The sequence below is a fragment of the Lissotriton vulgaris genome, chromosome 3_2 (assembly GCF_964263255.1).
Source record: "Lissotriton vulgaris chromosome 3_2, aLisVul1.2, whole genome shotgun sequence".
Taxonomy (NCBI): domain Eukaryota; kingdom Metazoa; phylum Chordata; class Amphibia; order Caudata; family Salamandridae; genus Lissotriton; species Lissotriton vulgaris.
In genome coordinates this window covers 288,190,493-288,334,671 of record NC_141690.1, presented here as the reverse complement: position 1 = coordinate 288,334,671, position 144,179 = coordinate 288,190,493, and the positions used below count along the sequence as shown (strand labels likewise).

At 46.7% G+C, this 144,179-nt stretch overlaps 1 protein-coding gene across 3 annotated transcripts; it reads left to right on the top strand.

Moving 5' to 3' along the window:
* Positions 1-57,670: 57,670 nt before the first annotated feature.
* On the top strand, positions 57,671-126,869 carry LOC147725711 (uncharacterized). Of its 3 annotated transcripts, XR_015309803.1 has the most exons (5): positions 57,671-58,000; positions 72,274-72,418; positions 77,613-77,693; positions 123,183-125,161; positions 125,289-126,869. XR_015309803.1 is itself a non-coding variant. In XM_086964398.1 (4 exons), the coding sequence occupies exons 2-4, from the start codon at positions 72,391-72,393 to the stop codon at positions 124,733-124,735; spliced, it is 1,662 nt and encodes a 553-aa protein (XP_086820524.1). In that variant the 5' UTR covers positions 57,857-58,000; positions 72,274-72,390; the 3' UTR covers positions 124,736-126,869. The 3 variants fall into 3 exon arrangements, 2 of the variants coding, with proteins under 2 accessions (XP_086820524.1, XP_086820525.1); XM_086964398.1 differs by having other exon boundaries at positions 57,857-58,000; positions 123,183-126,869; XM_086964399.1 differs by lacking the exons at positions 57,671-58,000; positions 72,274-72,418; positions 77,613-77,693 and adding an exon at positions 78,548-78,592 and having other exon boundaries at positions 123,183-126,869.
* Positions 126,870-144,179: the final 17,310 nt, after the last annotated feature.

Here is a 144,179-nt window from a genome sequence, read left to right as displayed (position 1 = left end):
ATAGATCAACTTGAGCCTATCCTGGACGCATGCCCACTGTTCGTATGTTTTGAGTTTGACATCTGGGCCGCTCGCGCATGCACAGGTGAGAGCTTTTATAGATTAGCTTGTCTCTGGTCCGCCATTAGCGCATGCGCGGTGGTTATAATCTGGTGCGAGCACAGGAGTCAGCCTTTGACGCATGCTCAATACGCGGATTTGGTTCCCTATCTGGTCCGCTACTATGCATACATCCGAGATTAAGAAAAGAAGGGTAGTGATTGGCCAACACCTAACATAAAAGCAGCCTTCCTGTTCCTGTCAGGTACCTCCCCCTCGGCTCAGGATCAGTCAGGGGTACCGACGGACAGGTAAGGCTGCCCATTAGGCTGGACCTTTCTGCTTTTTAGGCTGGACCTGTCAACTTTTAACTACAAGACAATGGCTGTTTCTGCTTGTAAAACTTTTGGATATTCAAGTGGCTTTTCTGAATAGTAAAGAATGTGTAGGAGGTCACCCGGCTACAAAACATCTTGAGTGAAGCCAAGAAAGAAAGAACTTGACACTAGCTGTATGCTTGGCCTCACTATAGCATTCTACCGAGACCTATGAGCTATGACAGTAGCGTTTATCCACACTTATTGAATGATGTACCTTGAATACATTATTATCACATTGATTGAACCAATATGGATGAGATATGGTGTCATGGTTGAATGATGAGACCTATGACGTACTGCCTTTTAATGTTCTATATTGGAGCCAAGGTTTTTAGCTGAAAAGCTGGTGGAACTAAGGTAGAGTGAGACTATACTAGCCCGCTACTATTTTTATCCACCTTTAGAGCGGGGCCTCCAACCCTGAGCAGTGGCCAGGAGAGGCGAGGCTTTCTCCTCTGAGACTTCGAGTGATTATGCATGCGGTAAAAATATAAATGTGAGCGTATCATTTACTGAATTTTTACTTGTGTATTCCTGTAGGAAAGAATCCCTTTGATTTTTGAACACACATCCGACATAGCGAAATTCTACGCATGGTAGGATGTATTGTATCTTTTTCTTTTTTCACATTTGATATCTTCTTTTGCAGTAGTGTAGTCCCAGTCCTGATGAATGCTAGGTAGGTCACCTTATCCTACGAAGGCAGAAACATGTAGACCTTTTACAATCATTTGACGACAGCTATTTTTTCGAGCTGTCCACACTCTTTTTTAAATCTTGACAACATAATATTTCTCGAATAAAATGTAGTCCTAGTGCAGCACACGATATAACCAGGTGTGTTGCCCTAACTTGGACCATCTTTGAACACCTCCCAGATGATGAAGCTCTGCCATTGGGTGGGCGGATGGGATTCATTTCTTCCTTTTTTTTAACACAAATTTTGGAGTTATCATTCAGGTCACTATTGCTTTGCCCATTGTGACTGCTAGACCAGTAACATTTGATTAGGTTTTGTTATAGCTATGGAGAGCAGCCTTCAGGCTAAGTCTTGAAGGAATGTAAAGCAGCTTGGTTTACCAGATTATAACCTCTTGAATGACCAAATGAAAGGAAAACCACACAAGATATATATAATATATATGTATTTATTACTAAACAAAGTCTCGTCAGACGCAGGCAGCGTCTCCAGCTCACATATCAACCGGATAAATGACGATGAGTCGAACCCAAAATCGGTGCCAAGACAAAAGGTGCTTTATTGGTGCATAATTCTGCTCAGCATGCCGCCATGACGCGTTTCGACTGTCTCCACAGTCTTGATCACATGATGTGATTGCTAAGTCACGAGTGCAGTATAAATAATAAACACTGAGGGTGGACTAATAGTTCACGCCCTCCACATGTAATGGGTTGTTTGTGTGGAAACAAAAGAAAGACTAGGGATAACATTATTACCCTTAATCTGAATCATGAAACTCGTAGTTAGTAACCACCATACATAGTTTACAATGTTGGTATAGAAAATATGTGCAATATATCGCAATGGTCATATATAAATACATACATATAAATATATAAAAATATCGCATTATAATACAATAATAAAACTCATAGTGAGTAATGACCATACATATTTCAAACAAAAAATTGATACAATAAATATGTGCAATATATCGCTTAGTACTATATATAAATAAAGTTATATAAAAAAGGATCTTATGTTTCCCGTTAAAAATAAACCCATATCATTCATTGATCCCAAGTGGGGATCTACATAAAGTGCTTATACAAAAAAGTTCATATTTACATGCAAACTAAATTCCTTTATACATCACTCGATTGACAAAGAGCAGTTGTTGCTATGTAGTGCAAAATATATAAAAAGTGCAAAGTGCTAAAATTAAACGAATTGATTTTCAAACATACATGGTAATACTTGAAGAGAGGAGCCCCTCCCTTATATGTGTTTGATTTCATAACAGCAGTATTTGATTAAACTAAAACCAAGATGGAAGTGTGCAATTACTAGTGTCCTACTGGGTCTCAGGTATCTACATTGCCACAGGAATGATGTTACAGTGTCCTATGGTGTTATAAGATATATATTACTGTAATAGATTTATAGGCAAGTATGAAGATCCTCGCTGGCATTGAGCCCCCCTGGGCTACGACTATCTAATTCTAAGATATTTCTAGTCTCCAAAACCCTTAAGAGAGCATCTCTGTTACCACCTCTTTTTAGGGGCATGACACAATCTATGACATAGTATGAAAGATGTTTCGGGTCACTGTCATGGATGCTCTCAAAATGGCGTGCCACAGGCTAAGATTGATCTTTCGTATTGATTGCCCTTGTGAGCTCCGGTATGTAGGGAGTACCCGGCTTCCGGCTCACAAGCGGATACTGCAGCACATAGACTGAAAATCAGTCTTACAGGTGAGCTGCTTTGTAATTTCGAGCTAGCTATCGAAATCAAGAAAGAAATTGAGGCATTAGAAACTAAACTCAAAACCTCTAGTAATATAGAAGAAGCTATGAAGAAAATAGAAGAGGCGAACAAAGAGCTGGAGTCATTCAGTACATACTTAAACAAACGTAAGAATGACAAACTAGCCAAAGACAAACGTTATTATACTCTGGAAGGGACCTACCCCTACTTGAGACTGGACTTTTACAAACAGAACCATTATGTTGACGATATCAGAACAACACCCCAAAGAGTAAATCATTTTACTGACTCTTCTGACTCAGAGAATGAAGGCCCCAGTAATTACTACGAGGCTGAAAGTAACCCTAATCAATATAATGGCCCTCGTCCCAAACAGCCTTTTTTGTCCAACAGGGGCCCAAGAAGAGGGAGACCCAGAGTCCACTTTCAAAACCAGACCAGAGGCATTTTCCAACAAGCTCACCACCAACAACAGCATCAACATCAATATCAACATCAGCACCAACAACATCAACCTCAACCTCAGGAACCCCAATTCATTCGCGAGACACGGAATCGTCAGTACTGGGGGCAAGGGATGTAATTCCGATTTTCAATCTATCTTCTAAAAATATTGATTTCCCAACTGAATCGTTACTATCCAAAGGCCTGTCCTATGTTCCCCATTCCCAACTGAATGTCTTTGAGCTTCAAAAAGACATTATCTCTTTCTTCCGCAAAATTAGGTTAAGAAAATTCTTCTCTACACATGAAGATAATAACGAAATAGGCCAAGAAACCAGTCAACTTTCCTTGCCATCTACGTTCAACCCTTCATTGGACCAGCTAGGCCCAGAAGTTGCCACTTTCGAATTAGTTGTTCTCCAACAACTTGAAAGGGCTCTCCGCTACATTCCCAAACCTATTTACAATCTCAGCAGGGAAGAATCAGATTCTCTTAAAAGCCTCAAACAAGATAGCACCTTAATTGTCAAGAGCTGTGATAAAGGGGGTGGCATTGTTTTGATAGATGCGGACAAGTATGAACAAAAGATGATGACCAAGCTCTCTGACACAGCCACATACTCCCCAGTAAGAACCAACCCGATAACTTCTATCTCTAATAAAATCCGTAATCTAACCACCACAGCCCTTACCAATGGTGACATTAGCCAAAAGCAATTTGATTTCTTGAATCACCATCAGTTCAAAACAGCATGCATTCACGGCATGCCTAAAATTCATAAGAGCATAATTGATCCACCTTACAGACCCATTGTATCCACGATAGGCACTAATACAGAACCTCTTTCCAAGTTCATTGACTCATTTTTGCGCCCTCATATACCAAAGATCACCTCATACATCAAAGATACAGGCTCCATGATGTCCAGAGTTGAAAATCTACCTTTTGATCCCAATAAGGACCTTTTAGTTACTATGGACATCGAAGCGCTATATAGCAACATCCCCCAAAAAGAAGCCATGCTTGCCACAAGTTGGTTCATTGATACTTTCGACATTAATTGTCCGAAAGAATTCATACTGGACCTCCTACATATTGTTCTCACTGAAAATATTGTAGAATTTGGCAACACCCTGTATCGCCAAACTAAAGGTGTTAGTATGGGGGCTTCGGTTGCCCCTTCTATTGCCAACATCTATATGGCAGCCTTCGAAACCAAAGCCATCTACAACGAAATAGCACCATTCTTTGAGTCCATTTCCCATTGGTCCAGATATATTGACGACATCTTCTTTATCTGGACCAATGGGGAGAATTCACTCTGTGAATTTTTAGAATGGATCAATTTAGTAGATGGGAATCTTAGATTTACGGCCCAATATAACAATAGTCATGTTGAATTCTTAGATATAGTCATAAAACATCTGAACAACAAATTAGTAGTTGACCTCTTTGTTAAATCTACTGCGAGGAACACCCTCCTTCACTTTAAAAGCTTTCACCCTCGGTGTCAAAGAGAAAGTATACCCTTCTCCCAGTTCCTTCGAGTCAGAAGGAACTGTTCCAGTCTAGCTGACTTTGACACACAAGCAAGTATTATGCGACAGAAATTCTTAAGCAGAGGCTACCCACATAGGTTAGTCAGGGATTCCTATAAGCGAGCAAGATTTTACGACAGAGACTCACTACTAAAATCCAAGCCACCGACGACAAACAAGCAATTAGTCTGCATCACGAAACACTCTACCCTTGACAACACGATTCGACAGATTATAAATTCAAATTGGCACATTTTGAACTCTAACCCAACCAACTGCAAACTAGAAAAACCCATGTTTGCGCATAGGAGAAACAAAAATCTTAAAGATCTGATTGTACATTCTCGTTTTTCTGCCAATAAAGTCTGTTTAGAATTTGTTCAGAGATCACTAACTGACAACTTCCCAGTCAGAGGCACTGTTAGATGCTCATCCTGTAAATCCTGCAATAACATCATTACAGGTGAGTCCTTTGAACACAATGGCTGCCATGTCAGCGCCAACGCCAATGATATGTGGAACTGCAAAACGGCTAATTGCATTTACTTCATCATGTGTCCATACCAGTTGGGCTATGTTGGGGAATCCTCCAGACCTATACAGACCAGACTTACAGAACATCGGTCAGCCATCCGTACGAACAAGACCCTGGCACCCCTGGTCAAACATTTCATAGAAAAACACCACGGACCAGATGATTTTAAGTGGCGCATTCTGGAAAAGATCAGACTCCCAGATAGCAAAGGTGGCGACAAAGTCAGAAGAAAAAGGGAAGTCTTCTGGATTTTTGCCCTGGGTACCTTTAAGAAAGGGCTCAATGCTGAAATCCCTTGGGAAAATGCCATAACTTAAATGTTCAAATCACCACTGTAATAGTTTTCTGTTCTTCTCCCAAGGGCCCTTAGCTGATATGATTTAATTAGGGTCGGATAACATCAACACTGTCCTCACGTTTTCTATCTAATATTATATATTGCCAACTTGAGTTATTTATAACCAGTAAGATCTATACTAACTCATCCATATATTGGCACCCCCTCTCCTCCCCCCCTTTTTTCCATGATCTGGTATATCTGACCTTGATGTTAGTTTTTACGACTAGGTCCTATTTGGGACATATATATCAATATACCATGCTTAGAACCGATACCACGTCCCATTACCCTAGGCATGTTCATTGGTTTATACACCCCACTGTGGACGTTTGAATAGATTTATCTCTAATTCATTATTGGCAGATTTTGTTTGTATATAGGCTGCCTTTCGCTACTCGGTAATTGTTGGTCCTTACACCATCCGGGCCACTAAAGTTTCATTATCTACCATTAAACATATCATGTTTGATCTGTTAGACGCAATATATCACCATCATATATTGCGCGTCGTTTTCATCTACAAACGCCATCTTAGAATGGGTTTTCTCTCATTATGTGGTGTAGTTTTCCATCATCAACCGAGACTGTAATTACACAGTAGATGTAAAAAGATTTCTGAGAGCTACTACTCTGTTTATGTTATCGTTTCTTAGTTTGCTTTATATAATAGCAAACTTTTTGAATATAATTCATCATTAATCAATCACCACGCGCCGTTTGTTAGAAATGAGCGCCATCTTGGATCAGGCGAGCGTTACTCCGTGGACAGGTATTAGTCCGGCAACACTTTCCACTACTGCTGCATCCAAGCCCAGATTTTTCGCGCCGTTAGCGGGGCTTTAAATATCAGCCCGTGTGCAGTACAGGTACTTTCCAGCCTGGCGGTTTCTACGTGACACGGCGTTTAGCCAATATTGGAGCAGCACCACCCTGCTGTCCTCAAGATTCTCTCATTTATAAGGCAAATCCAAGCGAAACGTTCTATTTCGTGTATGTCATTGGACATACAACGCACTAACTGGGTCTTTTCAACTTAGCCAAGATCACCTCCCTTATCATTTATTTAGAACACTTTTCTTTTTTCCTTTGTCTCCTTGTAATTTTGTAAAAGCAGACATCGGAAGACGTTGTTTTGATCCCTACCACTATTGATAGAATAAGAAATAAGAAATATACTCTATGTATTCTCTTGAATACACAAGGTATGTGTTTGTTATATAATATATGCTACGGTCTTTTACTGATACTATCCTCACTAACGTTTTCTTATTATACGTGCATACTCTAACCAGTTAAGATTCACTAGCAGTCTTCGCACTGATTGGAATCACTTTGATGTTTCTTCTTCCCTTAACTGCAGGCTCGATCCGTCTGGCCCTTTGCGGAGGTTGATATTCCCTGCATGAATATATATACCTGTTTAAGAAGTTTACAGGTATTCTTTGCCTTATTTTATTTTAAAGTGACTCGCTAACCATAGATGCCTTTAAGCAATCTTGTCCATTGAAACGAGTCTATACTAGCTTTCTAAACATCAAGCAATTTATGTAGCCATGTATTAACGGTCCTCTTATCTGTTCCGTTTCTTCATACAGTAGCTTTGTCTACGCTGATCCAAAAATAACTCTACATCCTCGGCCACCCCTGCCTTACGGTTGTTCAGGATCATCGTTTAAGAAATTAGAATTATGTCAGTATTAATCCAGGTATATATATTAATAATAAGCTGTTCTGATATTCATTGTGTAATCATTTAGGAGTTAGTTGTCTGTAACCATTAACATAGTCCAAACGTTAAACTAATGTTGGGGCCTCCTCTCGACTGTTTCGACTGCCAGTTACCAGTGGCCTCCTCTATACTGTTTTACTGCCAGGTGCCAAACCAAGTTTATTACCGGTCTAAAGCAGAAATCTATTGCTTTTATAAGGCTGACATTCTATACTAGATAGGTCGTTGCAACTATATACCACTATCACGTTCCCTATATTCTTTTATCCCCTAGTAGTCGATGATATCTACCTTAAAGAATATGATAAGAATACGCCAGACCCACCATCTATGTGGTGCCATGTGTTCAAAGTGACCCTGTAGTTTTGTTTACTTCTCTGTTCTCTTTATCACTTTAACTTCTGTATTTATTTCATCTTAAATGTATCTTTTTGATCAGGTATTAGCCTTTATCAAGTGGCTCTGACTATCCATATATATGAAGATATCACCAACCTCTATAAAGTAGATCAATGTAAGTGTGTTGTATATATCAATTGAAATTGTTGTGTAGATTAAGAGATATATATCGTTGCTTTGACCATCTTTATGCCATGAGAGTTTGTTTTGTATAGCTCATAATGAGAAAAAACATGGTGCAATATACGTCTGATAAGGAATTATGAAACTCTTTATAAGCTAAGTACTGTACAATATTGTTGAAAACATTTGTCTATCGTATGACTAGAAATGACCAAATTTAATGCTTTAACTTGGTAGGTGTTGAAGATTGACGCTTTTGATAGATATATTAAGTACCTGTTGTCTAAATGTTTTTTAACCTTTTCTTATAACACCAACTAAGAGTTATGAACTGATATATGTCCCTTGTTTTCTGTATATGTATTTCCTGAATATCAGCAGAGACTCCTGAAGAAGGCGGTTTTCTGCCGAAACGCGCGTCGAGTTTTTAATGATTAAAACTTTGAGTACTTTTTATACCACTGAATTATATGATTGTAATGTTCTTTGTAATGTATATGATTTATAAGACATGTATTGATTTGTAATATCTATGTTTACTTTTTTATGAATTGCACTTTTTATTCCATCATATAGTTGGGTTTCTATATGATTTTTATTCATACTTATTAAATATATGTTTACATACAGTTCATTTTTCGTTCCTTCTTCACACCACCGGTTATGTAAAAATTGGTCATTTTCTTTGCTGATGTCCTAGGATTTTTTATCCACATAGCTGCTTTGTAATTTGTACAGGCATTTCTCTGAATGGTGTCAGATATTGAGTCTTGCTGCAGCCATTCTTACATGCTTTGCAGCTTGAGCATTTCTTAAATCCTTTCCTCAGGGCCATAAAGGTCTCTGAGAGTGGCTGCTCCAAGTGATTTTTGACCAACCTATCTGACATAGAGGTAGATTTTCTAAAAGAGAATTCAGGTTTCCTACCCACCAGATCACCGATGACAGGGTCCCCTGTCACCAGGTTCCAGTTGCGGGAAAAGATTTTCCGAATTTCTTCTTCTCCACCAGAAAATCCGCTCACAGTCTAACTCTCTCCATCACACCATCCCAAGTCTTTCCAGGCAGAGCCACCATCACTATTTACAATAACGGGATTGTCCTATCACAATCGACAGACAGGAACCTGGAACTGCTAGACAACATGTTCCCCACTTTCAAAGAACACCTCTCCAATTCACGGACAAACACTCACATCTCCCCCAGTCCCACCAATCATGACCTCACAGCTACATACGCTTCAATCAGGGACACACCAACCACCCCTGACCTCCCATCCCCTACCCACAACCCCACTATCGCAATTCAGCACTCATTCACAGACACAGATCGCTCCCCCTCTTACACCGCTCTCTCCCCCGCCCCTTCTACCAACTCGCGGACCTCCACACATACCTTCAACACTCCTATCACACATACAGCGGGCATTAACACCCCGCTCGCCGCTGACAGCACAGCTCCCACCCATAACACACCTAACGTAGTCCAGCACCAGAATAACACGCACTCCGACAATTCCCCCCATTTATCCCCCCCCATTCTCAGTCCTCATTACCCTTCAACCAACTTCGCAGAACATACCCACTCTCTTAATTTAACTCCCCCCCCCCTCAACAGGACCATCTCCAATCCCACTTCCCCTCCTACTCTCAGCCCCCATTACCCTCCCTACACCCCCACCACGGCTATCAGTCTCCCAGCCTACACCTTGACCCCCCTGCCTACCACCAATGCCCTCACCCATAACACCAACCTCCTCCATACCTCATCCACACCCCTACCGCCCAAAACCTCTCGCCCCCCTAACTCCATCCCTCACACCAACACAACGCAGACCTGCTCAAACACCAGCCCTCTCTCCCTCATGCACAGGAATTCCCTGGTCAGCCATTCACCCTTGACTGTCACCCCCACCCCCACCACCTACCCTTCGATGGAATACATCACGGCCACCCTCACTCAGATCAAAGAAGAGATACACGCCATCAAAGAACTACTCTCCACACACCCCATACACCCCCCACCCACCTCCACCTCCCCTCCCAACTTGTCCCCTACTCCGCCGGCGGACTCCCACCCTAATCACGCCCCACACCAGGCGTCAATCCCTGCTCATAGGCACAGCAACTGCCCTCGTCCCCCGCATCGCCCCTGCAACCCCTCACACATCCACACCTCCCCGCCCAACTTGTCCCCCACCCCTCCGACTAACTCTCGCGCTCAGCTATCCCACCCCAATCCGACCTCAATCCCAGTTCTTAATCGCAACAACCGCCCTCGCCGCACCCACAATTCTTCTTCTGACCTCGACACACTCACCCTTCTTCGCTCCTATGACCCAGCCCCCGAAATTCACTCAACCACACCACACCGCAACATTCCCACGATACACCCAAATCCCCTTAGACCACCCACACTAAACAGCAGATTCTCTATCCCCAATAACCTTAGAAAAATCCCTCTCTCCCTAGAACCATCTAACACCCTCTACACACCCCGTCTCAAATGCACTCTTCTCAACTGCAGATCGGCCACGAAACATTCCGCCGCCATTGCTGAACTCCTCTTATCGCAGGACCTTGACCTAATCATCCTGACTGAAACGTGGCTAACTGAATCTTCGACACCCATAATGGACATTCTGGTTCCTCCCAACTATCACATTATCAGGCTCGACAGAACAGGCCAAATAGGTGGTGGAATCGCATGCATCTACAGGGACAACCTCTCTATTCAGAAAGTCAATTCCACATCCCTACCATCCTCAACATCCTGGGAATACATCTGCCTCTACATCATTAGTGAGGGCAAACCGATATGCTCTCTTCACAGCATTTACCACCCACCCAGGGACAATCTCACCTTTTCCCAACAAATCATGGATATGATCTCAACCAATTCCGGACGGCAGCTCACCCAAATATACCTTGGTGACTTCAACCTCCACTGGAATGACCGCAACGACGCGGTGGTAAATAGTCTTAAAAATTTCCTCGATGACCTTAACCTCACCCAAATATGCAACAGCCCAACCCACGAGAAAGGTTCTACCCTCGACCTGATCATCTCCAAAGAGGAATCTATCCAACTGGAATCCATCCAACCCTGTGACTGGTCAGATCATTATATTATCACATTCTTTATCAATGAAAAAGTCAAAGTCAACCCGGCTCAACTCTCCAAGCCCAAAGTCTGGAAAAGAGACTTGAAAAAACTCAAACCAGGCTCTTTGCCCCCTAACAGTTGCAATCTCCTACTCCCACCTACAGGCGCCACGGACGTCCAAACTCTGACTGACCACTATATCAACGCTATGACCTCTATAATTAATGAGGTCGCACCTATGCAGCTAAAAAGAGTCTCTACTAAAATCTCCAAACCATGGTACGACGGGAGTCTCAACGAGGATAGACGAGACATGCGAATGGCAGAACGGACCTGGAGATCAGCCCCCTCCGCAATGCACCTAAAAGATCTGAAGAAAAAGAGAAACGCCTACTTCAGGAAAATAAAACGCTCAAAATCGGACTTCTTCAGCCTCCAACTCGACCAAGCAAAAAACCGCCCGAGAAAACTGTTTGAGCTAATCAAGTCACAATCCAAGGAGCAACCACAACCACTCAACACTGGGCGTGAGGCACCCTCCTGTGAAGACTTCGCTGCTTTCTTTATCCAAAAAAACGACAAAATAAAAAGCGATCTCCTCATTGACGCAAGCCTCTACTCCAAACCCAAATGCCCAGCACCCACTGAACCAAAAAACAATGCTACATGGTCAACCTTCGGCACATACTCGGAAGAAGAAATTGGCAAACTGCTCAGCACCCTGAAACCATCCAATCACCTCACGGACCCCCTCCCTGCCTCCGCAGTAAAAGACTTTACCCCTTTTCTTCTACCTCTCTGGACTAAAATTATCAACAGCTCTCTCCAACAAGGCAGCATACCTGACTCCCTCAAAGTTGGCCAGGTCACACCTCTACTAAAGAAACCTACAGCCGACCCCTCTGATCTCAACAATTACCGTCCCATCACCAATATCCCCACTCTCACCAAACTGCTGGAAAAATGCGCACAACTACAATTGTCTAAACACATTGAGCAATTCGATCTCCTCAACCCTCACCAGTCAGGCTTCCGAGCAGGACACAGCACAGAAACTGCTATGACTCACATAATTGACGACGCACTTCAAATGCTAGACCAAAACGACACCTGCCTCCTCATCCTTCTTGATCTCTCCTCAGCATTCGACACCGTTAAACATGAGAATCTACTAGAACTACTTAACACAAGAATGGGCTTATCTGGAACTGTCCTCAAGTGGTTCACTTCCTTTCTTCACAACAGGTCGCAAAAATTCAAGAGCAACAACCTGATGTCCTCGCCAATACCTGTAACGCTAGGCGTCCCCCAAGGATCCTCTCTATCCCCAACTTTGTTCAACCTAGTCATGGAACCTCTCACCACCTTGCTACAAGCATCCAATGTACACTTTCACATGTACGCTGATGACACCCAACTTTACCTCAAATTACAATCACCCAATGACATCCTGCTCCTGAACTCAACGATCAGTTGCACCCAATCCTGGCTTGCCGATAATCACCTCAAACTCAATGCCCTGAAAACAGAGTTCCTTCTGATCTCACCTCCAGCGAAGATATCCACCACTCAACATTGGCTTAAACTCCTAACCGCACTCAATGTCCAACCCACCATCGTGGACTCAGCAAAATCGTTAGGCATAACACTCGACACTAATCTCAACATGCAGCAACATATCAGCAAGGCAACAAAGGGAGCGAACTTCCAGATCAATACTCTGAGGAAACTTAAACCCTAGCTCCCAGCCAAAGACTTCCAAACTGCGGTACAAGCACTAGTCATCCCACGAATTGAATACAGCAGCACCGCCCTCTGCGGACTCCCCCTAACTACAACCGCACCACTAAAAGCTTCTCTAAATGCTGCAGCGAGACTCATCAATGGGTCAAAAAAGTACTCCCACATTACCCCTGACTTGAAATCCCTGAATTGGCTGCCTTTTGAAGCCAGAATACATCTGAAAATCGCCTGCATGACACACAAGGCGGTTCACCTAAACTCACCCGGCTACCTCGCTCAGAAGTTGACAATCTCTGGGGGAATTAGAAACACGAGAGGCGCAAACAATCTTCTGCTGAAACCTCGAAGATTCCGGAAGGAAAAAACATACAAGCGCTCCTTCTCAGGAATGGCGCCTAGGATCTGGAACTCACTCCCTCCCGAAACCAGGCTTATCTCCTCCACTACACTCTTTAAAAAAGAAGTAAAAGCTATCCTCATGGCTAAATACACTTGAACTACTATCTCGAACCCTATTAACACCCTGCACCGATCTGTATTACATGTTTGACCCCTTTACTTATTTGTATGAGTTGTTTTATCATTCACATGATTGGCTTTGTAGTCACTTAGTTGTACTATTTGTACTGTGATTTATTGATTTACTTGTTTGACTTTGTTCCCTCATGTACCCTTCTATGTAAAGCGCTCTGATATCTGCGAAGATCTTGTTTGCGCTATATAAAACTTTTTAAATAAAAAAAAATAAAAAAATTTATGTTGGCGGTTGTAAGTGACAATTATACGTGAACAGTCCACTGCAGGCATGTTGCTAATCTCGCTAAATGATGGTTTTGGTGTGAGAGACTGAGTTCTGGATATGATATTGGAGCGAATAATCGCTTTCTGTATAACTGCCTCTGAATAACCCCTAGCAAGAAAACGTATTTTGCTCTCTTCCTGTGCCTTAACACATTTGGTCTCTGTACTGCAAATTCTTTTAATGCGCAGCATCTCCCCGAAGGGGATACTGCGTATTAAATGATGGGGGTTTTGACTAGCCGCATGCAGGACTGTGTTGCCCGCAGTTTCCTTATGATGTAATCTTGTTGCTAGACCCCCTGATTCAACATATACTTCTATATCTAGAAAGCATATAGATGAAGTACTAATTGTAGATGTGAATTGAAGATTCAGATCATTGATGTTAAGTTGTTCCACAAAAGTACGTGCTTCCTGAAGAGTGCCCTGCCAAATCAAAAAGAGGTCATCAATGTACCTCAAATAGAGTGAGACATGATTTTGCATAGTGGCTAAATGGTGCCCCTTGAGGACCTGTTCCTCCCACCAGCCCATGTGCAAGCACGCTAGGCTGGGTGAAAAACAGGCCCCCATGGCTACCCATCTTATTTGTTGGTACACTTGATTATTGAACAGAAAATAATTCTGTTCCAGGCAGATCTTAATCATAAAAATTAGCATGATGTTATGGGCAGGAAAATTAATTGCACGTTGATTGAGATAGTGGCTTACAGCTCTAATACCATAATTGTGCCGTATCGACGTATACAATGAGGCCACATCTAAAGTAATCAGTATACAATTAGAATTCCATGATGTACTACTCAATTTGCGTACAAAGTCTGATGAGTCCTGTACATAGGACCTTAGGCCCTTAACATAGTCCTGCAAGAAAAAATCAATGTAGGTGGAAATGTTCTCTGTTGAATACTGTTATTACTAAACACTCTCTATTAATCTCTTTATGAAATTAGCGAACAAGGCACACAATTGTATAGTACTAGAAGGACAGTAAATAGCACAATACACAGCGGGCTCCAGGGGGAGACCGGACCATATACTAAGAAAGTGGTATAACAACCACGACTTGACTAGACACAGTGCCTAGAGCATGTAGACTTGCTGGAATCCCAAGGACCACCCAAGGTAGTGACACAGGGGACCCACGGGGGACGTGTGCAGTGTGAGAACACAGCTGCGAGCTCCGTACATTTCTATGGGAAAGTCGCAGTTGGAATTTTAAAGATTAAGAACACTTAGGAGAGGACTTTGAGCAAACCCTTCCTAACTTAGACGGTTCTAAGGCCAGCACCCATGTGAGCACCGGAGTACTCATGTTACCTAACCCAGGGAAGCCGGGTGCATAGGTATCTAATGGTGTCTGGAATCTTCATCATTTCCAATGGCGAGATGCTGCAAAGTGCTGCTGCCATGAAGAGGAAAAGTGTCCGGTGTGATCCAAGCCTGTGCACTGTATGCATACAGTTCAAAGTCCGGGGCCGCTAGCCCCCCTGACGGAATGGAAGTGTCAGTAGTTTCCAGGACACCCTGGGTTGTTTGTCCGGCCAAACCAGCTCTAGGATCGCAGACTTAAGTCGGCGGAAGAACGACACCGTGAGTGGCAAGGGAATATTCACGAAGAGGTACAGCAATTTTGGTAGGACTACCATTTTGATTATAGATATTCGGCCAGTTAATGACAGTGGCAAGTTTTTCCACTTTTTCACTGTGACCTCCAGCCACTCCATCGCCACTCCATAGTTGGATAGCCAGATATCTTGAATCGAGCGGCTAATTCTGATGCCCAAATACTTCACTTCATCTGTAACCCATTCCATGGGGAACTCAGTTTGGCACTTGCTCGTGCCATCGGTTAGGGGCAGCATCGTCGATTTAGACCAGTTTTTATTAATGCCAGTTAGGCCACTATACCTCACTATTTCCCTCATCAATGGGTCAAAGTTCTCCGCTGGGTTTTGCATGTATACCGTCATGTCATCTGCATACATGGATATAAGCAGCCCCCTTGATGTAAAGCCAATGCTACGGTGTGTGTGATGTTGCCGTAAACGCGCTGCCAGTGGTTCCGTGGCAATGGCAAATAGCAATGGCGACAAGGGGCAGCCCTGCCTAGTCCCCCTTGTGATGTTGAGAGGATCAGAGACTTGTCCGTTCACTCTTATTCGCGCCGTCGGACTATTATAAAGAATGCTAATTTGTTGGGTAAATAACCGACTAAAACCCATTCGGTGAATAAGGCAAGCAGGAACTTCCATTCAAGGGAGTCAAAAGCCTTAGTGGCGTCCAATAAGGCGGCAGTGGCTTGCACCGTGGGGGCTAGATAGGGCAGAAGCCCAAAGAGTACCCGTAAATTATGGGAGGTGGATCTGCCTATCACAAATCCTGACTGGTCCGACAGTGCAATATGAGGCATCATGTATTAGAGTCTTTCAGCCAGCAGTTTCGCGTAAATCTTTGCATCTAGGTTTATCAGGGAAAGTGGGCGATACGAGTCTGGATTTGTCAGGTCCTTATCAGGTTTAGGAAGTGTGATTATCATTGCTTCTCTCAACGACGGTGGCAACATTCCCGACTCAATCGCTTCCATATATACTTTGTGTAATCTGGGTGCTAGGATGTCTGCATATTCCTTATAAAATGCTGCAGTCAGGCCATCTGGGCCTGGTGCCTTGCCCGAAGGTAAACTTGCTATGACTTCCCTTACGTCCTCCACCGTAATCGGTAGGTCCATATATTGCCTTGCTCCATCATTGAACCAGGCAAGAGCTATTGTGTCTAGATTGTCTGTTAGTACCTGATCCTCCGGTGTCACCTTGGAGGTATATAGCGTTGTGTAATATTCAGTCATGGTGTGCAGTATGTCTGGTGGCGTTCTTACCAGTCGTCCATCTTCTGCCTGTAGTTCCATTATATAGTCTGTCCCCCTAGGTGCGCGCGGCATGTTAGCTAAAGTCCTCCCCCCACAGTCCCCTTCTCCGTATCGTTTGGCCTGAGTGTATTTATTAAGGAATGTTGCTTCTCTCTCCGCCTCCTCCTGAAACTTGGTAAGTTTCATTCTGAAGTCAGCTCGGGGGCTGTCAGAGGGAGCCGTTATTAAAGTAGCTTCCAGCGTAGTCAGTTCTTTTTCCAATCTATCTAGTGTGCCTCTTATAGAGCGTAAGACACCTGTTTTAATCGCCATACAGTTACCCCTTGTGACCACCTTACAGGCCTCCCAGAGGGTGCCCGGCGAATCCACCGTACCTTCGTTAATATCAAAGCACTCTGTCAATTTGTTCCTTATTTCTTCTTTAAATACCTGGTCAGGTAGCGCGTGTGATGGGAGCCGCCAACTAAACGGCTGCACATATTGTGACGGTGTGGCCAGTGTCACACACACCGGCGCATGGTCCGACAGGGATCTCGGCAAGTGCGTTGCCTCCAGTACTGATGCATGGAGGTCTCTGGACATTAACCAGTAGTCTAGGCGGGACCAGGCTGCGCTGTGATGCAAGTGCCAGCGCGTACCCCCGGGTGCAGTAGCCTCCAGGAGTCTACCAGGGCCGCGTCAGCAATTATGTCTCCGAGCATCGCAGCCGCCCTCGGGTGATGCTCTCGGGTGACCCCTTGTCTGTCCAGCGTATCTGAAAGTACGACATTGTAATCACTCATCCACCTGATCGCAGCTGAGCCGCAGGTCTGTATTCTGTGCCATAGGTTCTGAAAAAATTCAGGATTATCGTCATTTGGGCCATATACGTTCGCAATTAGAATCTGCATTCCACATAGTGTACCTAGAAACAGTATGTACCTGCCCTCGGGGTCTATGACTTCCTTGTGGGTTTTCCATTGTAGCCCTCTCCGAATCAACACTGCTACCCCTCTTGCATAGCTTGAATAAGGTGCGTGTACTATTTCCCACCATCTACTGGGTCAGTATCTGGGACATTTGATTTCCAAGGTCATTTTTTATACGGTTCCATACTTTAAGAATCTGACCTTTTCGTGCGTATAGATGGTTATTCATCCCAAATTCCAACCTCACCTGTGCTTGCGAGGCATTATACGGTAGATGAAATAAGATCTTGAGGATTTTAGCAACTGCATTATTAATTATCTCCGCATCTTTCCCGTTTAATACTTCAGAGCCATATGTCAAGGTGGGTAATAATTTTGCTGATATGATCTTTAATAAAGGGCCATAGGATAGTTCTTAGTTTTTTTGTATAATCCTAAATGCAGCAACCAAGCTATTAGCTTTCCTAGTAATATCCTTTTTCTGTGGGAGAAAGTTTCCGCTGTCATTAAATACAACACTGAGATACCGGTAATAATCAACCTGGTCTAGTTGGGTTTGTTCCAGCATCCAGTTGCATTTATTTTTTAGTCTTCTGTTTTTTGTAACTACCATTACTTTCGTCTTTGTTTCGTTTATTATCATTTCGTTCTCTTTTGCATACGTTGATATGCGATCAATTAATCTTTGCAGGCCCACTTTAGTTTGACTTAGAAGTACAACATCATCCGCGTACAACAGATTAGATATTTGTTTTCCAACTAGCTTCAGTGGGTGTGCATTGACTTCATTCAGTGCAATTGTGAGATCCGCTATAAATAGGTTAAAAAAGTAGTGGGGCAAGGACACAACCATGCTTTAATCCTCCCGTCGTGGGTATTTTATGGGATAGTGTTCAGCCATCACCAATTCTCACCCTGACCCAATTGTCAGAGTACAATAATTGTATAAATTTTAGTAGTGAGTTCAGAATTCCTTGGTCCTTAAGTTTTTTCCAGAGAAGGTACCTGTTCACACAGTCAAATGCCAATTTAAAATCGACAAAACAAAAGTAGAGGGGCTGCTTAGCTAAAAGCGCCTTATCCTTTAAAACTGATAATATTAATATATTTGTGGAGGTTCCTAGACCCTTAATAAACCCAGTTTGATTTGTGGGTAACACTCGCTTCTCCTTAACCCAATCTGTTAAACTTGATAGTAATAGGCTCACAAATAGTTTTGCGTCAGTATTTTGGAGGGTAATCAGGCGACAGTTCTCTGGTAGTTGCCAATTTCCTTTTTTATAGATAGGAGATATTAATGATCCTCTCCAAGATTTCGGTATTTGCCCAGTTTGCACAACTTCATTAAAAACCTTTGTCAAATATGTAGCCCATAAGTCTGGATCTTCTTTGTAGAGAGCAAATGGGATACCATTTGGTCCTGGTGCTCCATCTTTTTGTTTCTTTATTAAGTTTGTTACTTCACTATCTGTAATAACAATTTCCAGATCAGATTCTAAGTCTTTTTTAATCATCATTGTCTGCTTGTCCTTGCGAATATTTAGTTCCGATATAGGGTCTAGGGTCATTTCGAGGAATTCAAACCATTCATCTTCAGTTAAGGTGGATGCTACCACTGATTTGTTGGGTCTGCTAAGACCATTAATAATTTTCCAAAACTCCCTTGAGTTTGGTTGGTTACAAGCATGAAAAATGTTTGTCCATAATTCTTGCTGGGTATTATTTTTTTCGTTCCACAACAATTTCCTCAAATTACTATTGGTATTTTTGAGTCGCATTTGTATTTCGTCTTTATTGGGATGCCTGATTAGCTGCTTTCTCAGTCTATTACGGGTCTGTGACTTTTTTGATAGCGTGTGGGAGGTTAATGTTAGTATCACTCTTTTTCATTTTGGCCATTTGTTTTTTCTTCTCACAAGAAGTGAGATCAGATGGTTGAACTATTTTCTGTGTGAAATGTTCCCACTGCTTAATTGCAGACTGTGTAATATGTTCTTTAAAACATTCTTTAATTACTTCTTGTGCCTTTTTTTCATATCGTCCTTATTATCAGTCTTCCATATCAGCTTTCTATAGTTGGCGGTACAGGTCTGACCTTGTGTTGTGAAATAATTTTGATGTTTCGAACATTTCAGTTTTATTTCTATTATTTGTCGGCTATGATCGGTATCTGACACTTTTCTTAAGCGATAGGAGACAATTTTATCAAAAATGTTTATTGATATCATTGTGTATTCTATTCTTGATTCAGACTTTTGTGTGTGAAATGACCAACCTGCGGGTATATCAGTCGAAAACCTGCCATTTAATATTCTTAGTCCCAGTGCTTCCACATCCATCAGAGAGAGAGAAACTCTGTTTATTTAGACCGTAGTCTTTAAACAATGAGATCCAAAGTAGAGCTGCGTCACATCAATAAACAAACAAAACTGTACACAATTTTAAAAATTATAAAATCGTTAAAAAATTTAAAACACATGCTATACATAATAAAATTGGAGATTGTTACATTTAAAATAGACGATTTTGATATGTTGCTCATTACAGTACTATCTGATGTCTTATGGGCTTGCAATCCCTCATACTTTAGTTTTTAGCTTCCTGCGCTAAGCGATTTATCTCTTTCAGGTAGTTACCAAGAGCAATTGCTATTTCCAGATTTTCCATTCCTATCAACAAGTTTGTTGCTTGTACACGTTGTCTTATGCCATGTTTTATGAATAAAGGACGTAGGAACCGTTGTCTCACTTTTAGACATGTCAAGCAATCAAGAAGTATATGTAACATTTCACACTTGGCTCCCAAGCCACATTTACATATACCATCTGGGTATAACATTTCTGCCTTAACTCTCCCCTCCATTTGCCAAGGGATGATGCCAATTCGAATTTTTAGTATCTCCCACCTAAAAGCGTAATTTGGCAAGGTTTCTAGGTATGGATACCCCGTCTCGTATTCCCATGCTTCTATCATATTTACCACAGATTTTTTGTTTCTTAGATATCTTATATCCTGGCTTCTGGAGTACTCCCTTCCTTGTGCTCTAAGTGCACTCTTCGTGAACTCCACATCTAGGGAATTTTGGTTTACTCCCACTTTTAGGTTCCCAATTATTTCCTTTATTTTTCTTTTAGCATCTAATGCCCATCTTAGGTTACTGTGGCGGATTTCCTCACTACACCAAAGTGAGACCTTTTCCCCTAGCCCCTGTGATTGGCGTTTCCAGAATCTTATCATTGCCATTTTGGCCAAGGTATTCCATCCAATCATATCTGTTTCCAGTCTAACAGCCTGTATCATTGATGACTTTGGCAATGACAATAATGTTTTCAGGGCCCTACCTTCCTCCCGATCCCAGCCTCCCTTTCCGCTTAGAAGGAGCACTTCTGCACCATACAGTACTTGGGGTGGTATCATGGCCTCATATGCTTTTAATAGCGGTTTGTGTGACATGTCCCCATAGTTTTTATTGAATTTTTTCAGGCCACAGATAGAGGAAGATGCTTTTGCGTTTTGGTGTCCCAGATGTACGTCCCATTTTAAGGAGGATTCAAACCAAAGGCCTAGATATTTATATTCTTTTACTGTTTCTAGTTTTGTTCTATCTAGGTACCAACTAAAATTCTTGGTCCTTTTGCCGAAGCACATGATTTTTGTTTTTTCCATGTTCACTGTAAGCAATTTATCCTTACAGTAATCATGGAATGCGTTTAGTTTTCTTTGTAGCCCGAGTTCTGTCAAGTCAGTAATCACAAGGTCGTCTGCGTATAGCAAACATGAGACCTTTCTACTATTTATTCTCGGGCTCGCGCTTCTTTCCACCTCCAGCGCTGCTGGCAGATCCGCTAGAAATATTGAAAAAAGGAGCGGAGCTAGGACGCAGCCCTGTCTCAGCCCGTTCCCTATTCCAATTCTCTTTGTCAGCGCCCCTTGTGTGTCTTTAATGACTTGGGCCCAGTTCCCTTTATGTAATTCCTTCAAGATTTCTAGTAAGCACACCGGGATTTCATATTTGATCAGGCACTCCCATAGTTTTGCCCTGTCCACCAAATCAAAGGCTGCCCGGAAGTCGACGAAACAACAAAACAGGTTTCCCTTTTGTTCTATCGACTTCCGGGCAAGAGCCCACAAGGCATAGCAGTGATCCATGGTGGAGTGCCCTTCTTTAAAGCCCCCCTGTTCCACTGGGATAATTAATTTCTCTTCCACCCAGTCCTTTAGTTTGCCAAGCACTATCTTTGCAAATATTTTCTCCCCGATGTCCAATAGATTGATTAATCTATAGTTTTTTGGGTTGCTCATTTCCCCTTTCTTGTGAATTGGCCTAATTATAGCCCCATTCCAGTTATCAGGGAATTTCCCAGTATCTAAAATGACTTCAAACATATCTGCAAAGAATTCCGCCCACCAATCTACATGGGTTTTAATTATTTGAGCCGGGAGGTTATCTGGGCCTGCCGCTCGTGTGAGATTCAAACCCTTTATCGTTTTTTTAACCTCTTGAGCGGAAAAAGCGGGTTTTATATCTGCTACCAGACCGCTCCAGTCTGTGTACAGAATTTCTTCCCGGTCTTTCCGAGCACAATACAGGTCCTGTAAATACTCCTCCCATGCAGACTCTTCTACTATGCAGTTCATTTTCCCTGGCTGGTGGTCTGCTGCTGCGTGGACTAACTTCCAAAAATTTCGTATATTCTTAGTTTCGATTGCCTCGAGTAATTTTTGCCAGCATCCCTCTTTAAATTCCCTTTTTGCCCTTCTGATAAGCATGCTATATTCTCTTTTTATGCCCTCTAGAGTGTTTACACTATCTTGGTCTCTCTTTTTCTGAATGCGGCGGGTCATTCTCCTAACTTCCCTTTTTTTCTCCTGGCATTCCCTTGTGAACCAGCCGGTGGATTTCTCTATCTTCTGGTTTTTTACCTTATTTTTATATTTTCCTCTATTTATATTTTTTAGACCTATACTAAGGGTTAGGACCACCTCTTCTATTTTTTGTACATACCAATCGAGGTTTCGACCCCTTGCTGTCTTTAGGTCTAGGTTCTGCTGTAATTTTATTAATCTGGCAACATATTCTTCCGTAAGCCTAGTTGTCCGGCGTCTAGGGTAATCCACCTCTTGTTCCATAACCTTTTGGCTAGATTCAAAGTGCGTATCCGGGATCTCCATGGTTACCAGGTTATGGTCACTTCCCTCTCTATTCACAATTCTGAATTCTGAGATTAGTCTAAAGTTCCAAGGTGTGGTAAAGGCATAGTCTATGGGACAGAATTGGGAGCCTGGTTTAAATGTTTTTTTGGCGGGGCAGTCTAACTCGCATCTTCCATTCAAACAAAACAGGTTTTTAGTTCCCAAGAGATTTCCCAACTGTATATCTTTAGCACCAAATATACATTCGGGGAAGCTCGCTTGAGGTATTTCATAGGCCTCCAGTATATCTAGAAACCAATAATCGACCTTCTCAGGGTGAAGTTTGTGATTAAAGTCGCCCATGAGAATAAGCATATCCCCACCGTATTTTTCACCAAGGTAGTCTATGTCCTCCTTGAAGAGAGCCATTTCCTTTTCATATTGCTCTAAGGTATCCCATTGCATGTACACATTTATCATTAAAATTGTATCCGTTTTTATACATCCTGAAAGTATTATTCTACATGCCAACAACCATTTGCATTTCACATTTATTTCAGTTACTTTCTTCATGATCTTAGTTGATATCAGAGTCATGATTCCACCAGCAGCGTGCCCGAATCTACATTTCTTTGCAGGTCGGTTTAGCTGGTAGAAGCCATCAAATATCGGGGTCTTGCCACATAGCCAAGTCTCCTGGATACACATAATTTCTGTATTTTCCCCCAGTTCCCTTATATTATTTTGTTTCAGGTTATTTCCTAGGCCATTTATATTCCAGGAGATTATCCTTATGCTATGTGGCCTACCTTTTCCCTATTCGGTATCATCTAACCAGCCTTCCTCCCTGCAATCGTTAGTATGTTTCGATGAGGGTCCTGCATGGTCGGACACCTTACTCCAGTTTCCCCATTCATGTGCCATCTCCGAGTTGTTTACAACTATTTTTATGTTTCCTAGCGGCATTTCCTCTTCATCCTCCTGATCGCAAATCCTAACCTGTCTCTTTCCTAGCCCTGCATGGCATTTTAGAAAGTTGTTTCCCAGTCGTCCCTTTCCTTCTACCTCTGCTAAGACTTCATTCTCATTTAGTAGGCGGATTCCTTCTTTCTGTAGCTCGTTTACTGCCTTTTCAATCGTGTCTTTTACCAGGTTTGAGTATAGTGTGATTCTAGTGATCTCTTTTCCTTCTCTATTTTGTATAAAGCCCACTCCCCTAATGTCGCTCGTTCCTATCACTTTCAGCTTCTGGCATTTGGAGAAGCCTTGCAGGAGTTGAGACCTATTTAGGGGCCGCCTTTTTCCTACCTTTTTTCCCCCTAGCCTTAGCGGGATCTGTTCAAGGTAAAGATTCATATTTACTTTTTCAACTTTCCTTGCTCTGCTGGGAACAGGGGGTTCATTCGATTCTGCCTTTTCTGGGTGGATTTTGGGTCTGTTCACTCTCACCTCACGTGTTACCCAAGCTTCTAGATTTCCTCCCAGTTTCTTCTCCCCCCCCTTAGGCTGGCCTATGTGTTTGTTATCAACTGTGTTCTTCTGGGGTTTGGGAGTGTTGTGTGGCCCTACACTTTTCCCCTGGAACTTTGTTCTATTCCATTTTGGGATACTCATCTGCTGGTAGGGACCCTTTATTTCTTTTCCTGTAATCCTTTCTGCCTCTTCCGTCATCACTACTTCCTCCAAGGAAGGACACACCATCCTTGCTGGTTTTGTTCCTGCGCTTCTTACTTTATTTCTTGGCCCACGTCTTGTCTTCTGAGCCCTTCTTATTATCCTCATTGGCCACTTTGAGATATATATCTGGTGGCCCTCATTGGGTTGTATATCAGTTTGGGGTTCCATATCAGTTCGGGGCGGAACCTCATTCCTCGGTACAGGATCATGGTTAGAGATTTTACCTGCCATAGAAGATGTGTGCCCAATTCCCTTGGGATTTTTTATGGTTTCACCCTGTGCCTGTTCTAGGGGTTCCGGATCAGGGGTTTGTCTTATTATGTTTGGCATATGTGATTTAATCCCCCGCAGCTCCCCTTCTATACTAGCAAGATATGTTTTCTGAGTTTTTAGAATAGAGTTATTTGACAAAGTGACCTCTAAGAGGCCTTGCAAGGTTCTTTGTAGCATTAACATTAAGTCCAGCATTGAAGTAGCTGTCAAAGATGACAGATCACGGTTAGGTTCATGGTTTAGTTCAGATGTTTTATCCAATTCGGCACAGTGTCTTGGACTGATATTTTCAGTTTCCACTGGGCATTCATTTTGGCTCCTATTCTGACTTGACTTTTTACTCTGGGGTGTTTTTGTTCCTTTCTCCGTTCCAACCCCAGGGTTTGGACTCTTTGATGGGACCGGGCTGTCCAAAGATCCTCCCTCTACTTCATAGGAGAAGGATAGACGTGGTGATGATGACAGCCGAGGCGAGGTTAGGCCCCCCTGATCTAGTAGAAGCTGTAGCGATTGATTAGCCAAATTAAAAGAGTTGGACACATGTATCTCCAAGGGAAGGGAGGCACCTGCACTCTTCTTACCCTCTAGGCTTCCATTCAGGGAAGCCACTTTACTTGTTGTAGTGTCTTTGTCTTTTACCGGTGTAAACACCTTTTTAAAGTGCTTCCCCATAAACTCCTTTATTGAGTTTGACGCTGCACTGCCCGGGGTTTTGGCCGTCGCCTTTGGTTTTTTGGCTCCTTTCTTTTTAGCTTTCGGAGTTATTTCAACGCACTCACTGCTCTCTTCCAAATAGCCTGGACTAATTGCATTTGTGGTATTTGCAGCATTAAGTCTTGGTCTCAAATTGTGTTCCATCTGTTTTTTCATTTTTTTCGTAGCCATTTTTGTCTTTCTCCCAGCACTATTGTGGTTTGCCGAGGCTAGGTCTCTGATTGGGGTGAAGTCTGCAGGATATTTACAAGTGCCTGCTGGGCCAAAAGATCTGCCCTGTAGAATGTCTTTGCTTGAGGGTTTGCAGCAGTCCTATCACCCTATATTATTCATTTATTCAAACGGCTCACCAGGTCAGGGTAAGCCAAAGTCAGGGTAAACAGGGTACAATGCGGTGTTAAGTTCCACACTTTCACTGCCTCGCAGTTTCCACACTTACCTCTGTGTGCCTGTGGAATTTAAGCTTTAAGCCATGCCGTGCCCTGCGTCCAGTGATTATATTGGGACCCAGGAGGCCCCCTCCAGGCTGTCAGTAGGCTTCTTTCCTCCTTTCGGTGAGCACAGGGCGTGCTCCTGCTTCTCCTGCTTCCTTCCTGGTGTACTCAGGAGTCTGTTCGCGGCACTTCCCGGTAATTTCGGGTAATTCCCGGTATTTCGCTGCACTTACGGCGGCCACGGCACTCACGGCGGCCACGGCAGCCACGGCAGCCGCAGGGTTCGTTGTTCCCTCTCCCTCACCCTCCGCTCTGCTTCCTGCGTCTGACGTCAGGCGGGGGGAGGGCGGTACTACGGGACGATCGGCTCAACGCAGGCAGGGCAGGCAGGCAGCGTAATCCGTCACTGAGCAAAACAGAGCACACAGAGCACATCCATCAGTAATTTTCTTCCAATTGGATTATGTTTAGTATTTATTTGGGGATCCAATGCTTGTTCAGGAATTAACCATTGGTGATTTTGGGACTGTATAAAATCATCCCGTATTAAATGTAGTAACAGGTTTATATTGAAATCACCTGTAACGATGAAATTAAAAGTCGGGTCATCTATTATTTGTTCCAGTAAAAATCGTATTAGCGCTGCACTTATATCCTTCCTTGACGAGTGCTTACTGCTTGGATGTTCGAATTATTCGTGACCAACTGTTCATGTTCAATTCTCAAATCAATCAAAATGAATGTTGCCGAGCCTCTACATGGTCGGCCAAATTTGCAATTTGTAGTGGCAGGCACATAGTATCCCTTGTATCCTTGTATCAAAAAGGGGTCAATTTCCCATGTCTCCTTCAGAAGTATAATTTGATAGAGGTTTGACAAAGCATCTATTCGGGCATTTGTTATTTTATTGCACAATACATTTATGTTCCATGAGCATACTCCTATTGGTAGATGATCCGCATTCACTTCTTCTATTTTATATTGTGATCTATCCTGTCACTGTTCATGTAATGCTGTACTAATCCAATTTTCATTAATTTGTTTTATTTCTCCAAATTTTATTTCATCCATGGATTTTTCTTCATCCCGATGTGTGTTACCCAAGGGATTTTTTAGTATTGAATACACTAGGTTGTTCTTTCTACCTTTCTAGTTGTTTGTGGAGGATTCTTCTTTTATAAACGGAGTCGGATAAAGCTTTGGGGCAGGTTGAGTAATTTTTATCCCCCAGCTTCGAAAAACTTCCTGTTCCTGCTGGATTTGATCTACTACGGAATCTGTAATTACGGTAAGGAGTGTAAGTGGTTGGCTGCCTTCCGGGTTTTGTACAAACCCCACGGATTCAATATCTTTTGTTGTCACTTTTTCTAATGATGGTATTGATTTCAGCAGCTGAAGAATATTACCTCTATTCAAAATGTCGTTGTTGCCTCGTGAGTCGTATAAAGGTGTAAGAATTATTTATGCAGTCCATTTTAAAAGCAACGGTTCTTTCATTTTATCGTCGCAAGTTTGATAGTCTTTAATATATAATATGCTTATCTTGACCGATTCTTGTAATAATTAGGTCTTCCTTCCTAGATTTGTACCCGTTATCGATGATCTCTTTTTTTGGTGTTTCTGAGTTGATCACAGGTTCTTTTATCCGTTGTTCTGGCACATCTAGATGTTCTTTTTGTTGCTTCAGACTCCCGTTTAATCTTATTTATTTATTTATTTATTTATTTATTTATTTATGAGATTTTTATTGCGCAAACAAATACCCTAGGGTGTCTCGGCGCATGTGTGAGCTAGCAGGACCATAATAATAGAGTTCACTGGTTAAACAGCCATGTCTTTACGAGCCTCCGGAAGCTCATCAGGTTGGGGGCATTTTTGATATTTAATGGAAGAAGGTTCCAGAGTTTTGGTGTGGCCACTAAAAAGCGACGGTCTCCCCAAGTTGCCGTTCTAGTGCGAGGTACAGGAAGAAGGCAAGTGTTGGCAGATCTCAACAGTCTTTTGGGGGTGTACAGCTGGAGTGCCTCAGTCAGGAATTTGGGTCCTGTGCCATGCACTGCCTTGTAGGCAAAGCAGAGGGCCTTGAACTTAATACGGCTCTCTAATCTGAGCCAATGAAGCTGGCGGATGGCAAGGGAAGTAGGCTGGCGGCGAGGGATGTTTAAAAGAGTTCTGGCAGCCGCATTCTGTACCGACTGTAACTTTGACAGCACAGATTTCTGGGTGTTGAGGAAGAGGGCATTTCCATAATCCATTTTGGAGAATACCAGAGTGGTAACTAAAGTCTTCCCGGCAGAGGAGGGGAGATAAGGCAGCAATTTCTTTATTTTCTTTAGCGTGAAGAAGGCAGAGGAGACAACCTTGTTAACATGAAGGTTGAAAGTTAGTTTGCTATCGAAGATGACTCCCAAGTTCCTCGCTTTTACCACTGGGACAGGTGGGGAGCCCAGTTGTTTGGGCCACCAGATGGAAGACCATTCTGGGGCGAGGTTGCCAAAGGTCATAACCTCGGTTTTATCTTGGAGAATTATTTTGGTTTTGTTGAATTGTTCTCTGTACTCTTTGACCTGAATAATTTTGATCCCCATTTAATGAGATTTCGGACTCTACAAAAGTCAGAGATTTCTTTTTTTCAATCGGGTTACTTTGAATATCACTTATAAGGCTCTTAATCATACATCTGTTTCCTTTTTGGGCTTGTGTTACTTTTTGATCTTGGTCTTTCCTACCTTTGATTTGTTTTGGGTCAGCTTGTCGATCTATATTGTCCGTTAACTTAGTTGTGTTGGTTGTATGTAGTTTATAGTCTACCTGATTGTAGGAGAGTAGGGTCTGCTATCCTATGGTCACCCCAAATTTTTGCTTTTTGCTTCACTGGTTTCTGACTTAATGTGGCTGTGGGCCTGCTAATCAGACCCACAGCCTGCTGTTCTCTCTCTAAATTACTGCCAATGCACTCTAGGTGCATTACGAATTGGAACTGGTTCACCTTATGAGCCCCTGTATTAGTGCACCCTAGGTGCCCAGGGCATAGGTGTATCCAAGGCCTACCAGGGGCTGCAGCATGTATTATGCCACCCCTGGCCTGGCCTCCATATTTGACACAACTGGCTGATCACTCAGCTGGGGTAAGTCGATGTAACCACCTCTTACTTAGGTACAGTATGTCTGTGCCTAACCCTAAACTGGACACATATATTCCTATCAGCCACTCCTATGGAAGGCCTCATCAATCCTGGAGGCAGAGTGCTTGGAAATATGTGAGATGGTGCTCTAGCATGAGCTGAGCCTGTCTGCAGCTGTCGGGAACCACTCCCTAAGCTGTTCCGGGATATTGCCATACCATATACTCTTAAGTGCATTATAATCCTCGCGGTTATTTGCTATCTTTGGTTTGGCTTTATCAAAACATGTCGAGTAAGGTGTCATACGAATTGGAATACTATCCCCTCGCCAATTCTGGCGACGGGGATAGCATTCCACCCTTCTAGAGGGACACGACATGTGTGTAGCCTTAACCCCGGTTAAAGTTAAACAGAGCCTCAGCATCACAAAATGGATGCTGCCACCACAGACACGAGTCTGGCCTCCTGCTGCTGACCAAAACTCGGCAGATGGTGGCCTGGACAAAGGGTTTCCTGCCTTGGGAGGTGCGAGCACCACCCCAGACAGGGTTTTGTGTATTGGGTAGGACAGGGCTGAATAGAATCAGACATGCCCGGGGCACACAAGGTGTCCCCGTGCATAGGCCAGTCCAAACCGGTCCTGGGACTTTCCAGACCCAGGCTTGGCGCGGAACTGGACAAAGGAAAGGGGGTGTAACCGCACCCCTTCCTGGTTCCTCCCAGAGGAGGGACCTAGTAGGTGATCCTCCCCTCAGATTGGGAATAAGAGTGGGAGCAGTGCCATTGCACAGCAGATCATCCTGAATCAACTTTACACGAAGAAGAAGACTGGACTTCGACATTCTGCTGCACAGAAGACTGAAGAGAATCTCCCTTGTGGCCTAGGAGTGGCCACCCTGTGAACACAGGCACCAACCAGCAACTCGACGTCTGCTTTGCTGCCGCCTCCCGCCGGAGCCCGAGCCCAGAGCCCGACAAGAACCAGACTCCCAGACCTCTCAGAGCCCGATCCACAGTCCCTGCAAAGAAGGGACCCGTGGAGGCACCGAGTGACGTGGGACCGGACCTCTTGGAAGACACTCGAAAAGCTGACTGCGCAGCTTCTGAGGTATCCTCGACGTTGTGCTTTGGGGACTGAGAACCCCCACGACCGAGCAGCCCTTGCACCGAAGATCAGCCCTCCAGCATCTCCACGATCTGCGTGGGGCCCTTTTGCATTGTGCCACTCGACGCGCCATCCCGGCCACTAGCCACGTGGTCAGCGGCCATCTTGGCAACAAAACCGACGATTTACACAGCAGGTCTGGTTGCTCCAGACCTACCCAAGCTCCTGTAAAAAGGAGCACCCGCTCTGACCTTGCTGGTCCGAGTGTTAAGCATCTTTCAACTTCTGCCTGGCTTGCCTTTGCCAAGGCCTGTTTGCTCCGATCAAGTTGCCGACACCGCCAACAGCGAGAAGCCTGCGTGGGACAGCTCGTGACCGACTCCTGGACGTCCTCGACCCCGGGTATCCACGTGGCTGCAGAAAGAAGCTACCCGACAACGCCTGTTTGCACCCGACATCGCCTGGTTCCAATCTGGTTCCACGGTAGTCACTGGCTAGTGACTTTGAACACTGTCCCCTCTTCTTTCAGGTCTTCACCTCTTCAGATCCACCCTTGGATCCACCGGAACTCTTCACATCGAGCCGCCTGCAGCATCTTCAGCTCCAAGCACCATCGACCAGCGTGACGAAACCCGACACTACTTCGACCCTGTGCACCCGCTTCCTGTGGGTGAGGTAACTCAGCTCCGCCGGTGCTCCTGCACTGGTACACATCCCAAGGGCCTGTGTTTTAAGTTTCAGCTCCGTAGGTCACTCGGAAGGTTCCTAACTTTCTAACTTTGTACATTTTACGCACCATAGACTTTGCATTTGAAAGTGCGTGCACTTTGAACACTGCACCCGAGTCCCGTGGGCCTCTCCCGACTTAGTCACTGCTAGTCTCGAATAGCTCCAGCGATTCCCAAGGCCCTAGGCCTCTTCACTTTCCCACTGGTATCTCTTATACCACTTTCTTAGTATATGGTTTAGGTGGCCCCTAGGGCTCATCCATATTGTGCAACTTTTGTGTATTTTAAACTGTCTTGTGATTTAACGCTTGTGCTTCTGTGCTCATAAAGAGTCCAGGGGATTTTATAGTTAATAAATCAATATATATTTTCAATATATATCTGTGTGGTGTCCCTTTCATTTGGTATTCAAGGGGGTTGTGTATGGTATAACAGCTGGCTTCACATGCCTTTCAGAGTTTAGCCTAAGACTGCTTTGTCCACGTTACCACTAGGATAACTGGTCTACAAGGTTGAATTACAACCATCATCATAAGGGTTGCTTGGCATGGTACAAAGTGATCACTAAAAATTAGTGAGCATTATATACCAGGCCAACTTCTCACATTGGTGAGCAGCGGATTGGGATCTGAGCTTGCTGTTGTTTTACCATTACAATCTTTGAGATTATCATTTGAAAGATCATACAGGTACCTGCTAGGTACATATAAAACAAGACTAGTATACTTAAGTTCTACTGAACTTAGTTGTTGTAGAGCAAAGGGAGTAGCACACCCTAGCTACAACTACTAGATAGGTTTAGTAGGTAAACACCAGTGTAGGTAGATTGCAACACATCCACCCACACTAGAGCAATGTCTGGAGCAGAGGGGTCCAGTGGACTTACTCCTGTTGAGAGTGACCCTCCAAGGGCACCATCCAAATTTGCTATTTTTTCCTTTAAGGAATTAAGACAGCTTTGTGTCTTAAGGAGTCTGAAGACAGGGCCTTCCCCTACTACAGACCACCTAAGAGAGCTCTTAGACCAGTCTGAGACTCTAAAGCCCTCTAAGGCAAACCCCACAGGGAATGCTGAAGGAGGCCATCCTTCAGAGGATGACACTGTAGACACCCCTGCCCCTATCATCCTGGTAGATGAGGAAGCCTCCACCACTGGAGCTCCTCAGGTAGATGAGGAGGAAGAGGAAGAGGAAGAGGAGGAGGAGGTGGAAAGCAGTGAGTCAGATGATGACAGAGATAGTCAGGTGCTGGTCAGTAGACTGAACCAGGCTAACTTAAGCCAACTTGGGAATGAATCTGGTAACAACCCATTCAGACCCCCAGGTGGACTTAACCAGGGGCATGGGAGGAGGAGGAATCACTCAGGTGAATCCAATACCTCCCATGTCTCTAGAGGCTCTCATGGTCACTCCAGAAGGGAGTTGACTAGCCCTCAGAGAAGGGAACATGAGGCCAAAATGAGAGAGGCTGAGCTTAGGATCCAGAAGCGAGAACTAGAGGTTGCCCTGGTCCAAGAGAGACTTGCTAGAGCAAGACAGCCTAGAGAGAGTGGGGTAATAGAACCCACTGGTGGCAGCAATATCCACAAGGATAAAGACAGGTCTTTTGATAACAGAAACCTGAGTAAGATTGTGCCCCCCTACAAAGCTGGGGATGATATCCATAAATGGATTACTGCAATGGAGAGAGCCTGCAGAGTACAGCAGATCCCTCAGGAGCAGTGGGCAGCAATCTTGTGGCTCTCCTTTGAAGGTAGAGGCCGAGACAGACTCCTCACAGTTAGTGATGGGGATTCTAGAAACTACCTGGTCCTGAAGAGTGCTCTGATTGATGGGTTAGGCTTAACCACTGAACAGTACAGGTTAATGTTCAGAGATACCCAGAAGACACAGACTCAGGACTGGTCTGAATTTGTTGAGTGTGCCACTAAGGCTCTGGAGGGATGGTTGCTGGGAAGCAAGGTTACAGACTATGAAGGATTGTATAATTTGCTGAGAGAACAAATTTTAAACAATTGTTAGAACCAGCAGTTGCATCAACATTTGGTTGACTCAGATTTGACCTCTCCCCAAGAATTTGGAAAGAGGGCAGATAAATGGGTAAGAACCAGAGTTAAGCAAAAGAACCAGAACCAGAACCAGGGTGGTGACCAGAAGAAAACAGACCAGAAGGGTGGGGAGCAGAAAGCTAAAGACCAGAAATCTTCAACAGGGCCCCAAACTGAGACAGAGGGTGGGTCCCAAACTTCCAAGAAAAAGAAGAAAGAAGGTCAGAAGAAACCCTGGTGTAAAACTTGTAAGAACACCTCTCACTGGACAAGTGAGTGTAAAAAGGGTGGAGCCCCCAGCACTGCAGCCCCTAAGGCACCTGCACCCACTAGTACAGTTAGCAGTGCTGGTCCTCAAACCAAGGGATTAGTGGGTATCACTTTGGGAACTGAAGGAGATTCTGACCTAGTCAGAACCCTTACACAGGCTGTTCTGGTTTGTGAAGGGGACATAGATTTGACCCCTGACATAAGTCCCAGTAACCTGGGCAAATACAGACAGACACCTTTGATCAACAATAAAGTGGCTCAAGCTTACAGGGACACATGTGCCAGTGTCACTATGGTGACACCTAACTTTGTGGACCCTGGACAATACATGCCAGGCGATGATTACCTGGTGACCAATGCCAGCAATGTCACTACTACACATAGTGTGGCACTTGTTAACTTTTCCTGGGGAGGGGTAACTGGCCTAAAGAAAGTTGTGGTTAGTGCTGATCTCCCAGTAGAATGTTTGTTGGGCAATGACCTGGAGAACTCTCTATGGTCAGAAGTTGAGTACAGGACTCATGCAGAGATGTTAGGGATATCATCACATGTCCTTGCTGTGACCAGGTCACAGGCCAAAAAGTGCCTCTCTGAACCTCAGGTCTTGGATCCTGGAACAATGGACCAAGTACCTTCCAAGAAGAAGAACAGGAGGGTTAAGGCTGCGCCTTCCCAACTGCCTACAAGTGAGGATCAGGCTTCACAGGAAACTGATCCCGAGACCCCTGAAGGAACTGTCTCTGAAGAACTTGTACCGGATCAGGTTGAGTTTCTGGGGACAGACTTGGGGCAGGCTCAGTTAACCTGTCCTTCTCTTGAACCCCTCAGACAGCAGGCTGCTGCTGAGGCTGCTGGGAATGCTGAAGGTGCCCATAAAGTTTATTGGGATGAAGGACTCCTTTACACAGAGGGTAGAGACCCCAAGCCTGGTGCAACCAGGAGGTTGGTTATACCTCTGCAATTTAGGGGTTTCCTTCTCACCTTAGCCCATGATATTCCTCTAGCAGGACACTTAGGCCAGAACAAGACCTGGGACAGGCTTGTCCCTCACTTTCACTAGCCTCACATGTCTGAAGACACCAAGGAGTTTTGTCGCTCCTGTGAAACCTGCCAAGCCAGTGGTAAGGCAGGTGGAACAACAAAGGCCCCCCTGATACCACTACCTGTGGTGGGGGTTCCCTTTGAAAGAGTGGGGATTGATATTGTTGGTCCAATGGATCCCCCTACAGCATCTGGGCACAGATTCATACTGGTGGTAGTGGATCATGCCACCAGGTACCCAGAGGCAATTCCACTTAGGACCACAACAGCTCCTGTTGTGGCCAGGGCCTTACTTGGAGTTTTCTCCAGAGTGGGGTTTCCTAAGGAGGTAATATCTGATAGAGGTGCCAACTTCATGTCAGGATATTTGACAGCTATGTGGAAGGAATGTGGTGTCAACTACAAATTCACCACTCCTTATCATCCACAATGCAATGGGCTTGTTGAGAGATTTAACAAGACCCTAAAGGGCATGATTAAAGGATTACCTGAAAAGCTCAGGCGAAGATGGGACATCCTACTGCCCTGCATTTTGTTTGCTTACAGAGAGGTCCCTCAAAAGGGGGTTGGCTTCAGCCCCTTTGAATTGTTGTTTGGGCACCCTGTAAGAGGACCCCTGTGTCTAGTGAAGGAAGGATGGGAGTTACCTCTCAAAAAGCCTAAGCAAGACATAGTGGACTATGTACTTGGTCTCCGCTCCAGGATGGCAGAGTACATGGAAAAGGCATCCAAAAACCTTGAGGCTAGCCAAGAATTACAAAAAGCTTGGCATGACCAAAAGGCTGTCCTTGTTGAATTTCAGCCTGGACAGAAGGTATGGGTGTTGGAGCCAGTGGCCCCAGCAGCACTCCAAGACAAATGGTCTGGACCCCATACAATTCTGGAGAAGAAGGGAGAGGTTACCTACTTGGTGGACCTAGGAACTCCCAGGAGCCCCCACAGGGTGCTCCATGTGAACAGATTGAAGGCATATGTCAGCAGGGCAGACATGGGCTTGCTCATGGCTACAGATGAGGGACAGGAGGAAGAGAGTGACCCTCTCCCAGACCTGCTCACTCAGAACCCTGAGGATGGCTCAGTTGATGGTGTGGCCTTAGGTGGCAGCCTCACTGAACATCAGCAACATGACTGCAGACAAGTTCTACAGGCATACAGGCATATGTTCTCATTGACACCCAGTCAGACTAACTGGTGTACACATGTGGTGGACACTGGTGACAGTCTTCCTGTAAAGAGCAAGATTTACAGGCAACCTGACCACGTCAGGGACTGTATAAAGACTGAGGTGCAAAAGATGCTGGAATTAGGTGTCATTGAGCCTTCAGAGAGCCCCTGGGCTAGCCCAGTGGTTCTGGTCCCCAAACCTCACACCAAAGATGGCAAGAGAGAAATGAGGTTCTGTGTGGATTACAGAGGACTCAATGCTGTCACCAGGACAGATGCACACCCTATTCCAAGGGCAGATGAGCTCATTGACAAATTGGCTTCTGCCAAATATTTGAGCACATTTGACTTGACAGCTGGCTACTGGCAAATCAGGTTAGCTGAGGAGTCTAAAGCCAAGACAGCATTTTCTACCCCTAGTGGGCATTATCAGTTGTGTGATGCCCTTTGGTTTGAAAAATGCACCTGCCACCTTCCAAAGGTTGGTGAATCAAGTCCTCACTGGGTTGGATGACTTTTGTGCAGCTTATCTGGATGATATTGCTGTCTTTAGCTCCACCTGGGAGGATCACCTAGTCCACCTGAAGGAAGTGCTTGAGGCTCTGCAGAAGGCAGGCCTCACTATCAAGGCCACAAAGTGCCAGATAGGGCAGAGTAAGGTTGTATACCTGGGCCACCTTGTAGGTGGAGGCCAAGTTCAACCACTGGAGAGTAAGATCCAGACCATCAAGGACTGGTCCCCTCCAACCACCCAGACTCAGGTCAGAGCTTTCTTGGGCCTGACTGGGTACTACAGGAAGTTTGTTAAGAACTATGGGTCCATTGTGACCCCTCTTAATGATCTGACATCTAAGAAGATGCCCAAAAAGGTTCAGTGGACAGAAATCTGTCAAAAGGCATTTGATGACCTGAAGAAGGCCATGTGCTCTGCACCTATCCTGAAGAGTCCTGACTACTCAAAAGAGTTCATTGTCCAAACAGATGCTTCTGAGTTGGGAGTGGGAGCAGTGCTTTCACAGCTTAATGTAGATGGCCAGGACCAGCCCATTGCTTTCATTAGCAGAAGGCTGACCCCCAGAGAGAAACGTTGGTCAGCTATAGAGAGGGAGGCCTTTGCTGTGGTGTGGGCCCTGAAGAAGTTGAGGCCATACTTGTTTGTTACTCACTTCAAGATTCAGACCGACCATAAGCCCCTCTTATGGCTTAATCAGATGAAGGGTGAAAACCCCAAACTACTCAGGTGGTCCATTTCCCTACAGGGGATGGACTTTACAGTGGAGCACCGCCCAGGGACTGACCATGGCAACGCAGATGGTCTCTTCAGGTACTTCCACTTAGAACATGAAGACACAACTGGTCAAGGTTAGTCCAATGTCCCTGCGTTTGGGGGGGGGGGGGTTATGTAGGAGAGTAGGGTCTGCTATCCTATGGTCACCCCAAATTTTTGCTTTTTGCTTCACTGGTTTCTGACTTAATGTGGCTGTGGGCCTGCTAATCAGACCCACAGCCTGCTGTTCTCTCTCTAAATTACTGCCAATGCACTCTAGGTGCATTACGAATTGGAACTGGTTCACCTTATGAGCCCCTGTATTAGTGCACCCTAGGTGCCCAGGGCATAGGTGTATCCAAGGCCTACCAGGGGCTGCAGCATGTATTATGCCACCCCTGGCCTGGCCTCCATATTTGACACAACTGGCTGATCACTCAGCTGGGGTAAGTCGGTGTAACCACCTCTTACTTAGGTACAGTATGTCTGTGCCTAACCCTAAACTGGACACATATATTCCTATCAGCCACTCCTATGGAAGGCCTCATCAATCCTGGAGGCAGAGTGCTTGGAAATATGTGAGATGGTGCTCTAGCATGAGCTGAGCCTGTCTGCAGCTGTCGGGAACCACTCCCTAAGCTGTTCCGGGATATTGCCATACCATATACTCTTAAGTGCATTATAATCCTCGCGGTTATTTGCTATCTTTGGTTTGGCTTTATCAAAACATGTCGAGTAAGGTGTCATACGAATTGGAATACTATCCCCTCGCCAATTCTGGCGACGGGGATAGCATTCCACCCTTCTAGAGGGACACGACATGTGTGTAGCCTTAACCCTGGTTAAAGTTAAACAGATCCTCAGCATCACAAAATGGATGCTGCCACCACAGACACGAGTCTGGCCTCCTGCTGCTGACCGAAACTCGGCAGATGGTGGCCTGGACAAAGGGTTTCCTGCCTTGGGAGGTGCGAGCACCACCCCAGACAGGGTTTTGTGTATTGGGTAGGACAGGGCTGAATAGAATCAGACATGCCCGGGGCACACAAGGTGTCCCCGTGCATAGGCCAGTCCAAACCGGTCCTGGGACTTTCAAGACCCAGGCTTGGCGCGGAACTGGACAAAGGAAAGGGGGTGTAACCGCCCCCCTTCCTGGGTCCTCCCAGAGGAGGGACCTAGTAGGTGATCCTCCCCTCAGATTGGGAATAAGAGTGGGAGCAGTGCCATTGCACAGCAGATCATCCTGAATCAACTTTACACGAAGAAGAAGACTGGACTTCGACATTCTGCTGCACAGAAGACTGAAGAGAATCTCCCTTGTGGCCTAGGAGTGGCCACCCTGTGAACACAGGCACCAACCAGCAACTCGACGTCTGCTTTGCCGCCGCCTCCCGCCGGAGCCCGAGCCCAGAGCCCGACAAGAACCAGACTCCCAGACCTCTCAGAGCCCGATCCACAGTCCCTGCAAAGAAGGGACCCGTGGAGGCACCGAGTGACGTGGGACCGGACCTCTTGGAAGACACTCGAAAAGCTGACTGCGCAGCTTCTGAGGTATCCTCGACGTTGTGCTTTGGGGACTGAGAACCCCCACCACCGAGCAGCCCTTGCACCGAAGATCAGCCCTCCAGCATCTCCACGATCTGCGTGGGGCCCTTTTGCATTGTGCCACTCGACGCGCCATCCCGGCCACTAGCCACGTGGTCAGCGGCCATCTTGGCGACGAAACCGACGATTTACACAGCAGGTCTGGTTGCTCCAGACCTACCCAAGCTCCTGTAAAAAGGAGCACCCGCTCTGACCTTGCTGGTCCGAGTGTTAAGCATCTTTCAACTTCTGCCTGGCTTGCCTTTGCCAAGGCCTGTTTGCTCCGATCAAGTTGCCGACACCGCCAACAGCGAGAAGCCTGCGTGCGACAGCTCGTGACCGACTCCTGGACGTCCTCGACCCTGGGTATCCACGTGGCTGCAGAAAGAAGCTACCCGACAACGCCTGTTTGCACCCGACATCGCCTGGTTCCAATCTGGTTCCACGGTAGTCACTGGCTAGTGACTTTGAACACTGTCCCCTCTGCTTTCAGGTCTTCACCTCTTCAGATCCACCCTTGGATCCACCGGAACTCTTCACATCGAGCCGCCTGCAGCATCTTCAGCTCCAAGCACCATCGACCAGCGTGACGAAACCCGACACTACTTCGACCCTGTGCACCCGCTTCCTGTGGGTGAGGTAACTCAGATCCGCCGGTGCTCCTGCACTGGTACACATCCCAAGGGCCTGTGTTTTAAGTTTCAGCTCCGTAGGTCACTCGGAAGGTTCCTAACTTTCTAACTTTGTACTTTTTATGCACCATAGACTTTGCATTGGAAAGTGCGTGCACTTTGAACACTGCACCCGAGTCCCGTGGGCCTCTCCCGACTTAGTCACTGCTAGTCTCGAATAGCTCCAGCGATTCCCAAGGCCCTAGGCCTCTTCACTTTCCCACTGGTATCTCTTATACCACTTTCTTAGTATATGGTTTAGGTGGCCCCTAGGGCTCATCCATATTGGGCAACCTTTGTGTATTTTAAACTGTCTTGTGATTTAACGCTTGTGCTTCTGTGCTCATAAAGAGTCCAGGGGATTTTATAGTTAATAAATCAATATATATTTTCAATATATATCTGTGTGGTGTCCCTTTCATTTGGTATTCAAGGGGGTTGTGTATGGTATAACAGCTGGCTTCACACGCCTTTCAGAGTTTAGCCTAAGACTGCTTTGTCCACGTTACCACTAGGATAACTGGTCTACAAGGTTGAATTACAACCATCATCATAAGGGTTGCTTGGCATGGTACAAAGTGATCACTAAGAATTAGTGAGCATTATATACCAGGCCAACTTCTCACACTGATATTTTTCCGATTTTGTAAATATATCATAGTATTTTCCATTATTTTCCACTGCTTTTGTCGATTGAATTCCACGTACATCACTATTTTTTTTTCCAAGTCCCCCTTGACTTTGTTCTTCCTTTATCATTTCTGTAGATATTTCCAGTTTAGAATGAGCTTTTACTATATTTTCCTTCTTTGCCTTGCATTTTTTTTTCCTTTGTCTCTTTGTTATTTCATAGACTAAATGATCTTCCTTATTAGTTCCTTCTTTATTCGGCTGGTTTAAGGAATCCTTGCCAGTTCCTTCTTTATTCTGCTGGTTTAAGAAGTCAAGCGGTGTTTCTTTACTATATAGCATGTTTGTCTCTTCATATGTCTCTTGCGTAGTTTCTGTTATCAGTTCAATTACGGCATTCGGGTCTATTCTATCTTCCACTTGATTCAATTTTTTCCCTTCTACAAGGGCAGATGGATTTTTTTCCGAATATCCCATTTCGTTATTATGATCTTCAGGTTTATTACACAGAGAATAACACATCTCTTCTTTTTTGTTGTCATATTTCTTGTGTACTAAATCTTTAACATCTTCTAATAAGGTGTTTACTACATCCGGGATAGTTGAAAGTTTATACATTATAGGTCCACATGTACATTCAAAATAGTTGGAAGCTACTTCTTTTTGGGCTTTGTTTATTAGATTATTTAACTCTGCTAATTTTCGGTCTATTCCGGTGATTGCGTTGGCCATGACTCCAAGTATTTCAATTTGGGTATCCATTTTGTTTGACTGGTATGTCAGTGCTTCTAATGTTAATGTTGATGTTTGATAAAATATATCTCATGTAGATCCTAGATCTTGCTTATCTGTATTTTTTGGTTTTTGATCGGATTGTTTCTTACTATTGGTAGGATGGATTTTAATGTCAATTTCATTAATATGTTGGTCTCCATCTAGATTTTTAATTTTAGCCAAGTTATCATCTCTACCTGTACAATCTGCTTTGAGTTCACTTTGGTCTCTACTTTCCACCTTTATTTCGTTTGGGGTAGCACAATCCAAATTTACATAACTCACTTCCGGGTCTATTTCCCTGGTTATAAAATGTTTTGGAGTGACCCAATCCTGATTTTCACATATCAATTCAATGTCTTTTTCTCCACTTTTTTTTATTGTCACTAAGGCCGTATTCATTGTATCCCTATTAGTAGCATTTACTAGTTCGGGTTTTTTCTTTATTTCGACTTTAACTTCTATTGGTATTGGAACTTCTGCAGTTATTGAGGCCGTAATGTTTTTGACTTTGGTTGATTTTGTATTGATGTTTCCATGACATTCTTATCCATAACCATTCCTTCCATTTGAGTTGGCTGTACTGGGCTATTATCTTTTAGTTCCCCTCTTTGATCCGTTGTTTTGCACGTTAAGTCTTTATTTTGCGTATTACTATTGTAATGATATCCATGATCCAGTTCGAATATTTGGTTTTTTTTTCATCAAAAATGTTTGTTGGTTTGATTGGAATCTGTAGCCGCTTTGTGTTTATGTCTGATTCCATTGACATAAGTACTCCTGTTGGATCTACCAAAAAGTCGAATTTCTGTGGTATTTTTGTCGATCTTTCGAACATTCATGCTATTGGTGAGATTAAGGTTTGGTTTGATCCTTTTATATGTGCTTTTGCCTTTTTTTGCATTTTAGGTGGTTGGGTTTTACATACCCGTCTTGTCTGGGGGCCCACTGTTCTTTCTTTCCCTGAGCGCATTCCCAGTGTATTGCTTGTTTGTTTGTTTGTAATAAAATTTATTTTTGGTATTTTGTATCACTAATGTAGAAGTTAGTATCACAGTAGTAAATGTCAAATAAAATAACAACCGTACTTATAAAGGCAGGTGTCTGCTAACCTCCTGCGTACCTCTGTTTCCACTTATTGTGTCCTGTACGAAACTAGGAGGAAGACATCCAGGGGGAACAAATCGATTACTCGCTCTGATTGCCCCTAAACCCGCACACCCGTAGCACACCCCCAATCGGTTACCTCCACCGCCCCAGCCTGTGTGCTCGTTTTCACTGCAGACCCAGACCCGGTCACAAAGATATATTTTATCTTCAATGCCTACTCCAACACCAATGCCGCTATCACCGAGCCGCCCAACTCCAAACCCAAGGGCAGCACAGCACGGTGCGAGTGATAGCAATGTAGTATTCAGCTGGCAAATGACACTGCGCCAGGCCGCTGCAGGAATATAGAGCACCTGCTGTCGGGGTCTAACAGTGGAGGTCCTTAGAGGGCTTTAAGTGGCATGCAGTTGATTCGGCTAACACACTCCGAAAATGCAATTAGTCTCTGCTCCCACTCCTGCTCTCCATGCGCATTAACCTCCTAAAGTTCTTCCAATTCCAGTTCCAGTTCCAGTTCCAAACTACTCCAACCGTTTCCCTGTACCACAGCATTCATTCAATGGGTATGAGACTGACATTTGATCCCACTATGCAGGTATAAACCTTTTTTAACTGAGTGTCCCCCCCACAGCTCCAAAATCACTAGAGTAAGTTCTTTTATATAGGGCTTACGGGGGTATACTGGTCTTCTGTGCAACACTTCTCTTTGTCCCGTAAAGAACCTGTAAGAACACCCCCCCCCCCCCCACAGCACCAAAGACTGGGGTTGGTGGGTTTGCTGGGTGGTTAAAATTAAGTCTTTCCTGTATATTTCCTGTGCTGGGGGGGTTAAAATTTCTTTCCCATATATTTCCTATCCTGGGGGGCACTTTAGAGAAAATGCGAGCAATACGGGTCAAGGCGGGGTCTGACCAGAGCAAAGGGCCGGGAGCAGGTAGCGCTGGAAATTAATGCAAAAGTGCTGCAGTAATTAGAGGTGTTTTAGCCGTGTTTCAGCCGTGAATTTGCAAGGCTGATCAAGACCACGCGTCTCCCCTCAGCTCCAGCCTTTCCCGCGTCCTCTTCCCCAGCTCACCTCTTCTCAACTCCGCTCTGCTCGCAGCTCGCATGGCTTTTGCGGTTCTCAGGACTCGCTCAGCTGAATCGGGATCTCTGGGTCACTATGCTGTGTTTCGAGCCTGTTCCTGCCGCGCCGTTAATCTGCCAACAATCCGCCGAACTGACCTCCTCCTCCTGCCACAGCCACTGCCGAAAATTGCTATACTATGGCGTGGCCCCCCCTGCTTTTGGTTCTCTGATGGGGGCCTACAGTGGCTTTTTTTGGGGGGGGGGGCCTTTCTCGGAGCTCCGCTGCTTGCTGCTCTGCTCTGTTTGTGTCGTCTGCAGCCTCCGTCACCGCGAAAACCTGGACCGGATTCCCAAACTCCAAACCTTTGATTTCTATAACACTGTTGCCCATCTACAACTTCTTGATCCATTTGGATTTTTTTCTCATCCATTGCCAACCTTTGTTTTTCCATCTCCATTTGTCCATTTAATGTTGCCATCTCCACTTTGTGTGCCCTTATTGCTGCCCTATCTGCCAGCTCCTCTGTGGATAGGACTCTACCAAAATCAACAGGGCCTTCTGGTATCTGTATTTCTACCTCATTCTCTGGGGCCCTGGATTCCTTATAGGCCTCAGCGCCTTTAGGTAGTGGGGCTTCTTGTTACATCCTGATTTTGAAACTCTCAACTGATTACAGAAGCCTCTCAACTGCTCCACTGAGTAATTATCAAGTCCTTCCCAATCTATGTGATCGTCAGAAATTACACAGGCTGCCCTTCCACCCCGGCGTGAACCACGTGAACCAGGCATGATTTCAAGGAGTGGAGATCTCTCAGCAAAATTAAAAATAATAATTCTGTGGCGTTGTTATCTGTCTGCTCTCACTATGTGGTAATCAATACTTTACTGTGCATAAATCATAAATGCAAATTCGAAATCCCTTCCGCTGCATCCAATGTTAGAATTAGGGGTCTCTGGTTGGCACAGGTATTCACTTTTGACAAGCAGGGACCCTCTCCTCTAGTCAGGGCAAGGGAACTACCCTTCCAGGATAACCCCTGCTCACACTCTAGGTTGCGTGGCGCGAGCAGACAAGGCTAATCCCCAGGGCGCAAAGTCAGTTAAGCATTTATGATTGCACACAGGAAGAATACCGACCCCCCACAAAGGGACACCAGACTGTAAATTGTATCAAAAATACGGGTACTTTACATAAAAGATATAGAATATGCTGCAGTAATTATCACAAGACAGATAACGCTACTACAATACAGGGGTCGCAAAATGTACTCGCCCGCTCGCAAATGCGAGTGAATTTCCTGAAGGGCGAGTCAGTTTCAAGGTCTACTTGACCGGCCTGGCGAGTGCTATCTGGCACTGCAGTAGCAGGTGAAGGCTCTAGGGGGCAGCATTACAATGGCGGCAACGACGGACATCTGAGCTTTGTTGAAACCTTTGATAGGTAGACACTGTGATGCTTGTAAGGCTCTAGGGGGCAGCATGCACGCACTACCTAACTTAGTGGTGGTGGTGTGGTGCGCTGCCTATTGTTTCTGTGGGTCCCAGGGCCGTCAATCTTGTAGCGCGCAAAACCGCTACCAATGACGGCCCTGTACTGCCTAAAGTGCAGCAGTGACGCAGCATGACACCACGCGCTGTCTTTGGTGGCGTCAGGACGGAGTGCAGGGCTATTTTGAGGTGAGTAGGTTTAATTTTGCAGGCCTTCTTAAATCATGACTGTGACGCAGCATGACACCACGCGCTGTCTTTGGTGGCGTCAGGACGGAGTGCAGGGCTATTTGGAGGTGAGTAGGTTTAATTTTGCAGGCCTTCTTAAATCATGACTTATCAGTGTAGCTATAACTTTCTGTAGACATCTTATCAGGGCCCAGAAACTCCCATCTTGAAATCCATCTATTACGAAGCGGAGTAGTGTCGGATCAGTTGGGCATTATTACACCTTCTAAACTGGAGGCATGGCCCTGGGGTCCGCTGCAGTCCTCGCAGCCACCCTCTGCCGCCAGAAGCCCCGCGTCCCGGCCAGGCCACCGAGTACATGACAAGCAACCATGCCCCCACCAAGCGCCCACCCATCCCAGCGCCCTCGAAGGGGTTTCTCGGCCTTGAATAATGAGATTAAAGCTGCCGTGACGTCCGTGAAGTACCGAGCTGCATAAATAAATAATTAATTAAACACTGATGTTTACAGCCACCCCCGGCCTTTCTGGAGCACACAGTCACACTGGCAGAAAGTCATGTCTAAGGAACCTCTCCTCACACACGCACATCCCATGCTCTCCAAGTACATGAACAGAATATGCCTGCAACCCCCCCCCTACCCCTCCCTTTAGCGCTTCAGACATGGCCGCCCGGCCGGCAGTAATGTTTACAGCCTGCCCCCCTTACCTTTCTGGAGCAATCACAGTGGCTGACAGTAATGTCTAAGGAACCTCTCCTCTCACAAACACACACATCCATCCCATGCTGGCCAAGTACATGAACAGAATGCGGCTCTGCCCCCACCTCCTACCGCTGCACACACGGCTGCAGTAAGGTTTACAGCCTCCGTGAGCTGGGCCCGGCGGCTGCCCCTCGGTGCTTCGGCGCTCCATTCCCGTGGGGAGGGCTCTCTGTAGCAGCGCTCACTACATCCTGGCCCTGGGACCTGTAGGAATATTCATTTGGCATTGGGCACAGGCGGGGCAGTCTCGGTACAGTGGGGTCGGTTTAAAGCCACTGTCAGTAACATTCCAGGACTCAGAGTACGCCCTAAGGACCTATGTCTGTATCTGGTGCTTAGATACTTGGTGCATCTTGAGTAAGGCTTTGTAAACTAGTATAAAGAAATACTGAAACAGCTGTACTTTTCATAAAATATTGTCCAACCTTTGTATGTAAGTGGGTGCACCAATTGGACCAGAAAATAGGATGTTAAAATAGGATGTCATGCATGCCACATGAGTGGGTGAGGGAGAGTGACAAATTGTATTTTATTTTGTCTTTATTTCCACAATAATACTGGGTAGATTATATTTTGCTCTGGGATCGTGTGCTGACATTAGGTTTTGGTTGGGGTAAAAAAAAAATGTATTTGTGAAATGTATTCTATGCTTGATAAATACATAATGAATGAAATAATTTTGAATCTATGACATTTTTTTTGTTCACATCACAAATTTGCTAATAAACATTTTTGTATGTTAATTCTGAGGCTTTTAGGGGTTTTATTGGTAACCCCATTTCCTCTCTCAGACGACAAATATGATATTTTCGAATGCCTGGTTTCAATATTTTCGACCATAAGGTAAATAAATTAAAATACGCACATCTCTGTACTTTCCAGCCACTACTCATTGAGTTATTGCCTTTTAAAGCAGCTTAACTTTACATAATAGAATTAAAGGGTGGGAGCAAATACAGGCTTGCAGTCTAAAGAAAGTCCAAGCTGTATGGGCAACCAGGGAATGTGCGGATTAAATGGCCTGGGTTATTCTAGTAGCCTTACTTGGGCTTCCCCACATATATTATAACTAGCCTGCAAGAAGCAGATTTTTTTAAAGTTAGAATAGTTAATAATCTTCCAAAATCTGATCACATTTCTGGCACTTGGCGAGCTCTGCATGGACTACCAAACGCAAAAGTACAGTTCAAGGCCTTGTACAATACCCATACAATCTAGACAAGCAGAAATCTCCAAAGTATTAAGATACTAGTACAGCCGAAACCCATTGCTTGCATTCTGAAAACATGCCACTGTTGATGGTGAACCGTGTCATGATAAGGAAAGAACAGCAGAGCACTCTCAGAGGTGGCTCACTGACTACTGACATACAGGTGCGATGGTTACACTGCCTGCCAAGCACAGTCCTCTCTCATTGACGTATTTTTATCTATTTTCATTTTGCACGGTTTTTGACCCGCCTCAGCATATGTATGGCTTTTTCTCTGATGCACATCATTTCTGCATCGTTCAGAGGGCATGCTTAATTATTAAGGATTGTTGCATTAGTCTGTACAATTTGTTTACAGTGCGTGCTGCGCCCATGTAAACTGTTTAAAAAAGGTTAGCTTTTCCCGGATGCAGCGTCAGCATGTGGAGAGTTTGATTTGGTGGTGTGTGTTGCAGCGTAGGGTTATGGGGTATTTGCCATGTATGTTTGCAGAAACGTTCACCACGGTACTTTGATACACACATAGTGAGGTAACTAGGTGATAAATTAATCAAATTTGCTGTTAATTTGGTTGGCCAACGTTTTCTTGGGTTGTTGGCGCTGTAAAGGTTTTGAAAAAAATTCATATGCTATCAGTTTGTGGGTCGAGTGCATTGCTGTTGGGTCGAGTAGAAAAGTCTACTCACTCGACCTGCAGGTCTAGTAAGATTTTTTAGATTTGTCGAGCCCTGCAATATGGCCACAGTGCTTTACTTAGTCCTCCGAGTTCTTTTGTTGGTTTTTACCAGTGTTTGTTGCTGTATCCCGGGTGCTTCACACTGAGGGACACGTCCCTCGTAGATTTATTGTGCGCAGAGAAAGAAAGTTGCGGACCCTGAATCCGGGTGGAAGAGGCGCACAGTTCTTGGTCAGCCACAGGCAGGGAAAGAAAGCGTTGCGGACCCTGAGTCCGGGGGAAAGAGGCGCACAATTCTCTGCACCCCTAGGGACTCCGGGTGCTTCTCATCTGCCCTGGGGATACGGGGTGAAGCGAGGGAGGCCTAGCGAGGTGCGCATTGAAATACACACCTTCCGAACTTGGGCAAGAGGAGAGAGGTGACGTCTGATGCTTTGACGCGGTCCCAGCCTGTCTATATACAATTGCCCACAAAATAAATAAAAATTAAAACTCAGAACTGCTGCAAAGGTGAAATCTTTTTCAACTTAGGGTAACGGCAAAAACGAAGAACCTGATCGGCACCCATCGCACCACTTGCTTAGACCCGGCCCATTTAAAGCGCTAAGTAAAGTGTAGCACTAATAACATGTAAACATGTACAAGATAAAGGAATGCTACTTTGGAGACTTATGCATTCCACTGCAAAAACATGTTAGTTACCTGCAGATGATTCAGAAAAGGGGGTGGTGATGAACAGAGTGTCTGAATTAAGCAGACCACTCTTACCCAGTCCAAAGATCAGGGCTTGATCCATCACCGTTATTTATCTCACTGCACCATCCCAGCTCAGAACCTGGCTATATGCAAATCAGTCTGTCCCTGGCCCAGTGCATCATGGGAACAGGGCAGACTAAACTACCAAGCCAATTCTTCACCAGAAAGGAGACACTCTGTTCATCACCACCCCCTTTTCTGAATAATTTTTGTCCACCATAAGCGTGGAAGGGTATACTCAGATGTGAGTCCCTAGCTCATTGCACCATCAGGATTCAAGCAAGCCGGGCCGAAGACGGCTGAAATGCCAGAAACCGGTCCCCGGTAGCTTGTTTCCTTCCCAGTATAAGAATTGGCTTGGTAGTTTGGTCTGCCCTGTTCCCATGATGCACTGGGCCAGGGTCAGACTAATTTGCATATAGCCAAGTTCTGAGCTGGGATGATGCAGTGAGCTAAAAAACGGTGATGGATCAAGCCCTGATCTTTGGACTGGGTAAGAGTGGTCTGCTTAATTCAGACACTCTGTTCATCACCACCCCCTTTTCTGAATAAGTTACCTGCAGAGGCGCAACCACAACCTATATTTGTGGTGGGAGGGAAAGCTAATAAAACAAGCATTGAACACGCCTGACCAAAGTTCTGGGAAAAGCTCTCAAGCAACCCGAGGCGTGGAGGTGCACATGTGTCTGAGGAGTCCACGCCCGTCCCCCCTCCACTTCCAAACAAGCACAAGTGAAACTAGAGCTGATTGACACCATGCCAGGTTGCTTTGCAACTCATTTTATGCGACAACCTAGTGCATTCTGGGCGTTGTAGTTCTGGTTGGCTTGCACCGACTCAATAAAAACCTCTAGTAGCAATTATCTGCATTTTAGAAACCCAGTGGTGATGCGGGTGAAGAAATCTCAATCAACCTCTCTCTAGCGTTTGTTTGCCCCGTTTTAACTTTTGATTTGCCACCATAACCTAAAAAGACAGGTTTTCATTGCCTGTCTGAAGTCCATGAGCTCTGTAATACTTTTACGTTTACTTTTAAGTGTTGGATCTATGAATCTCCCTTGTTGCCACAAAGCCTTGCAGATGTCCTGCTAAATGAATGGGCGTGACGTAATGCAAGGTTTGTCATATCCGTAGTTTGTAATGTCAGTTGGGGATCTATTCTCTTTGTTTTCTGTAAATTTTTGTATTAAACTTATAGTGAATAATATAATATTGTTCACTATTAGTGTGATAAAAAAATGAGTACAGTTTGCTAGAATCAACATTCCCTTGCAGCTGAGGTAAGTAAACAAACAAAATGTGATTATGTTGTGTGTGTGCTTGCGTATCGGAGTGTGATTGTATTTAGAGAGATAGTGTTTGTTTGTATTTGCAAAGGGCCTATCACTCATCGCTAGCACTTGCTGAACTTTTTTTCGTAATTTATAATCTGTTTCACCTACAAATTATTTTTGTTGAAATCAGAGTGTGTGTTATATGGCTAGTGTGTTAACTCTTTAAAAATGCTGAAAACGTCCAGGCCGCAGAGCCTCATAAATGCGTTGACCCTGATAACATGAATTAATGTGTGTTATGTTATCTTTTCGAACTGTATAATTCTCATAGCTCTTTTAGGTTTGATATGAGGTACCGTCGAGTACTGTAAAGCCCTCTTTAGAGAAGTGCGCGCTATATACAACAAGGAAAGGGTGGGAAACGCTGAAGAAAGTGGCAGGTAAGAAAAGAAAAAAAGCCAAGAGAAAAAGCCAAGGAAGCGCAAAAAGACAGTGAAAGGAAAGTGATGAAACCGCAGACAGGCAAATAATAAATCAGGAAATGCACATAGAAAAGGCAAAGAAAGACTGAGAAATGCACAAAAAACAGCAAAGAAAGCATGAATGAGAGAGAATGGGAGCTGAACAGTACATGGAAATTAAACAGTGAAAAATGCTCATGAAAGCAGCAGAGAACAAGCGATGCGCGCTCTGTGGTGGGGCAGGGGGCGGAGAGAAGCCTGTAAAACTCGTGGCGGAGATCAAAGGAAGGGTGGGAGGGACATTGGCAAGTGAGGGGGTGTGCAGCCTGGTGAGCTAAAGTGGCAGCAGAGGCGGTGCGCCTACGAAGTGTCTGGTAGCAAATGGCAGCTGTTCACAACGGTGTGGTGGTGCTCACATGCACTGTACCCGATCCGCACTCAGCAGAGGCACCCCCCACATGGTCGCACCGCCCGAATCCCAATAAATTCAGACCACACCAGTTTGTTTTATGGAAGAATTAAGGCCGCAGTTTATTAGGCATTATCACTTACAAGCGATCCTTTACACGCCATTATTTCTGTCTGGCGACTGTGCTTTCTTACACAACCAGCTCGGCACTGTGCCCTACATTCAGTGCGGCTCTCTTTTCCAAAGTGACTTGTCCCCGTCCTTAACCACCAATGCCTCTGCACTGTGCCCTACATTCAGTGCAGCTATCCTTGCCAAGGTAACCCCCTCCCTGGGACACACCTTTTCCTTTCTCTCCGGGCAAGCTTCTGCTTCCGGCCCGACCGGGTAACCTTTTACCTCCGGTTTCCACACACTCCTTGGGTAAGCGTCTGCTTTAACCCAACCGGATGGCCCCTTTTGCATCCGGTGTCCACTCACTCTGGGGTAACCAGCCGGTTCCCACCCGGCCGGGTGACCTTTTCACTTCCGGGGCCCACACATTCCCTTCCGGGTTGGCGTTTGTCCCCGCCCCCGCCCGAGTTCGCAATTAATTGTTTACTTCCGGTTCACCTGAACACAGGGAGCTTGCCAGTGACCCCCTGGGTCCTGCCTGCCCCATTTGTAGTCTGAGCCCGCTGCGCCACCTGCTTTTTGTATTCTTCTTGGATCGCTTTGTAAGTACCGCCTGTTGTCCCTTCTTCCGAAACCACAGGATCTCTTGTAAGCCCCATATGCCTCTGCGACAAATCTCACCCCCTTTGTCTACCCCCCCCCCCTTCAATTCCTGTCCCTCCAAGGGTGGGTGGGCGGGTCTTCTGCCAAAATTCCCCGGAGAAAGAGGGCCTTGTGCCCGGTGCCCACCCTTAAATAGCCCTTATCTCCCTACCACATTCCTACCTTAAATTTATGGCTGAGCTGGCCCAGCCCCAATGCTTGGTGGTCCCGCCCTTTCTCTTTCCCTGCCTTTGCTCCCCTTATCACCCGCCGATCATTGGGTGCTCGGGCTCTGCCCCCCGGGGGTGGCCTCCACTGAGACCCCCGGTCCAGCCACTGCCCCCCTCCCCCTGGGGAGTGGGGGGGCCGAACCAAGGGGCACAGCAGAGGCACCCCCCACATGGTCGCACCGCCCGAATCCCAATAAATTCAGACCACACCAGTTTGTTTTATGGAAGAATTAAGGCCGCAGTTTATTAGGCATTATCACTTACAAGCGATCCTTTACACGCCATTATTTCTGTCTGGCGACTGTGCGTTCTTACACAACCAGCTCGGCACTGTGCCCTACATTCAGTGCGGCTCTCTTTTCCAAAGTGACTTGTCCCCGTCCTTAACCACCAATGCCTCTGCACTGTGCCCTACATTCAGTGCAGCTATCCTTGCCAAGGTAACCCCCTCCCTGGGACACACCTTTTCCTTTCTCTCCGGGCAAGCTTCTGCTTCCGGCCCGACCGGGTAACCTTTTACCTCCGGTTTCCACACACTCCTTGGGTAAGCGTCTGCTTTAACCCAACCGGATGGCCCCTTTTGCATCCGGTGTCCACTCACTCTGGGGTAACCAGCCGGTTCCCACCCGGCCGGGTGACCTTTTCACTTCCGGGGCCCACACATTCCCTTCCGGGTTGGCGTTTGTCCCCGCCCCCGCCCGAGTTGCGCAATTAATTGTTTACTTCCGGTTCACCTGAACACAGGGAGCTCGGGGAGCTTGCCAGTGACCCCCTGGGTCCTGCCTGCCCCATTTGTAGTCTGAGCCCGCTGCGCCACCTGCTTTTTGTATTCTTCTTGGATCGCTTTGTAAGTACCGCCTGTTGTTCCTTCTTCCGAAACCACAGGATCTCTTGTAAGCCCCATATGCCTCTGCGACCAATCTCACCCCCTTTGTCTACCCCCCCCCCCCCCTCTTCAATTCCTGTCCCTCCAAGGGTGGGTGGGTCTTCTCCTGCCAAAATTCCCCGGAGAAAGATGGCCTTGTGCCCGGTGCCCACCCTTAAATAGCCCTTATCTCCCTACCACATTCCTACCTTAAATTTATGGCTGAGCTGGCCCAGCCCCAATGCTTGGTGGTCCCGCCCTTTCTCTTTTCCTGCCTTTGCTCCCCTTATCTCCCGCCGATCATTGGGTGCTCGGGCTCTGCCCCCCGGGGGTGGCCTCCACTGAGATCCCCGGTCCAGCCACTGCCCCCCTCCCCCTGGGGAGTGGGGGGCCGAACCAAGGGGCACAGCAGAGGCACCCCCCACATGGTCGCACCGCCCGAATCCCAATAAATTCAGACCACACCAGTTTGTTTTATGGAAGAATTAAGGCCGCAGTTTATTAGGCATTATCACTTACAAGCGATCCTTTACACGCCATTATTTCTGTCTGGCGACTGTGCGTTCTTACACAACCAGCTCGGCACTGTGACCTACATTCAGTGCGGCTCTCTTTTCCAAAGTGACTTGTCCCCGTCCTTAACCACCAATGCCTCTGCACTGTGCCCTACATTCAGTGCAGCTATCCTTGCCAAGGTAACCCCCTCCCTGGGACACACCTTTTCCTTTCTCTCCGGGCAAGCTTCTGCTTCCGGCCCGACCGGGTAACCTTTTACCTCCGGTTTCCACACACTCCTTGGGTAAGCGTCTGCTTTAACCCAACCGGATGGCCCCTTTTGCATCTGGTGTCTACTCACTCCCGGGTAACCAGCCGGTTCCCACCCGGCCGGGTGACCTTTTCACTTACGGGGCCCACACATTCCCTTCCGGGTTGGCGTTTGTCCCCGCCCCCGCCCGAGTTGCGCAATTAATTGTTTACTTCCGGTTCACCTGAACACAGGGAGCTCGGGGAGCTTGCCAGTGACCCCCTGGGTCCTGCCTGCCCCATTTGTAGTCTGAGCCCGCTGCGCCACCTGCTTTTTGTATTCTTCTTGGATCGCTTTGTAAGTACCGCCATGCCTCGCCGGGAGCTATCGCTGCCTGCGAGGCCCCCCCCATGCCTTAACTGCGGCCCCATTCTTGCAAACTACCAACAGCCCCTTGCATACAACACTGCTAGCATATTTCGTAGCAGGACATCCGTCCCAGTGTCAGAAAGGTACACCCCATCTGCTCTGTAATAATGCGGCTGACGCAAGTTAATCCTGGTGTGCCTGATGCTACCTAAACCTACCCCTTTTAAAAATTTCTTTATAAGGAGACAAAAGTAGCCCCTACATATAGATGGGAAGTTATTTCCCACAGAAGTCAATAATCACAACATTAGCATTTTTTGACTAGTTGCGGCATTATTTAATCTTTAAGCAGTGCACCCTTGACTGTTGAAAAGCAATGCTGAATTCCCCTTTATTGCCTCCAGCTCTGTCTGTAGCCCTGGAAAGGTCACAGTACTTGATCGCCCAACACCGCTCTGCACTCTGTGAAGTAGAAGAAAAACACAGCAATGGTGACTCAAATTTCTTAGGAATGACTTTCATATAACGCATATGCATTACAACTTTTATTTTTATTTTTATTTTTTTTACTTCTTGCACCGATTTCCACACCATATTTCCCTTTTTCCAGCATCCCATATTTCTGAGTTAGGATGTATTCTAGTAAAGGACTCCCGCCTGTTATTACCTGTACCCAGCCAGGAGCCTAACTGAGCAATGCCGGCCATCCACCTGTACGCTATATACCGTTATTCAGTGTCACCTGCTAATTTGATCTCTTTTATATGGCTTAATGAAAAGGCTATGCTGTGTGGTCCGGATTAACTATTTTCGTACCAATTAATTCATACTTCAGCTGTTCACACTTTTCACCGGGCAGAAGCTAATTGCCTCCGGGCTGCCTGCCCTTTCTTTCCCTACAAACTAAAGGCTAAAACATTATTTAACTTGTCTAACATGTGAACATTGAAGCACCTGTAGAGAAATCTCCTTCTGCTTAACTTACTCAGCTGTCGTATTTGCCCTGTTTGATAACCACATTGTCAACTCGACACTCCATCCATGTGAAACTTCCTTCTGTTGTATAAACCTGGAACCTTTTACGCCTTCCCATATACCTTCTATAGTATTATGTGCAAAGTATAACTTTCTCCCGTCCCTGTGTCTTACTTAAGCATAATTATCTATTTATACTCTCTCCTGCATCGTAGTTAGCCTCAAACGTTGTACTGGCAAGCTCGACTAAACATTTCACATTGGTGCCCTTTTGGTTTTTTTTTCTTCAACCAAAACACCTTCTAACCAACTCAGCTCCCTCCACCTGCCGTGTGCCCCCACTCTGCGTTTGCGTCGTAGTAGGTCCATACCTACACTAACCAATTATTCTCCTTTTCAGGACATGTGTGCCTGCGAGCCACCAAAGACTCACTCCAACTACCTAGATCCCATCCACTGCGGTGTGTCCTTACTGCATATTCGCATCTGTTATGGTGAATTGGCGCTAGCACGGCATCTGTGACCCGGCAAGTGCTCCCCCCTGGCCCGGACAAAGGGGGCACTATCTTAGTAGCACCTTGCCGCAAACCATCCGACCCAATGACCTGCCAACTCTGACCTGGAAACCATGTTCCCCTGTTGCCAAAGTCGGCCCACCTGCAACATATGCATTACCCTGTCTGTTAACCTACCATCTCCCGCCCATGGTAGCTCTTAAACCCCCCACTTATGGCAATGAGCCTGGCAGCAGTCGTGCATCCCCTTGCTACTGTACCCCCCAGCGCTGTCTTTGCGGTGTTCCTTATACTTTCAAGCCAGCTGCCCATCCCGCTGTTTTTTTTTTTTTTGCCCAGTCCGTGACCTCCACCACTACTGCCCCTTTCTCCGTCCGCATACACTTCTTCTTACTTATACTCCAAATTAAAAGGAACATATTAGCCCTCTTACTCGCACCACCTGTGCCCCGACTTCGTCGCACACGCCCTTGTTAACGGCACTGGCACTTTTTTTTTAATTACATTTATTTAATTCTTTATTTATTATTATTACTATTATTATTATTTTTTTTTTTTGCTGTTGTCCACCTACAGGCACCCCCCTAGTGTTGAGCCCCAGGCATGTCTATTGGTTGTAGCATAACCCCCACTGTAATATACCACCAGTACCTAATCTCTTATTCACAACCCTTGTGTGCCGTACATTCCCTATGTTGTTACCCCAACCAAATGTGGACTACTTCTCATCGCGTGACCTACCAAGAACGCTCTATCCTCTTCACTGACCCTTTACCAAATTCATGCCACCCTTGTATTCACCCCCCCCCCCACCATCCGGCATTGATGGAGGTGTGCTGGGGAAGGGGGCAGAGGGTGTTAGGAGCTCATCATTCTCCCAACACCCCCCACCCCAAACCCCCGGCATGAGCCTTGCCCCTCTCCCCCCTGGCCTGTTGTGAATTTGCATTCCCATTTCGCCACAGCTAGTAATCCTGCACCACCACCTGTCATGCAATCCATGCACCCAAGCTTGAAAATAACTACCCTTGAGGCTATAAAACAAACCACAAAACATATTTTGTAAGGGATGGTAAACCTTAGCGAATTCCTAGTTTTAAATCAGAGGCTCTTTTCGTATTATGTTATGTTTGAATACTACCATTTCTATTACTACGTATACAAAGCGATCAATGGAAATTGTTTTATTTATTTATTTTATAAGCAATTCGCATAATTTTTCAACCCTGCCACATACTTTAGCTCAAGCCTTAGTTGCTGCTTATTTATCTTCTGCAACTAACCACCATTGACAAAGCCCATAGACCCCATTTCATGTCAGTATGCTGCTACTTCTTGTGACATATAGTGCAATGACAGACACAAAAATACAAGTCATGCACCACACAAAGCTAAGCACTTTTTTTTTTCCCCGTAATTTCAGCCACACCCTCTATAATAATAACAATGCAGCTGGCGTTATCCTTTTAATCCGCTTTTTGCATGCTAAGCAATTTTATTTCTTCCCGACACAAAGTCCTTTATTGTTAATACCCAGGTTGCGAGGGACCCTGTGTTACTCCTTTGACTTTAATGCTATCCCCAAATGGCCTTCTATTTTGAATAATTATAACTGGCAATGTTCAACTCTGCAAATGAGTCTCGAAAGAATATTGTTGGACCGCCTTCGTATATATCCACCGGGGGAGACAGGTGCCGGGTCATGCGTCGGTGGCGATCCCCTGGGAGAACTAGGCTGCGGTTGCGTTGTATAGAGTGGGACTCATAGGATGCTCTTTCTGTCACTTTTTGGAAGTATGTGTCACTTTCTGTCCCTGCGGCAGGGGCTCGTGCTCACGGGCTGCCTTGCCCTCCTTCCCACTGAAATGGAGGTAGTACTATGCGTCTTTATTTATATAACGCCTCCTGCGGCCTACAGGAGTACTCCTATAGGGAGCAAATACGAATGCGCCGCCACAAAGGAGTAGAGCATATTTCCCCCTCTTTGAGACCCTACATGTTCTGGTGAAACCCGTTCTTTCTGAAGAGGACCCCCTCCTTTGCGTGTTTATGGGCCTAGGAGTAGAGAGGTCACAAGTGCATTCAGAACTGTCAGAGGGGGTGGACGTGCTGGTGAAGCGTTGAGACATAAGTAAAGAAGTTCGGTGACGAAACATACTTGACACTAACTATTATATACGTGAGGCAATGAATACTTCAGCTGGCCGGCGCAGTCACTGATCTGACCTGGACTAGCAGATCTCAGCAGTGGCAGGCAGCCATTACTTGAGCTGTGTACCCCCCTCCCCCTCCCCCTGAGAGCGCAGGGCTTACACCACGTCAGTGTCGGACAGATGGGGCTACCCCTGGGGGCGATCTTTGAACATGAGTGTTAGGGGGGGATAGGAGTCGGATACTCCGAGAAGAGAAGGGGAAAACATATACAGAAAATAAAGAACAGGGGAAAGGACATTGCCTAACTGGTGTTGTATACTTTTCTTTACCCTCCAACACTCCGCACCACATCTCGGTACACCCGTCGATCCTGACGGCCCAGCCACAAGCCCCTGCAGGACCAGTATTATCCTTCTACCTGTCTTCTGTACTTTTTTGTAACATGTACATGTCTCTTTTGTCTTGTAACACACTGTTTGCTACGTCTTACATTTTATTTCCTTTCGATACTTGCACACGTGCAACCATAGGCTACGTAACTTTTGTTGTTGTGTTGGAGTGTCTGCCATTTATTGCAGTATTATACCTTTACTAGTACTTTGTAACCTCCACACATCACTTTTCCTCCTGTAATGTACCCATTTGTACCTTTTGTATTTTTAGTTGGACTAGGGTGCGGGGCTTGGGGGGGGCGGGGGCTTTTGCCCGTGAAGGGGATCCGGCCAGGGGCACACATTTAATGTCATTGAAATTGAAATGGTGTTCAAATGTGCATGCTGATACTAAAGCATTTAGAAGTGCCGGTACTCAGCACCTGCGAGTACCGGCACACTCAAAGCACTGTTTATTCCATATATAACTTAACGTTTTTCTTTTGTAAATTGTTCACTTGCAATGCTCTCATGTATCCCTTCTTGTCCTTATTGTGAAGCGCTCTGACACCCTCGGGTAACGTCCGCGCGAGCGAAAAACGCACAAAGAAATAGCCTGTTGCATGGCCGCCATTCCGAGAGCGCCCCGCCTTCCTCCTGCGAATAGGCTGTCAGATATCTGGGAATGTGAGACCCTTGCACGTACTTGACTTAAGCACTAAGAAGAGACTAATGGCAGAGAACAAACGTTTACGGTCAGCTGCTGTAAATGGGCGGATTTTTTTTTTTTTTGAGTAACCAATTGACTGTTCTTACATTTGACTGGCACTTCATTTGCCCAGTCCTTGGAGCACGTAGATTTTCTTGTAGTGGGGGTGCCGCATTTTAATAAGAGACAAAAACTAAATAAAGGGGAGAGGACGGTAACTTTGAAATAATCTGACCGGCGATATTGGGGAGACCAGCATCCGTCGGGGTACGCGCCGACCTACGCCACCCATCGGGAAAACAATTTACTTAAACCAATAAACTTTGGGCCATACTTACTAACTTTTGAAACCCCTTACTTCAAGCTCGCCAAGCAGTCCTAACGGAGACGATCAACGCCCCGCCCCCTTCGCGCATGCGCGTATTCACACTCTGCCTCACTACTCAGATGATGCGCGCTTGGCGCATGCGCACGTGTGAAACGCTCCCATTCAGCGTTTGCGCCGTCTGTAGCACTTTCATTGCGCCTGCGCACATCTGCCGCGTGCGCGTCAATCAGCAGATTTACATGCGCGCACCTGGTTCAGGACCTCGGATGCAGGAAGAGAGCGTGACTCCATTGCAGCGCATGCGCACACCGACACAGTGCAGATGCGCATCCGTGCGTCTGTACGCGTACCAGCACCGCGCATGCGCATGTGAAGCAAACTCATTGGGCGCATGCGCACCCTTAGTCTAGCACCTGGACGGAAGAAGGTGCTACCCCACCCCCGGTGTTATTCCCCATTCCTGCCGGTGTCCGGTGAGGCGGCCCCGGCGGGCCGGTGAGCAGGAGGCGAGGCGTCCGCAGGGAGGGGCCTGAGGTAACACATTTCTATTGAATAAATCCCTTTGCTTCTGAGTTCTTACTTGTAAATGGAGACTTGGACACTAAAAGTCATTTTTTGTATCTGTTGCATGAGTGGGCACACAACAAATCCAATGAATGAATGAGTTGAAGGTGGGAGGCCCAATGAACTCCAGAACTATGCTTCCAATTTCCACCCAGTTTCCACGGAGGATGGAGGCACTATTTAGGCATGAAAGTATCATTTTTTAATGGGACACTGAGCTACGCCAACAGCCTTCCCATCTGGCATTTTCACCCTTCAGCTGATACACATAACTTCCCATCTGGCATTTTCACCCTTCAGCTGATACACATAACTTCCCATCTGGCATTTTCACCCTTCAGCTGATACACATAATATTAAGTAAAACCATGTGAAGGCCACGTTGACTCTAGATGGCCCCTGTCCTTGCTTGTCCTGCAGGAAACCTCCTAAGCAAATCCGGGATTCACTATCATGTCTATGCTGATGACACTCAACTCTACCTCAAGGTTGCCTCCACTCATGATCTCTCCATCCTAAGATCTACTCTCGACTCCATTCAAAACTGGATGTCATCTCATCAATTGATTCTGAATCCCTCCAAAACTGAATTCCTCCTCTTCTCCTCCTCACTCTCTCCTCCCCCGGTTCAATCATGGATGGATCAGATGAATCTACTAAACAACAAACCCATCATTGTCGACAGCGCAAAATCTCTTGGTGTCATTCTAGACAAAAAACTCAATCTAACTCCCCACATCAATTCTATTGCAAAATCTGCTCGCTACCAACTGCGCCTTCTTTGGGGAATCCGTCGCTTCTTCCCGGAGCAGGACCTTATAACCCTGGTGCAATCGCTAGTCCTCTCCAGACTAGACTACTGCAATTCTCTTCTTACTGGCCTCCCCAAATCTCACCTGTCTCCACTTAAGTCTGTCTTCCATTCAGCAGCTCGTTTCATCTATGGGGCCAAAAGAAGCGATCACATCACACCGATGTTATCCACCCTCCGCTGGCTTCCCTTCGAGGCTAGAGCTATCTACAAGACCGCTTGTATCACCCACAAAGCCTTGCACTCCTCCTCTCCCCGCTACCTGGCGAATAAACTGAAACTCTCTGGAGGCTCTAGACCTTCACGCAATGCCGAGAATCTACTGCTTGAACCTCCCACTTTCAAGAAGGAAAGAACAATGGCCCAATCCTTTTCAGGCAACGCAGTGAGAATCTGAAACTCGTTTCCGCCTGAGCTCCGGACCACCGCCTCCTCCCAGGCCTTCAAAAGGGACCTCAAAGTTCTCCTCCTCCAGAGACACCTCCAAAAGTAATTTCACGTCCTCTTGCTATTTGGAGGAAGACTCCCCACTACTGATATTTTCTACTTTCCATGACCATGGGAGTGCCTTCCCTGTGTTTTCCTGTGGTGGGAGTGTCTGCCTTTTTGCAGTATTCTCCTTGTACTTGTGTTCGGTGCCCTTTTGTAACATGCACACTACACTTTGCCCATGTAACACACGGTTGCTACCTCTCACATGTTTTTACCTTTGATACTTGCACAAGGGCCACCTTGCCTACGTAACGCCTGTTCTTGTGCCAGCACTTATTGCAGTATTATACCTCAAAGTATACTCTGTTTTCTCTTATAACTGCACACTTGTCACTTTTTCCTCTTGTGCACTTTTGACTACCTCATGTATTTTTGGTTGTTCACAATTTTTACTACCTCAAGTATTTTGTTTGCTCACAATTGTCACTATTACCTCTACTACCTCATGTATTTTTAGTTGCTCACAATTTTTACTACCTCAAGTATTTTGTTTGCTCACAATTGTCATTATTACCTTCATTACCTCATGTATTTTTGGTTGCTCACAATTTTTACTACCTCATGTTTTTTTGTTTGCTCACAATTGTCACTATTACCTTATGTAAGTAACGTATGTTTTAGTAATCTGCTCTTTTGTAATGTTTCTCATTATGTTTCATTTCTGTTCCTAATGTGAAGCGCTCTGACGCCTTCGGGTAAAGTCCGCGCTATATAAAAATGCATAAATAAATAAATAAAATAAAATAAATAAAAAGTCCTAGTTATGTCTGGGAGGCTGTACAGCTCCCATCAGAGGGGAAGAGGGGGGGGGGCGGACGTGCAGCCTGCAGGAGCTGGAGGCAGATCCAGCGGCTCCTAGATCTGGGCAGGGCGACCCCTAGCAGCCCTCACTAGAGCGCCTTTGGGGGAGGCACTGACTATTATTGAAGTAGAATCGATGGAATATTGCAGTTTGTGATCGACTAGAGATACTGGGCAGCTTTATAATTACTATACCACGCTATGAATCTCGGACAGGTCCTGTGTTTGAAACGAGAGAAACATTGTGCTGCTGGAATGAGGGAACAGGGAATCCCTTTGATCATAATTTTTTGCAGATAACCAAGCTTTGTCCTATAGAGGGTGACCATGCAAAACATACGGCTATTGTTTGGCCTGATGTACCCTATGAACCCAGAACACTTTGCTTCATCAATTGTTTTGGCCGCTGAAAAGGCATTTGTTTCTCTGGCATGGGAATACATGTTCACTGTTCTAGAAATGCTGGTGATGGGCCAGGGGATCCCAGAGTGGTTCAGGCTTCTCTATGCTGATCCCACTGCACGGTAAGTAAATGCTCTATGCTCCACGCCTTACCTGATCACCAGAGGGACATTGTATCGCCCCTACTGCCTGCCATATAGTGAAACCGTTGCTATATATTTTCTGAGAATTACAGTTGTTCAGGGCCATATGCAGGGGAGCGAGTGAAACGTTCATCTCATTATATGCTGCTGACATCCTGCTGTTTGTCAAACACCCAGAAATTAATATTTCTCAACCCAAGCAGAGTAGTTTTGAGATTTGGTAATATGTCCTTTGTTTACATGAATTAGCGCACTCGGAAATATTCTGGCTGACACCATGCACCACAAGATTCCAGCAGGACTAACCTTTCATGAACAGATAGCTGTGCTTTATCCAAGGATTAGAATCCATACAAAACCATGAGTTAGTTCTAAGAGACAATTATGGCTCAACGTTCACTAGACTGTTAGACCAAATAGAGAAGTTGATTAAACTGCCACTGTTGGAAGCTGACAGGAAACCCATTATAACAAGCATTTGCAATGCAATAGGTCTCGCATTATGAAAGTTTGAGCTATTAGTATTGTAAATGACAGATTTTTTATTTATGTGTTGGTTTTGAAAATAGCTAAATTAATAGCTTTCACATTTACAATGCCAATAGTTTTAACTTTTGCAGATGTGACACCTATAGCATTTGTAATGCAATATATGTTGTATTTACGTGACTTTTTAAAATAATTAATACTAAAATTAAAGTTATTGTAATTTATAATGGCAATAGCTTAAACTTTTGTAAATAACTTTAGTGAAGATTACGTTCAGTATATTTTATTGTGACGAAAATCCAAGAACAAAAGTGAAATATTAACATCTTTTTGTGATATTTGTAATAAAGCTTGAAATATTGAGGGAACATATTTGAACCAGTTGTTGTTGAATGGTTGCACAGATTAATGCTGTGGTGGCGGTGAGAGATGTTGTGGTGGCGACGAGTGAAACTGTGGCATTCAGTGATGCTGTGGTAGCGCATAGTGATGTTGTGGTGCGCCTGAGTGATGCTGTGGTGGTGCCATAGATAGAGTGAGGGCGATAGATAGAGTGAGGGCGATAGATAGAGTGAGGGCGATAGATAGAGTGAGGGCGATAGATAGATAGAGTGAGGGCGATAGATAGATAGAGTGAGGGTGATAGATAGAGTGAGGGCGATAGAGTGAGGGCGATAGATAAATAGAGTGAGGGCGATAGATAGAGTGAGGGTGATAGAGTGAGGGCGATAGATAGATAGAGGGAGGGCGATAGATAGATAGAGGGAGGGCGATAGATAGAAATAGGGAGGGCGATAGATAGAAATAGGGAGGGCGATAGATAGAAATAGGGAGGGCGATAGATAGATAAGAGGGAGGGCGATAGATAGATAAGATAGAAATAGGGAGGGCGATAGATAGAAATAGGGAGGGCGATAGATAGATAAGAGGGAGGGCGATAGATAGATAAGAGGGAGGGCGCTAGATAGATAAGAGTGAGGGCGCTAGATAGATAAGAGTGAGGGCGATAGATAGATAGATAGTATGCTTATTTGAAGATGTTTATCTCCTTCCCAGCAACACCACCGAACTTCAGTGGTGCTGTGCAACATGGATAAAGAAACATTGCAGCCATTTTGTCCACATTAAAAGAACATGGAGGGAAATTTTAAAGCTTGGAAGTGTAAATGGGAGACGGAGATGTTTTTTGGTTGTTAATGAGAATTAATGGGGTAAATAGCACCTCATATGCGGGTGGGGGTCAAATGGTCAGAGAGTGTTGCGGTGCCATCGTACCTCTTCTACCAGTGGTACCTGCACCCTTGGAAATGTGGGGCAAAGACTTGGGGTGGGAAAGGCCTAAGTGTATGGGCTAAATACAGCAGTGATCTTGTTTGAGTGGATTTGTGTGGCGCCCGGTGCCACTGCACCAGGTGCATAGAAAGAAGGCGTGGATTAGTAAGTGTTGTTTCATAGGCTACAGGGGGGAGGTGGGTTCAGGGTTGTTGCCTTGTAAAGGAGGTGATAGATGGAGGTGTTACAACAGCACAGGCACGAAGCACATTATGTAGTAAGCCACGGAGCCTGGTGCAAAGTGCATGATAGTGCGCTGCGGGGTAGGCAGCGTGTGATGGCCTGTAGTGCTACATGGAGATAGGCTCCTTGGCTAATGTAAGAAATCTGAAATAAAGCAGTAATAGGCGCTCAATAGCTCCCAGAACCGTCAAGGTCCTGGTGCAACTGCCCCTCCTGCATGAAGTGTGTGTGCCTGCGTGTGTGTGTGTGTGCGCGTGAATGCATGCATGCGTGAATGCGTGTCTGTGTGTGTGTGTGTGTGTGCGCGCGCAAAGGAGATGGATGGGAGAGGGAGTGGTGTGTTAAAGGGCCCTAGAAGAGTGATGGTGTGTTGTTTCAGAAGGACATGTTCCCATTATTTGTAGCTCCAGCCTTCACTGCTAGCAGCCTACCCGTCAGAAGAGCCCCAATTGCCTTCCGCTGTCCTGATCTATTCAGGCACAGCAAGTTTCATGCGCTGACCTTAAAGTCACCGATCAGCTATCGATTAATGAGCGACTAACCGGACTTCAACTACCCTCGCCCTTACGCTTGGGTATTACTCACTGTTTCCCATCGACAACCCTGTCCTGATGACGATCCCGACTAAAGGGGGTCGAAACGCCGTCGACTATACAGCTTGAATTATACGACGCATATCACGTTCTGTGCTCCTATATGAATAATTTTGTTTTAAGTGACTATAACTTGCTGCTTTGGAGCCATGATTTGATGTATTAATTTGGCTAATGCGTCGATTACGCTGTTTATTTTAAACACTTGCACCTTCACGTTCGTCAATTGTATATAGCACCTTGCACCAAGTGTCACGTGGTTGTCACATGATCCACTCTGTACAGTGCTGTCTCTAACTGTATTGATATGTGAAAGACCATTCTTTTGTTCCTTGGTGAATAATACTGCCTTTAATCAACTGACTCCTTGGTTTTCCTTTCTTGTAATGCACATTGCATACATTATTGAAACTGTCTTGACATAAATCCTGTTGGGAATTGTTTTTTCTTACACGTTATACCCATCCCAACGAGGTCTATGGGTCTTCTCCTGTTTTTTATACAAAAAACCCATTATTTGTAGGTCACAAAGCAGCACCCATCAAATGTTTTACAAAGGGCCTGCTTCATTCAAAGCTGTTGACTGCAGGTTGTCTGAAAGTCAACCTAGTTTCCTGTTTACCTGGGTCTCCAGCTTTATATGTTTTTCCGGAAACACAATGTGTTAGGGTGACTTTCAAATATATTTTTTCCTGGGTAGGCTAATTTGGCTCTGTCCTGTGAAGAGGAGAGTAGGCGGGACTTACAGAAGCTTCTCTTGAATGATCTAGGATGGAGTATATTCCTATGGAGCTGGTCTTAATGTAACTGCTGTTCACTCACCGGGAGACATGGTCAGACATTGCGGGGAGCTTTGGCACAGGGTCAGCTTGCATAAGTAACTTGATATATACAAGGGCAGACATATGAGAAGATAGACATATATAGGGGGCTTGGATCAGATGGTGAGACGGTGAGAAGCTTTTTTAAGGACAGTGTAACGGTTCTGGGCTGCATGGATGATATTCTTACTTCACAAGAACTGATGAAGTGAGAAAGTTGATGCGCACGAGGAATGAGATGTGGTGCTCACGAACAGAGCGTGAGAAGCTTTGGGCACACGAGCATTCACAGTGAGGAGTATGGAGCACTTGGTAGACAGTGTGAGGAGTGTAGGGTACACGACAGACAGACAGTGGGGGGAGCTTCTGCACACAAACAAATTGAAGTTTTTCGGGAGCAAGAATAGCTAGAGGCGCTTAGAACACTTGACCACGGCCACATGAGGTGATTGAGCAAAATGATAGAGAATGAGAGGAGTTTGCAGAGCCACGATAAAGGAATTGGCCTCTAACTCACTGCAGCTAGCACTTTTCACAAGTAGTCCCAGGTGACTTTTCTACACGAGTGTAATCTCACGTAAATCATTATTGTGTTTAGTGTGTCTCTTAGATTTTGGGTGCGGGAGCTTGGCTCTCAAAATGTAACAAGAAGCCAACATTTTAGAAGGGAGCGGCTGCGCTCGTAAAAAAAACCCCAAAAAACTAGGTGTTGATATTTATCTAGAGCGCCTTGATTCAGATTTGTTGGAGCTCTATAAATCGATTTATACTGCACCCATAAGCAGATTACTATATGACAGGAGGCTGTTTAACAGAAACGCCGCCCTTTGGCGAGGCTGCAGAATGCCAAGAGGCCCGGTGAATGTGCGTGATGGTGCAAATGGGGCATTTCCTTGATAGCAAAAGAAGTGTAGTATAATCTACTTGACGTACCTGCAGGGGGCTCAAGGCAGCTGCGCGAGGGTATTCTGGGGTGCAAAAGGGGCCCTAAGGCCGCGGGGGATGGGGGGCAACGGTGCACAGAACTACAGGACTTCTGGGGTGGCAGCGGGGTTCAGGTGACAGGGGAGCTCACCAGAGGGGCTCGGAAAAGCCCAGAGGCAATAGAGTGGCTCGGTCTGAGAAGAGCTGAGGCTGGAAGGGGTTAATATACCACAATGGCTGCATAAAGGTGAGAGGAAGACGGAGCCTCGGTGGGTCCGTAAAGTGCTGGGAGGGCGCTGGAGCAACAAAGCAGCAGGGCGTGTGGTTTGAGGAGGCCTGAGGCTGTATGGGGAGGCAGGGACATAAGACGCTGGGGCTGCCCATTCATACCTGGGTGAGAGGAGCCACAAGGCTGCAGCAGACTCTGATTACCACTGAAACTGTTGGAGAGGAAGTAGAAAGCGGCACACACGAGTTTGGTGGGGGGGGGGGGTGAATCAGATGTTGAACATGCATTGGCGGCCGCAAAATCAAATTAAAATAAAAGCGGCTGCAAAATGAAATCAAAAGCGGCCGGGAAATTAAATTAAAAGCATGCAGGCGTGTGCCTTTCTACATCATGAGCTGGAGCAGTGCGTTCCTGCGGGGGTGCAGAATCAAATCATGTTGCAGAGCTGGTTGGATTCAGCTGCCTAGGAAAGCTAATTATGTAACATGTTATGCAAGTGCATTCTCTGTTGTGGAACATTCTGTGGGATTACTTTGTAGCCACCATCACATATTCACACGCTTATTTGTTGACGTCGAACATATTTCAGACCTTTAAAATGCAGAACTTTCTTCTTTTTATACAGATATCGCTATACACTCATCTGAGAGCACACGAAACGCTTTACGCATAATGTAAACAAGTTCTGCAGGACACGTTTGCATTGTTCTGTCAGATGTAGGGAGGGGTTGGGCAGGCTGATTAGCTGCGGAGCGGATCTCTTTGAAGTAGCTCACGCCTTGAGGCCGTGAAAATTAAAGCAATTAGGGGGGAGATGGGAGGGAGGCTGATAGGCAGAAGGCTCGGGGAAGATGTCAGATTAGAGGGAGGGGGTGGGCTACCTGCAACTCGAGCGACCATATGGAGAGGGAGGGGGGTGGGCTGCCTGCTGGGAGAAGCTTGTGTGCCTGTGATGATCGAATGCAAGCTCGTGCACGAGGAGCTTGTGGTCACGTGATTCACGTGAACTGTTGGAAATCCTCATCGTAAAAAGTCAGCTTTGTGGATGGGTGGCAATAGGTCTCTCTGCGAGACCTAAAAATGATAGTGCAGCTGAGGAAGGACAATCTGTTCTGCAGCGTACAATTAATTGCCTTTATCCTTTCTTTAAGCAAATTAGACCTTTCCTGTTCAGGCTAACCTGGGCAGGCAAACAGCCCTTAGTAGGATGATGTATATTAACACTGCTTTATGATAGGGATGAAAGTCAGTGCCAGATATCACTCAATACTATTATTATGTAACACAACCTCAGCATATCAAATGTTAGTTTGGAGCAGGAAAGATTCTCCCGCAGGTACAAGTTGACAGTGAAATAAGAGTCCCAGTTTCACTAGAAGCAGGAATATTGGGGAATTTCAATACTGCATCGGAATAGATGAACCCAGTTAAGTGTAGGGTGTCGGGCAAGTTTACGTTTGCATGATACTGTGGCTTTGACAATAGGCACTTACCCGAAATTCAAATAACCTGTAAATTACTAAACTTAAGATCGCCAAACTGGGACAGTTATATTTAAAAAAAATAGATTCATGTCTCTTCACAAGTTCAGATCCACCTCGGAGGTGACGAGCCTGGATATGTTTATTTTTTTTTAAGGTTCCACGTACCTGTAAATCAGACACTCAGTTGTTGTCAGATGAAACAAAACCTGTAAATGCATAAACCAAGGTCATGCTGGCACTTGGAGCAGAAAAATAGTGTTCTGAGTTATACAGAGACACTAGTGGCTTTGGGATACAAGTCCTTGTACCCCCGTAGACCCGAGAGAGACAGAAATATTGTGATCACTGAAGAACATGGTTGTTCAGCTATTAACAAGCCATAAGTTTATTATTAAACAGTAGGTTGAGCCTGGTACATTTTGAATATTTAGGTCAGATGTGTTACACACCAAGATTATTTAAATTAGGGCTTAGGAAAAATCAGAACTGTTGCAGATGCGGGTAAATGAATATGGTCTTTATCACTCTGGCTTGACAGTGCCCAAGCTCTGCAAAATATTGGAGGAAAATATTTGCGATTCTCATAAAAATAATCGATCTGATGGTGGTACTGACACTTCTGATGGTTTTGCTGGGATGATTGAAGAAGATTGATCTGATGGTGCACCCGACACCTCTGAAGACCTTGAGATGGATCAAGAGGATGGGTCTTATAGTGGAGCCGACGCATCGAATGCCCTTGCTTGGATCGATGAAGGTGATTGATCTGATGGTAGAACCAATGCCTCTGATGACTTTGCTGGGATGGATCGATTTGATGGTGGAGCTGGCTCCTCTGACGCCCTTGCTGGGATGGATGAAGATGATTCATCTTATGGTGCAACCAACGCCGCTGATGGCCTTGAGGGATAGATCAAGATGATTGATTCGATAGTGCACCCGATGCCTCTAATGGCCTTGTTGGGATGGATCAAAATGATTGATTTGATGGTGGAGCCGGCGCCTTTGACACCCTCTTGGAAGGGATGAAGATGGTTGATCTCATAGTGGAGCCGACGCCTCTGATGCTCTTGCTTGGGAGTCCTCCATTTATTGAAGAATTATACCTCTACTTGAACTTTGTACGCTTTTGTAACCTACACATGTCACTTTTTCCTCCTGTATTGCCCCGTTTGCTACCTCTTGTATTTTGTTTGCTCACGATTGTCACTTTTGCCTCATGTAATGTAACGTTTGCTTTTGTAATTTGTTCACTTGTAATGTTCTCATTTTTCAGTTCTGTTCCTATTGTGAAGAGCTCTGACACCTTCGGGTAAAGTCCGCGCTATATAAAAACGCATAAATAAATTGATCTGATGGTGGAACCAACGCCTCTGATGGTCTTGCTGGGATGGATCGATTTGATGGTGGAGCCGGCGCCTTTGACGCCCTGCTGGAATGGATCAAGATAATTGATTTGCCGCGGCCCCCCTGCTGGTACAGTGGAAGGCCAACATGGACTGGTGCATGTTCAGGGAGAAGACAGTCTATGTGGCCAGAGGGAGACCTCGAACTTGGACTAAAATTTGGGGAGCATGGAATGAGTACAGGGGAGATGTGTGCTTACCGCCTGAATCAGTCAGCCTGCATGATAATATGTCTCCCTAGCCTGTGACGCCAACTGAGCTCTACTGTACTATATTCTCCTGTCACCTTCCCCCTCCCTCCTCCTTCCCATTCTGCAACCTATCCTTGATGTACATTTCCCTGCCTTCTTCCCCTACCCATCCCCGACACCCAGCGTCACACTGTCCCCACTGCCACTTTCGCGCCCGCGGGCGCCCTGTTGTTGCATTTCATCTTAATATAAAATTAACCTTCGACGATTATGTCTCAATTGTTTGACACTATTTTTCTCCTGTTACCCCTGCTGCCTTGCCTCCGGGATGTCAGGCTGAATAGCTGTGTGTTCTGATTTCAATAAAGGTTTTCAAAAATTAAAAAAAAAAAAAAAGATAATTGATTTGATGGTGGAGCCGGGGCCACTGACGCCCTTGCTGGAATGGATGAAAATTATTGATCTTCTAGTGGAGCTGGGATGGATGTCGATGATTGATCTGATAGTGGAGCCAACACCTGTAGGAGAGTAGGATCTGCTTACTATGGTTACCTCAACTTTTTGCTGGTGTTTCACTGTTTGTCGACTTTAGTCTGGCTAGGGCCCTGCTATCCAGGACCCCGGCCTAGCTGCTTCCTCTCTAAAATGATTGCATGTGAGTCCCTAGTATATGGTACCTTATGTACTAAGGGAATAGGTACCCCAGAGGCCTACCAGGGACTGAAGCATGTATTATGCCAACCTTGGGAAGCCTTCCAACATGGCACCACAGGACTGCTACTGCAGCCTGGGTAAGGTGGTGCATGCACCCGTTACTAAGGTATAGGTTACCTATATCTACCTTTAATCACTGACACATATAGACCTTTCAGTCACTCCTATGGCAGGCCTTATCAATCCTGAAGGAAGAGTGCCTGGTTTTGTGTGAGAGGGTGCCCATTTATGAGCAGGACCCCCTCTGCAGCTTTCGGAATCTATTCCCTGGAGCTGTTCTGTGATGCAGCCAGACCATATACTCTTAAGTGCATTATAACCTTGCGGTAAATTCTAACTTTGGAATGGCTGCATGGAAACATGTTGTGTTTGGTGTCAAACACTTTGGAATCCTACCCCCCCTCCCCCCCCCCCCCCCACCAGTCCTGGCGGCGGGGGTATGATTCCACCCTTCTAGAGGGAGAAGACATGTACACTCTCGTCTGCCCGGTAATAGTTTAACTGAGCCCTGGCATCACAAAATGGATGCCACAGACACGGGTCTGACCTACTGCTGCTGGAGGAAACTCCAGCAGGGGAGGCCTGGACAATAGGTTTTCTGTCACAGGGAGGTTTAACCACCTCCCAGACAGACTTTAGTATATTGGGGCTGGGTGGGGGCACCCAGAGAGTACTTTTCAGACAGTGCTGTGGGCACACTTGGTGTCCCTGTGCATACCCCAGTTCAAACCGGTTGCAGGCGCACTCAGCCCCTGCTCTGGCGCGAAACTGGACAAAGGGAAAGGGGTGTAACCACCCCTCTTCCCAGACCCTCCCTTAGGTGGGTCCCCAGAGTATGTATGTCCAACCCCTTTCTTCAGTGTAAGTAAGAGACCCCTGGCAACAGGACTTTAGAATATACCTGGACGAAACTCTGAAGCTGAATCCTGGAACTTCGACACACTATTAGCGACTAGAGGACAGAAGAATCTCCCTTGGGGTCTAGAAGTGACCCAGGCACCAAAGAAGCATCTTGCAGATCTGCAGTTCCGAAGCTCCCGCCGGACTCCAAAGTATTTGCGACTTAGGACATGGACTTCCAGACATCTCAGAGGCTGACACGAGATCCTAGCACTGCTGAGATCCGCAGCCCTCACGAGTGACGTGGGACCGGAACTCCTGGACACCGTGCACATTTGCTAGTGCATTGATTTCCAAGCTTTCCCTAAGTTGTGCATTGGGCTACTTGTAGTCCCAGCCCCGAGCACCATCTGCACCAAAGATTGTGGACCTGCACTCAACGAATGTTCCGTGAGCCTGCTTCTAGCGTTTCTGCTCCAGGCCTCTTCGCGGTCCCTGGTCCGTCGACTGGTGGGTCCCCTCAAAGGTAACTCTACTTTTCCTTGGGCTTCCCTGGTTGCTCCAGATGTGCCTTGACTCCCCACTGCGTGGGGAGTCCCTCGGACCTTGCTGGTCTGCACCATAGCATATTTCTACTTCTTGCGTGGGTTGCTGTTGCCAAGGCTTGTTGGGTCCAATCCGGAAACCGACACTGCAGCTCTCGACATTGTTCGTGGGACAGCTCGAATCCAGCACCTGTTCGTCGTCAACGCCTCCTGGTCCTCGTAGCTGAAGAGTCAAGCTGCACCTTCTTCACCCTACATCGGTGGGCATCAGCTCATTGCCTTCCTAGTCACTGGCAAGTGACCCAGAATCTGTCCCCTCTGCTTTCAGGTTCTTCATATCTCCGATCCAGGCTTGGATCTACCTGGACACTTTCCACTTGGACGCCAGCAGAACTTTGCAGCAGATCGCCATTGAAAACGATGACGAAACCCGTCACGAAAAGAGACCTATGCACCAGGCTTCCCTGGGTGAGGTAACTCGAGTACTCTGGTGCCCCCGTGGGTGTTGACTCTAGAACCTCCTAGTTCTAAAGGGGTTTGCTCCAAGTCCTCTTCTAATTGTCCTTTCTCTTTAAAATTCCAACCGCGACTGTCCCAATAGAAGCGAATTGTGATTTGCGGCTGTGTTTAGACACTGCACAAGTCCCCCGTGGGTCCCCTGTGTCACTGCCTTGGGTGGTTCCTGGTGGCCCCAGCAGTTCTACAGGCTCTAGGCTTTGTCTCTTTGATAGTCATGGTTCTTCTACCACTTTCTTAATATATGGTTTGGTACGCCCCTACGGCTCAACGTATATTGTGTTAATTTACTGTGTGCTAAACAAGTTTACTGAATTTACTTTTGCCTGTAGCCTCATAAAGAGACTAGAGGAATGTGTTTAGAATAAATAAATATATTTTATATATATACCTGGTGTGGTTCTCCTTTCATTTGGTCATTCATGAGATTATAGACTTGTAAAACAAGCTGCTTTACATTCCTCCAAGACTTAGCCTGAAGGCTGCTCTCCACAGCTACCACTAGGATAGCTTTCTATAAAGGTTGTCTTAAACCTACCATCAATAGGGGTCGTTTGGACTGGTGCATGGTGCCCACTAGAATAGTGGACAGTATATGCCAGGCCAACTTCTCACAACGCCTCTGATAAAGGAGATGTCTGCTAATAATAAGAGCTTTACCCTGGTGCTTTTGTTTACCTAATGATTAATATCTCTATCCTTGGAAGAGGGACACTTGACATCCTTCAAACTATGGCTGGCATTTATGGTATTTTCCAGTCATAAAATGGATAGTCATGTCATGTTGCTGGTGCTCACCTCCTCCCCAAGGATCGAAGTGACTCTTTGAGACAGTGGCTTCCTGCTGAGACCCTGAGCTCAGAGTCTGGACAGGAAGCAAGGGAGGGCCTGCCTGCATAAAAGAAAGGAGGATAGGACACTATGCATGGAAAACAAGAGCAGAGAGAAATTCACACAGGGCTGGGACTACAGCCAGAGTAAAGGCGGGTTACTGACAGGCCAATAGGGAGTTCATCAACTAACTGTAGTGTCGTATTAGTGAGAATGATTTTGCATGCGCCTCTAGTTGGTAATCTGAATACATGGTTTTCTTACTCTTGAAAACTAAATGGTGTTAAAAAGTTTCTTGATTGTGTGGAGGAGGGGGTCTTAAGAAAGGTGTAAGTATCCGCTTGAGGGCATGACCCCACCCCTCAAAGTATGAGTAATCAGAAATAATGATATATCATGATATTCAAACCTTAGTAAAGTAACGTTCTGGAATTTAGAGCAGAGTACAGAGAACTTTGAAGCTGGTAGAAATAAGTTAATATTATTTTTCTTTCAGGTGGTGAAGACTTTCAAAGAATCCCGTTTCTGTACTTTTCCTGAAGTGGCCCTAATCGCGCACTGGAAATCCTGATCCAGGAAGTGCAGCTGAGAACGCACTGTGCATCTTGACCAAATGGACCTTGTCCTGACCAAGTCATTGGGTAAACAAATGTATTTTTCGTACAGTTTTTGGGAAATGCCCTTTTCATTGCAGATGTGAAAAATATGTTTCATACGGTGCAAGAGTCTTCGGGCCATATGCATGAACACATTTTCCCATAGACACAGAATGGGCAAAACCCTTTGATGCATCTGGCCCTAAATGTATTTCTGTGTCACAAACCTAGCCAGAAGTTGGTGGAGTGCGGTAGAGAGTCAAATACGAGCAGAAAGTCAATGACTGATAGGAGAGGAAGCAGAGTTGTGGATCGTTAATTTATACTGATGTACTATTCTTTGAAGAGATGAGCCTTCAACACTGTCCTAAATTGGAGCAGTGTTGGAGCAGTCCTCATGGATACAGAAATTTCTCCAGATCATTGGTGTATAGATTGAACAAGCCTGTAATCTTCATGTTTCTTTTTTCCACTTCTTAGTCTGCAGTCTGAGGGGATTCTAGCTGCGGGTGTGCCAACAACCACCGATATGGTGAGCTTTTGCGCACTTGAAGGGGGGTTGCTGGTAGTGATGGCTTTGTTACAGATGCAGCTGGTTTTGAAGATGGTGCAAGCCGGCATGAGGAGCCAATTGATTGGCATGTAGGGTGCCCTTAAAGGGGTGCCAGTGAGGAGTCTGTCTGGAGGCCATGAAGCAGGACGTTACCGCCATCCCAATACAAGAGTATGGGGGCTTGAACAGGACTTCTGAATTCTCTTTCCTTTCTCCAGAAGTCTCTTTCACTTTCTTTAGAAGATCGAGCTGGTACAAGCCTGTCTTTGTGTTTTTTAGGTCGAGCCTGGGCAGTGCATGCGCTGCTGTGAGGCATGCTCTATTGGAGTATGGCTTTGAAGCCCCGCCCACTCTCGCCCATATCGTTAATTGACTTTTGTTATTGTCCTTTGTAAACACTGGGTTCTGAGTCATTATTAGGCGTGTTAGTCCCTCCTCAGTACCGCCTTGTCTTCATTTGTACCCTCCCATGAGGACTGGCCCTTTTACTTCTGTTGTGACACTTTGTCATATTTAGTCTCTTAGCACTATTTTCTTCAATGAGTTTCTCCCACTGCAGGCATGACGTGCTTTCCTCGCCTTGCAGGCTTTCACTTTCAAGCAGCCGGGGCAATGGCGGAAGCTTCTTTGAAGTGAAATAGGTCTTGCATTTTCAAGAGTTTGTGCTTTTGCCATGGTAAATGACTATAGCTTACAGTCTCGTAATTGCGACACCTATAGCGTTGCAAATGCTTGTTGGTAATATATTCCTGGGAGATGTGGTTGGTGTCCCAGGTGAATCCAAGTCTCGCACCTCATCTCAAATGGAAAATTCATATAATGTGCATTTTAAAGAGGCAGCTATGAATTCGCATATAGACTTTCTGAGATGAGGAGAATGGTGATCACACACCGGTAGCCGCTTCTGACATACAAGTCATGGGAGCAATCAGGTTTTCAGGCCCCGATAACTTGGACTTGCGTTCTTTACAGAGGATGTTGAGAATGAATCTTCTGTGCCCTTACTGGACAATTCAGCTTCCTCACCAATGTATGTAGTTCAATATAAAAAAAAACCATATACATACAAATATGTTTGAACAAATACTAAAGTGGTATAAAAAGCCTGGCAAATTCATACATTCTTCACACTGTCTGTATGGCTTTCATGCTCTCACCACAAGAAAGCGGGTGGAGTCTGCAATAGTCTTTGTCTTTCCTTTCTTAAGTGGGATCTCTTCCTTCAGTTTGAACACACCTGTCAGTGCCTCCTACTAATTCCCTCCACAGTTCTCTGTGTGCATGAACCATGTTACAATCCCTCCCAAGTATAGCAAATGGAGTTCATTGTTGTGGTTCTCATTTTGTAATGTCTTACAAGACTATGTTTCAGATGCTCAGCAAATGAAGAAAAAGTGGATAGCCGGTCCTTTCCTCTGCCTGTTAGAGCACAACAGATTAGACTGAAGCTCCTGTTGCTGAGATGCTCCTGCCGATCTCGAGGACCTTGCCTTGCCAGCTCGGTGCCATCCATGTATTTGCTTCTTTCTCTGCCAGAAGATTTTCTTGCTTCTACTCATGAAACTCCTGCAAAATTTAATCTGATATGGCTTGTTTTCTAGAATTGTGTTGCCATTTTTACTGTAGCTACGTTTGACTAGTTTTTATGGTCCTTTCTGTCTTCTACAGAAGATGCAGCTTTACGTTTTCTTACCTGGGAAAACTTCTGTTTTAAGTCTGTTTATTAAACAACAAAACAATTCCAGCCAGATACATGTCATCATCGGACAGTCATCTAGTGTACAAACTCTTTTGTGTGGGAAGTATTGTTGTGGCCATACAATATAAAGCACATATCTCAGGCGGTTTTACACCTTACGTAAGGATTCACCTTCAGCACCTGGGCCCACTTTACCCTGGCCTCCCCTTACCCCCCCCCCCCCCTTCCCCCTCCCCCATCTAGGATCTGTATTTCTCCCAGGGGCTACATATCTTTTCCCACTTCTTGGGGTAACCTATACTCTCATACACAACCCTCTTTGCTAGGTGGCACCAATCAACATTCGTAATGCAGTCGGTTAATTTGGGAGGATCCCGGGCCCCCCGCAGCCATGCTATGTTGCGTTTGGCAACCCCCGCAACTAACATTAGCCATAGCTTTGTGTGCGCGGACCATCTGTCCTCCCTCGTGATGCCCAGCAGAAGCCAGCGCGCCTCCGGTTGGATGTGGATCTCCAGAACCCTCAACATCACTCCCGCAACCTTTGTCCAATAGAGTTTATGGAAGAATGTGCAGAGTGATCCGCATCCTCTACCACAGTGGTCCGAGTCCGCCCGCTCAATCTTGTGCTGTGGTGTGAAGGGGTAATACGCTCTTGGTAGGATTCGTAACTGGATTAGTGGGAATCTGGCAATATAACAATGTCTCTCGGGCTCTGTATCGCCTCCTGCCAATCATCATCCTCCAGTATACCATGCGATTAGCTTGTTAGCTTTTTCCTCAACATCATACAGTCGCCTCTGTGTGGCCAACGCTTGTTGGCGTTCCACGTCCTCCCATGAGTCCATAAGTTCCTTCTATTGAAGGTGAAGCCGCCTGAGCAGCTCTGAGGCTGCCCGGCGCCTCCTGGGCTAGCGCCCGCTCCAGAGCATCAATCCTGCGCTCCAGTTCATCACACTTGAGCGACATTGCTTCCGTTGCACGCCCACTTCTGCTTGAATGTAGGGCCTCATCACTACTTTGTATGCTTCCCAAAGTGTGCAGTGCGAGTCGACCGACCCAGTGTTCTCGTCAACGTATTGTTGAGTGCGCTCTCTGAGCTTGTTCTGGAAATCCCTATATGTAAGATGCCAGGGTGCGATCTGAGGGGGAAGCGTGAAGTCACTAGTTGGGCTTTAAAGCAGGATCTCCACCAATGAGTGGTCAGATATACCCCTTGCTATGTGGTGGGCTCCACGGAAGTTGAGTGCAATTGAGTGCATTGTCAAACTATAGTCTAGGCGGGACCTGCTACTATGCGCAGCAGACATGTGTGTGTCCTGCCTACAAGGGGGATTATATAGACTCCATAAGTCCGATAGGCCCATCGCGGAGGCAAAGGTCCATAGTGGCCTTGCCATCTCTGCCCTGGTTTGTCGCGTTGTCTTATCCTATACTTTGGACATCGCATCATTTATGTCCCCGCCCAATATCATTACCCCGGATGGCATGTCCAATAGTGTCGTGCTTAGTTCAGGGGAAGTATCTGCGCGGAGTCTTGGGTGGATGTATGCAGAGCATACATTTAGGTGACAGCCCTCCCATGTCCCTGCCAGGGCCACAAACCTCCCCAGTGGATCCCGCAAAGCGCGACCCGGGATGAACGGTACCGTTTTTTTTACCAGGATAGTCACCCCTCAGAATCTCATGTAAGGCAGACATGTGCTCGAAGAGTGTAGCCAAACCTATTCAGTGCCAGTTAATGGTGGCCTAGCAGTTGTGTCTCCTGAAGTAGAACGAGGTCGGGGGTGTCTGCTTTGGTATTGAAGGCCCGTAGTCCGCTTGATCTTGTCACCCAACCCATTAATGTTCCAGGATAGGATCTGAAGAACCACTCCCTTTTTAGTGACCAGTTCTGTGAGGATAACCCTGACCAGTGTGCTGTAGGAACTACAACTATAAATGATATATTCTTGTAAAGTGTGCTGAGTGTCCAGTTCCCTGGTGTGCAGGAGATAAAAGTTCAAATCAGATAAATAATCTGTTGCTAGTGAAGGTGGCTTCAGAGATCATTCGGCTGCATCCAAGTGTCCAACCTAAGAAGGCCGAAAGGAATGACTGCTTTGATGAAGAGAAACATAGCGAGGGTTCTGTATTTATTCATGAAGTTTTCATAGCGCAAACATGGCCCATGGCCATAAGAATGCTTCACAGAGGAACACAAATTTAACATACTAGAATAAGAGACAAGCACATCCAGTACTGAGGCAGAAGTAGTAACCCACGGCGACAAGAGCAGGAAGACTTGAACCACACCAAGGCATTTAACACATTTATTTCAAAATCTACTTAGATGTCCATATTGTCCCAATTAAAGAGGAAATACAGAAGCTCCGACACTTACTGCTGCCCTAGAAAAGACAGGTGTTTGCTGAAATTGGCTTGGGTCCGATGCAGGTGACGGTACAGTCTAAAAGCAGTAGACATTCTATGTTGTTAGTAAGGAACGTTAAACACAGTAGGCCCGATTCAGAAAGGTAAACTGAGACAAAAGTCTAATATTAGACTTTTGGTTTTCACAAAGGCCATTTACGAGTAGTAAAGTTAGACTTTTGTCTCAGTATTGGTCTCAGTTAAGACCAAAACTTAAGTTTAACTGAGGCAAAGGTGTAACTTTACTACTGGTAAATGCCCTTTGTGAATACCAAAAGTTGTAAAGTTAGACTTACCTCTCAGTTTAACTCTGTGAATCGGCCCCAAAAATCTCTCTGGATTCGAACATTCCACTAGAGAAGTGGATGTAATGTTTTTTCATATCTTCATAGCAAAGCACCAACTTACTGACTCAAAGCAGCACATACCTCTTCCCCCCCACATGTTGAGGGTTCGGTGGCCGACAAGCAGTTCTTGTGATCGGGGCATGCAAACACTGAACACTCTCTGATGTGTCGTCTGGTTTGATGTGTAGCACTCTTTGCCCGAATAAATACTTGCATACTCTCCTGCAGAGACATCTTCCAGCGAAGTGGACAGAGGACCAGTACAAGGCCCGACTACATCTGGAGGTCATGGAGTCTCAGGAGAAGAAGGTATGTTCAGGTCATTCTCATTTTACCACCTCCAAACTTCCTCTGAGTGACTGAAGTATGCAAAGAAAAGTGATGGAATGCTGGAATTAATCACGCCACCACATCCCAATCCATCGTTATTCTGCAGTCCATGCCACCTCCGTTTGCACCCAGCTGTATGCAAATCTGATTAGAGCAGGATCAAGCCTGAACAGTCCAGCCTGAACTGGCAGGCCCGGTCCAGCCTGAACTGGCAGGCCCAGTCCAGCCTGAACTGCCAGGCCAGATCCTCCCTTAACTGCCAGGCCCGGTCCAGCCTGAACTGGCAGGCCCGGTCCAGCCTGAACTGGCAGGCCCGGTCCAGCCTGAACTGCCAGGCCAGATCCTCCCTGAACTGGATGCCAAGAGTGGTTTCTCCCTTATTTGAACTCATTAGTCGTGCATAGCTTCGTTCCAGAGGCCAGAGCACACAGGGCCCGCGTCTGGTATACCCATCTCCAGCACTACTCCAAGCAGTGGCTATTTGTTTGTCCATGGTGGTGGAGTGTTGGCATCAGCCCAGGTATAGGTTCTCCATGCCATTCAAGACTCGTAATGTTTACAACAATGGTGTGTCCCGGGAGTCGCACCTTTCTTTAGTAGACTGTCTTGGCTTCAACAGATTCTATGCTGGGGCTGGTGTAGTAGCGTGTTCTCTTTCAAGGGTTTTCAGCAGTCACATGAAGGGGGAACTCTGGAGACATGAGTTGAGAGATCCGTATTGCAGGACTGTAACTGTGTTTATCCTTCCTTGGAGGATAGTTTGCTGGATAGGGGTCTAAACGTTCATCTTGAAATTCCCCAGGCGTTCAAGATGGAATTATTTTTTACTTTTCAGGAAAGCAAGAAGTAAGTATGGAAGTGAAGGCTCTTATAGCGAGGTAAACGCCACATTTTGTATAAGCCCTTCTGTGCTTGTTGTACAGCACTGATGTAAAGGTAACACTTAAGGGCTGATTCTGATGCGGGTTGGAAATGCTTCCCGATTGAATCGGGTTGGAAAACATTTCCAATCGGATCCACTCGGATCAGGACAGTCCGACCGACGAAGTACGATGCATCCGGATGCTTCCCGATCCGATTTGGTTGGACTCCCATTGACTTCAATGGGAGCTTATGTTCCTAACCGCATCATAATTGGGCCCTGGGTCGTTCCGATCCGATTTGGAAGGAGCCACTGCCATTAGGAGGCCTTCCTAACCGCATCAGAATCAGGCCAATAGTGTTTGAGTTTATATTTGCCGTGCGGCCTTACAGATGAACTCCTATAATATTGACCTTATTCTTTTGTTGAATCCCTGCTTCCAGAGGCCCTCTCACAGGTATCTTCCCATTAAACTGGAAACTGTCCAAATCCATTGCCTGCTCAAAAACTCCAAACTCAACCCAGATGGGCACAGCAACAACCGCCCATCGCACGCCTTCCTTTCCTATGAAATAGTTTTCAAACAGCAGAAGTCAAATAGGACCAAGACAACCTGCTTCCCTTACCCTACCCTCTTACCCTTCCAGTATGGGTTTCCCCTCACTGTAGTACAGAGTGCCTCCTTTCAGCTGGACATGACCTTCTATCACTCAGTGAAGATTGTGGTGTGTATTCCTTGGTGAAGAGTGACATGTCAGCAGTTTATGATACTGTCGTCACCCAGGTCTTAACTGAAACTCCCATTCCCTCCGGGTCCTCACAGACCCTGTTAAATTGGTTCACCTCTTAGGTTTGGAAGAAAACAGTGTATACAGCTAGAAACTCCACGTTTACACCAATTCCCGTCTCCTGCTGGGTTCCACATGGGTCTGTTGTGTGAGGTTCTCCCTATACGGGAAGTCACTGGAAGTACTGCTCAGTCAGCAAGCCTTTGCTGGCTACCAATAAGCCGACAGCACACAAATATATGTTAACGAGCAGTCAGCTAACAACATCCTTAAACACCAGCCTGCATGGTTGATATTCAGACCTAGAGATCTGTAATGTATCTGAAACTCGGATCACTGACAGAATTTCGACCTCCTAAATATCAACCTGCAGGAATATCGAGTCAACAATATCGAGAGCAAGAATATCGACATCCTATCTACAACATGGTAAGTACAAAAATATCGATAAAATAATATAGATGTCAAAAATATCGGTTAAAAATATCGTTTTTTTTTTCTTTTAATATATAAATGTAAAAAAGTATATAACACTAATAAATAAAATCTACATAGTTAAAAGTATCTAATGTTTAAAATTAATAAATAATACGTATATATTAATAATACATTAATTAAATATATACAGTAAATATATAATATATATGTACTGAACAATAAGTATTAATTATTATTTTACTAATTTATAAATTAATAAAATATATTCTAAATTACTAATACATTTACAAACATAAAACAATAACATAAATAAAATGTAACTAATATAAAAAAATTAAATAAACTTTTAATTTTTTAACAATTAATTATATAAAACGTTGGATAGCGTAGGGGTAAAAATTACTATTCCCACTCCAGAGAGTGCAACAGTAGGGAAAGCGTTGGATAGCGTAGTGGTATAAATTACTATTCCCACTCCAGAGAGTGCAACAGTAGGGAAAGCGTTGGATAGTGTAGGAGTAAAAATTACTATTCCCACTCCAGAGAGTGCAACAGTAGGGAAAGCGTTGGATAGCGTAGTGGTATAAATTACTATTCCCACTCCAGAGAGTGCAACAGTAGGGAAAATGTTGGATAGCGTAGGGGTAAAAATTACTATTCCCACTCCAGAGAGTGCAACAGTAGGGAAAGCGTTGGATAGCGTAGTGGTATAAATTACTATTCCCACTCCAGAGAGTGCAACAGTAGGGAAAGCGTTGGATAGTGTAGGAGTAAAAATTACTATTCCCACTCCAGAGAGTGCAACAGTAGGGAAAGCGTTGGATAGCGTAGTGGTATAAATTACTATTCCCACTCCAGAGAGTGCAACAGTAGGGAAAGCGTTGGATAGCGTAGTGGTATATATTACTATTCCCACTCCAGAGAGTGCAACAGTAGGGAAAGCGTTGGATAGTGTAGGAGTAAAAATTACTATTCCCACTCCAGAGAGTGCAACAGTAGGGAAAGCGTTGGATAGCGTAGTGGTATAAATTACTATTCCCACTCCAGAGAGTGCAACAGTAGGGAAAGCGTTGGATAGTGTAGGAGTAAAAATTACTATTCCCACTCCAGAGAGTGCAACAGTAGGGAAAGCGTTGGATAGCGTAGTGGTATAAATTACTATTCCCACTCCAGAGAGTGCAACAGTAGGGAAAGCGTTGGATAGTGTAGGAGTAAAAATTACTATTCCCACTCCAGAGAGTGCAACAGTAGGGAAAGCATTGGATAGCGTAGGGGTAAAAATTACTATTCCCACTCCAGAGAGTGCAACAGTAGGGAAAGCGTTGGATAGCGTAGGGGTAAAAATTACTATTCCCACTCCAGAGAGTGCAACAGTAGGGAAAGCGTTGGATAGCGTAGGGGTAAAAATTACTATTCCCACTCCAGAGAGTGCAACAGTAGGGAAAGCATTGGATAGCGTAGGGGTAAAAATTACTATTCCCACTCCAGAGAGTGCAACAGTAGGGAAAGCGTTGGATAGCGTAGGGGTAAAAATTACTATTCCCACTCCAGGGAGTGCAACAGTAGGGAAAGGGTTGGATAGCGTAGGGCTAAAAATTACTATTCCCACTCCAGAGAGTGCAACAGTAGGGAAAGCGTTGGATAGCGTAGTAGTATAAATTACTATTCCCACTCCAGAGAGTGCAACAGTAGGGATAGCGTAGGGGTAAAAATTACTATTCCCACTCCAGAGAGTGCAACAGTAGGGAAAGCGTTGGATAGCGTAGTGGTAAAAAATACTATTCCAACTCCAGAGAGTGCAACAGTAGGGAAAGTGTTGGATAGTATAAGGGTTAAAATAACATACTTACAAATAAAAGATTTTTGTAATTATAAAAATATAAACTATTAAATAAATATAAACCATATACAATACCTTTACAAAATTATAAAATACATGATTAGCGAAATATATTTAACCTAAAATAAATTTTAAATAATACCATTTAATAATATTTTATTACCAATTAATAATTAATTAACACTTATATTATTAACAATACAATTATTGTTAATACATTATTAATTAATTAAATTTTAATTACTTCCCACCATATTTCCCTATAAAACAACTACCCACAACATAACACATTTATCCATTTATGAATTAATGAAAATTAATTAGCAAATAATTAAAATTAATTAACTATTAATTAAAATTAATTGCCAATTAATTAAATTTATGTTATAATTCCTACTAATTAATAATTATTTAACCATAATTAAATTACTTCCCACCCTATTCCCCTATAAACCCAAATCCCGCTACAGAACATATATATCAATTAATCAATTAATTTGTTTTTCCAAATAATTAAAAATAATTAGCAATTAATTATAATTAATTAATAAATCCTACTAATTATTAATCAACTTACCATAATTAAATTACTTCCCACCCTATTCCCCTATAAACCCACAACCCGCTCCGGTACTTAAACATACAATTTTCTTATAAATTTATTTATTATTATATAAAATTAATACACATATAATAGTAATTATTTTAAATACTTAAGTCAAACATATAACACATACATAATAAAAAACTATAAAATAATACAAATATCGATATTAGTGTCATCGAAATTAGTAACATCGATATATATGCTATCGATATTACTAACTTCGATATTACTTACATCGATATAAAGATTTTCGATATTACTTACCTTAGGGTCGATATTCTGTCCTACGATATTCTTGACTTCGATATTCTGCTCCTTCGATATTTCATACTCGATATTATGGTAGGTCGATATTTCCTACTCGATATTTTGACTGTGTACCCTGAAACTCCTATGGTGAAGAGTTTTTCCTGCCAAGGAAACCTCAAGCTCCTCGTCAACTAGTGCCTGAAGAGTGTGTACGTAGGCTGTGCTTGTTTTCCCTTCCTTTCATCCTCTGATAAACCTGTGGGTTTTCTGGTTGACTCTTCTCTGCCCTTATGGGCCATATCAGGGGCATTGAACCAGAAGCATGGGTTCACCCTAGATCACTGCACGGAATCAAGCCCTTCATTCTTTCCTTTGTCATACATCATACATCGACAGAAGCAACACAGTTCTTTCTGGTCTCAAAGTATTCAAAGACACCAGTCAAATCCATTCTTCACCCAGTAAGTGGATTCACCACCCACACATAACCTAGATTGCTTCCACCCTCTGCCACACATGGTGCGTGTCCTGTAAAGCATTCCATTTGAGTAAAGCCAAATGTCATGCCTTTGAACTCAATGTGGCTGTTGTGTGCACTACTTGGAGCCCATCCTTACTAGGCTGGGTATCCGAAAGATTCAAGAACAGCTCTTCTCAACATACGGACCAAGACTCTGCAACAACCTTAGTTTGCACCTCAGACTTGCTCATTCGGGATTGCACTACGAGAAAAGTCTCATCACCCTGTGTTTCTTTATTTGTACACACTTATTGTCCTGAGCTATCATTGTAAACATATTTGCATGTCTCTGTTCCTACACGTTGCTTTGGACTGCGCTCGGCTGCCATCAGGGACTTTTAAATCCCCCGATTAAATAATTCTAGCTGGAACAGTGGCGCCTCCAATGGAGCCCAGTGCCATGTACCCTAATGTGCATTACAACTTTTTTTGTCTGACTGTTTCCTGCAGTTACGTGGTAGCAGTTGTTATTACCATGGACCTGGTAGGAATGTGTGGTTGGTGTAACCCAGGAGTCAAGTCAAGTCAAGTCAAAAAGATTTATATAGCATATATTTACATAGGGTCTCAAGGCGCTTGAGATGGGGTGGGGAATTACTTGTCGAATATCCAAGTTTTAAGTTGCTTTCTGAATGCTAGGTGGTTCTGAGTAAGGCGAAGGTGAGTAGGAAGAGAGTTCCAGGTTTTAGCTGCCAGGTAGGAGAAGGATCTCCCTCCCATGGTGGTTTTGTTGATGCGAGGTACAGTGGCAAGAGCTTGGTTGGAGGATCGTAGCTGACGGGAGGGGGTGTAGAAGGACAATCGTGTGTTGAGGCATTCAGGTCCAAGTTCGTAAAGTGCTTTGTGTGCGTGGGTTAGGAGGCGGAAAGTAATCCTCTTATTTACGGGGAGCCAGTGGAGGGTTTTCAGATGACCAGAGATGTGTTCTTTACGCGGGATGTCTAGTATGAGCCTGGCAGAGGCGTTCTGGATGCGTTGGAGTTTTTTCTGGAGTTTTGCGGTGGTACCAGCGTAGTGGGTGTTTCCATAGTCCAGGCGGCTAGTGACCAGTGCGTGGGTGACCGTTTTACGAGTTTCGGTGGGGATCCAGCGAAATTTTTTTTTGAGCATGCGAAGAATGTTGAAACAAGATGATGAAACGGCGTTGACTTGTCTGGTCATCGAGAGTGAGGAGTCCAGGAAGACGCCCAGGTTCCGTGCGTGGTCTGTCAGGATGGGTGCCTTTCCAAGGGCCTCTGGCCACCAAGAGTCATCCCAGGCGGAGGGGGAGGTGCCTAAGATGAGGACTTCTGTTTTGTCGGAGTTCAGTTTCAGACGGCTGTGCTTCATCCACTCGGCTACTTCTTTCATTCCTTCGTGTAAGTTGGTTTTGGCGGTGTTAGGGTCTTTGGTGAGTGAGAGGATCAGTTGAGTGTCGTCAGCGTAGGAGATGATGTTGAGGTTGTGTTGGCGAGCGATGGTCTCAAGGGGGCTCATGTATACGTTGAAGAGGGTGGGGCTGAGAGAAGATCCTTGTGGCACGCCACAAATGACTTCAGTGGCCTCTGACTTGAATGGTGGGAGGCGGACTATCTGTGTTCTTCCGGTGAGGAACGAAGTGATCCATTCCAGTGCTTTTCCTTGGATTCCGACGTTTCTGAGGCGCTGTAGAAGGGTGCTATGACAGACTGTGTCGAAGGCAGCGGAGAGGTCGAGGAGGATGAGGGCGACTGTGTCTCCATTGTCCAGTAGAGATCGAATGTCGTCCGTTGCAGCGATGAGTGCGGTCTCAGTGCTGTGTTTGGCTCGGAAGCCGGACTGTGAGGAGTCGAGGGATTTGTTGGTTTCGAGGAAGGCGGCGAGTTGATTGTTGACAGCTTTCTCGATGACTTTGGCAGGGAATGGAAGAAGCGAGATGGGTCGGTAGTTTTTGAGTTCGGTGGGGTCCGCTGTGGGTTTTTTCAGAAGGGCGCTGAGTTCTGCGTGTTTCCAGCTTTCCGGGAAGGTGGCGGAGTTGAAGGAGCAGTTGATGACATCTCGGAGGTGTGGTGCTATGATGGAGTCTGCTTTGTTGAAGATGTGATGAGGGCATGGGTCAGTTGGGGATCCTGAGTGGATGGAGTTCATCAGGCGGATGGTGTCCTCAGTGGAGATTGGGTTCCAGTCGTTGAGGGTGTTCAGGGGGGGAGAAGGTCCTGCAGAAGGTTGGGTGGTTTGGTCTCCGGGTCGGTTGTCGAAGCTGTTGTGGATGTCTGCGATTTTGTTGTAGAAGAAGGAAGCTAGGGAGTCGCATAGGGCTTGTGAAGGGGTGATGTCGTTGGAGTTGGCTGATGGGTTGGTGAATTCTTTGACGATGTTGAATAGTTCCTTACTGTTGTGGGCGTTGTTGTCTAGTCGGTCTTTGAATGCGGCTTTCTTGGCAGACCGGATTAGTTGGTGGTGTATGCGGGTGGCGTTTTTGAAGGCGTCCCTGGTGCTGGTGTTTGGGTCTTTTTTCCAGGCCTTCTCGAGGGAGCGACAGAGTTTCTTCGATTTCTTAAGATCATCTTTGAACCAGGAGGCGTTTTTGCTGCCAGGTTTGCTTTGACGTTTTTTCAACGGGGCTAGAATGTCGGCGCTGTTGGATATCCATTGGGTGAGATTAGTGGCTGCTTGGCGGGGTTTGAGGAGTGGACAGGAGGGTTTTGAAGAAGCGAAGAGGAGATCTGGTTGATGGTGATTTTGTTCCAGTTTCTTCGCATGGTGGGTTGAGGATGGTTGTAGATTGTGGACTTGTTGTATGTGAAGTGAACGCAGCTGTGGTCCGTCCAGTGGAGAGCTGTGGTATGACTGAAGGAGACATGTTTGCTGGAAGTGAAGATAGGGTCTAGTGTGTGGCCAGCAATGTGGGTGGGGGTAGTGACCAGTTGTTTGTTTGCTTAAACCTTCTGTTCGAGGCATATGAGCTGTGTATCGTATACTTGTGCATAGATCGTCTTCTGGTTTGGGGCTCAGATGTTTGCAATTTGTTTTTGTCTTGGAAGAAGTATTTGTAGTCATAAGGTAGGTGACTCCTCCTTAGGACGATAGTGCGCATGGGCATCGACTCCATCTCCAGATTGTTTTTTTCGCTATCTGGTTCGGATGTGATTTGCTGCGCTCAGGGTCGATATCTGTTTCGAATCTCCCTTCAACGCACAATCCCTCTCCACTCGACGGTATTGTCATGATCGCGTTTCCCTTTCAACGTGCATCTTTAAAACAAACTCCTCGACCTCGATCTTCGACGTGGGCCGTTGGCCCTATCCGCACCGACCACGCCAGCAGTCAATGGAAAGGACTCCTTTAAAAAAATGCCCTGGGTGTGGTGCTAAGTTGCCACATACAGACATGCAAAATGCCCAAGCTTCGCGTCCAGGTATCCACACCCATTGTCCAAAGGCAATGCGCTACGGATGAACTGGTCAGGCAAATTGCTTTTGCTTTTCCGCCTCTCACGCTCATTCCGCTAGTGGTTCGGAAGCTCAAAATGATCCTGACTGCTCCAACATGGGCCTGACAGCCATGGGTCACAGTCCTCTTGGAACTGTCAGTAGTTCCTCGTCAAAAGCTATGCCTCTCACCCAAGCTTCTCACTCAGAACTATGGAGAGATAAGACATCCAAATCCCAGTCAACTCAACCTTGCAATCTGGCACCTGAAGTCTTAGAGTTTGGCTACCACAATCTCCCGCCAGACTGCATGTACGTCATTAAAGAAGCTAGACATCCTACCACCAGAGGATGCTACGCAGCAAAGTGGAAACTATTTGTAATTCACTGTACAACTAACAAAATCAACCCACTAGATGCTTCCAATCAAAACATCATTTGTTACCTTTTGCATCTACAACAATGTAACCTAGCGCATACATCCATTAGACTACATCTTCTGCCATAGCATCCTATCTCCAAAACAGACAACATTTGTCTTTTGTTAGGGTACCCTCTATCAAAGCATTTATGGAAGGACTTAAAGGAATAAGTCCACCTAGAGTTCCACCCTCTCCAGTATGGAACTTAAATATTGTCCTTACCAGACTCATGGGTCTCCCATTTTAACCTCTGCATAAATGTGAACTACAGTTCCTCACCTGGAAAGTAGCTTTCCTAGTTCCTATCACCTCTCTTAGAAGAGTTAGTGAACTCCAGGCATTAACCATACAAGAACCATTTCTGCAAATCCATCACAACAAAGTGGTTCTTAGGACTAACCCAAAATGTCTACCTAAGATCGTGTCTGCTTTCCACCTTAACCAGTCTGTAGAACTTCCAGTGTTTTTCCCTCTACCAGACTCAGTAGCAAAACGAGCTCTTCACACACTAGGCGTGAAAAGAGCAATACTTTACTACATTGAAAGAACAAAACCCTTTAGAAAGACTAAACCACTTTTTGTGGCTTTTTCCTCCACCTCATAAAGGCAATCCCATTTCAAAAGCAGGGATTGCAAGGTGGATTGTTAAATGCATCCAAATATGCTATCTTAAAGCTAAACGCACATTAACCATTCCCCCTAGAGCTCATTCCACACGCAAACTAGGGGCTTCTATGGCATTCTTAGGGAACATTCCCCTACATTACATCTGCAAAGCAGCAACTTTGTCTGCACCACACACGTTCACAAAACACTATTGTGTAGACAGGCAAGCAAAACAACAAGCTAATGTGGGCCAGGTTGTATTAAGACATTTTTTCGAATCACTGCAACAGATACAGGTGTCATATGGTTACTACGTTTCTATATATTGTGTTAAGTTAGCATGTGCTTATTAAATGTTTAAACGCCATATTTTCTTTCTGCTTCGGTTTGCACACGACACCTAATTGTTATTGTAGCTTTTAACCTAGACGAAAGATGTGATTTATTTGAGAATAATATGTTATTGCACTGGTATCAGTCGTGCTTGGTACACTTGGTACAACTGTCTGCACACTGAGAACTGCACACTCTATGAATAACCTAACACAAGGTTGCTGAAGGCCTGATCCTCGCACCACGTTAGTCATAACACAAATAATGTTGCTGCCAATATTGGGCGCTACGCGGGTTTAAGATACAGTTACAGGGAATGAATCAACACACTTGATGCTTCGCATGCTGAGAGCTGGTAGCGGTTGATGTGATCTCCTCCTACTGAGAATTAGAGGTATGGGTCCGCCCTGCTAAGAACCCAGATGAAACCTTCTTAGATATAAAATAATATGCTAAATAGGGTGCGCGAAATATAGGTGATACAGAATTCTATAGATTTTTGCATCATAACATGCTATCACCTTTTGCTTATTATGGATTAGTGACTATGCTGCTAACTCTGATTTTTATAATATGTATGTTGATATTATACAAGATACTGCGTTTGAGAATGTTGCATTGAAAAATAAACATTTCAAACTTGCACGTGTGTTCTCTGCCTCCCAGTTTCGGTTTGTAATGATTATATAACGAAAGAGTGTTCATGTGTTCCACGATATCTGAGGTATTCTAAGTTCATGTTCTGGATTGTCTAAGTCATTGGTAAGTTATTACTGCCGATGAGACACTGTAGCTAGCTTGGTAAGGGGATTTCTGAAACAAAGGTGAGTTTTGGGTCACCCTAACTCACCGAGGTTCTAGATCTCTGTGCACAGTTCTGTGGGAGAACGGAAACCCTGCTACATGGCGCCCATACGTTGGTTGGCCTTATATCATGACACTCGAGTAGTATAACATTCAAACCTTAACGCCTTCATTCCCGTTTCCGGAAAACGGCAGTGTAGGAAAAACCTACCTATTTTTGAAATAGGTCTTATTCAAGCTTGAATCTATCTGTAAACGGTTTCTTTGAATTACTACCCAGTTGTGCTACAAAGTACTCTTTGTATTTTCACTTTCCTGTGCTGACATGGCACAAGCCATGGACATCGCGCAGCATAGTCGCATTGCGGTGCGTGACCATTTGCGGATGTATGATGTTCCTGTGGAAGGCTTGGCTGTGGTTCTGGTAGTGAGTGCGGAACATGCTTACCCGTACGAACTGTTTTATTCGTGGGTGACATTTCCGGCGGTGGACGCTAATTCTGGAGTGTTCCATTCATACACTGCTTCAGCTGTACCGGCTGCGTATGCTCCGTACAGAGCACTGGAGGTTCCTATTGATGCTTGGCAGCATGGAGTTTGGTTTGGTGGCGCCCTACCACACTCTTTATCCGCTTCGAGGTTAAGTCCTTTGTCCATTCCGGGCACACCTTGGCCCGCTTTGGCTGGATTCACTCCTCACCCTCAACGCGCCACTTGTAACGTGGCTGATCTGCGGCGGCTTCATGAAGTCGCGGTGACAGTGATTAGAGCGCTTGTTCATTACACTAGCCGTAATGTTCAGGACGCGGCCCCTAGGGGCGCACAGCTTCGTGCAGAACATGCTGGTCTGAAAATCAATCCGGTCATGGTGAACTCCGTGATGGGTAACACGCCCCAGGAAAAGGATGATTTTCCGTTCTGGCTTGCTGAGAAATTCGGCCAGCTGGAAGCTGTATTTCCCAATACGAGTCCGGGTGATAAACACCGGATTCTTACACTAAGTTTACCGAAGGATTTGGCTCCTGAACTTGTTGACTGTGAGACCTGGGGCAAAACTTTTGCAGCGGTCTATTCGAGGTGCTATGGCTCCCCGTCTGTGACCAATCTAGGTGGGGTCCTTAAACGTGTTCAGGACGAGCACGGACCGGAGTCGGCTGTTGAATTGGGTATGCGCCTGTGTGGCTCCTTTGATGTGGTTTGCGATCTGATCCTTGCGAATGTCAAGGGGGATGCAGTGAACTTTCAGGTTGCTAACGCATTGGCGTTGGTTCCCGAGGCCGAACGACCCCGACGGTTGGCAAGGATAATTGTGGCTGCTTACAAAATGGTTGGCCGCAATGCAATGGGGGTTAAAGCTTTTCTTGACAAGGAGAAGAAGCAGCCCCAGGGTCAGACATCGGAAACTAGTGGTCAACAAAAGTCCAAGAAGCAGAATTGGCCTAAAAAGCAGAATCAGGGTAAGCAACAACAACAACAAACACAGGTTTCTGCTCCTGCGTCTCCGTTGCCTGCGCAGTCGGATCGTGTTTATGATTTGCACGACCGCGCAATGATTAAATCGCCTGAGAGGTTTCAGGCTTGTGACCAACGCTCTCCTCGTTCCTTTCAGGACTCATCGGCTCTGTCAACCGGTGGTGGAGGGGGCGGCAGGGGCCGGGGTGGCCAGCAAGGACGTGGTCAGCCCCGCCCGCGAAACAGTGGAGAGCAGCAGGAGGGTTCTACGCCCAAGAGACCACAGTTTGCCACGAAGAAAGTCGCCGCCCTGACAGCGCATCGTTATGCCCCAGATAGTGAGAACGCGGCTTCGGAATCTGACGTGGGCTCTGACCTTGCTGGACAGCGCAGCAGAGATTACCATAGTGAGAGAGGCCCTCCGTCCACTGTTGAAGGTGACAGCGACTGATACTTATGTTGTGATTGAAACTGCTGATACGCATGTTGCTCCCCCTGAACGTCTTTTTGAAATTGTCCTGTTAATTGAAGGTGACATGCAGCGAACTGTAAAAGGGGTATTTTGGGAAAATCTCTCGTCTACATATGACATTTTGCTTTCGGAGGCTGACTGGCCCCCACCTTTTGTTCTCGCAGCTCCGCGAGGGGAGGAGGTAATCCTGCCCAGTTTCGCGCACACTGTGCCGAGAGTGGAAGCGCTGCATTTTGCAGAAGAGTGGGCTCTGGCGCTTGCGCCGGCTGTGTACCGCAATCAGTGTGGCTGGAATTAATTGTCACCGAGCCACGAGATTCCTTTACGGTCACAGCCACAGCCTCAACCTCAATATCCCATACGGCGTGAAGCCAAAGCTTCAGTCGCGGCTATCCTTGAACAATTGGAATATCAAGGTGTAATTGAAACGTGTGTGTCACCGATGAATAACCCCCTTTTTACTGTAAACAAGCCGGACGGCTCATATCGTTTGGTTTTGGATTATAGGCATTTGAACTCGCATTGCCGTAACTGCGCAGTACAGAATACTCATGGCTCTGCGTTAGTGAATAGTCTTGAGCGTAAACGGTTCAAAACCACGCTTGACATTTCCAATGGTTTTTATGCCCATAGATTAGACGGTCTAAGTTCCCAATGGACCAGTTTTACATGCGGCGGGGTGCAAAAAATGTTTCGGCGTCTTCCAATGGGCTATAAGAACAGTCCTGGAGTGTTCTCCGCCCGCATTGTCTCTCTTTTGGAGAGCTTCGACCCAGTTGCTTGTTCGTATGTGGATGACATTTATCTCACAGACGACGATCTTTGGGAGCATCTGTGTCGAGTAAATAGCATAATTTGTAACTTTGCTGACATAGGTTACAAGTTTAACTTTGCAAAGTCACACATTGCAGAGTACACAGTGTTGTTTCTAGGTTACGAGCTTAACAATGAAGGGAAGGGTTTAGCACCCCATTTCCTGGAGAAGTGCGCACAGTTGCGCTCTCCGACAACACTGAAAAAATTACAATCTCTGTTGGGTTTTTTGAATTTCGGGAGAACTTACATTCCGGAATATGCCCAGCGTATCAAGCCTTTGTATGCTTTGATACAACCATCTTTTTCCAAATCATGCTGGCTGCCTGAGCATTTGGCCATTCTGCAGTCTTTGCAGGCTGATTTGCTCGCTTCTGAATACTTACAGACTCGTGATAACCAAACCAACCTGGTGATAAGAATTATCCCTGGGGCGGTAGGTTTCACGTACCTGACTTTTAATGAAGGAGATACAGTACCTATTGCTTACAAGTCGCACTTGTACACTTCGGCTGAACTGCGATTTTCCACTGTAGAAAAAGTTTTAACGGCTGTGCAGATGGCTATTCTTAAGGAACGTGCCCTGTCACAAGGAAAACGCATGTTGGTTGTTACCCCGTGTCCTGCCTTAGAGGCAGTTACGAAAGCCAGTGTACCAAATTCCAAGGCTTTGCACCCTCGGTGGATTCAATGGGCTGCATCCTTGACGTCACAAGATGTCACGTTTATTTTTGACGCCACTTTACGGTCGCAGGAGTATTTACAGTATGAATTTGTTCATCCTGCTCCTTTAGCAATGCGGCCGTTGGAGGATTTCCATTGCATCATTTACACTATATCGTTCGGCGCAGGTTGCGCATGGCTCTAAACATGCCTACGTTTCCGCTTGCGCCATTGTGGTCGGTGCCATGGTGAACGATGAGTTCAAGTCCAGTGTCGTGCAGACGCTTGGGGACTGCACCGCACAATTAGCAGAGCTTCGTGCTCTGATGCTTGCATTGGAGTACGCAGATCCTAGTGTGACGACTTTGATCGTAAGTGACTCTTACTACTGTGTCCAGTCTTACAATGAAAACTTGTTCTTTTGGATTCAGAATGAATTTCGTGATTCCAAAGGTAGCACAATAAAACATAAAATGATCTGGGTCCGAGTGGCGGAACTTAAAGAGAAGCTGCCACTCGTGTTTGTGATTCATACTCTCGGTCATCAGCGCGTGGGGGTCCACGCTGTTGGCAATTCGCTCGCTGATGAAGCAGCGAAGTCAGCAGTATCAAAATACTTAGTTGCAGCAGTCACGAGGTCCAAAAGCAAAATAGATGATGACATCTTGGCAGCAGTTGCTGCAACGGAGAAGGGTAGTAAATATCTTGCGGGGTTCCCTTCTAAATACACATACCACTTAAGTCCCGATAAGGTTCCTTATGTGAAAATCCCTGAAGTTGGCGAACGTCTAGTTCCCAACTCGGATCGCAGGGCTGCTTTGATTACAGCGGCTCATGAAGGTGTGGCGTCTGCGCATGCGGGCGTCTCAGCCACTGTAACTCAGCTACAACAGAGGTTCTGGTGGCGGGGACTGTATAAACAGACGCGCGATTATGTCCTTCAATGTGACATTTGCCAGCAGATTAAGCCTTCAACTGCGGCGCGTCCGCCTCAGACACAGTTGTACATCTCGAATAAACCACTTGGATGCGTTTATTTGGATCACTGCGGTCCATTTTCTTCTGATACTGCATACAAGTACATCTTAGTAGCAGTAGATTCATGCACACGCTTTGTGTGGGTATGGCCACATCGAAGCGCTGATTCACGTACTGATTTAAGGATTTGCGAGTCTTTGTGGGAATTTTTGCCTGTGGCATCTTCCATTCGGATCAGGGTCCGGCTTTTGCCTCTAAGGCATATAAGGATGCTATGGTTTCGATGGGGGTCCAAGTCAAGTTTTCGAGTCCCTACAGACCCGAGGGTAACAGTGTAGTTGAACGAATGAACCGCGACTTAAAGCAATCTTTGACAGCTCGAGTTATAGGCACTGGCAGAAACTGGTTAGCCCACCTCATAGGCGTGCAGCGTGCGCTTAATAATCTCCCTAGAAGGTCTCTGGGTGGGCAGACCCCATACGAAATGCTCTTTGGTATCAAGATGTATGTAACTGACCTCGATGGGCTGGACTACAAGGCCCAGGCCACGGCCTTTGACGTAGATGAACATTGCAATGTTTTACAGAATCTACAAAAGACCAGAGACAGTCTTGCAAAGGAACATTTGCCCTCCACATCGGATGATGCGCTGCAGATCCCGGTAGTTGGCTGGCTACCCCAAGTTGGAGAACTGGTTCGAGAGAAGATCGATAACAAGAAAGAGTTTGGTCCCTCATACCGAGCACCGGTTCGAGTTCTTGGAGTGAAGGGCACAAGAACAGTCATTTTACCACCACTTCCAGGTCGTAAGGAAAACAGATTTATTTCTATTGACAATGTCAAGACACACAGGGTGGCCGATTCTTCATAGTATGACACCGGCTGTATCCTGTCCTTCCATGGTGAGGCACTCTGTACTAGCAATAACATCTGGCGCAGAACAGGAGGTGTCCCTCGAGATGCCTGCCATATCCAGTCCTTTATTAAATACTATTCCTGCTACTGACATTGATGAGTTAAACTTCACTTATCCTTCTGATTTATCGATTCCTGATTTGCAGACCCGTTTGGCCGACCAGTCCAGATTCTCTTTTGACTCTGTTTCGGAACCTTTAAAGAAAACCTCAAACATTGCAAGATATGCCACGTTGTTTAAAAATCATTTTTTGATTCCCCCTTGGACATACATTTGGTTGATCCTATTTTCATTTTATCTTTTTATGTCAATTGGTTTTGTGTTTTATTTTTTCCGTCTGATTGATGGTCACTACGTTAAAGAAAGAACAGGAATTCGGTACCTTAATGGAACATTGGCCCCTCTTTCCTCTTCACATTCAGCGCACAGACTGAAACGAAACTTAAATACAGTTAACATTACTGCTTGGCCTGTCCTTGATGGGATTGTGTGGGATGCGGTTAGGTTTCAGATACATGGGCCCACTGAAGTGATTAATGTTCCAAATGTGCTTAGAGTAAACATGGGAGATGTTATTAAACAGAATATACGTTCTGATGATTGGGATATTCAGGCCGTAGAAGCATTATTCTCTGATTTGAAGTATTATGCTGCCTTCGATGCTGAGGATCTGTACACAGATTCTATTAATTATGGTGATTTGTTTTGTTTTCAACACTATGGTAATCATTTTTTACATAAGACAAATTCCAGGAGGGTTGCTGTAAATTATACACAATGGGAACATTGCCCTGCTCCATTCGGTGGCAGTTCCAATACGTTTCTGAAAAAATATACCTATTTTACAGACTTTAATCAGTCTAATCCCGAGTCATTTTATTTTAAAATGACACAAAAGTCCATGTCCAAAGTTAGACTTACCGATACAAAATTGCTGTATTCGAAGTCCTTTCTAGACAGGTTGGCTGTAGATGGCTACGAATTTTGGAAAGGAACAATTGACCTTAAATCAGTTTGGGGTACCAAAGATTGGCAGGTACAAGGCACTGAGGCTTTGCACCGTGCATGTCTCATCCCGAATCACATGTTGTTTTTAAATTCGACCATTTTCCAAACAACATGCTTTGGATTGGCTACTTCTAAAAAATTAAATACACCGACCATCCCAGATTTGGATGAGTATACAGGTTGGGGTAATTTTACTGATTTGTCCATTCATGAGTTGCAAACTCTTTTACACAATTCGTCCTTTAACATTTCCAGTTTGGATTCCAAGGGTTGGCTGGTATGGCAGAAGAGTGCTGATTCTTGCCAACGCCGTTTTCTAGGTTTGGCTAAAGGGTTCACAGAAGTCAGGCCCGATCCGCGTTTTGAAGAAGACTATACTGTCACAACTTATTCTGTGGGGAAGCTGTGTCAAAATTGGTTACAACATTCCACATTAGCTGCAGTTAAACTACATCTGTCTCAATTAAATGATAATGTGGATTTGAACGATTTTATAAAAGGCCCGGATAAAGGTAGATCTAAACGATGGCTGTATGCGATTTACAATGAAATTTGGAAAGTTACCCAGGTTGAGGCTGCTAAACGCCTGGGAGCTATTGATCAAGCAAATTTGGAAAAGGTGCTTGCAGTTGTTGATAACAGTATTAACACGCTTTCTTCCCGAATTTACACGTTAAACAATATTGTGTCTTCTGTTGTTGACATTGTACATGATGAAGTGTCCGTGTTATATCATGGTCAGAATCAATTACGTTCTGTAATGCAGTTTGCTTGGACACTACAGACTCTTAAGTCTGGTCGAGTGCCTTGGAATTTTATGAACGTCTCATCACTATTTGCCCCATTTAATCTGACTGAAAAACAGCGCATGCTATCAATGAGAGATGCAACATTTTCTATGTTACACATTGAAAAATTAGAATCCTTGCCTTTTTCTGTGGCTGAGGTGACTGCTGCTACATGGCTTATCCATGGTGTTATTACCTTACCTTTTGCTTTGTATAAATTTACAAATTGTATGAAATATATAGCCATTGGGCGATATGAACCATTAGGCAGTGCTTTTCTTCATGAGACATGGTCTTTACCATACACTTATAGATGCCTAAAAGAGGGAAATGAAGTGAATTTGAATGGTGAAGAATGTACACAGTCACCTGACCGCTCACTAATATGCAGACACATCCAGTTGCATGGTTCTTGTAATCAGGACAAACCTAATTTGGCCTGTGTTTTGAAAGGGACACCAGTTCCTGCAATAGTTCCCACGTTCACTTTGTTGTCCAACGGTAGTTATTTACTTTTGAATAACGAATTTTGTTGTGGGTTAGAGGCCGGTATCGCATATGTGGTTACCGTGTCAGAAAGGGTGGTTTGCTGCAAGAATGTGTTATATCCACCCACGCATGGAAATTCAGATGTTTTAATTTGGCCAAGAATACCAACCTTGAAAGCTGAGTTCAATGGTTTAGGCCGTATAAGAGCCCTATTGTCTCAAAAGCAGGTGGCCCTGAGCTCTGCCCGCGAAACTTATGTCCTTCACATAGCAAACACACGCACAGAAGTACAGGCACTTTTAAGTACTGATTTGCCGTTTCATTTCTGCGAGCTGGTTCATCAAATCTTCAATGCCTCCTCCACAACGAGCCTGGCTCATTTTTTTAAAATGGTTAGCAGTGGTCTCGTGACTACATTTGAAAAAGTATTTGGTATTATCCCTGCGTTCTTTCATTCTATATTCGCTAGCCTGTTTGGCGGATTTCCTGTTTTGCTGGCTTTGGCTGCAGGCGTTCTGGTGATATTTTACTTTATAAAACATGGATGCCCATCCTGCACAAGGAAACGCTCAGCCCCTACTGATGCAGTTTCGCAACCGGATGCTTGATTACTATGGCTCCTTGCCGCTTGCGACTTTAAGCACGGCTTTTGGATTATCCTTCAGATTTTCCTATTTCACATGTGTCCAGCCCGTGTTTCATTGCCTGAGCTGTGATTTCGACTGGGCCATTGATTTGTGTCTCTGTTTACCGACTTCTCCTGACGTCAACTTTGATCAGCTGATGAACCCCGTAGTGGCTCACGAGCTGGTCTGTTCTGGCGAAAGGGTTATGGCTGTGGCAGCGATGCATGGACTAATGGGTCAGTGGGACATATTCGCAGCGGCGCATGACTTTCTGGCACAGAGAACCCACTGAGTTGTCCTCTGATGTTGCTAGAGGAATCGGTGTTGGAGGAGCACGTATGTTCTTTCCCATTGCTTAATTGGATGGCTGAACTGTTTTCGGATGATGACTGTGATTTCATGTTGGAAGCTGTAGCTACATATTTTGCATATTCATTCAACCATGAGTGACTTTGAAGACTTCCATCATTATGGCACGTGACTTTTTAGTAATTCTGAATGGTGCCTTTTTTCAATACGAACATTCGATTTTTTCATTTGTTCTAGGCCTATTAACTGAGAGTGGGCCTTAAGTTCGACTTTTTATATTTTGTGTGGCCACTATAGGCCTTCATACATAAATTTTGTTTTTTTGAATTTTACATACATTTGCATACATTTAGCTTGGCTCAATATCATTGAACTATGCTTTCATGTGTTGCCTCTCATAGAGTATTGGCTTATATTTTTCCGTTTTTACCCGTCCTCGGATCATTGGGGGGGTGTCATATGGTTACTACGTTTCTATATATTGTCTTAAGTTAGCATGTGCTTATTAAATGTTTAAACGCCATATTTTCTTTCTGCTTCGGTTTGCACACGACACCTAATTGTTATTGTAGCTTTTAACCTAGACGAAAGATGTGATTTATTTGAGAATAATATGTTATTGCACTGGTATCAGTCGTGCTTGGTACACTTGGTACAACTGTCTGCACACTGAGAACTGCACACTCTATGAATAACCTAACACAAGGTTGCTGAAGGCCTGATCCTCGCACCACGTTAGTCATAACACAAATAATGTTGCTGCCAATATTGGGCGCTACGCGGGTTCAAGATAGTTACAGGGAATGAATCAACACACTTGATGCTTCGCATGCTGAGAGCTGGTAGCGGTTGATGTGATCTCCTTCTACTGAGAATTAGAGGTATGGTCCGCCCTGCTAAGAACCCAGATGAGACCTTCTTAGATATAAAATAATATGCTAATTAGGGTGCGCGAAATATAGGTGATACAGAATTCTATAGATTTTTGCATCATAACATGCTATCACCTTTTGCTTATTATGGATTAGTGACTATGCTGCTAACTCTGATTTTTATAATATGTATGTTGATATTATACAAGATACTGCGTTTGAGAATGTTGCATTGAAAAATAAACATTTCAAACTTGCACGTGTGTTCTCTGCCTCCCAGTTTCGGTTTGTAATGATTATATAACGAAAGAGTGTTCATGTGTTCCACGATATCTGAGGTATTCTAAGTTCATGTTCTGGATTGTCTAAGTCATTGGTAAGTTATTACTGCCGATGAGACACTGTAGCTAGCTTGGTAAGGGGATTTCTGAAACAAAGGTGAGTTTTGGGTCACCCTAACTCACCGAGGTTCTAGATCTCTGTGCACAGTTCTGTGGGAGAACGGAAACCCTGCTACACAGGTAGACACTGCTGAGTAGATAACTGCTGTATAGTCTATGCACAAGTATATGATCTACAGCTCATATGCCTTGAACAGAAAATTCTACTTACCAGTATGCTTCTGTTCTTGACATTTGGAGTTGTAGATTCATGTATGCCCAGCCGCCTCCCCTGATACCTCTATCTGTTCCAGTACCCTCTTACTTTGATACATCACACATGGACATCCCTTTTCTATTTCTTACTAACTCCATCATAACTTCCATGGTAAAACAATCTGGAAATAGAGTAGATGCCCATGCGCACTATCGTCCTAAGGAGGAGTCACCTACCTCGTGACTACAAAGACTTCTTCCAAGACAAAAACAAAGTGCAAACATCCAGGCCCAACACCAGATGGCGATCTAAGCACACTTATACGAATCTACAGCTCTACATGCCAAGAACGGAGCATACTGGTAAGTATCATTTTCCTTTTCCAGGTACTTTGCTCTTTGTCCTGGGGTCTCCCTTGGATGACTGTGCTGATTGGAGTGAGACGTTAAGCAGATGAATCTCCACTCTCTGTGTCCTTCATGGTGTTCTTCTCTGCCATGGGCCTGTGGTGAGGGATAGTGGTGCTGCATGTGTGGTTTGTGTGTGTGTTGGTGTACGTGTGCACATGGCGCCATAAGTAAGGAATGTGGTGTTGAATGTGTTTTTGTTTATAAACCTGATTCTGCTGTGGCTTGTGTGATCTTTTGAATTTTTATTGGTTCTGTAATTTGCATTTCATATGTGTTTACTCACTATACATAAAAATAACCAAATTTCAGTGACTCTGTTTTGCAAAGTAAATAGCTCGGGCTGTATTTCTTTTTGAAGTTGTGCGTTTGTTAAACATGCTTTTCGAACAATTCATATTTTTCAGGTGTGAGGTTCAGATCATGTTTATGTAAAGCCAAGTGATTCCCCTTTGTGCAATCCATTGTTTTTCTTCGGTGTCCATATACAGGCAGCTGAGTTCATCTGGACATAAACTATTTTTCCTTTTTTGGGGGGGACAAAGACAGTGATTGGCATCTGCCTTGCTTGCAAAATGTGACGTTACTGTGAAATGTGTACCATGATTAATTTGAAAAATCTCTAATTGTGAAACTGTGGCCGGGGCACTTCGGTTACTCCAAGAGCAGGAGGCTGAATGTAGAAGTCGGTTTGATAGGTACAGAAGGTCCCATCCACTCTCGTCAGCCGCGCTCCGCATCTTCCCTGGCAAGTTCGTACCCCACATTCTCATTTACACATTTCTTGAAACTGGAACGGATTACTCCCACTAGCGCTGTTATTTTAGACTAGAAATTGCACAGTTACTCTGTAGGGTGTTAAAAACGAATTTTAGAGAGAAGCTGAATGAATTCTGGCAAAACTAACAAATTTTAAAAAAACGTCTTTTTAATTGTGATGACAATGCTTTTAATATTGCACTAACCCTAGCGTGATTTGCACAGTATTTTGGTGCCTACCTGACCTGCCAGAGCGAAGGGAATAGGGCACTTGACCACGAGCACCAGCCGCCATCTTGGGGCAGGGTCGGGACACGGTCTAGCTCTTCTCCACTTCCGGGAGAGAGCTATTTAGTCCTCGCTCGACTAGGATGCGCAGCGGACGAGCGCAGCGGGCGCGCGCCGAAGACGCGCCTAAGACAAGCCCGTCTGCGCCCATCCGAGCCAGATCCGGGCCCAGGGCCACTCCCCCTGGTCCTGCTGCTATCCTACATACAGCTTCCACCCTACGCTATACTTCCACACAGCTGCAGGAATGGAACACAGGACTGGGTATGTCTTGTCAAGTACTTCCGTTATTAAAACACTCATTATCCACACCCATATCATGTGCAGGTTGCTCTTCTACTCTGCCACCTCCCCTGTCTGTGACAAATACTATAGACCACCCCTTTATAACTGCCAGTGCTCCTCGCTTAGCGACACAGTATACTAGAGCTGCACTCATTAATTCACGCTCTTTCCCCAAACATAGTCTGGACATCAGGGAGAGCATTATTAATCATGAACTGGACATCTTATTCATCACAGAATCATGGGGAGATGATGCATCTGGCCCTGACTTTGTTCAAGCTACTCCTGAAGGTTACAGTGTAGCTAGACAAGATAGAGCCTCGAGGCGAGACGGAGGCGTAGCCATTATTCATAGGGACACTTATCGCGCCAAATTTGAGCCCATTTTAAGTACCAATTGCGAAGCTCTCGCATTTACTATCAATCTTACACACAAACAGGCGTTTAAAGGAATTTCACAAATTGACCTCGCACACCAAATAACTGTATAGTAAGCACAATGTCAGTGCTCAATCAACATTCATTTTATAACAAGGATAAAGTCCAACTGTTCTCCCAAGAAATTAGTTCAAGTCAATTTTCTTCGTTTTATTCTCTCTTTATTTGTTGAAACACTCGCAGATAAAAATAGCCAACGCGTTTCGTCCGAAACCGGACTTCTTCAGGGCTTTGCGCAGTGTGTTCTTATGTTAAACGTCTCATCCGTCCTGGCCGGTGTACAAACAGTAAGGTTTATGATTACAAGGTTGGCAGATTTAGTAAATCATCCTTTCATTTTGGGATCCAGTAAAGTTAGCAAGAGAGCAAAGTAAGTGCCTTAAATTCGGCGTGTTCGTCGCGTACGCGTGTGGTCGTCTGGTCTCCCGGTTCCATGGAACACACTGCGCAAAGCCCTGAAGAAGTCCGGTTTCGGACGAAACGCGTTGGCTATTTTTATCTGCGAGTGTTTCAACAAATAAAGAGAGAATAAAACGAAGAAAATTGACTTGAACTAATTTCTTGGGAGAACAATTGGACTTTATCCTTGTTATAAAATGAATGTTGATTGAGCACTGACATTGTGCTTACTATACAGTTATTTGGTGTGCGAGGTCAATTTGTGAAATTAGGTGTACGGAACAAATTTTATTTGTTCTACGTTGGGATCTAGGGGGTTGTATCCCAGACCATTCGCACCCTCACTTTGACTAATATTAGGAACTTGACTCGTGGTGCGGCCCTTAAAGCCTCAATCCCCTTCCTTGTTGTGACAGGCGTTTAAAGGAACCCTGGTGTACAGGCCACCTGGAGCTCGAACCAAATTTCTAGCTGCACTCATTGAAATTATGGAATCAGCAATAGAATCCCCGACTTATACAATTCTTGGGGATTTTAATTTTCCATTGGAAAACTTGGAAAACAAAGATACACTCCAACTTATTACTGATATGCAGGCAATAGGACTGCAGCAGCTGGTGAAGGGCCCCACGCATGAAGCCGGACACACGCTGGATGGCCTGTTTACGAATGACCATGGCATTGAGCTGGTAGCAACACTACCTTTGATCTGGTCTGACCACCAAGCCATTATTTTTAGGATCCGGATGCTACCACTCAAACCCCCTCAGGCCAAAGATAGGGCACCAGTGGGGGCGCAGATGTTGAAAAATGCAGACATACCACATCTCTCAAATCTCTTGCTGTCATCTGCTCCAGAAAGCGGAGACGATACTGAAACTATGTCCATTAAATTTCAGGAATGGATCTTAAAAGCAGCGAACGAAGTTGCTCCTGAAAAAACTTATCGCCCCAATAGAACCACTCCATCTGCCCAGTGGTATACAGAAGAGCTGCGACTCCAGCGTCAGTTCTGTAGAAATTTAGAAAGGCGCTGGAGAAAGCACTATAGTCCATTGGCTAAGCAAGAATACAAAAGTGCTCTGGCGATATACAAAAAAGCTATCACCACACAAAAGAATCTTTTCTTCACTGGTCGTATTGAGCACGCCCAGAACTCAGCTAGGATGTTATTTCAGGTGGTGAACTCTCTGTTTAGTCCTCCCGCTGGCTACACAATGGAGAACTCGCAGGAATTCTGTACCGCCCTAGCCACATTTTTTACTACTAAAGTAATGGATATTTACTCCACTTTTTCTAAAGAGCCGGTAGGAAGAACCGCTGATTTAACTATTCAACCAGCACTGAAGCACCCTTCCTTTACTCAGTTTCAGTCAGCTACCGAAGAACAGGTCAACGCACTTGTTGGCAAAATTAAATCAGGCTCTCCGTTGGACCCATGTCCTCCGACCATAATGAACCAACTACGCAATGTGGTTACCCAGCCGCTGACCAACGTATGCAACTCCATCTTTAGGACAGGTGTCTATCCACAGACCTGGAAGAAGGCTATTGTTAAACCTCTGATTAAGAAGCCATCTTTAGACCCTACCATCACTTCCAACTACAGGCCAATTGCCTGCCTTCCATTTCCTGCCAAAATAGTGGAGGCAATAATGAATAAACAGCTCTCTGAGTTTATTGAACAACATAAGCTCTTAGATGACACTCAGTTCGGGTTCCGGAAGGGACACGGAACTGAGACAGCATTGATAAAGGCCTCGGATGAAATTCGAGAGATCATGGATTCGGGAGGTGCTGCAGTGCTCATCTTATTGGACCTGTCAGCTGCTTTTGACACGGTCGACCACGTCATCTTGGTCGACCGTGTCGCAGCCCTTGGAATTAGTCATCTGGCTAAAGACCTTATAGCCTCCTTCCTTGTTAATCGCAAACAGGCAGTCAAACTGGGCAACTACTACTCGCCCACTTCTGAACTGCCCTGTGGAGTCCCTCAAGGATCCTCGCTAAGTCCCACGCTTTTTAATATCTATGTTGCGGACTTGGCGAGGGTTATTAAATCACATGGGATGCGATTAACTACCTACGCGGATGACACCCAGCTTGTGCTGGCGGTGCATAAGAACGGTCCAGTGGTAGCAGCTAAGTTTCAGGAGGGGCTACTGGATGTACAATCATGTATGCACAGTAACTGCCTGAAACTTAATGCAGAGAAAACCGAAGTTATGACTTTCGGTAAGATCTCCCCCGAATGGTCCCCAACTTGGTGGCCCAGTCAGATGGGCTCCCCCCCGATTCCAGCTGTCAAGGTTAGGAATTTGGGAGTGATCTTTGATAACAGGCTATTTTTTGGTTATCATGTCAACAAGGTGGTCTCTGCTGCATTCTTCGTGCTGAAGAAAATAAAAAAACTCATGCCATACCTACCCGCTTCGGCAGGGAAAACACTGATCACCACCTTAGTGTTTTCGAAGCTGGACTATGGAAACGCCCTCTTCCTTGGCACTCACAAATACATCCTGAACAAACTGCAGTCCGTGCAAAATGTGGCAGCACGGATTCTGCTTAATATTCCTTGACGACACTCTACTTCAGCAGCCATACGCCATCTACATTGGCTAAGAGTGGAGAGCAGAATTAAATTCAAGGCTCTCTGCATCGCCTACAAGGCCATTCATCAGACTGGACCAAAGTTCTTAAAGGAAGCTTTTCAGGTGTACATACCTGGAAAGAATCTAAGATCAGCAGCAAGCCACCTATTGCATGTTCCCCGAACAAGAATGGCCACATGGGGAGATAGACGCTTCCTGGTAGCGACCCCCATACTGTGGAACACACTCCCCTTGTATATTAAAACAGCACCAACACTCATTGCCTTCCGTAAGGCTCTGAAAACTTGGCTATTTAATAAATAAGTTCCTGTCCTGAATTTTGTGTATCCTAGAGCATCTCATTGCGCCTAGACACCCTAGGGTATTAGTTGCGCATTAGAAATCCCATAAATAATTAAATAAATAAATTCCAAAGGATTCATCACAGTCCACAGGGAGTGCAGTGCCTTCTCACACATTGATGGGGCAGTCTTTAACAGAGTCGAAATGAATAATACACTCCCCTTCAAATGTCAACATTATAAGTTCCAATCCACAGACATTTCAAAGAAAGATAAACATTCACAAATAGACAGTATTTGCATCTTAAAATCCCACAAAACTTTACGCAATACTGATAATTAATAAAATCTCTTAAATTAGCTGGTGGATGAATCTTCCTAATGGATCTACTGACCGAGGTGGGGTGTTATGCTCTTCAGTCAGGTCACAATTGTCAGGCTCGCACCGAACCAGATTTCCCTTGAACACAACCACCCGTTTAAGATTCCAAATTGTAGAATCCTCTGTGTAAGAAGTACCGAGGCATAGTAACCAGAAGAAACATAACATAACATAATGTGTATTTGTAAAGCGCATGTTCACCCAGAGGTCTCTTGGCGCTGAATAACAGATGTTCATTGTTACCCAAATCAATGGTATCGACCTCAGATGGATGAAAGGCTGATTGGAACCTGTGACCATGAGTTCGAACACAGGCCCCTGCAATGGACGCATTAGTCCACTGAGTCACCAGACCTGGCTAGAAAGAGCTTTATTTTAAGAGAACAGGCAGGTACAACTTCTCGTCTGCTCCACTCTGTAAATGCCCCACCACCCCAACATTCTGGAACCAGTGGCATCCAGTCACCTAGGAACAGGTGACTAGGATATCACACTGTTGTGACTACGTTGGTAAAAAGATTGACAACTCTTAAGGGTTTTGACATTCCTGCACCCCCTTTCTGTACTGGCTTTTCAATCGGTACCCAAACACTCACTTTAACCTGTGTTTTCTTAACAGACTTTCATTTGGGCTCTGGCCTCACACTAATCTAAATATGTGTGCAGGGGCCTAGGCCTGATAATATGAGGTCCTAGACTTGTCCTGTGACCTGAAGGGCACAATAAGCATAACCTCATTGTGGGCGATGGACAACCACTCCCTGTACTGGATGTGGCCAGAGAACGGTGGAGGCAGCGTACCATGTTTTTAGAATAAATCAATAGCGTAACCACACCTTTTTATGTGTGTAGCTGGTAGTGAGGCCTATTGATGGTCTTCTATAAGGTTCCGCTAGTACGTACATGCTCCGGCCCTTGCTCTGACATCCTTGTTGCATGTGTTGTGCATGGAATACATCCATGATTTGAAGTTCTTTAAGAGGGAGCCTGAGTAATGGAGACCAGATGGATTCATTTTGGATGTCTTTGGTCTAGTCTAGCCCCAGAAAGAGGGTGAGGACTGCGCTCCCAAGCAATAGAAGTGTATCGCTGGCATTCCTGTAACTGGGGGAGCAGGTTCAGACACTGAACTGAGGAGGATGGAGACAGGACTACCTTCAGAAATTCCATCAGAAGTCTTGTGAGCATGGAGCTGCAGATCAGTGGTCCTTAGCTCAGGTATTTGATGAATGTAAGGGTTAGGGTTGCAGACTCAGTTGTGAGAGAAGATGAAGTTTTTAGGAGAAGCCTGCCCTTTTGTCCCCGATTACTCATTTAGTTAGACTGATGTCAGCCAGCTGCATACATCCCGAACCTCTTTGCTTCTATTGTGGGGGCTCCAGGTTAGAGACCGCCCAGGGCTTTGTGCTGTGAGAAGCATCACCCTGAAAAAATGCTGTCCATGGAGATTGCCTGAGTAGGACACTTGAAAGGAGAATCACCCCAACCCGGTTCTTCAGTTTGAGTTCCACATAACCTGTCTAGAAGTTGTGTGTAAAAGTGGAACGAAAACCACCCTCCTTGTTACAGTTTCAAATTCTTTATGACAAAGGAACCACAGAGTACTCAGGTGTTTGCCTCCAAGAGGTGAGGGGCATCCCTTGAAGTCTGTAATTTATACTTGAGGAGCTGTGAATCTGTCCTGAAGCACGTAGAAGCTAGCCTGCGTGCTGAGAGAGGGAAGAAGTCTGCCTGGCCCTGAAGCAGGGGAGAATGTCCAGGTGGAGAGCGGCTCCGTGAATCCGAGATGTGTGGCATGTCCAGTGAGAGCTGACCTCCCAAAAGCAAGCAAGGACTAGAACCCGCTCCTGCTACAGGAGAGGCGTCTCTTTTAAAACTGGAGCTGCCGCTCTTCAACATTACAACTCGTGGAGATCTCAGATGGTTGCTATGAAGTGCTCTTTAAGAGAGGTAACTACTGTCAACGTGAAAGGTGGGACAGCCGTTCTTTTCAACTCTTCTTTTTTATTTTATTACAGGCTCGTTCTGATGCCAGATGTGATTCTCATGATAAAACCACACACCACTCACATAAAGTTACTACAGGTGATCAGTGCTGCCTCTGTACATCGTCGGCCTTCAGACAATGTGAGGGGACTTTTCTGCATGACATCCAAGACTGCGTTATTTTCAGAACTGTTACTTCCTTCATTACCCTCTGTGGAAGGCAGCAGAGTGACCAAGCGCCCTGGTCCTCCAGTCACTGTGCCCCAGTGGAAGGCAGCAGAGTGCCCAGGCGCCGCAGTCCTCAAATCACTGTGCCTCGGTGGAAGGTAGCGGAGTGCCCAGGCGCCGCAGTCCTCAAATCACTGTGCCTCGGTGGAAGGTAGCGGAGTGCCCAGGCGCCGCAGTCCTCAAATCACTGTGCCTCGGTGGAAGGTAGCAGAGTGCCCAGGCACCGCGATCCTCCGGTCACTACGCCTCAGTGGAAGGCAGCAGAGTGCCCAGGTGCCGCAGTCCTCCAGTCACTGTGCCTCAGTGGAAGGTAGCAGAGTGCCCAGGCGCCTTGGTCCTCCAGTCACTGTGCCTCGGTGGAAGGTAGCAGAGTGCCCAGTCTCAATCACTTTTCTCTAGCTGCATGTGAAGGGTAGGGTGTTGTTTAACCTCTTATGTGACACTATAGATGTCTTCTAATCTTGCCAACTGTATATCTTCTTAGGGACCTACTCACAAAAGCTCAAAGTGGTGTCATGTGCTATTCTAGCTTTTGGGACAAGTTAGCGGAGCTCAGAATCCATGTTAATGTCTGCTGTACGCGTGTTTTCAATAGTGAAGGCATTGCCATCTGAATAGTCTGTTTTATTTTTAAGTCAACACTTCCTTGAAACCCTTTTAGTAATTGTATGCTATGGTTAGAAAACCAGAAACGCTCTTCGGCATGAAGAAACTTTAAAAGAGGCAGAGACGCGCAGCGCACTAGTGATCTCCTTATGCAAGCGCTTTGGAGGTTTTTACGTCTCGCTGAGCGAACGCGCATGCGTTCTCAGCGAGAATTAAGTAAGAGCTCTCAAAAAGGCACCCAAATGCGAATTGCCTACAGTGCATGTGTGCATGCGCGTGCACATCGCACACCATTGGCCTCTCTCCGCACTCATGCTGGTTTGCTTGCAGCCGGCATCATACTTCATACACTTCAAAGGAATCCGCTCCCCTGCCCCCGCCGCTTCTGGCTTTGCTCGCTGAAGGCTGTCATGCCCAAGATCACACCAGATTAAACAGCTGAGGTAATGCGTCCATAAATTATATTGTTGCTTCCTGCTACTTTGGTGTCACCTCCGCTTTAATCATTGGATCTCAGTCTTTTGCTGTCTAGATGTTGTAAAATAGATATGAAAGGTTTAGTTATGTCCTGATTAGGGTCACTTTCGGAAAGTCTTACAGAAACTACAGAGAGAAAAGAGAGAGAGAGAATAATAGTAGAGTGAAAGGGGTGTGTTTTCAGGCAAAGGAACAAGGAGCAGAACAGGGCACTGTAGGAAAATTAGGAGTAATAACAGTATCGCCTGGAGTGGAACATACACATTCTTATCAAAAATAACGTAAATGTATGTCAACTCAAGGGTGTCGACGTTTCGATCCCTATTGCTCAGTTAATTAAATGGGATCATCATCAGGTCTTAGAAATAAATATGCCTGAAAGTAAAAGCCTGTTAGGAGAAACAAAGAAAATAAAAAAAATTTAAGATTTATAAGAGTACACTTAAGAAGTATTTCTCACATGTCTGTTATCTTTGTAACACATCCGGAATCGCAATTTGTGACTTGTGAAGGGTGGACGTGCTAAGTAAACACAACAAGTACTACTTTGAGATCATTCGGAATCGCTGTGACATGCGTGGTACGATTAGGAATGGGCTGTGTGGTGACAGTGATTGACTTGACCTATAGTGGTGAGTGGATGTGGGTGTTGGACAAGGGCCATAAATATAGCTCATGGTGAGAGTGATAGTGAGTAGTGTTCAAGGTGGTCGCCAGAATTAATGCTAGGGGAGTCTACTTCTGATGTTGCCAAAGGGGTGAGTTCCACTCCTACCTCTGTTGATGAGGTTTTTGGTTTCGCGGGAATTCTCGGTAGACTCTCTTAGTTAAGAGGTATGTCGCACAACGAGGTTGCGCTGACCGTGTTAGATATTCATTTCAGGCGTCAGGTCAAGCTAGGCACAAAAAAGATTAAACGTCAATTGTGTGCTTAGAAACTAAGTTTAAAAATAAAAAGTATGATAAAGTAAATCATACCCGGGGTCAGTAGACCCTAATGGTCCTTGTGGGGATCCAGTTACACTGAGGGTTCTTTAAGTAAAAAACCAGTAGTCCGTTTCCATTTGGTTTCGCGTGCTGAAAATAATTACAAAAGCGAAGCCATTATAAGTAATATAGTGAGAAAGGTTTTTGGTCTACCGGGCTATATATAGCAGTGCGGTGGTCTACCTTGGTACCTCAATGGGTAGAGGGAAAACGGGGTCGCTGTGGTAGGGCTTCAATGGCCGTCCAAGCTTGGCTCCATCAGTGTGGGGCTCGGGCGCTAAAAATAATTAATAAATGGTTCAGTGTGCGTCTCAGGGACTGGCCACAGAAATGAGGGCTTCTAGGGTCGGGCTGACTTACCGAGTCGGGAATGCGGCTCGCGTCTGGTCTGGAACCTCGGTCAGATTACCGGTTCCTTCCTCATGGTGCGCGGGAGTTATTCATAGTCCCGTTAACAAGTCACAGGACTGTTAGTACGGGCGCCATCTTTAAATGGCGAGTTTGGTGAAGCAGCAATGGCTGCCATCTTGGAGTGGGTATCTTAGAGCAGCAAGTTTGTGCGCTATTGAGAAAGGTATAAGGGCGATAGTGGCATGCTTAGAAAAGTGAAGGGTGACTCGTGACACAATATGCATTAAAATTAAAATTAAAATTAAAATTAGATCAGCCCTGTGTGTTGGTTACAACTTCTTTTTGGTCTAATCGACATTGTTTCTTTGGACTAAACTCCTTGCCCGGCTGGGTAAGGAAACCATAACATATAGCCTTCCATTGTGATCTATATTGTATTGTGATGACTCTAAATGAGCTAGGAACCTTTGTTCCCTATAACGTAGTTATACACATGGTTCTTAGCTATCCTTTGGGTTTCCCTTGTTTCTAAGAAATAATTGCTCTAACCATTGAGCCACACTTATCGCCCTCACTCTATCTGTCTATCGATCGCACTCACTCCTATCCATCTATCTATTTATCTATCTATCTATCTATCGCCCTCACACTATCTATTTATGGCCTCCCTCTATCTATCACCTTCCCTCTATCTCTCGCAATCTATCTATCTATTGATCGCATCACCACAGCATCACTCAACATCACTCAGCGCCACCACAGCATCAATCTGTGTAACCATTCAACAACAACTGGTTCAAATATGTTCTATCAATGTTTCAAGCTTTATTTACAAATGTCATAAAAATATGTTAATATTTCACTTCTGTTGGATTTTCGTCACAATAAAATACACTGAATACAATCTTCACAAAAGTTATTTACAAAAGTTAAAGCTATTGTCATTATAAATTACAATAACTTTTATTTAAGTATTAATTATTTAAAAAAATTAAAAGCTATTGTTATTTGTAATATCAATACATCTAAGTCATGTAAATACAACACATAATGCATTATAAATGCTATAGATGTCACATTTGCAAAAGATAAAACTATTGGCATTGTAAATGACAAAGCTATTAAGTTCACTATATGAAAACCAACACATAAATACAAAATGTGTCATTTACAAGACCAATATCTCAAACTTTCCTAATGCGAGACCTATTGCATTGCAAATGCTTGTTAAATGTTCTGTCTTTGCAAGAAATCTGGTCAGAGCATACCACTCACCCTCCCCAAAGATGGTGAAAATGACAGGATCATTCATGTGCCTGGTTGAATCCAGGACGCTTTTTCCAAGTAATAATAAAAGATGTAGAAAAGTGAGGCTCCAAGTTGATGCATGACCTTCACCAGAAACCTTGAGTGAACCAAGGACTCAGCCTGGGAGAGGGGAGAGAGGGGGTGGATGAGACAGTCCTACAGAAGCTTCAGGGTGGACATACTTCATTATCAGGGGAGGTTCTCGAGCGTAAGGGCTCTTCAGGGGTGCTGCGTAACTCAGCCTGGTACAACTTGGGACAGAAGAATAAGACAGTGGAGCGGATCTTCACAGAATATGTGGTAAATTAGTTCAAGCAATCATGGTTGTCGTGAACATCACGATAGTCTCCATTTTGTTTAGTCACTGCCATCCTCCACAAAAGGCTCCTTACTCCCATGTAAACATGTGGACAGATCCGACGCACTTGTGGCAATGATGACGTTGTACAGTAGCAGAAGCAGTGCCACCAAGCACTGGGCTATTTCGAAAACATGGGAGAATCAGAGCCCAAGCCCTATTCACACACCAGACTCTGGCCCTTGATTGGGAGAGGTCTCCCCCAGATTGATTGCCAGAGATCCCACCAGATGGTTGATGCAGTCATTCCCAGTCTGAGAGACGGTTTCTTATCCCAGGATCCGTGCTGAAGGCGATCCTGGCTGTACTCACACGTGTTCACTTCCCTGCTAAGCTCTGGTAAGGAACAACCGAGCGAACTGTGCAGAGGCCTGCGGTGCAGCCCATCTAGACACACTCAAAGACAGGATTTACAACGGAATGCTGTAGCGCCAACGTTATCTAGCGTTCAGAGGTCGCGTGAAGGCACTGGGATGCTAGGAGCAGCTCACTACAATGCTAGGAGGGTTCTGCTGGTTTTCGCTGATCATACCATACCTAACTGGTCTCCTTATTGTATTCTGTGTGGTTCCCATTTATATTTAATGCACTAGACTGAGGATTTTAACGTCCTTGTCCCTGTTCTTCGTGCCATGTTGGAATGTGTTAGTAACAAATCAAAGGTTGTTTGGACTGCCACTGTGTCCCTGAATGGGACTGATGTAACCTACAAGTACTGCATGCGCTAGATTCTTGAACGGATGATTGCTATCGGGGTTAGGAAGCCAACCCTGCAGCTCTAGAGAGTTCCCCCAGAATAAGTGTTGTGGAGGGTTGAACTCAGCAACAGCATCTTAAAGGCCATCGTATTCTTGCAGTAAGAGCCACCATAGGTCTGCAGACTTAGTCGAGCATGCGAAAGGGTTAAAGACAGTGGGATGTGCAGACAAGAAGCCTCAGTCGTTCTTGGTCCTATGTTCCGTGTACCTGACACTAGATCACTGTGGGGTGTGGGGGTGTGCGGGCCGGAATAACAGGCGTGGAGGCCGAATGTAGTGTGCTATGGTTAGCAAGGGTTTTATTAGATACAGAGGAAGTCAAATCCTTGGGCACGGTGTCCGGGTACAATGCTTGCTGGTCCTGCTCCGGGTCCTCGAGAGGGGGTCCGATGAGGAGAACACAGGTAGGTCTTCCTCTGCCGGGCTGGGGATCTCCTTCCTGGTTGCGGGCGTTGGGGTGTCCCTCGGAGGTAAGTGAGAAAGACACAGGGCAGTTAGTTCCAAAGCACACGGAACTCAGATGACTGTCACCGGCACCGGGAGTGTAGGGACGGAAATAGACCGTGAGGGAGGACAATAGGGTAGGGGAAGAAGGGAAAGTATAGGGGGAGCTTCGGAATAGAGTGGTTGTCGTGAGGGGGGGGGGTGGTAGGTATCATACAGTGTAGGGGGACTATATTATACAGTGCGGGTGCGCGTGATATCTGTACAAGATTTACACTATTTACACTAATTACACAGGGTGGGGAAAACACGGAGAATGGTAACAGATTACTCACGTGCCCCGCCGTAACTCTCATCCGAGTTACGGCCGCTTTCCAGCCACCTCCTGAGGATGCCACCAATCCTCGCACCACAGTTCTTCCTCTTCTCCGCTCTCTCCTCGCGTCCTCTCTCCTACAACCTCCGCCGCTGGTCCTTCGCGTCTCGCCAACTCCTGCCACGAGTCCACCGCTGGGAACCACTCCACCTCTGTGTTGCCGGTCTTTATACGATCCACTCGGGTCGCTGAGGAAAGGCTTCCGGGGTCAGGCGGGGTCACTTCCGGTCCTTTTAGTGGCCGTTGCACTTCCGGGGTCAATCCAGGTCGTTTCCGGTCCGCTGGGCTCCGGCGATGCTGTCGGTACCTGCAGGGAGACAGAGAGAGGTGTAGCCGGTTTTGGCTGCAGGTTAGTGTTGTCGCCCCTATGGGCGTTCCTACGGGGTCGCTGCGACCTGGAGGTAAGCTCTGCCCCTTCACATCCCCTTTCCCTAGGATTGTTTCTTGTAGGGGTCAGGTTTGGTGGATACCGGGAGAGATAGTCTGCGTTACCCTGTTCCAGCCCTTTCCGATGTAATGTTCGGAAGCGAAAGGGTTGGAGAGAGAGGAACCACCTGAGTACTCGATCATTGTTACCCCGGTTACGTGCCATCCATTCAAGAGGGGCATGATCTGTGTATAGAATGAATTCCCGCCCCTCCAGGTAATACCGGAGGCTTTCGATTGCCCACTTAATGGCGAGTGCTTCTTTCTCTACCACTGAATAATTGGTTTCACGGGGAAACAACTTCCTGCTTAGATATAGAACGGGTTTTTCCGCCCCCGATTCATCTTTTTGAGACAATACCGCCCCCAAACCCTGGTCAGACGCGTCGGTCTGCAATATAAAGGGCTTGGAATAGTCAGGACTCATCAGTACTGGTTCCGATGTCAGGGAATGTTTGAGGAGATGAAAGGCCTGTAACAACAAGGGGGTCGGTTGTTTGAGGATCTCCTCCGTTTTCGTTGTTTTCTTTAGGAGATCCGTCAAGGGGGCTGCAGTATGGGAGAAGTTAGGTATAAATCTCCTGTAATATCCCAGCATACCTAGGAACGCTCGGAGATCTTTACGAGTTTGGGGAAAGGGAATGTCTTGGATGGTCCTGACCTTACTGTCTTGTGGCCGGATATGTCCCTCCCCCAGCAGGTATCCTAGATACTTCACACTTTGGGCAGCTAACGTGGTCTTGGAGGGATTAATGGTGAAGCCAGAGGCACCTAGGGAGGTTACGATTGCTCGTACATGAGACAGATGTTGCTCCCAGGTGTCACTATAGATGACTATGTCGTCTAGGTACGCACCAGAGTAGTGGGAGTGGGGCTGTAGAACCTGATTCATGGCCCGTTGAAATGTTGCTGGGGCTCCATGAAGGCCAAAGGGCATAACTCTAAACTGGAACAGTCCCTCTGGGGTGGAAAATGCTGTTTTGTGTTTGTCCTCGGCTCTCAAGGGAATCTGCCAGTATCCCTTGCAGAGGTCGAGGGTGCTTATATGCTGAGCCCTGCCGATGCGTTCGACCATCTCGTCTACACGAGGTAGGGGGTAGGAATCGAAGGCTGAGATCTTGTTTACCTCCCTAAAATCAATACAAAATCTGGTAGAACCATCGGGTTTTGGTACTAAGACTATGGGCGAATTCCAGTCGCTGCGGGAGGGTTCAATGATGCCCATCTTTAACATTTGATTGGTTTCCTCTTTTATGACTGCTCTTCGGGCTTCTGGGACACGGTACGGACGCTGCCTGACTATTTTCCCCGGTTCTGTATGGATGGCATGCTCCACTACTGTAGTGTGTCCTGGGAGGGAGGAAAACACGGTTTGCACGGAGGACAAGGTCTGGCAGAGGTCCTGTTTCTTGCTCTCAGATAGCTCTGTATCAAAGCAGCATTCAAAGGGGAGGGGGCTAACACCAGTCAAGACGGGACGAGGACCCTCCCATTTCTTTAGGAGGTTGATATGGTATATCTGGGTGGACCCCCTGGTGACGTCTATTTGGACTTCGTATGTAACGGGAGTCACTTGTCTGGTGACGGTGAATGGACCCTGCCATTGTCCTAGCAACTTATGGTCCGAGGAGGGAAGGAGCAACAGGACTAAATCCCCGGGAACAAAGGACCGGAGTGTGGTTCCTTTGTTGTATTGTTGCTTTTGAGACGTTTGAGCGGCCAGCAAGTTCTGTCTCACAATCTCTCGGATCTCTCCTAAATGGGTCTCAGGTTGTTGACGTATTCGGGGAGAGGACGGGTCCGATCCGGTTCGGCTTCCCAGGCCTCACGAGCCATGTCCAAAAGAGTTCGGGGGGCGCGACCATAGAGCAGTTCGTAGGGCGAATAACCCGTGCTACTTTGGACCTTGCACCGGATGGCAAAAAGGGCCAAAGGTAGCAATTCCTCCCACCTTTTGCTCTCGAGACCCAAAAGTTTTTTCAAGGTGGTCTTTAGCGTGGCGTTGTAGCGTTCCACCAAGCCGTCCGTCTGGGGGTGGTATGCTGATGTTCTTATTTGTTTGATCCCCAGTTTGGAACAGACTTGGCGCATGAGGGAGGAGACAAAGGGGGTGCCTTGATCGGTTAAAATCTCCCGGGGAAACCCCACCCTGGAAAACATGGCAATGAGCGCTTTGGCTATGTTCTGGGTGGTTGGTTGACGGAGAGGCACTGCTTCAGGGAATCGGGTGGCGTAGTCCACTACTACTAAGGCATACCTACAGCCGCTCTTGGAGGGCAACAGGGGGCCTATAATGTCCATCCCCACCCTAGTGAAGGGGATATCGATCAGAGGGAGGGGGTGTAGGGGAGCTCTCGGTGGTCGGTACCGGCTGGTTTTTTGGCACACCGGGCATTCCCGACAATAGCGTTTAATCTGAGCGTACACGCCGGGCCAGTAGAACTTCTCCAGGATCGCTTCTCCAGTCTTTTCATCACTGAAATGCCCTCCTAACAGATGACTGTGAGCCAGAAACAAGACTTTCTCACGAAACAACCCCGGGATAACCAGTTGAGTGTTGGCCTGGGCTCCTCCTTTCCGATACAAGAGTCCATTCCGTATGAAGAAGTAGGGACCTACGTGTAAGGGGTCTTCATCGGGGAGTGCCCGACCCCAAGCATCCTGCAACACTGGATCTTCTTGCTGGGCGGCTCTGAATTCCCGATCGGTTTCCCACGGATGAGGGTCCACCTGTGCTGGGCAGGCCAGGGCGAACCCCCTCTTTTCCTTTTTCCTTTGGGCCTTGGTCTTCAAGGGTTTGGGTATCTCGACAGAAGCAGGGGGATCACGGGAGAAGGGAGCCTCTGCCCACCATTTCTTCAAAGAGTCTGTGGTGTCTTGGAGGAGATGAGGAAGACCACTATAGTCGCTCCCTAGAATTGCCTGTTCGGGTAGGTTGGGAACCAAACCGACTGTCAACAAGCTTCCTGGGTCGGTAGGATGTTGTACACGTACTTGTGCGGTCGGGTAACATTTGGTGTCTCCGTGGACACATTTGATGGCCACCGACCCGGTCACGGGTCCCACGGCGTGAGGTAGTTCTTGGGGACGCAAAACACTGTGGCGACACCCGGTATCTGCAAGTGCCATCATCCTTTGTCCATCGATCTGTACTGGACACCTGAAGGGTGGAGGGGTTGTTTCGGTGGTGAGACACACATAATTCCTCGTCAACCCAATCTCCATGGGTTCCTCTTTCTGAGGGCATATGCGGGCAATGTGTCCATATCCACCACAATGGTAACATTGTGGTCCTGGTGGTGGTGGTCTTGGCATGACCGGATAAGGCATCAGTGGGGCTAATTCTGGTTTTCTTTGCACCGGAGGTGGTCTTGTTGGCCGGGGATGGTTGCCCCGACCTAGGTGGGCTGGGTGTTCTTCCCTCACCCGCTGGCCTTCCTGTGCTCGATTATAGGCACTGGCTATTTCGACAGCACTGTCAAGAGTCAAACGGGCATGTTGGCGGACCCACTTCTGCGTAGCGGGATGCAGGGCAGCCAGATATTGTTCTAGGTATATCTTGGCCATTATTTCAGCCTTACTGGAGGTTGCTGGTTTGAGCCATCGGTCGGCCAAGTCTTGTATCCTGAATGACAATGCCCGGGGATTCTCTTGGGGTCCCTCCTTGGCCTGGCGGAGTCTAACCCTATAGGTTTCATCATCTATCCCCAGACGTTCCAAGATGCATTTTTTTATATCCGCATAGGGAGTCTGTCCCTGGATGTTGGCCTGCTGATAGGCTGCTTGCAGCTCCCCTGTCAGTAGGGGTCCTAGGTAATGGCCCCATCGATCCGCGGGCCAGGCAGCGGCCTGAGCGAGACGTTCGAAGTTGGTGAAGAAAAAGTCTGGATCTTCGCCAGCCACATACTTCTGCAGGACTACCGAGGGTAACGATGCCATTGGTCTCTGCTGCCCCATGACGGTGGTCAATTTTTCCAGAGCCTGGTCCTGGGCTGTGCCCTGCCCTTTCAGGACGTCGTGCAATTGGCCCCTGTCATTTTCTGCGGTCTTCAGAAACCTCTCCATCAGTTTGCCGAGGAGTTCCTGGCCCTCGGCCAGCTGTTTGACGGCGGCCTCCATGCTTCCGGGCGATCCCACTTCTGACACCACTTGTGGGGTGTGGGGGTGTGCGGGCCGGAATAACAGGCGTGGAGGCCGAATGTAGTGTGCTATGGTTAGCAAGGATTTTATTAGATACAGAGGAAGTCAAATCCTTGGGCACGGTGTCCGGGTACAATGCTTGCTGGTCCTGCTCCGGGTCCTCGAGAGGGGGTCCGATGAGGAGAACACAGGTAGGTCTTCCTCTGCCGGGCTGGGGATCTCCTTCCTGGTTGCGGGCGTTGGGGTGTCCCTCGGAGGTAAGTGAGAAAGACACAGGGCAGTTAGTTCCAAAGCACACGGAACTCAGATGACTGTCACCGGCACCGGGAGTGTAGGGACGGAAATAGACCGTGAGGGAGGACGATAGGGTAGGGGAAGAAGGGAAAGTATAGGGGGGGCTTCGGAATAGAGTGGTTGTCGTGAGGGGGGGGGTGGTAGGTATCATACAGTGTAGGGGGACTATATTATACAGTGCGGGTGCGCGTGATATCTGTACAAGATTTACACTATTTACACTAATTACACAGGGTGGGGAAAACACGGAGAATGGTAACAGATTACTCACGTGCCCCGCCGTAACTCTCATCCGAGTTACGGCCGCTTTCCAGCCACCTCCTGAGGATGCCACCAATCCTCGCACCACAGTTCTTCCTCTTCTCCGCTCTCTCCTCGCGTCCTCTCTCCTACAACCTCCGCCGCTGGTCCTTCGCGTCTCAACAACTCCTGCCACGAGTCCACCGCTGGAAACCACTCCACCTCTGTGTTGCCGGTCTTTATACGATCCACTCGGGTCGCTGAGGAAAGGCTTCCGGGGTCAGGCGGGGTCACTTCCGGTCCTTTAGTGGCCGTTGCACTTCCGGGGTCAATCCAGGTCGTTTCCGGTCCGCTGGGCTCCGGCGATGCTGTCGGTACCTGCAGGGAGACAGAGAGAGGTGTAGCCGGTTTTGGCTGCAGGTTAGTGTTGTCGCCCCTATGGGCGTTCCTACGGGGTCGCTGCGACCTGGAGGTAAGCTCTGCCCCTTCACAATCACTTTGCAGTCCTGCTGCATGCTACTTAGAGGGGTGCTTACAGCACAATGAACTTCAACAAGCATAAGGCGTGACAGTTTGCCATGCTGATTGTCACAGAGTTATGTGGATCATAAAGGACCTGCTGTGCAGCGATCATATATATGTTAAGAACTACCAATGTTTTAAAACTGATCGTAGATACGGTCATGCAAAGGATTTCATATGTTTGTTCCAAACTGCCATGGTCGTCGTGCAGCCTGGCATGCAATCAGGGGGTTCATTAAGTGACACCTCAATCTGGGGTATAGAGGTGTTGCAGAATTTCACCTAATTCAGTCACGCAAGGTACGTGGATGAAGGTATATTGTGAATTATTTCACAAATTATCCAGCTTTACGGAAGAATTTGGTCTGTCGCGCCGGGATGCCCCCGGGTAAGCTGAGCGCGCTACAAGTTTCATATAATAATAATAATAATAATAATAATTAGTAGTAATAAAATGTATTCTCGTAACGACGTAACCATTTCTCATTTTGTTTGGCAACTGCCAACCCCTCTGGTCCTGACTTTTTTATTCATCTATGGTGCCACTCATCAAGTGACTCTTGGCAGGAATTTCAACATGATCCTTCTTAGTGGCCTGGTGGGTTAGAGGATCTTAGTGGGACCGAAGCAAATGTTGCATAATGTTCGCCAGTACTGATGTAGGGCAGTTTTGCAGCTATCGTGCCAAGCCATATTTAGTGGGTCTGGTCTTTCCATTTCTGGAAAGAGTCAGGCCTTCACCATCCTACTGAGTTTCAGGTGGCTGTGGCTTTTATCCTTGCCCAAAACATGTTTCAGGGTTTTGACAATTACACTGATAAAGTGATGCCACTTAATGCCTTCTTTGGAATGTAATGTAAATGTAATTTTTACTGGTAAAGTGCACTGATACCCCATCTGGGGTGTCCTGGCGCTGTAACGCATACCGCTGTGGAACTCTTCCTGGCTTTTCCCTGCAAAATGTCCACTCCTGGGCACCCCCAAGGTGAAGCCAGGCATCTCTGCGCTGTTGGGGCCGTTGTGGAGATTAAGCAAGCTATTGCCCAGAGTCGCAGAGTGGGACCCATGATTAGAATAGGCACCGAGGCGAGAATTATCAGGTCCAAGAAAATTAAGCCCAAGACCCGCCGAGGCGGGAATTGAACCCTGGCCCTGGGCCAGCCTTCTGCATCAGGGTCTGCCGCTCTAACCATTGAGCCACACTTCTCCACTTGGAAGGCAGTGATATTAGCTGTGGTGCCACTCTTGGCTGCAGTGTCCTTTTCTGCAAATCTCTGAGTTTTCCTCCTAGAAATATTGTAGCCTTGACATTTTGACCGGATCTGAATCCAGAGTTTCTTCGGCATAGGTGTTCTGGCAACAGGGAGCCATGGAAGGGCTTTAAAGGCAAGCGGTGTGTGATCCCATTGATGGGGTGAAGACGTTCTCTTGCTGCTGCATTCTTATTTTTTGTAGCCATATCATAACTGATGGAGAGGCTCCTTTGTCTCGTTCTTTTGCTTAATCCAGTCGTAATCTAACGATGGGCGTATTTACTTGATCTCTGATCTGCTTTACAAATCTGGGCTGATACCTCGTATCGTCCACATAGTGTGAAATGCACTCTGTGTCACTTGGGTAACTTGAGAGCCTTTGGAGGGGATGGAGTCTGTCAACTGCTAAATGTTACACTTCTCATTACGTTGTCGGAAGGATCCCAGGACCCTGGGGCCAGTTTCTCAAAGGATCACAGCTTTGACAGGTTCCACATTTTAGAATCTCTGGATTGGCTGCAGTGCTCTTAAAGTGGTTTGCTAGCACTCAGTGTAGTTACTGGAGGCCAATCGCCTTGTCTTGAGCTGTAGATAGCTTGTAGTATCAGGCCTCGAGGCACACCTGCCTTCATGCTGTGGGAAGTGACTGGCGGCACAGAGATTATGCTTCATCAGTCAGTAAAGTGGGAGTCTGTCTAGTCCAAGATGCTTCCTTTGATGGTGATTCTTCCTACTTGGTGTGGTAGAGAGTGGTGATACTCTGCCAAATGCAGACGGTGGGTCTAAGAACAGTTATGCTGGTGCACCATTCACAGTGGTTTTTAGATGGTGACAAATAGAGATCAGGGCAGATTTTGTGTTTTTCTCAAGCTTAAGCCTGTTTGTTATCATGATGGTTTATTGTTTTTGAGGAGGATGTTGATGCAGGCTCCTCTTTCTAGCAGGTTTCGAATGAAAGAGCCATTTGATATTGGCCTTTAGTTATTTGGGTCCGCTTGTGTCATGGCTGTTTTTGGGTCGAAGCCTACTGACTGCACATGCGTTGCCTGTCGAGACCTAATGAGGCTCATCAAGAACATACGGGGGCTTGGAACCTGCCCATTGCTTACCATTGGTTGGCGTTACTCGTCCCACCCATTTTGTCAGTGTTTTATTCGTGTCAGAGTTTTTCAATATTGTGTTTGTCTCTGCCATGGAGCATTGCCTCTTTACATATCTTTTAAATGGATATTTTTGCATTTTCCACTGTTTGCTTTTCAAGAACTTCTTTTTTTGTGTTAAACACTACATGAGTGTGTGTGTTTTCGTGCTGTCTTCTTGTACTTCTTTCCCTCTGTACTGTGTAGCTCTCCCACATGTCTGCTTCTCCCCTCCACCTCTTTGTTCCTCTTACCCATGTCCTTCTCCCAATTGCATCCGAGCGCTTACCCCACCTATGCCCTCCTTCATTCTCACCTGTTGCTGCCCCCCACCCCCATCCTCCCTGTGTTGCTTCTGTCATCCCCACCCTCTCTGTGTTACAGCTGTGATCCCCACCCTCCTCTTGTTGCTTCCATGCTCCTCCCAACTCACCTGCCAGGCAATGCGTCTGCTCCCCCACCCACTTAAAAAAACGCTTATCTTTTTAGTTACCGATCCAGTCGGATCAGAAACTAAAAACAAACAAAAAAGTGCCTGAGTCATTTTGTAGGTGCGTGCATGTGGCTGCATTCGCCTACAAAATGATGCGGATGCTTTAGAGATGCTGTGCGGTGTGGCTATAAGCAACTGGCAAAGCCATTAGCTGTCAAAAGCAAGACCTATTTTATTTGCCAATGCTTCTTCTTTATTAGTGTAAATACGTGAGAGAACTTGAGCTTTGCTGTAAACGTCGCTATAGTTAAGGAATTGAGCATAATGTTAATTGTAAATATTGCAACTGATTACAATTGAATTTTGTTGGAGATTTTGTTGCTTGCATCGATCCGATGGTGAGCCTCATACTGGGCTGGAAATGAAAATTGCTTGAAAGATGTACGTGTATTTGTTTTTGGGGTGGTTTAGTTTTAGATCTTCTCTTGCCTTGGGTTCAGACTGAGGGCTTGATGGTTTGCAGAGACAGGATTGCAGTGTTTGAGCATCGGCAGTAATGCATTCAGACATGAAGTTCCTGAATGTCTTGTAATTTGGAAGTTGTGACGTTTCAGAATTGCAGAGCTCTGAATATTTTGTGGAAGTCTTTGGTGAGATTTCTGGCCCTTGAGATCCTGACTGAGTAGCTACCCTTTCAGATTTTTTTCTTCTTATGGTGGATATGTCACTCTTGCTGAGTTTTTGGATGCATGATTTGTCCAGTGGGTTTCTCAATATGTTCTATTTTAAATAAGAATAAACAGAGTGTTTTATTTTTGTTCATTTCATCTTTGATCAACAGCATCTTCCATTTTCCTTTTGGTTGATGGGAAGTTATGAGGGGGATCAGTTATATTTCTGTATTTCAGGGTCCATCAACTCCATTTCTTTTACGTTTTGTTTTTCCGTAATCGTCCTATAGTGGAGGGTGGTTTGTGAGGTGATGTCATCTGAGCGGTATGAGAAAGTGATCCCTCCAGGACATGAGGTCATTTATTTAGATCATAATTGTTTCAGTATCTAGCCACATGTGTAGGATATTCCTGAACATATCTCAACCCCTATAATATACTGAATTAAAAAAAAAAGGAACCTTTGATATTTTTGATGGCATTTATCAAATAGTGTATGTTGAATTTTCAATTAAAAAAATTGCTGAAATCCCTTACAGCCTTAAAGTTTACATGATTTACGTACACAGAAAACCTGTGAAACACAGGTAACTTCTGTGCACCTTTCCTAAACCTGTACACAAGCTTTGTCTCAATATCATCAAAAGGCTTTCAAATCTTTGGTTAACCCAAAAATATTATACAGGCTTTTATGTGCACTGCAGGCTACATACCGTATGCATCTGATGCTCCTCTTTAAAGGAGAGAATCGACACAAACCGGTTGCAGCAGTATGTGGCCTTTTGCAAATCTTGTTATAATCACTTAGACGTTGTGAATAAAATTCCATGTGTCTTATAAAAAAGCCATATACAAGCAGGTACTCATGTGCCCCACAACTGAGTTTTCATTGGAGGCCAGGGGAACCAGCAAATATTAACAATAAAAATGACATTGTTATGTTGCCCATCATTCTGAACTTTTATGTTTCAAACACTGTAAATAGCAAGTGTTAGTGTCGCCCTCTTTAATGGTCCTTAATGTGTAAACTCAGAAGAATGGCTTCTTGGGATTTCGACTCATTGCCAGCAGACGGCGTGCCCTTAGAAATACACACAGCTACACTCCTCCTCCACCTCCAGTCAGCTAGTGCGGTTGCGAAAGCAATGTTTGCATTGATAGGACAATACAATTATAGCTGTTTATCTTGGTTGTTCCAGAATACTAATTTAATAAGCAGACATCTGACACAGCCAAAATGAAGTGACTTGCAAAAGAACAGCTCTGCGCTGCCCACAACATGTGTTTTGTTAAATAAAATGTTCAAATAAACCACTGCAGAAGAGGTTACAGTGAATGATGCCATACTTACATTCCTTGTAGACTTCGCCAAAAAAAACACTAAATATTGACTCTGGTATGACATAACTCTCTATCCTGCTTAAATATGTTGTCTGCCCCAGACCATTGTATCTGGCTCACTTTGAGTGGACCCGCTTTGTCCATTGAGTAAAACACAGAGCTCAGTAATGGATACATTAGTCCATGGATCAACTAGATCCAATTTGTGAGACGGTGATAGTAAGTCAAGAGAAATGCTACTTAACCTACCTCTGTTCATGAATGCTTCAAATCAATATTAAAGATGCAAATATAACTGAATGTATTGCAGAGTAATTTTTTAGTCTAATTTATGGTTAACATGAACATTTTTGCCATTCTCTCTTTCGGATCGCTTCTAAATCTTTTTATTTCTTCAGCAAATTATCACATAATTGTATTCATTTTTTCATTCACCAGGTGACGAAGTGGAGATGGAGAAAATGGAGGAGAAAGAACCCTATGCATGCACAGAATGTGAAAAAACATTTTGTTATAAGACAAGCCTCCAGCGTCACCAGAAAATTCACACAGGTCCAATTCCTTTAACATGTAGCAAGTGTGGAGAGAGTTTTATGCTTCGAGCACATCTGATACAACATAAGAAGAGCCACACACCTGAACCCTCCTTTACATGCACGCAGTGTGACAAGAGTTTTAAGCTTAGGGGAAACCTTATAACTCATCAGAAAATCCACACGGGAGAGAAACCTTTCACCTGCAATCTGTGTGGTAAGAGCTTTACTCAGAAAGGTAATCTTTTGACACACCAAAAAGTTCACACAGGAGAGAAGCGATTTACCTGCACTGAGTGTGGGAAAACCTTTACTAAAAAAATACATCTTCAGAGCCACATGGAAAAACACTCAAAAGAGCCAACTTTTGCATGCATTGAGTGTGGTGAGAACTTTACATCTCAAACAAGAGTTCAGCAGCATCAGAAGATACACCGCACTGGGTCACTTTTTACATGTGCCGAATGTGGAAAGGGTTTTACTCTGAGAAAGCAATTTTCACAGCATCAGAAAACCCATACAGCAGTGCCATCCTTTGCTTGCAGCGAGTGTGGCAAAACCTTTAGTCTTAAGGGAAATCTTTTAACTCATCAGAAAATCCACTCAGGAGAGAGACCGTTTGCATGCACTGTGTGTGCCAAGACGTTTATCCAAAAAGGAAATCTTGAATATCATCTGACATGCCATAGAGGTGAGAAATCATTTAGCTGCTCCGTGTGTGGGAAGAACTTTCGTAAAAAGATAAGTCTTCGATACCATGAGAAAGTCCACACAGGAGAGGAGGTCTTTTCATGCACTGACTGTGGAAAAAACTTCACCTCTCAGGCAGGCTTCTTACAGCACCAGAAATTCCACACAGGAGAGGGTCTTCTGACATGTTCGGAGTGTGGTAAGAGTTTTGTTAGCAAGTCAAGACTTGAAGTCCACCAGAGAAGCCATACGGGAGACAGGCCGTTTTCATGCACTGAATGTGATAAAAGCTTCACCATTAAGGGAAATCTCATGTATCACCAGAGAATTCACACCGGAGAAAGACGCTTCTCTTGTTTGCAGTGTGAAAAAAGCTTTGTTTTGAAAGCAAATCTTATAAGTCATCAGAAGGTGCATACAGGAGAGAAGCCTTTTATTTGCACTGAGTGTGGCAAAAGATTTGCTGAGAAGAAAACACTTGTGGTGCACCAAATAATCCACACTGGAGAAAAAAGGTTTAATTGTACCGAGTGTGATAAGCGTTTTACTGAAAAGCAACATCTTGTGCTTCATCTGAAAAGACACAGAGGAGAGAGACCCTTTCTGTGTTCTGTGTGTGGGAAAACATTTGCTACCAACTCTCGTGTTGTGATACATCAGAGAATACATACCAAAGAGACTTGTTTTACATGTCCTTTTTGTGAGGAAAGCTTTTCTGCTAAGCAGCAGCTTCTGAGGCATCAGAAAACCCTACATGGGCATCACTAAAGTTTGGATAAAAGGGCACAGGGTGAAGAATATATCGCTCCAGTCTCTGCCTCATAAATTACCCCGGTCTTAATTTGGCACACAACTATATGTACATTGCAGAATATCTTGCACACTTGCCTCTCTTTCTAATGTCATTACCTATTCTCATTCATGAGTTACTAGTTCATTTTTACTACCATGCTACTCCTAACCATGCATTTCACTGTACATATTTCCATCTCTACTGCCTTATATTTACTATGCGATAACACTCTCTAAAGCTGCTTACAGATGTTGTGGTCACATTCCGTTCTGTTCACCTGCCAAGCACAGTGACAGCTACTGTCACTTTTAAAGTGAGCAAATATAGTTTGTGTCTCCAAATACTAAAAAGGGTGGGCTTTAACCACATCACTGCTCATGACGAGCTCAGCTCGTCATGAGGCACTGTGCTCATGACGAGCTCAGCTCGTCATGAGCCGCGCAACGCTCGCACGCGGGGCTAATTCCCCCGCTGGGCTGAACGTTCTTAAAAACGGGCGCTGTCCTTACGAGTTGAGCTCGTCATGAGCACAGCGCCACCGTGCTGCGTGACCAGCTCAGCTTGTCACGAGCACCGGGGCGCTGTGCTCTCCCCCTGCCCCCCAGCACAGCGGGGGCATTACCCCCGCTGTGGAGGGGTTAAGATGTTGGGCATTTACATATATAAATCACACAGCAGTAGAGGTAAAGGTCGTGGCTGAAATGTAATGGTCTTCAATTTCTTACTAAACTCTGGAAAGGTAAACTGTTAAAGAAATCTGGGAGGATTTTCCATAGCCTCGGGTCGACCACTAAAGGTTCCTAATGCCATTTTAAGTTAGTGTCAGACATCTCAGAGCTATGGGTCCCTGCTCTATCATAGAACTTGTTAGGGGAGTGTACATCGTACAGCTGCTGTACAGGTATGTGGTCCTTTACTTGACAAGTCGAAATTCAGTCCTCTAGTTTTGGCTGTTGTCCTGCAGAGGTTGTGCCTAAGCGGCTGGATGTCGTCAAGTCATGTCAGATGTCAGTTCTGCTTATTGCCATCTGAATGAGTCTGCTGTGCTTCTGAAAAAGTGCATAGACACAACAATTGGTGTAATGCACCCTATCAATATTTTGTCTTTTTGTTTTCAAGACCTTTTGATCCAATTACTTATAGTTGTATATTCTGTCCGATCACGCACCTGCATTAGGCTCCCATGCTGCAGTGACTGATGAGGATGGTGCAAAATCGCTTTCTGTGTGTCAAAGTAAAGAAGTGAGAAAGAGACCAGATGGTAAGATGACCACAGGTATTGTTCCTAATCAGCCACAAAGCTGTTAATCTTACTATAAGACAACCCAGAAGCACTTTATGGTTCTTTTTCTTTTCTTTCCCTGTGTTTATAACTGGTGGTGATGACCCTACTGGATTTTTGTTTGAAGCAGCACACTGTGGAATATTAGGAAACAATGTAGACCCTAATAAAACCTGTGTCCTGAAAAGACCTTTTCTGAAGAGAATGAAATTAAGAGTCATTCTACTTTGGAAACATCGTAACGTGATGATTAAAAGTGGTTTAAATGAAAATGTGCGTACGGTCACAGTTTTAATGATCCATTCACACGCATTAAAAGAAATCGACATAGCAGGACAATTAAAGTGCTACTGGGCGGATTCATAAAGGCCAGACCGATGGGAGGACTAACTGCATTCCGATCGTACTCATGAGGCTTTACCAAACAAAAACACACCTTAAAATGAGCACGCTGTGGCTAAACTGTACCGCACCATTAAACTCTTAAATTTTCATTATTTCAATCCTTGCGCCAAGTCCTGAGGAGGCCTGATTAGAATCGGCCAAAATGGGTCAAAGCTCCTTCCAAGAGTATTCCTGAGTGTATCAGGCGCAAAGATTCATTTCACAGAAAATTTGGACTATAAAGAGATTGTCCAGGCCTTTTGTGGCTTTTTCTGAAATATTGGAACTATCCTTGGGTGTTCTATGAAGATTTGAATTAAGTGAGGGCCCTGTCCCTTTCCGCTCCTCCCTCCCCTATATAAGCTCAAAACTAGGATTGTGCAATGACATGGAGTTGCAAATATATTTTTTCTATTTTTGTAAAATAAATTTGTAAATGTTAATTTTGTTCTCTTTATCCTCATTTTTCCAGATGAGTTAATGAATGCTCTGTGGCTATACCTTGTGATTGACATACGTATTAAGATTAAGTAAGAGATTTCACAAATGTATGCTCTGCTTTCAATAGTGAGTGCTCCCTCTATTGTTGCACCAGTAAGAAACTTCTTATCCGTCCTTACAGAGGATTCAGTACATAAGTTTATATGAATTCACTGTAAAAAATTTGAAGGTTAAACAGACGTTATAGTTGGGTGAAGATATGTCAGTAGCCGTCACCACTAGGTAGTTAAGTTAGGTCTGCTTTTCCATAGGCAGAGCGTTTTTTTTTTCACAACTGCTTTTATTAAAAGTTTAGGCAAAGCATATGTACAGTTCTCCACAATCAGGAGGACGCTGTCAACGGTATACATGTAACAGGATGTATATATAGCCTAAACTCTTAAATCACCCCCTTCCCACACCCCCATGCCCAGCTAAGTACCCCAAAAGATAAACTCCCCCCTCCCCGCTACCCACTCCTAATCCCACCCTAACCCAGTGCACGTGTTCACTTTCCACCACAGTATACAGATAAAGCACAGTAGGCATCAAGTACCCTCCGAGGCCCCGAGGTCTCCATCGGCAGATTGTACATCCTCCAAATCAACTGGGAGCTCCAAGGTCAACCCCCTGTAGTCCGCCCATCGCTTCTAAATCTTGTAGTGTTTCCTGGGGCATCCCCTGGCCTCAAACACAGGCAATTCTAGCCCCATAAGGAAGTCTAAGCCCGCTTTCCAGGCGTTAAGTGGGGGGGGCACGGTCGCTCTTCCAAGCTCTCGCCAGATCTCGTTTGGCCACGACCAGGCCCAGCAGCAGAAGGTGGCGCTTGTAGATGTTTCCACCTACATTCTCTAGGACATGAAGGAGACCCAGCCTGGGTGTGCGAGGAAGGTCCCACCCCAGCACCTCTGACAAACAATTCCACACCCCATTCCAGAATCGGGTCAGACCCACACAGGACCACACAGTATGCAAAAGCGTGCCTCTCTCAGTGCCACAGCGCAGGCATTCCGGGGCAGCAATGAGGCCAGCCCTCCACAGTCTCTCCCTAGTGTAATAAGGCCCTATGTAGGTATTTGAACTGTATGAACCGGAGTCGCACAGCTATGGCAGCCCCCCGGGGTGACTCAAGGGCCTCCCTCCAGTCATCCTCATCCAAAGGGCCAACATCCGTTTCCCAGGAGGCCTTCAACGACAGTAGAGAAGAGGAGCAGTGCGTGACAAGTGTTTGGTATATTTTGGATACTTTCTTATCCCCCAGATCTCCCATGAAGAGCTTGGCCTCCACAGGGCTAAATTCGGGAAGCTGGTCCCACCTCACCAGACTCGGTGCAAGTGCATGACGGAATTGTAAATATTTGAAGAATTGGGTCTTGGGCATGTTTTTTTTTTTTTTAAATATGTTTTTATTGCAGAATTCGAAACCATTGCATACAATTGCTCAACCAGTACACCCATGGTGCCTCCCCACATCAATCATAAGAGCTTAGATCATACACAGCCATTCAGCCCGCATCCCGGAGGCCGGGCGGCACAGTGTCCCAGTTATTAGCAAGACATCATGGTGAGCGTCCCTGAGGGACAATGGTCGAAATCGCTTTACGTATCTGCATTTTACCCCCCCCAACCCCTAACCTATCCCCAACATCAGCCATCCTAGTCCACCAGTTCAGTGCTACGGAGCCGCTGCAGTCCCGTTCCCCGTTCCCTATGAGGGCCTCGTCACATCTGTCTCATGCTCCCCTGCTGCCCCCCGCTATCCACCCACTCTCCACAGACCCAGTGAGCAGTCCCAATCCAGAATCGTTGCCGTATCCAATCTGCCTCCCGGCTCCTAGCCCACCCCTCAACAACCCCTAAACAACCCCTAGTCCCACCCCGCCTGCAACCGCTAATGGTGTGTGCCATGTTCCTGACTATTGCTTGGGTCTCACTACAGATCCGCTGATACCTCCGTGCCCGTAAGCCTCGCGGTGTCCTTGAGTCCTATCCATTCAGTCCTCATCCTCCACCAATGAATCACGCAAGGCCTGCACTATCAATTCCCATGCACGCGCCGATTCCAAGGTCTTTTCATTATCAAGCTTGACAGCCTGCCTCATTCGGAGCACACTCTCTCACTCGGACCACCTCAACAAGTCATTCGTCCACCTCCTCACAGACGGTCCCTCCCTGGACTTCCAGTGCCAAGTAATCTCTCGCTGCGCCAGTAAGAGCCCTAGGTCAATAAACTTGCTTGTCACCTTAGTGTGTTTGGTGTGTGGGAACCAGAGCAACAAACACGCCGCCATATCAAACTCCACCTCCCTATCGGTCACTGCATTGAGGAGTTCCCCTACCTCCGCCCAGTAAGCGTCTAGTTTCGGGCATCCCCAGAGCAGGTGATCCATATCTGCCTCTGGCGCCAAACACCTCGGGCATCGCGCTTCCTGCACCTGGAAGTACCGTTTGATCTTCTCCGGAGTCAAGTAGGCCCTATGTAATACAAAGAAGTGCACCTGCTGGAAGCGCGCGTTCCTCGTGCCCTTCCACGTGCGCCTAAGAATATAGCTCCACACCGTGTCCAGAATGGGCCTACCTACGCTCGCCTCCCATTTCGCTTTCAGCTCCAGGAGCGGCTCTAGCCCCTCATGCAGCATCCTATTATGTAGGCAGGTCACCGCCTTAAAGGTGCCAGCGGCCATCACTACGTACTGGCATGCCATAGTCGTGTCTGGTTCAATGAGCCCCCCTTTCCAGTGCTTCTGAACGGCCGCCACCACCGCCGCATGCAAGAGGAAGCTCCCCTCCGGCAACCCAAACTGTTCCTGCAGTACTCCAAAGGGCACCAAGGTCCCGTCAACATACAGGTCCCCCACCACTTGCAGTCCCAACTCTTCCCATTCCGACAGTGGGGACCAATCGCCTCCGTGCGGCAGTGCAGTCAACATGCCTATCGGTATCTCCGGTGCATACGGTCGGGCCGCCTTCGCCCTCCTCAGACTCCTCTGCCAGCACGACCTGAGCGTCCGCTCCTCCATAGTGAGGCCTCGCAGCTCCAATTTCCGCTGCATAACGATATAGGCCAGGACATGGCGTTGTATCCCCAACTCTCGGTCGCACTCCGGCCCTCTGAACACCCTAGCCACGTGCTGTGTAAGAACCTGAAGCTGCGCCGCCAGGTAATACAACTCAAAATCAGGGACGGCCATTCCCCCCTCAATCTTGGGGCGAAGCAACGTGTTAAGTGCCACTCTACGGCGGCCATGCCCCCAAAGGAAGTCAATAACCATCGTCCGCAAGTCCCGAAAGATCCTCTGAGGAATCCAAACGGGCAGCGTTCGAAAATAATACAGGAGTCGTGGGAGCGCTACCATTTTCAACAGAGTGAAGGAGACAGGAGTATAACCCATAGACCAAAATGGGACTGGGTGCGTAAATTATAACAAAAAACAATGTCCCACTAGGTATCAATAACAAAGACAATTCAGATTTTTGCATACAGTACGTATTGCAAGAAAGGAACACCAGGGAGTCTCAATACATTTTGTGAAAAGGTTGTTAATCACCAATTGCATTAAACACGGGAAGCACAGTTAAAGGCAGCACTGTACATGAAACCATCATGAAGCAACCCAAATAGCACTTGGTGAAAATGTGATGACGCAGTGATAGTGACGACGCAAGTGAAAGTGAAAGACAGCGTGGTCGGCGCAAAGTGATAAAAACAATCAATTAAAGGCTTTCACATTAAATATATACAAGTGAACAAGTTCAATTTGAGATGGTGATAAGCCTATTGGTAGTGCGCCGTGAAATCGCGCTGTTGTTGTCGACGGCGTTTCGATCCTCTATGATTCGGGATCCTCTTCAGGACAGGGTTGGCGTTGAATTAGGGTGCTGGAAATTAGGTACACTAACTGGATCCAGGGGTCAGTCATTCACCAGGTAGTGGGTCCAAAGCCTCGTATGCATTTGACGAGTGTTGTTACAGGTAACTGTAGGGCGCCTGAATCGCTGGAGGCTGAGAGTTGCGAGTCAAGGGATCTCGCTGGGCGGTAAATAATCCCTCCGTTTAAGTGGAATGCCTGGGTTAGTCAGGCAGCGTCTGCTGATTCAATCTAAGCGGTGGTTGGGTTGCTTCATGATGGTTTCATGTACAGTGCTGCCTTTAACTGTGCTTCCCGTGTTTAATGCAATTGGTGATTAACAACCTTTTCACAAAATGTATTGAGACTCCCTGGTGTTCCTTTCTTGCAATACATACTGTATGCAAAAATCTGAATTGTCTTTGTTATTGATACCTAGTGGGACATTGTTTTTTGTTATTGTTTTTTGTTACCATTTTCAACAGAGCAATCCTACCTAATACCGTCAGGGGGAGGGATGCCCAAAACGACATACAACCTCTCAGCGCCCGTACGCACCGTCCAATATTGCCCTCTAATAGGTCCGCGGCCTCGTGATAGATACGGACTCCCAAATAAGTAAAGGAAGATGGCTCCCAGACCACCCCCAAGTCACGTGCGGGGCAAGGTGTGTCCGCGAGGAGCGGAAAAACACAGGTCTTCGCCCAGTTAACCCCGAGGCCCGACAACCGGCCAAACTCAGACGGCATTCCCATCGCCCCTTCCAGAGCCCGTTCCGTGTCCTCCAGATAGAGCAGCAGGTCATCCGCGTACAGCGAAATGTGGTGCAGCCGCCCACCGCTTGCAATCCCTGCATACCAGTCTCCCGATCTGGCACGCACCGCCAAGGGTTCCATCGCCAGTGCGAACAAAAGAGGGGAAAGGGAGCACCCCTGTCGCGTTCCCCTACCAACCGGATAAGACGCGGACACCAAATTGCCCAGGCGCACTCGCGCCGTTGCCGAGGAATACAGCACCTTCGTCCACCTGCGGAACCCTTCACCAATACCAAACCTCACTAGCACTTCATCCATCTACAGACAACACCGCCTGGGCACCATCCGTATCCACTGTACCATCCAATATCCCGACCAGGCGACGAATATTTAACGCCGGGCTTCTCGTGGGGATAAACCCCGCCTGGTCCCTGTGCACCAGGCCGGTCGTGTGGGGCCAACCTGGTGGCCAAGATCCGGCTCAATATCTTGTAGTCCACCGTCAGCATGGACAATGGCCTGTCCTTCCTACGCATGGCTAGCTTGCGTACCGGGGAATCAACCAAGGGAGGGTGAGATCTGTCTAAGGCCACATCCATGATCGAATTAAAGTCCCCCCCCAATATCACAGGGCCCGCTAGGAAGGAGGCCAAGGACCCGGACAAACCATCGAAAAAGCGGGCCTGATCAACATTTGGAGCATATACACAGCTGAAAAAAACATCCCGACCATATAACCTCCCCTCCACCGCCACATATCTGCCCTCGGGATCCACCACTTGATTCAGCACCTGAAACGGTATCCCCGCCCTCACCCATATCAGTACCCCTCTAGCGAACGCTGAGTAAGTGGTGCCAAAAACCTGACCCGCCACCTCTTCTGTAGTGTGGTGCATTCCTGTTTGGTTAAATGAGTCTCCTGCAGCATGGCAACCTGAACCCCCCTCCTCACCAAATACGCATGCACTTTGCGGCGTTTGACCATAGTTCGCAGCCCTCGGACATTCCACGTCAGGCATTTCAAATTAGGTAACGTCCCCATACCAGCATAGAGCGATCCAGTTCAAATGCAGCCGGTCAATGTCCACACCATAGCAGTTGCCCCCCCCAGAACAAACTATTGAAAAAAAACCTCCCCGAACCCCACTCCCCAGGACAGAGCCCACAAACCCGGTGTCAGCCCCGATCCAAACCTGAAACCAAACACACATTCGACTAACCTGTGGCCGCCACCACAGAAGGCCTTAAGGGCCCAGGGGGGGTGAGTTATCGCCGACCCCGGCTAGCGGAGCCCGCGCCCCGCGCTCTCCATCCCGCCATACCAAAGCAGCACCCTACCCTGCAACCCGCCCAGATCCAACAGGATTGCCACCCTACCAAAAATCATGTCCAAGTCCCAATGAAAAATCAGCCATGAAAAATCCCATCAGATGTCTGGGGGGTGACCACCGGCCCCTTCAGGCTTTCCACCTCCGAAAGTTCCTCACCGGTCCTGCTGCCGTCGTCGCCAGAGTCAGTCACTGCCAGTTCACTCTCCGGCTGCGATCTTGTAATGGCCGCCGTCGCTGCGAGCGCCTCTCTCTTGTCTACAGCCATTTGGGCCTCCCGCTTCTCTCGCTGGCGCCTATTGCGGGAGCGGATCCTTTGGGACTGCCGGACCCGAGGCGGTTTAGGTTGATCTCGCCGACTTTTGTGACTCCTGTCCGTGCCAGCTCTGTATGATTCCAACCACAGCCACGCTTCATCCGGGGTCTGAAAAAAGTGCGTGGCCCCATCCAGGATTATCCGCAGCTTGGCCGGGAAGAGCAAGGAGTACTGAATGCCCTCCTCCCTCAGTTCCTTTTTCACTGCCAGAAATGATGCCCTATTCTTCTGGACCGCCTGAGTGTAGTCCGGGAAGATCGTAACCCTGCTGTTTTCCACTTCATATGGGCCCGAAGCCCGAGCTCTCTGGATTAGGAGATCCCGGTCCTTATAATGAAGGAGCCTCACCACCATCGGTCGGGGGGGGGCGGCCAAGCGCTGGCGGGCGAGCCGGCACCCTGTGAGCTCGTTCCAATGTAAAGAAGGAAGTAAGTCCCTCCAGCGCCACCACAATCCGGAACCATTCCTCCATGTAGGCCACCGCATCCTCCCCCTCAATCCGTTCCGGCAGGCCTACGACCCGCACGTTGTTCCGTCTGTTACGGCTTTCGGCATCCTCCGCCCGTCGTTCCAGCATGTCCAGCCGGGTCAGGATATCTGTTATCTTATGTTCCGCGGTCACCACCGCCGGTTTCAGGTCCAATAAGAGCTGTTCATGGTCCTTCACCTTATCCACCAACTTGGCGTGATCCGCTCGCAGGAGCCCCAGTCCCGTAGCGACCTGCGCAATGTCCTGCTGCAATGCCTCCTTGGTCGAGGTGATAGCTTCTAGTATGGCATCCAAGCGTCGGTGTAGCCTCTGCTCCTGCTCCATCATAGGCGGGGGCCCTCGTCGACCTGGGTTAGTGCGGCCATCTCCTCCTGGTCCTGCTCTTTGGTAGTCGCTCCCCCAGCAGCCGCCATCTTAGGTTGCTCCGTTGCCTCTGCCCGGGCAGAGGGCCTCGCCAAATCCCCACTACCACCGTCCTCTGGGACGTGCGTCTCAGCAATGATCTCGACAGAGTGCCGCCACAATGCCCGCAACTCCAGGGAGCTGGAAGACCGGCGCCGTTCACCTCACTGCCGCCAGGTCCGGTGGGTGGGGGAGGGGGAGAAGGAGTAGAGACGAGTGGTCGCCCCCAGTCGCCCCGAACAAATGCAGAGCACCAATCTCCCCGCCTTCAGGACCGCATCTTCAGCTCCCACAACTCCGATCTCGTGGAAGCGGGCCACCCCGCCAGTCGAAGCCAATTCCGTTCAGTTTCGGTTTCCGAGGCCAGCGGTCCGTGCCGCCGCCATTTTCTTCACACTCCGGGCAACACCTCGGCCGTCGTCTTACGATGTCTCCACGGGGCCAGCGAACCCCAAAAGTGCATTCCGCCACTCCCCAGTGGCTCCTCACTTCTTCGTAGGCCAGTCAGACCGACCAGGGGTCGCTCCGGGTGCTGATTTCAGGAGAATTAGCGGGACCCTGCGCGGAGCTGCAAGCTCACGCCGCCACCCCTATCGGCGTCCCCCCGGTCTTTGGCATGTTGAACTCAGAGATGAGGTCCTGAAAGGATTTGAGGGTAGTCCCCGCAAGAACATGGCCAAGCGAGGAGATCCCAATGGCCTCCCAGCCACCAAACCCCGACAACTAAGCAAGTGCGGGAAGCTGTCCGTTATTCCATAGTTGAGTCTCCGCCGTCAGCCTACCCCACCAGCCCATGCGGCGCAGCGCCTGTCTCCAGATCACAAAGACCACCTGAGTGACCCGCGGCAATTTCTTCCGCCGCCTAGCCGAGTACAACAGCGTATGTAGCGCGGCATCGCCATCAAGAAGTGTTCCAGTGCGTATGCCGGGCCGTTGTGGTCGCCGTACCACCACTCATTCAGAACCAACAGATGGGAGGCCTGATAGTAGGACAGGAGGTCTGAAGTAGCCAGACCTCCACAGTACGTGGATAAAAAGCAAGTCCGCAACGCTACCCTGGAAGCACCCCCGGCCCACAGAAAGCGGCCCAGTACTGAATTCACGCCACGGAACCACTGTGGGTCAATCCTATACGGATGGTTCTGCAATTGGCGTAGGAGCCGTGGGAGGGCGACCATTTTGAAGATTGCAGACCTGCCATATATATTAAGGGGCATGCGAGACCAGGTTTTGACGTCCGATTGGACTCTGTCCCACACCGGCAGTAAATTGCGCTCCCATGCAATTGTGGCAGACTCGGACAGGAAGACTCCCAAGTATTTTAGGCCACCAACCGCCACCTGCAAGGCCGACGCCCAGGGGTACGTCTCCAACTCTCCACCCAGCACCCACAGGGTCGATTTGCGCGGGTTGAGGAAAAGACCCGACACTTCACCAAAGACCTGCATTATTTCCAGTATTCGGGGGCCAGAGCAGTGAAGGTCAGTCATGAAGAAAAGGACATCGTCCGCATATAGCGCGATTCTGTCCGAGAGGTCCGCCCCCCACACAAAGCCACGATACTGTGCATCAATGCGTACCCACGCGGCCAGCGGTTCCATGGCCAGTGCGAAGAGGTAAGGGGATAGGGGGCATCCCTGTCGGGTCCCTCTGGCAATTGGGAAGTTCTCCGAAATAGCCCCAGAGATGAGCACCGAGGCGGTGATGTCCGTGTACAGCAGCCTAATATATGAGATGAACACCGGGCCCAAGTTGAGACGCGGCAAGAGGGCGAAGAGATAAGTCCAGCTGACCGAATCGAACGCCCTGTCGATATCTCCCAGCAACAACGCTGCCCGCTCCCCGGTCGCCCCCACAGCGTCCACTGCCGCCTGTGCACGCCTGATGTTGTGGCGCTTCGCCCGATGTGGCATGAAGCCGGCCTGATCCGGGTGGACCAGGTCCGTGACATATGGGAGGAGACGGGTTGCCAGCGCTTTGGCCAACAATTTGGCTTCGAAGTTGAGCAAAGATATGGGACGATATGACTCATGCCGATCGGGGGGCCTACCTGGTTTCTGGAAAACCACAATTTCTGCCTGACGCCAGTCCGATGGCAAGCTACCCCTTTCCCGCGCGACCTCCAATGCCCGCCTATAGTGCGGCCCAAGCTGTAAGTGGAATTTCTTGTAGAATTCACTGGGGAACCCACTCGGTCCCGGAGCTTTACCTACGTTGAGTTGGCCCAGCGCATCCCCCAGTTCCTCCGCCGTCAAGGGGAGGTCCAGGGCTAACTTGGCCTCGTCTGATATCGCACGGGGGGGGGAAGTCAGTAATGAACTGATCGATTGCATCCGGTGGGAGACCGTCCCGAGGAGCATACTGCTCCGCATAGTAGGTAGCAAAGCTCGCCGCAAGAGTCGCAGGGTCCGTTATGGCTGTTCCCTCCCCGTCAGTGAGGCCTGGTAGAGTGATCGGTTGCAGCGTTTGTTGACACAGCCTGTGGAGCATTGTGCAGGACATGTCACCCCACTGGTAAACCCTGCTCCGTGTGGCCAGCTACGCTTGTCTGGCCTCGTCCATTAAGACCGAGGCATGGGATTGCTGCGCTTGCAGGAGCAGTCGTAGCGCCGATTCGTCCCCTACCCCCGGACACCGTCTCTCCAACACTTCCACCCGCTCCGCAGCTGCGACTATGGCCTCCCGTCGAGTACGACGGGCGGCAGCACACCATGCAATGTCAACGCTTCTCAGAGTGGGCTTCATGGCCTCCCAGACTGTCACCCCATCAACCCCTTCCGCTAGATCATGGGTACTCACAAACTTTCTCTCGGGGGCCAAATTTACAGTTTGGTTTGTGTCCGAGGGCCACATCGGTGGGGGGGCAGGGTCAGTGGGGGAGGGGGAGGGGCTAGAGCAACAACATAAAACTGACCATGAGGTTGATCATAGGTCCCTGCAGCGGACGCCTTCGTCCACTGAGCCGTCCCGGCATACACACATCTCTCTCGGTCTCCCTCCGTCTCTCTAGCTCTCTCTCCCTCTCACCCTCCCTCTCTCCTGTCTTCCTCTGTCTCACTCCGACTGTCTCACTCCCTCTCTCTTACTCCCTCTCTCTCACTCCCTCTATCTCACTCCCTCTCCGTCCCCCTCCCTTTCCCTCCCTCTCACTCACTCTCTGTCTCACCCCCTTTCACTCCCTTTCCCTCCCTCTCCCTCCATTTCTCTTCCTTTCCCTCCCTCTCCGTCTCCTTCCCTTTCCCTCCCTCTCACTCCCTCCCTTTCCCTCCCTCTCTGTCTCCATCTCACTCCCTCTCCCTCCCTGTCCGTCTCACTCCCTCTCCGTCTCACTCACTCCCTCTCCCTCCCTCTCCCACTCACTCATTCACTCTCACTCCCTCCCTCTCTCTCACTCGCTCACTCCCTCCCTCTCACTCACTCCCTCTCATTCACTCCCTCCCTCTCACTATCACTCACTCTCACTCCCTCCCTCCCTCTCACTCCCTCCCGCTCACTCCCTCCCGCTCACTCACTCACTCCCACTCACTCACTCCCACTCACTCCCTCCCACTCACTCCCTCCCACTCACTCCATCCCTCTCACTCACTCCATCCCTCTCACTCACTCCATCCCTCTCTCTCACTCACTCCCTCTCACTCACTCCATCCCTCTCACTCACTCCATCCCTCTCACTCACTCCATCCCTCTCACTCACTCCATCCCTCTCACTCACTCCATCCCTCTCACTCACTCCATCCCTCTCTCTCACTCACTCCCTCTCACTCACTCACTCCCTCTCACTCACTCCATCCCTCTCACTCACTCCATCCCTCTCACTCACTCCATCCCTCTCACTCACTCCATCCCTCTCACTCACTCACTCCCACTCATTTACTCATTCTCTCTCACTCACTCCCTCTCACTCACTCCCTCTCACTCTCACTCACTCCCTCTCACTCACTCACTCCCTCACTCACTCCCTCTCCCTCACTCACTCCCTCTCCCTCACTCACTCCCTCCCTCTCTCACTCCCTCTCCCTCACTCACTCCCACTCCCTCCCTCACTCCCTCTCTCCCCCTCGCTCACTCCCTCTCACACTCTCCCTCCCACTCACTCACTCCCACTCACTCACTCCCACTCACTCACTCCCACTCATTTACTCATTCTCACTCACTCCCTCTCACTCACTCCCTCTCACTCACTCACTCCCTCTCACTCACTCCCTCTCACTCACTCCCACTCACTCACTCACTCACTCCCTCCCTCTCACTCACTCACTCCTTCCCTCCCTCCCTCTCACTCACTCCCTCTCACACTCACTCACTCACTTCATCCCTCTCACTCCCTCTCACTCACTCACTTAACTCATTTACTCACTCACTCCCACTCACTCCCTCTCCCTCACTCACTCCCTCTCCCTCACTCCCTCCCTCTCCCTCCCTCCCTCACTCCCTCTCCCTCACTCACTCCCTCTCTCCCCCTCACTCAGTCCCTCTCACACTCTCCCTCTCACTCACTCACTCACTCCCACTCACTCACTCCCACTCACTCACTCCCACTCACTCACTCCCACTCATTTACTCATTCTCTCTCACTCCCTCTCAGTCACTCACTCCCTCTCACTCACTCTCACTCACTCTCACTCCCTCTCCCTCACTCCCTCTCACTCTCACTCACTCCCTCCCTCTCACTCCTTCCATCCCTCCCTCTGTCACTCACTCCCTCTCACTCACTCCATCTCACTCACTCCCTCTCCCTCACTCCCTCTCCCTCACTCCCTCTCCCTCACTCCCTCTCCCTCACTCCCTCTCCCTCACTCCCTCTCACTCACTCCCTCTCACTCCTTCCCTCCCTCCCTCCCTCTCACTCACTCCCTCTCACTCTCTCTCTCTCCCTCTCCGTCCCCCTCCCCCTCCCTTTCCCTCCCACTCCCTCTGTCACCTCACCCTGCCTGTGCGCCAGCTGGGGCACACACACACTCACAGCCGCACCCGAGCACTTCACAGGTCATTAAAAGACCATTTGCATGTTAATGATGCCTTTGTATTTCACCTCTCCTTAGGCCCCTGCAGCTTTACTCTGGCCATTCCTAGGTACGCCTGGCCGGCAGCCCCCACAAAGCAGCAAGAGTCTCTCTCGCTGCTGCAGACACTTTAAAAAAAAAACTCGGGAAACACAGGTATGGTGTCTCGGGGGTCCGCGGGCCGCCAGGGAAGGCTTGCCGGGCCGCCACTGGCCCGCGGGCCGTACTATGAGTACCCCTGCGCTAGATTCTCCTGCCAATAGTGGGCAATCGCGCTACGCATATGCTGTGTGTAGTCTGCCCGCTGGAGATGCCACAAGGACATCCGCCACCGAAACGGCCGGCGCGTCTTGTGCAATGCAATCCGCACAGCGACAGGGGAGTGGTCAGACAGCCCCTGAGGCTGAATTGCAGCCCGTTTCACCCTGTCGAGGAAGGCCACCGGTACAAACACACAGTCCAGCCGTGAGAAGGAGCCACGCACAGCAGATACATACGTGTATTTACGCGTCCTGGCATGCAGGTGTCTCCAGGCATCCACCCAGCCCAGCCCATCAATCATTGCCCTCAGCCGCGTAGCGGAGGCCGCAGTCGCGACCTCTGTCGGTCCAAGCACACGTCCACAACATTGTTCCAGTCATCACCTATCACGGCCAAGGCGTCTGGGATCTCGGCCCACAATTCAAACAGTCTCTCTGCCAACGACCATTGTAAAGGGGCGGGGGACATACACACTGCCAAATACCACCGGCTCCGCACCAATCATGCCTTTCACAAATACATACCAACCCTGGGGATCAATCCAGTGACGTTCGTGGGTATACGACAGCCTACGGTGGATAAGAATGGCCACCCCTCTCGAGCCCCTGGAAAACCCTGCATGAAATACTTGGTGGAAACCAAATCGCTGCAAACTCAGTGCCTTTGTACCCAACATTTCTCTTCCAGGGGATCCTCATCAATAGTCATAAGCATTAGAATATTCCCGCCTACGTGCGGGACCCTGGAAACACTATATTATATGTGCCCCACATATAAATACACATATATATATAAACCATATATATATATAAAAAACAAGCAATAGCAGCCAGATCACATTAGAGCTGAAATATGCTGTGAAGAATTTCCACCATACATGAATAATAAGCATTAGAAACAGGAGAAAACAACACCAAAGCTTGTTTAGGAATTGTTTTAATGCTCAAAAGGCAGTAGAAATTCTCAGAACTCACTGGAAGCATAGAAAGCTCCCAGGCTGCATTGCAAACACACAGTCTAACCAGACTGAAAAGCTAACCTGTAGCTAAATAACAAAAAACTGACACTGTGCCTTTAAGGCACTCATGACCCCCTGAATCCCATCATGCCTCAGGAGTGGCAGTTAGGCAGTTGTTCTTTCCGGCTCCTTCAGTGAAGGACCCTGGCTTACACAGCTCCACTACTTTTCTGAATTTTCTGCAGAAAATTGCTTCTTTTTCAAGCTTTTTGCTCTTACTTCGACGTCTACCACCTTGTCAAGTAAGATACTGCCTTTTTTGAGCAGTTTGGAGGGCATTTTACTTCGAATATGCCATCTCTTTTTGATAAATGTCCATCTTGCAACAGCAAGAAGGCCAAGACAGACAGCCACGAGGTCTGTATTGTTTGCCTGCCTGATGACCATGATCCTGAAACCTGTCCACACTGTGAGACCCTATCAAGCAGGACTCTCAAGGACAGGGAGAGAATTCGGATTTATGGCCTGGCCCACAGAGCTTCGAGAGGAAGGTCCCCAGTGAAGAAGGGCTCCAAGAAGGCCCATTCGTCTTCGAAGAAGAAGTCTTCACGTCCTTCTACCTCAGCGTCGGGCTCGGTGCTGAGAAAAGATCCACAGGAAGGATTTTCCTCTGGGAAGCTGCCGTCGACGGCGGGCTCGCCATCGAGAGGAAGGCCAGGTGTGTCATCGAGGGCGGCATCTTCGAAATCGCCTCCGCCGTCGTCAACCGGGCGGCGATCGGCGTCGAGGAAGGCTACTCCACCGCCGTCGACCGGGCGACTGTCGGCGTCGAGATCCATTACCCCTCCGCCGTCGTCAACCAGGCGACGATCGGCGTCGAGGGACGTCACCTCGCCGTCGTCAACCAGGCGACGATCGGCGTCGAGGAAGGTGACTCCTCCGCCGTCGACGGGTGCTCGTCGATCGGCGTCGAGGACGCGGTCCCCGTCGGTGCAGCAGCAGCGGCGTTCGGCGTCGAGGGCGCCCAATACCCCTCCGCCGTCGTCGCACAGGCACCCGACGTCGAGGCATGGCTCTACGTCGTCGACTGACCATCGCCATTCAGCGTCGAGGCAGAGAGCTCCGTCGACGACAGGCCATTCAGCGTCAAGAGAGAAGCCTCCATCGACGACAGGTCATCGACGTTCGACGTCGAGGCTGAGGTCCCCGTCGACGACCAGACACCAACGCTCGACGTCAAGGCAGAAGGCTCCGTCGGCGGTTGCTCATCGCCGCTCGACGTCGAGAGACTATGAGCGTTCGCATAGCCGCTCGGGATCGAGGTTGTTTGATCCCCCGACCCCTCGGAAGCGGTCGGCGGCGAGAAGGGAGCGCTCGACGTCGAGGCGCTCGGACACGATCATGGTGACCGAATCTGCTTCTCACCATTCTTCTCATCGGTCCTCGGGCTCCTCTACTGCCCACTCCAGATCTAGAAGCCCGGTGCACAGGACCCCTGAACGTCGACCAGACCCTTCTGCGGGACGCATCCGGCTGTCGCCAAGATGGTACCGGTCCCTGGACCATTGGAGAGACGATGGGGCTACCAGGCGTATGCAGGAATATGCCAGCCCGCGCCACAGGTCAGCTCTCCAGGACATGGTGGAGGAGATAGACAAACGTAGCCCACCCAGGCGCTCCACGCCTGTGGATCTACCCACCAGGGCGCCAAGGGGGTCCCGCTCGCCCACAAGGGAAACCAGGCGGGACGGTCGGGGAAGATCTAGATCGCCTGCAAAAGACCCTAGACTGGATGGCCGAAAGGCTTATGTCCCTCGGGGCAGGTCTCCTGAGCGGTCTCCAGCCGGATCGCCCAGGGCGTCCCGATCTCCTAGAAGAGACCATCGCCCGAGGGATCGGGTCAGGTCGCGCTCTCCTAGACGGGAGGAGCGTCCCAGGAAGTCAAGAGAGCGGGGACGCAGTTCTCACCATCGGCATAGACGTACCCCGTCTACCTCTTCCACTTCATCTACCAGGTCGTCGAAGAGGGACTACTCTCCGACTTTGACAGACAGTCCGACGTCCAGGTCCTCCCCTGTGGATGATATTGGCACATACCTAGACGTTCTGCAGAGAGGTGCACTTAAACTAAACATTGAAATGTCTGTTCCTCAAGTCACGACGACGGTCATTTTCGAAACATTGCACAAAAAGGCCATCTCCAGACCTCTGCTGCCGTTGGTCCCAGGGATTTTGGATCCGGTCAAGGACGTTTTCCTGACCCCGGCTTCAATCAGAGCAGTGCCAGCACGCATCACGAAGAAGTACAAACCTGCGGCTTCTGACCCGGTGTTTGTGAGGTCTGACCCTCCGGCGGACTCGGTCATCGTGGCAGCGGCAAGAAAGACACATGCGGTTGCTGGTTCGTCTTCAGTCCCGCCAGATAAGGACAGCAAGACCCAAGACTCCTGGGGTAGGAAGGTCTGCAACTCTGCGGCTTCCACTCTTAAGGTCTCCAGTGCAGCTGCGCTCCTGGGCCGGTATGAAAGGGCCTTATGGGACTCGATGGAGAGATTCAAAGCGAAGCTGCCGAAAGAGGATCAGCAGGACTTTGAGGAAACTGTTACGGAGGGGTGTCTGGTGGCTAACCAGATGATCAGCACGGCCGCGGATGGGGCGGTGCTGTCGGGTCATTCCTATGCCCATGGAGTTTGCGCCAGAAGATCGGCCTGGTTGCGACTTACAGGGCTGAAGCCGGATGCCCAACATCGGATTCTGAATCTCCCTTTCTCGGGTTCTGCCCTCTTCGGAGAACACGCAGACGAGGAAATGACCCGAATGAAAACTGAACTGGACACGGTGAAGGCGGTGGGCTTGGAGAAGAAGAAGGAGTTCAAGCGCCGCTTCAAGTCCAACAGGGGGAGAGGGGCCCAGCAGAGGGTTCAAACCCCTCAGTGGTCGCAGAACAAAGCTCAGGGTAAACCCCAGTTTCACGGTAAACCCAGCAGGGGCAGGGGGGGCCGCCAGCAGTCCTCCAACGCCCCGAGAGGAGGAAAGGCCTGAACAGTGGCTTCCTCTGACACCGTTGCCCACTCCGGTGGGAGGAAGTGCATCTCAACACCTGGAGGAGTGGGTCAGCATCACAAAAGATCAGTGGGTGCTGAATATACTGCGAAGTGGTTACAGGATACGTTTCCGTGCTCTTCCAAAGAGCATTCCTCCCAAGAGCTCTTGCCCTCACCAACTGAGCTTGCTCCGTCGAGAGGTGGCGATCCTGCTGCAAAAAAGAGCGATAGAAGAAGTTCCTCGCGCTCTAAGAGGCAAAGGAGTTTACTCCAGATATTTCCTTGTCCCCAAAAAGGATCAGGAGGACAAGTTCAGGCCCATACTCGACCTGCGACTCCTAAACAAGGTCATCGTCAAGGAAAAGTTCCGCATGTTGGCGCTTCACCAAATATGTCCACATCTACAAGCCGGAGATTGGATGTGTTCGGTGGATCTTCAAGATGCGTACTTTCACATCCCGATTGCGCAGCAACATCGAAAGTACCTGAGGTTTGTCGTGGGGCACAAACACTACCAGTACAAGGTGTTACCCTTCGGTCTCAAGTCCGCACCACGAGTCTTCACCAAATGCATGGCGGTGGTGGCGGCTTTTCTTCACAAGAAGGGTCTCTTCGTTTACCCATATCTGGACGACTGGCTCCTGAAGGGTTCATCCCCGGTACGGGTAACACAAGATCTGCATCTGTGCCTGCAACAGCTTCACAGGCTCAGCCTCCATGTGAACCTGGAGAAGTCAGTCCTGCGGCCTACGCAATCCATCCACTACCTAGGCTCCGTTCTGGACACAAGCGTGGGAAGAGCGTTTCCTTCGGAGGAGAGACTTTCTTCCATGACCCTGAAGTGCGGGATTCTGCTGGAGTCTCGTCC

Coding starts and splice junctions, on each gene's coding strand:
- LOC147725711 (XM_086964398.1), top strand. CDS start 72,391: ATGGACCTTGTCCTGACCAAGTCATTGG. Junction 72,419..77,612: donor TGTCCTGACCAAGTCATTGG/GTAAACAAATGT, acceptor ACTCTCCTGCAG/AGACATCTTCCAGCGAAGTG. Junction 77,694..123,182: donor TGGAGTCTCAGGAGAAGAAG/GTATGTTCAGGT, acceptor TTCATTCACCAG/GTGACGAAGTGGAGATGGAG.